We start from the raw sequence: 144,179 nt of genomic DNA, 5'->3' as shown, positions 1-144,179 counted from the left end.
CAGTGTTTCTCACAGCCAGACGTTGTGGGGGCTCCTCTTCCTCACACCAGTACTCTGGGCTGGGGAGCCTGGTGTGGGGGGCTGTGGTCCTTCCCTCCCAGGGGGGAAACTCTGCATCTGAGACATCCTTCCTGATTCTCAACTACCACATGGAGGTTTGGGGCCTGTTCTGTATCTCTACCCCTCCTACCAGTCTTGACATGGCTTCTTCTTTATATTTTCAGTTATAGGACTTCTGTGTGGCTAGAATTCAGATGGTTCTCCAGGTTGATTGTCCTATAATTTAGTTGTAATTTTAATGTGTTCACAGAAGAACGCAGGCACAGTGATTATCTACTCTGCCATCTCTGATCTCCCAAAAGTCCTGGTTTTAAGTTCTGATTCCACAAGAACGTGTGTGGGACCTTGGGCAAGTCACTGTACTTCTCAGTTTAACTAAAAAATATTGCATCCTGGTGGACACTGTTATCTGTCCAGTAATTATTTTCCCTTTCCTCCTTTCTAAAAGAATCCTGTATTTTTCAGGTAGCACCCTCCTCTATATAGCCTTAGGGCTTCCAGGGATGCTCACCCCATCTCAGCCTCAGTAGGTGGATGTTGATTTATCTAAGCAGTGGTTCTCAAACTTTTTGGTCTCAGGACTCCTTTAGACCTTTAAAAATTATTGAGATACACAAAGAGCTTTTATTGTGTGGGTTATATATATTTATATTTACTGTATTTGACACTAAAACAGAGGAATTGTAAAACTATTTTGAATTCATTTAAAGATAACAGCAATAAGCCCATTATATGTTAACCTAATTTGCATATTTTTATGAAAATAACTATATTTTCCAAAACTAAAAAAATTAGTAGGTAGAGTGGCATTGTTTAACATTTTTGAAAATCTCTTTTTAACATCTGGTTTAATAGAAGATAGCTGGATTCTCATAAGTGCCTCTGCATTCAGTCTGTTGTGATATCACATGGCATGTAGTCTCTGTAGAAGTCTACCATGAGAGAATATGAGAGAAAAAGGCGATGCTGCTATGAGATGTTTTGGCCTCATGGACCTCCTGAAAGGATCTCAGGGACTCCAGGGGCCCAAATCACACTTTGAAAACTGCCATGGTGATGCCGTTGCCCTTACCAGTGATAGTGACTGGTCCAGGAGTGGGCATATAGCCCAGTCTGACCAATGAGGCATTAAGGGAGGCTGCCGGTGGACTCTGGGAAAATTCTTCTGCCCAAGGAAAAACACAGGAAAGATGTGTTCATGTCTGCATATGCCAGTAGGAAATGCCACAGCTATTTTCCTACCAGCCTGAGGATGAAGCCAGCACATGTAGGAAGGCTGAGCCAAGGATGGCAGGCTGGCAAAGCTAGTGTCTCATGAGGTAAAGCTTGTGTCTTAGAGTCTGTGCTCACTGTGGGAGAGAAACATGGAGCTGGAGGAGACATACTAACCATAGAATTTGGCGTGAGGAAGTAGAGGTGCCCTCAAGTAAGGAATGGGTCAGTTGAGGAAGTGTGGGAGCAGGCAGTAAGAATCAAAATTCCTGCTGTTCTAGGCTGGGTAATGGGAGACACTGCTATGTGGCTGTGAATTAACTGATCCAACTATTTTCAGTGGGACCTTGGGAAAAGTACTGTGTGTGCCCATTGAGGGTTTAGTATCAGGGGAAATGATGGAAAATTCTAGAGACTGGTGTATTGGTATGTTTTGGCTATTTTTATGGCCTTTAATAAAGTCCTCTAAGAAAGAGATAAGCTTATGTCCATATGAAGGCAGAGAAGTAGGTAGGAATCTAATATCCAGGAGGTACTAAGGCTCAGAAAAGCCTTACTGGCCAGTACTTTCCCAAACCCCTTCCTTTAAGCTTCTCCACCTGACACTCTGGACAGCACGTGGACAAGATCAACTTTGTGGTGAGGATCCCCTGCCTGAGAATGTTATTTGGATTGCCTCTGGGCAGAGGTGTGTAAACTGAGTCCAGGGAGATGGGCAGAGCACAAAGGCCATTGATCAGGGGATTCAAATAATATATCCAGATAAAGTCTTTGACCCGTGGTTAATGCACCATCGAACTGACCAGAAGTAAATTGATGGAAGGCTACTAAGTGTTAAGGGAATTGTATTGCCAGAAAAACCCTAGTTTTGGCCAAGTAGAGCCTGGTAGAGCCATGACATTTTTGATCCGTAAGGCAGTTCCCACATCTCTGAACCTGCAGTTGCTGAAGCTGTGCACCTTCCCAATGGTATTAAAGAGTCTTTCATGCCAAGGATCTATCCACAGCAGACTTCTATGAAAATGCAAATACCTCCCCACATAGCAATAATACTAGTTAATGTCTATGTATCAGATATTTCACATACATTATCATGTTTAATCCTCACAGTAACCCTGCAAGATTGATGTCATGATTCCTGCTTTGCAGCTGAGGAAACTGAAGCTTAGTTTAAGAAACTTACTGAGTTATTCCTGACTTCAGAACCTGGTTGATTTACCCCACCAAGCGGCCAGCTGCTAGCACCGTTGTTTGTCTTTGCTCATCTGAGTTCCAGGGGTACAGAGAATAGGACAATGGGGGGCAGAAATGAAGTCCCCCGGTTCCACAGTCTGGAAATGAGCTTGCCCTCGCTGGGGTAAATGAAATTGAACACACAGTGATATAAAACATTGATCCAGATTTTCTTAAAAATGAAATTTATTATCTCACAACAGGAAGCCCACAGGTAGGGCAAGTAGGCAGGAGGGATGTTTTCAGTTGGAGGAAGGGCATCCGGAGTAATTTCTGACTCACCTTGAATCACATCAGATAAGTTGTTGTGTATGCTGGCTAGTCCTGGGAGATGCAGGTACTCACTGACTCCAGCCAGTGTTCTTAATGACTGCTGAACACATATTGCTGGTCCCTAGTTCCAACACCTGGCTCACTCTCCAAAATCCAGGGAAGATTCATCTCCAAGAAGCCCCCGTGATTAACCTGGGCCCCTCTAACCTCTCCATAACCACTCATAACCATAACTCTGTAACCCTCAGTGCTTATACATTAGTGCCCCCCTACCCGCAGTTTCACTTTCCACAATTTCAGGTACCTGTGGTCTGAACATATCAAATGGAAAATTCCAGAAATAATGAATTCACCAATTTTTAAATGGTGTGCCATTCTGAGTAGCATGGTGAAATCTCACACCGTCCCACTCTGTCCCACCTGGGACGTGAATCATCCCTTTGTCCAGTGTCTCCACACTGTGCCCTCCCCGCCTGCTAGTGACTTAGTAGCCGTCGCAGTGTTCAGATTGCCTGTGTGGTATTGCAGGGCTTGTGTTCCAGCCACCCTTACAGTAGCCTAATGCTCCGTCACAAGGCCTGCATCACTCACCTCACTTCATCTCATCATGTAGGCGTTTAATCAGCTCACATCATCATAAGAAGGGTGAGTACAGTAGAATAAGATATTCTGAGAGAGAGAGACCACATTCACATCATTTTTATTACAGTATATTATTATTGTTAATCTCTTACTGTGACCAATTTATAAAGTAAACTTTATCATAGCTATGTATGTGTAAGAAAAAACATGGCATATGTAAGTTTCAGTGCTATCTGTAGTTTCAGGCATTCACTGGGGTCTTGGAGCATATCCCTCATGGATAAGGGGGAAATACTCTATGTGTAAAAGTAATTATGAGCAAACTTAAGAAATCCAGGTACAGAAAACAAATTCGTTACAATTCACCATAGGTTTCTTTTCAGAACACTAGAATTACGCTGTTGCATCTGACCCATGGGCATTTAGCCCTGTATCCTGTTTCCTCCAGCAGCTCCAAAGAATGGCTTCTCAGAATGGTGGAGAAGGAAGGGACTTGGAGACCATCCAGTCCAAACCCTAATTTTCAGGTGAGGCCCAGAGAGGGGAAATGACTTGTCTGAGTTTTCACAGCGGATTACTGTCACAGCAAAGAGTAGAACCCAGGTCAGGACACGTTATCCTGTTGGCTTTTAGCCTCAAGGGAACCCCAAACATGTCCGTCATCGTGCTTCATCCATTAACTTATCTAAATTTCTTTCCCAGCCCTAACCATTTTATCAGGCTATATTCACACTTGGCAATAATGAGTTCTATAACTTTATCACCTGCATAAAAATTGATAGCACTTATTTATTGAAAAGTTTTCCAGAACTTATATAAGTTTTGAGAAGGGAGCTTACTTTTTAATATTTTGAGATTTATATTAAATGAAGTCCATATTTACCCTAATTACATTTAACTACTTTGCAGACTTTGATCGTTTCTCATCCCTGCCTTTTTCTCAGTATGCATTTTTTTTTTAAGTCTTTTTAAACCTAAGGCAAGATCTGAGCTGATCTCAAAGAATCATTCATATTAAAGCCAGAAAGGACCTTCCGGACTAGATACAACTGTTTTCTAGTATTGGGTAAGTGTCCTTTCTCATAAGTTTTACAAGAGAAAGTTTACTTAGTGTACTTATAATACAACTTTTTGTACAAAATTTATTTGGATGCAGTTTTTAGGAAGAAAATTACTATATAAGGTTGACATTAATCTGCACTAAAGTTGTCTTCTGGAAATAGTCCTCTGCTATCTCCCCATTTGTGTTATCTTCCTGGTGAGACTGATTGCTGTTGGAGGATGGGACATATTTCTAATCATTCTAATTCTGTAGTAACTGTATCCCCTCCATAGTGCTAACACTGGTCTGAGCACACAGGGGCATTTGATGAGTGCTTACTGAATGAATGGACTAAACAAATGGATGCAACCCAACGAGTGAGACTCGTCTTTCTTTATGGTAAGGAGGGGACAAGGCATAAAAAACATACCAATTCCAGAAACAGCAACAAAGATACCATTCCAGTAAAGAGAAGAAAAGACTTGTTTCCGGCTAGCATCTGCCAAAGTTGGTCCAGGAAGGAGGACAGCAGTGACGATCATTTCTCAGAAAATGCTTTTGTCCAGGCAAGGATGCAATTGCTCTGGGAAACAAAGCCATGCAAAGATGCAGAGTCCAGGGGTCCTGCTGGCCACCCTCCCATGCCCTCACCCCAATGTTCCCCCCTCTTCCCACCTCCACTGGTGAGCAATGTACCCCAGAATGTAGTTCCAATTCCAAGAATCTTTGGAACTCAGGAAGGGCCTGAATCATTAGGACAGAAGGAAAGAGAGGCAATATCCAGAGGCCTTGAATGTCTCCGTGTAGAGCTCCCTGTCGTTATGAATTCTCATTTCCTTGCTAAGAGAGAGGCGTCTGTGGATCACCTGGCAAAGTGGAAACTTCAGAAATCACGTGTACGACACTTCGGGAGCACGTGAAGAAAGTCTTAGCAGATACTCTGCAGCACGCATCTGCTGATGTGAGGAAGTTTTCCACAGAAATAAATGTGATGGAGGTTGTATACAAGAGTCCAACAAAGACAACCCATTTATTCAGTTTATTGAGGTCTGAGTGAAAGTAATTTTGTTAGTGTTTGGCTAACATGGGCTGTTAGATTTAGTTCTGATTGTTCAATAAGTTGTCTTCTCTGCATAAGCCATCAGTTTGACCATTTTCTGAGAGATTCAGTCATCCTGCTCATCTTAAGGAAGACAATCAAGCATAAAAATCAGAGAACAATCTGGATGAGTTCCTAAGAAAGCCTCAAATGTTGAACTAATCTAGTTAGACTACACTTAGCTGCAACCTATGGCACTTAGGGTGGAATTTGATGTATCAATTAAGATGGGAAACATGGGCCTCTTCCAATTTATTTGCATTTATCAAATTACACCTGGTGCTAATTCTTTCCTCCCCTGCACTTGCAGAGGGTTTGAGGAAAGTAAGGGAAACATTTAGCTTGAGGCTGCAGGAGGGGAAAGTAGTGAAGGGAAGGCCAGAGTCAGCACTCCCTTGAGTTCAAAGGGGAAGTTTAGGCTCATTATGATGTAATTATAGGGAATATTGGGGCAGCACCAACCACTGCCTCAGAGGCTCACATATGGGTACCAGATGTAGTTCTTACGAGGTTTCAAAAGCAGTATTGTTCCCACAAAGTTCATTAGATGTGACCTCAAATTATTTATCCCCTCTGGGCCTCAGTTTTGTTGTCTGCAAAATGAAGGAATTAGCTGGAGTTATTCATCCTCTGCCTATGCTGTGTGTACATTATATCACACAGGAGTTGTCAAATGGCTGCACCTCAGGTGAATGATTCAGTAATGATTCTGGATTCAGAATCCAGAAATGATTCAGGTGGAACCCAGGCATCAGCATTCGTTAAAAAGCCCCACAGGTGATTCTCATGTGCCCCTAGGGTGGACAACCACAGACCTAGACGGAGGATCTCTTCTTTCAAATTTTAGTGCTTTGACCAATGGATAGCTGATTAATAGTCCATGCATTCTTTCTTATTCGTAACAGACCTCTGAAGGGACATTGTAGAAATGTGCTTGTTTTATAACTGAGGATGGGCAAGGGTGGTATTTTTTAAAAAATTGGAGAGCCTCAATTGAAATGTGGGCCACCTAGGTATGTAAGTTTTTTTTTTCCACATGGGATGTAACATGAATCCGTTTCTTGTGACTCTGGAAAGCAGCGTGGGCAGAAAAACATAGTTGGTTTAAGTAGCATTCTGTAATTCACTGGCTAATCAGCAAACAAGGAACCCCCTCCAGGAGTAACTCTGTAGTCCATTCAATCATCTATCCACTCAACATTAGTTACTGAATGCCTGCTTTTCGCAGAGGTGCTCTGCCAGGTCAACTTGTCGAAATTGCTCAGAAAGTGAGCTCTCTCTTGGGCTCTGTGAGAGAGACTTTACTGAACAGAATAAGCTGTGCTTCAGTGCCAGGGGTAGCTTTTCTCCTGCTCTGATCTTGTCAATATTGTGTCAGTGAAGGTAGCACGGGTTCACCTTCTGTATCCACCTGGGCATCCCTGCCTCTATAGTGTCAAACGAATGCCTAGAACGCAAAGTTTACGAAACGCTTACTGTGTACCAGGCATTGTGCTTTACATATATTATCTCATTTAGTCCTCCCATCAACTCTAGGAAACAGGCTGCATTATTCGTTTTATAGGTAAAAAACCAAGGCTTACAGAGGTTCATTAAGTTGTCCAAGGCCACATAGCTAAGAAATGAGAGTTGGAACGCCAACCAGGACTCTCTGACTCCCGTGCTCTCGTTGTATTATTGCCCACATTCCAGAATCACTTCTCAGATCCTCTGTTCTGCCTTGCATCTCAGCCCTGCTTCTCTTTCAGGATGCAGTTCAAGACTCATGTGTACCATGAACTCTCCTCTGAGTACTCAGCCCCACCCCAATATTTTCCTTCCTCTCTGTTCACTCACACTTGATCCTACACTGCACTGGGTCCTGTCCTCCAGTGTTACACAGTGTCCAGAGAGAGGTTCAGCTTTTCATGACACAGACTTGTTTCCCTGAGACTTTAGACTCAGCTTTATTCTTTCTTCCACTATGCCCAGCTCAAACCTAGACCTAGACCTGTGTGAAGACCTAGCACCTGCTTTATGATTGATGAACAAGTGAATAGACTGATAAACATTCTAAGTTCTTGATTCCAGAGAAAGAATCAACCAAAACACGAAATGTGCCCTCACTGTTGACTTATTCAATATGTTGGTTGAATACTTATGCCCAGATGAGAGCTCTCCAAGCATTCTCTGCAAGCATTTCATCTTCACCATTTTTATAGAGAATTAATTTGAGCAAAACTCAATTTGAATAGGGCAGTGCTCAAACTGGAAGTGGTTACTGTATTTCCCCGAAAATAAGACTGGGTCTTTCATTAACTTATGCTCCAGAAGATGCATTAGGGCTTATTTTCAGGGGATATCTTATTTTTTCATGTACAACAATCTGTGTTTATTCATTTATTCATGTACAAAAATCTATATTTATTCAAATACAATCATGTCATCTTCTTCTGGAACATTGTCCTAACTCTCCAAACCTCAAATTCTGGCTTGAATTTATTGTGATTCCATTTCCTGTAGCACCATTGGCCCCAATCTCATGTCCAGCAATAGAGCTCTCCTTAAATGAGCACTTCTTGTCCATGTAGCCTGTTCGTAGTGCATTGGCAACACAGCTGCCAGTGATTTTATCCCAGGAATTCTTCACCCAAGTCATTACCTCTTGCAGGTTAGGCTTCACAAAGTTTTCACGCTGATTTCTCTCCATTCTATTTTCAATGTAGTCATTGATTTCCATGCGCAAATGGTCCTTGACTGGCTTGTTTATTTCAATATCAAGCAACAGTCTGGAGATAGGCAGTCATTCCTGCGGGAATTATTATTTGACCTATTCTTCTCTGCAAGGAAATTCTTCATGTCTTTAGCGCGGTGAGTGCTGGCTGAATCCTAGACTAGCAGACCTCTTTGGCCACCTCGCAAAACAAGTGGTAGCATTAAATTGACCCACTTCCTTATAACTGCTTGTGTGCACCAGGCTTTATCGGTTTCAAGAACATAAATGCCTGAAGCACATTCAACCTTATCTTTCTTGCCCTTAGTGATGATTAGAGGTGGGGCTTTCTTTCCATCCAGATGAATTGCCAAAATACAGGTAACGTGCACTTTCGTAACCAGTGGAGGAAATGTAGATTGATGAGGCACCCCTCTGATCAATTGTCGTTTGAGATCCTTGGCCCATAAAAACTGCAGTTTCATCCACAGCAATCACGTTGGAGAGTTGGTATTTAGAAAAGTCGATGCCATCAACAAAGGACTTGAATGCAAGTGCATGTTTAATAACTTCAGTATCTTCCAGCTTGAACAGGGTTGTCGATCTTAGAGACAGTTCATATCGCTGAAGGAAGCCATCCAGCCAGTGTTGTGATGCTTTGAATTCTTCTGGGGATATTTCTAACTGTGGTGCCATTGCAAGGGCAAATGCTTGAATATCAGCCCTGCGCACAACCAAAGCCTTTGCTCTCCTGTCAGCAATCCATTCACAGGTGATGTCTTCCAGCTCAGGAAACAATAGTTGCTGACCTGATCCACACTTGCACTTCTTAGCATTTCCCTCGTCCACCTGTTGACTGAGGTTATCCTACTCTGCTCGCCATTTTCAGACCATTAGGAGATCCAACTTCTTTTTGCAGGAAGCCATAAGATTCTTGCCCCGGGAGTCCTCCACGATTGCTTTCTTGTACTCGACAGAGTAGCTCTTTCTTTTTGCACTCATCTGGGGTCAAAATATCATTCCCTTTAAATCTACTATCAAATCAAGTGTTAACTGAAGACTTATGAGACAGGAGTGGCAACAAAAATGATGAGAGTTAAGAATGATGGTCCATACATAAGCCACGAAAAATCACAGGCACCAAAATTCAGAAAACGTTTCTTTATTTCACAAGAGTGCATTAATCATGTCCGTTACAACATATGACATATTGAATTATGAGGATTCATATTAGACACAACCATGTCCATTTGTTATCAAGTGCGCACGTTATTCTTGTGTTGTGTCTGTGCTCCGATTGGTCATTTGGCAATAAGTCTCGAGTTCATCTGTTTACATAGGAGTTTACCTCTCGTCCAAAGGTACCAGCTTGGGTATTTACAAATACTTCATTATAATTTATATTATCATTTATTTTAAGTCTGAATGTCAATAATATTATTTATTTATATTTAATTATATATTAATATTATTATTTTATAGTTCAATATGTCTGTCATGTGTTGCACTAGACATACTAAATGCATCCGTCTAGCTGACGATCTTAACTGGGGCTTATTTTTGGGGTAGGGTTTATATTACAAAATCCTGAAAAATCATGCTAGGGCTTATTTTCCAGTTAGGTCTTATTTTCTGGGAAATACGGTAGGGGTGCTCCTCACCAATTGTTCTTAAGGGGCCCCAAAATGTACTTTCCCACCCTATAAAATCAAAGAAGCAGTTAAATGCAGTCCTTGTATTCTGAAAGCTGTGGTTTCTTTCACAAATGAAATCTCAGCCAAATAGACAAACGTAGAAACTGAGGCCCAGAGAAGTGAAACAAACTGCCAGTCACATGGCCAGTAAGTGGCAAAGCCAGGGCTGGAATTTGGGCCCCCTAACAGAATGCAAGTTGTTTTGCTCTGTACAATGAAGGTTGGCAGAAAAAATGTCTCCACTCTGAGTGAGTGGTCATTAGTAGCACAAGGCTTTTGACTTGGGGACTTTCCTGGGTTCCCTGCTTGACTTGTCTTGTCTCCTCTGGTCCTGGACCACAGAAAGCACCTTATCCTTTCTGCCAGGAAAGACTAAGCAGACAGATTCCCCCCGATGGGATTTCTCCATCTTGCTGACTCTGCCATGGTTGTTTGTCTGAGAATAGTGTAGGGCACGTTATGTGGGGGATCTAATCCCAACTTTTGCTGTTAGTGAGATGGGTGGTGTGGGAAAATCACTCAAATCTCATTTTTCTTCTCTGCAAAATAATGGATCTATATTAGATTGATGCTAAGTTTACTCTCAGCTCCATACATTTCATTCTTGTAGCAAATAACTTGTCTTTGTCACCTCTCATTCACTTATTTTATCAAAAAATAAACTGTAATAGCATGTTAAAATGTAGAACATATAGGAAAAGATCTCAGTAGGTTGCTTGTATTAGCAATGGCTTGTATGCACATGTGTAAATTCCCCAAAGGGCTGTAAGAATAGCTGACATGCCTTGACTCTACTCTGTGCCCGGCACTGTGGTAAGCACTTTGGGTGTATTTGCATGTTTCATTCATGGAATAACCGTCTGAGGAAGGTACTCATGGTCACATTCATTGTACAGATGTGAAAACTGAGTCTGAGAGAGGTTAAGTGAGTTGCCCAAGATCACGTAGTAGGAAACGGTGAAGCCAGAACTTGGCCCGGGTGGTCTGTGTCAACGCTGAGCCAGAAAATGACTGGTGGTGATTGAGCTGAATGGAAAAGATGTCACTTGTGGGTAAACTCCCGCATTGAGAAACTTCCAGTTCCGGCTCCACAAAGCAGCGATGGGTAATGTCCTGAAGATATCCAAGAATTGAGCCAATGCTTTGGGTGTGCTCAGTCTCAAGGGGAGATATAGGCTTGTTGGTTCCTTTCAGCCCAACCATTCACTGTTCCTTCTGATTCCTAGAACTGTTGGCTGAAAGAGAAATGCTTACGATAATCCACAGCATGGGACCAAAGGTGACAGGAATCGTGCATTTGGCCTAATGTTTATCTTGTGGGCCAGCCAGCCACAGGCGACCATTTACTAGCATTTCATCAGCTGTTATAGGGCTTTCCCCATCAGCTTCCTTTCTAATTACTCATAAGCACTGTAAGAGAAGGGGAGGAAATGAGAACACGTGGGGGAAGGGATCTCCCCACTAAATGCTATCATGGCAGGAGGTTGAAGGGAACGTGAAGTATGGGTCTGTCTGCTGTCTGGACTAGAAACCCCAGTGGTCCACGTTCCCATGGGCCAGGACCCAGAGCAAGTTAGTAATACACGCCATTCGTTCCCCTCATTCACTGATGCCTTCACTCTCTCAACAAATAAAACAGGCTGACTCTATGCGCTCATCAATGCCACTTACTTTCTAACTACTGTTCTAGCCCATCCCATATACTCCCAAGTATATCCATATACTCATTTATTATTCTTTCAATGGAAATATTTTCATGAGCGCCTATGCTGTGCCAGCAGGGGGATTGGGCTTGGGATACAAAGATGACTAGCATCACTCTCTGCCCTCAAGGGACAACCAGCAAGTGGGGGAAGCCGGCACGGACTTAGGTGAGAGGACTTAGGTCCTTGTGTGGTGTGAGAAATGTTTGCAGAAGGTGAAGGGGGCTGGACTAGAGGCTCCCACTGGGGTGACGTAGGAGCTGGGTCATGAAGAGTGCATTGGGTGGGAAAGGGCGTTCCAGGAGGAGCAGCTCATGCAAAAGGTAGAGACTCAGAAGGAGCAGGATGTTTCAGTTAAACTTGAATTTCGGATAAAGAGTGAATATTTTTTTAGTATAAGTATGACCCAAATATTAGATGGGGGCATACTTATACTATAACATTACTTATTGTTTATCTGAAATTCAATTTTAATTGGACATCTTGGATTACTAGGGGCTAAATCTGGCAACCCTACATTAGGAATATAAAAAGATTCTCAGTAAAGGAGACCAGGGATCTGAAAATAAACTATATGCAATTTGAGGTGCAATGTTAAACATCCCTTCCTCCACTGTATGTGTGTAAAAGGATGCTATACAGTAAGCCCTCTATATCTGCAGGTTCTGCAGTCACAGATTCAACCAACTGCAGATTGAAAATATTCAGAAAAAAAGTTACATTTTCCCCTATTCTGTATATTACATCCCCATGTTATTTGTTTTATAGTTGGATATTTGAACTTCTTATTCCCCTTCACATTTTTTCCCTCTTTTTTAATTTTTCAATTCCAGTTGACACTCAATATTATTTTATATTAATTTCAGGTGTATAGTGTAGGGGATAGAACCAAAAATATTGTGATGGCAGGTGCGGTGTCAGATGGTTGCTGGGTTTATCCACTTCTTTAGGAATATAAATGTTGAATAACTATGGTGTACACCTGAAGCTAATCTAACATTTTATGTTACCTGCATTTTAATAAAAATCTTAAAAAATTTTTTTTAAATGTTGCATTGTGCCTGACATGTGCTATGTAGTTAGGCCTATGATGGTTGTGTCTCTGCTGAACATGGGCAGACTTTTTTTCTTGCCATATTCCCTAAACAATACAGTGTAACAACTATTTACATAAAATTTACATTGTATTAGTTATTATAAGTAGTCTTTAAATCTAAAGTAAAAGGGAAGATTTGTGTAGGTTATGTGCAAATACTGTGCCTTTTTATGTAAGAGAGTTGAGCATCCAAAGATTTTAGTGTCTGTGGGGGGGTCCTGGAACCAATCACCTATGGATACCCAGCTGTATGTCCTGGATGGAAAGGGTAAGCTGAGGGGAAGAGGAAGCTTATAAGGAGGAGAGAGAGGCTTAAGAATTCAGTGTGGAGGTGGCCAGTTAGTTCAGTTGGTTTGAGCATGGTGCTGGTAGCACCAAGGTTGCTGGTTCGATCCCCACATGAGCCTCTGTGAACTGCACTCTCCTAAAAAACAACACAAAACAAAAACACACAACGTAAAGAATTCAGTCTGATGCTACCACATGGGAGAAACTTGACAATATTACACTCGGTGAAATAGACCAGATACAAAGGAAAAATATTGTGTGATTCTACTGTATGAGGTACCTCGAGTAGTCATATCCACAGACACAAAAAGTGGAATGAATGGTGGTTACCAGGGGCTGGGGGTGCGGATGGGGAGTTGATGTTTGATGGGTAACACAGCGTGACCAGTTAACATGAGTTTCAGTTTGGGATGATGAAAAAGTTCTGGAGATGGATGATGGTGATGGTGACACAATAATGTGAATGTATTAAATACCACTTGATTGTATACACTTAAAAGTGGTTAACTTGGTAAAAGTTGTTCATGTACATTTTACCACAATTTAAAAAAAAAGAAGAATTCAGTCCGAGATCCTGCTGTGTCCTTAAAAGAGCTCCAGGCTTGCATCTGGGTTGCTCCAGACATGGAAAACATGGATGACATTCAGGTTGCTCGGCTCCCAGGCTGCAGAGACCAGGAGTTCAGCGCCAGCTGGCAGGGGGAGGTTTACGTGACTCAAGATCAGGGACTGGGCAGGGGCTCAGAGCACCTAAGTCTCCCAGTCTCCAACATGGGGGCCATTCCTCTGCCTTAGAGGGATATCCAAAAAGAGCCTGGAGCTCTTCTCAGAAGGATGCTCTATAAATACAGCATCTTCTAGCTAATCAGGACTCCAGGGGTCATGGAAAGATCACCAGAGGGATGCAGATGGGGGACAGTCCCTGGGGGACTTAAATTTAGATCCACCAACCAGGCTCAGGTCACTGGTTTCGAAAGCCCTGTGCAGTGTCCCCAGAAGGAAACATTAGGAGAATACTGTTCATGCTTTGTAATTTGGGGGCTTTCCCTGCCCAAGTCGCAGCCCAGAACAATACTGGATTGGCATGGGGTTTTGGATGCAGATGAGTTTTGATGAGCAACCATTAGGACACCCTCCCTGGCCCTTGCTGTAAGGTGCCCGGGCCCTGCTAAATCCAGACCAGACAGAGTTGTTCCGACGCACCGTACAAGGAAGGGTCAAGGCCCAGGAGGCATGGCTAAACAGCGACAGCGCCCATCTGCCACAGCCACGGCCACCAGGGGCTCTGGCAGCCTCACCTTCTCTAGCTGGATGAGCTCACAGAGTGGCTCTCTGCCCTGTCACACAAAACAGCGCATTTCGCAACAAATATTTTATAGCACCATCTTTACTGTTAAAATGAAATCCATAGTTAATATAACTTACACATAGTGTTAAAAACATAATCTCTTAACTGTAGGAGAAATGAAAAGACAATAACTTAAAATACTCTGTATTTCAATATTTAAATGCTTAGGCGCAGCTACATTAACAGACTTATGAAGTATTCAGATGCTTCTACCTAGTTACAATGGATAAATTTGGCTTTAAGAGCAGCAAGGAAATGTTCAACTAAAAATGATGTGCCTAAGAATAAAAAAAAAGTAAGAATTATATGCCTTTTTGGAATCTGAAATAAGAGTTAAATAAGTATACCTGAGTAAAAAAAAAAAAATATATATATATATGTAAATATATATATATATATATATATATATATATATATATATATATATAGAGAGAGAGAGAGAGAGAGAGAGAGAGAGAGAGAGAGAGAGACAGAGACAGAGAGACAGACAGACAGAGACAGAGACAGAGAGACAGAGAAAACCATTGTGATGTGGGAGCTGCAAACGCATAGTACAGATGACTCAGTACCACTGGCAGCGTGCTCATGAGACGATTTCCAAAACGATGAACTGCTGTTGAAAAATTGCCCCCAAAAACCAGTATAGTCTTCCTTGGACTTACACCCTAGTTGGAAAATTCAGTGTGTATTAAACTCACAGGTAAAACATTTTTGCATAAGCAAAGTAGAGTTTGATTCTAGGCTCAGCTATAAACAGGTGTTTCACTTACATGACACTTTAAAGTTGAATAAAGTGCAGGACAATTCCTCATGATGGGAACTGTACCCCATGTTACAGATGTCTCTAATCTGTGGCCTCTGCCCACTAATGCCAGCAGCGTACCCAATCACTGTGACAAGCAAACACCCTGCCGAATTGCCCCAAAGCTCCTGTTGGTAACCACGGTTGTACCAGTTCTGAAGGCGTTTGGCACTTACAGAAACATTTCCTCCTTCCCTTCCTTCAGTTCCTTTCCTTTTCCTCCTTTTGTCTTTCCACATGATTGTAAGCAGTGGGAGCAGGGACCGGGGAAAGAACTGTGTCTGTGCTGCTGTGTGGAATGGTGAAGGAAGGCCCAGACGAGTCAGCTGCCAGGTGCCCTGAAGGCAAAGGCCTCCAGGATCTCCCCAAGAACCTATCATGAGCAAGGAAAGAAGTCGCCCACCGTCCTTACTTCTCTAGAGCCTACACTTCACACAACTCTTTCCAGTGTGTCATCTCATTTGAATCTACGCACTGATTCTGTGTGGTAGGCAGGGCAAGGTCACAAGCAGCATTTAAGAGACGAGCAAACTGAGGTACAGAGCGCTTACGTGACTCCCTGACCCAACGTTGTTCTCCATTTTAGCCCCACGTCTGTTTCCTTGCCAGCCATCCTCAGGTTGTGTAATAATGTTAGGTTGCTGTGTGGTGACGTAATGGACAGTCTAGTCTCCACTGGAACGAAAGCTCCCAGCAGGCAGGAGTCTGCTATCTCTACAGCTCACTGATCTTCAGAAGCACTAACATAGTTACGTAAAGTGAGTAGGTAGTCAGTAAATATAGTATTTGTTTAATAAATGAATCAGTAACTTCCTTGCTTCCAATCTTTTATCCTCTTCACAGAATTATCTTAAAATAAGATCTCATCACAGCACTTCCTTTGCAAAAACCGAGTGGTTCACCACCATCTATAAGATAATTTTGAGCTCCTTAGCTTGGCATTCAAGATCAGGCTCTAACTTACATTCCCCTTCACAGCCACCCATGCCAGCCACACTCTAAAACACCCAGAACTACTGCTTTTAGCAACTAACATTTTTTGAACACTTCCGTGGGCCAAGTACTGTGCAAAGCACTTTGTGTATATTATTCCATTTAATCTTCACAAGGACTCTGAGATAGGCACTATTAGTGTCCTCATTTTTATGGAAGAGAAAACTGAGGCTTTAATAACTCACTGAAGACCGTGCTGCTCTTGAACGGCACATCCAAGAATTGACCTCCCACCTGCCTGCCACTCACGTCTATACTCTTAACCCCCACACTAAGCTGAACTTAACTTGTGCTTTTGCAGCTTGACGGGGCATGTCCCTAGAATATCCCTCCTCTTCCGCATGTGCCTTCCATCCTTGCAGTCCAGATCTAATGGACGCTCCACGAGTCTTCCGGTCCCATCCACTCGGGTGAGTTACTCTTTCCTCTGCAACTTCACATACATTCTGATTTAAAGCAGCATTAGCTGGGCAGGAGACGGTCCTCCACTCAAGACGTTAGCTCTTTCTAGACAAGGACTGTGGCCTATTCATTTGTAGAATCAGCATCCAAGTCCCAACTCACAATTGGCATTAAGTGGATCTTTCTTGAACATCTAAGGATGAGATCCAGTGATGCAATCATCATTATTAAGGAAGCAACCACAAGGGGGCAGTAGCAAAAGGTCTGATAATGATTTGCCTTGACTTCCCTCTGGGAGTCAGGAGTTTTGTGTCTGAAAGAGGCCCTGAGGGACAAAGGAACCAAGGTATAAAATAATTGAAAATGTGCTTAGCCAAAAAACTAAACAACAATGTGAAGTGGGGGAGGAAAATTGGAAGAAAATTACCAAAAGAACACTTTTTCAGAAGTTTTAACTTTTGGAGTTTTTTAAAAATCTGGAAAGCATGGAGAAACAGCTTTTTCTACTGAATATTTTTTTTTTTTAAATAAAGTACTTCTATCTTTAGTTTCCGAAACATAAATTTATTAACAAATCTAAATGTAACACATACATTTAGATGTGTAAAGAGGGCTAAAAATATAATTAATGTGATTTTCTATTATACTCCTCCAAATTTTGCTATCTTTCTCCCTTCACCCTCCTAATTATTGTCTATGGATTGAAAATGTTTTTAATCAAGAATTATGGTTATTTGTTTTTCGTTTATAGGTTATTGTGGTTGTGTTGGGGTTTCCCGATTTAAAATGAATAAAAGACCATACCAGTTTTGAGATATGTTCTTTTCCTAGCACTGTTGGAGATCAAAGGACACCTATAGCTCACCTTGCAGAAGGATGGGGCAGGGCTGGATGGAGAAGAATGGAGAAGGACCAGAGAACATTGGTGGGCCATAAATTCCAGAATTCATGGGAGGCACCCGTATTCACGAAAATTACAAGGGTTTTGAGAATTGCGTCCTTAAAGGGAGATTTTTTTAGGAGCACCTAGAGTGCCTTAACAGGTCAAGAGAGACATTATGGTGAAATGCCCCTGAAGACTGGATATGTGTCCCCAAAGGTAAGGGATGCAATGGACAGCTGTGTAACCCCTACCTGAAAAATCTCCAAAGCAAGAGAGAGCAGGGTTCAGGGCTGCCTCCGTGCTATGGTAAGAGTGAAGGACCAGTTGCTGCTGTTCTGGAAAGAGTTTTCACTCCTACAGTTTGTAGGGGCCAGGATAGTCTACATGTTTCCCAGGGACTAGATGTGGGCCACCTATGAGAGAGGGGGTGACGTAGACCCTGTCCAATAGAGAAGTAACGGGATGTGGCAGGAAGAAGCTGCTGGTGGACTGACAGCTGTTTTGCAACTTTAAATGACCCTGTGGCTTTGTATTAGCTAAGAGTGACCAGAAAAGTCTTGGGAGTGACTGAGTTTTCCTCAGGGATGCTAGCTCCATGGGGCCAGTTTAAAGGGGTGGAGAGAGGCAAAAATAAAATTGCTTTTCAGTAGTGTCCCATCAGCTGTGTTTGTTCCACATACTTAGTTTGCTTTATATGTGAAAGGCTGAAGGGAGATACGATCAAATCTTAACAGCCATGGTCTTTGGGTGGTGAGATTATGAGTGATGAGATAACTTTTTAATTTCATGGGTTTTCTAAATTTTCTACCATGAACATGTTTTAATTTTATAATCTTTCAAAAATGCAACTAAACAGTATCCCTTGGAAAAAGAATGAAGAAATTAAGATTATATAGATAAAAATAGTTTATGGCTAAAATTCTGAAGTAAAGTCGTGCTTTGCTGTAATGAGGGTGGGATCTGGGGGTAGAGCCCTGATCTGGGTATGAGAAGCTGAAAGATGATGGTGAGAAAGAAGAGTGACTGCTGAGTTTCTTCATGTCATTTCCCTTGGATCCTAGTCACCGGCCTCTATGCTACTCTGTTGACTCAGAAACTCTTACCTGACACCCAGGTCTAAGGTTCCTCGGCGCCTGTCTGATCACTATCCACTCCGGACAATTCTTGACAACTCACTGTCCTGATCGTGTTCCCACAGTGACTTCCTGGGGGTCAGGATCTAGGTGTAAGGGTTGATGACGGCATGTGGAGCTTCTCTTCCAGCTCGTTTTTTGGTTTTGTTTTGTTTTGTTTTTTTGAAGCATCTCTTTCAGCCTTTATTTCCTAACCTGGGTCTTCAATAAGGGCTAATTTAAGAATTTCAGGACAAATAAGAGGAGTGCCTTACATTGGAGCAGGGTTTCTCAACTTTGGCACCATTGATGTTTGGGACTGGGTCATTCTTTGTGGTAGGAGGCTGTCCTGTGCATTTTAGGATGTTTAGCAGCCTCACAGTAGATCCCAGTAGTATATACTCCCCAACCCCAGTTGTGACAACCAAAAATGTCTTCAGATAGTGCCAAGTGTCCTCTATATGTCAAAATCATCCCTAGTTGAGAACCATTACTTTAGAGGTAACTACCTATTTCACCCACTCAAAAGAATAAGGCCCCCAAATTAGAACTACCCATAATTATAGCAGACCCCTTAGAAGTCCGGTAAATGGTGACTGATCATTTCCCTCCTGGAATGCTGTTAGCATGACATGAAGTCTGAGGTCAGGCTTTGCCAGGCGGCGGGGCCCTCCTAGGACTGAATGTGTCCTCCCAATATTTATATATAGGAGCCCTAACCCCCATTGTAACTGTATTTGGAGATAGATCCTTTAGGGAATTATGTTTAAATGAGGTTATAAAGGGCAAAACTTAATCCTATAGGACTGATGTCCTTATAACAAGTGGGAGAGACACCAGAATGCTCTATCTCTCCATGTTCGCACACAGAGGAAAGGCCATGTGAGGACACAGGGAGAAGGTGGCTGTCTACCAGCCAGAGAGGCCTCACCAGAAACTGACGCTGCTGGGCCTTGATCTTAGACTTCCAGCTTCCAGAACTGTGAGCAAGTAAATGCAGTTTAAGCGCTCCAGTCTGTGGTATCTTGCGAAGGCAGCCTGAGTCAATTGAGACAAGCACTGTGCATTTCTCCAAGAGGGAGGGAGGGAGACACAGTCCCCTGTGGTCCTCTGGCACTGTCAGTAGCCTTGTCTCATGGAGCATATTATGACCTGTTGGGTGGAGAGTGTCCCACTAAACGAGATGGGAGGCTTCTGTGTTCCTAATAACAACGAGTAATGATTAATCATTTATATTTATAATAAACACTGTACCTGGCCAGCTGATTGACTCTTCAGCCTCCCAAATGAACACAGCCAACAGGCTCTCTTCTCTCTTTCAAGGCAACTCTGGGATGAATGCTCAGGTATGGAATATTTTGATTGGCAGATTTTTTTTTAACTGAGCATTAAGCTCTTTTTTGAGGAGTAGCTAAAGTTTGTGTTGAAAATCTTTTTTCAAAATATGTATTTATTCATTGATAAACACCGTTGTCAAGTGAGGTTTTCATAGGTTTTGGAGTTTTCACTCTGAGCATCATTTCCTGTTGCATGAGGAACAGGAGAATGTGGTATGGAAGTTCTGACAGAGTGTGGACAGATTCTAGAATATCCCTGGGATATTGTTTTCGCAGCAAAAGAAATTCAGCACCTGTTATTAGCTTGTTTTCTTGGCATTTTGGCTCTTTCTCTTAAAACCAGAGGAAAGGAGGGTGAGTAGTTATCCTGGTCAAGCCTGTGTTTATAAAATGAGGTTGTAGTGTCCCTTTGCCCATGTCATTGTGTAGACTCAGGGGCCTGATGACACACAGATGCCAGCACAGGAGCTTCGTGGTTGGTCCATCTAAGGATGAGTGTGGTCGGACGGAGAACATGAAATCTCTAGAGAGTCACCTCAGAAAACGGTTCCTATATTTTAGAAGAATCAGGTTCAGCCTACAAAGAGCTCCCTGGGGCTAGGACTGTTGTGTGAAATGACATGCCTTCTTTCCATCCTCCTGCCATTGCTGTATCTAGCTGCCATCTCCTCTCGCCTGGAACTCCAGTGCCTCCAAACTGTTCTCCCTGCACAGGGCTTGCCTCCTCCCACTCAATTCCAGGGAGCTCTCTAAAACTCCTGTCTGCTCCTGCTACTTCTTAAACTCAGCAAGGCCCTCTCATTGTTTTAAGATTAAAATTCAAGCTCCTTCAGTGAAAGAAGCCAAACACAAGAAGCCACATACTGTGTGATTCTTTACATGAAATACCCAGAAGAGGCAACACTACAGAGACAGATCTTAGAAATATTAATTGGGTGAGTAAGTACAGGAATGAGGTGCAGAGGCCACAGGAGCAGCCAGCTCTTCCACGAGCACACAGATTTATTCGGAACCCACATTGCTCAACAGAAGGCACATTTAACGTCCCCGAGACTGCATGAGGGAGAACAGGGATGTGGTGAGGATGCAGGAGCATGGTGGGAAGACTACAGGTCCCATGCGAGGGAGGTGTGTGTGACATGAGAGAGTAAGCCCAGCAGAACGTGGCTTCTGGTCCTGGCTGCATGGTCCTGGGTAGGAAACTAAAACCCTCTCGTCCTCTCCTTTTAATCAGTAAAGAGTTTTTATAGTCTCTCTTAGCTCAAATGTTCTACGATTCCAGTCATCCTGCTAGACCAGGGCTTTTCAGGGTCGGCATGGCCCGGGGTGCATGTTACAAAGCTAGATTCCTGAGCCCCACCAGGTCTCTGCATCAGAAGCTCTGTGAGGGAGGCTGGGGAATCTGGTTTCACATACTCCTGGGTGACTTTTTTGTAATGCACGCTTGTGAGAGGACAGGGACAGTCTCCACCTTATTAACTCATGCATCCCCAGAACCTAGGCCGATGTAGCACAGAGACAGGTTGATGGGAGAATAAGTGAGTGAGCAAATGTTTTGGCCACAGAAACGTGGACCAAGGCAGAAGAGGACAAGAGTGGCTGCCTCACTGTAGCCTATGGTCTACAGTAGTTTTCTTTCCCATTCTGGGCCAAATTCCCAATTTATAAAACGCAGTAGTTGGACCAAGTGACCTCCTGGCTTCTTCCTGCCTTCATTATCCTCAGTGCCGTGAATCCCTCATCGCGAGAACACCAGGAATCTATGCTGTTCCCCTTCGCTGCCTCTTTGTGAGATGGAAAACAATCAAGATGAAAACCAACCACAGCCCAGAGATTCGTTGTCAGTTTTAATAGTGGGGCGGAGTCAAACAGTTTAGAGGAACGTATAAAAAGACCTTTTACTTTTTGCTGGAACATGATATGGTTTGTGCATAGCACATACATATTTTTTTAAAAAATAGAAGCATCACGTTTTACAAGCACATGACTGAACAAATTCTGAGTCTTCCTACTCGCTAGAGCCACGTTTAAGGACAGCTGTGCCCTGGGACCCAGCCTGAGTCTAGAAAGGGAAAAACAACGTGGGGACACAGCTATCTGAATGCTGGAATTTCACTAGTTCATGAGGTATATAAACATGGTTCTATGTTGGCTATCTGCATGATGGACTAGATTTGGGGTCTGTTATGGGTGTAATCACTCCCTCCTGTTCTGGGAGGGGGAACACAACTCAGGTGAAAGTGTAGGGTGGAGTATTTCTGTCTATTCTCTGGTCTTGTTCCAGACGTTCCTACCTTTGGAGTTTTCCTGGGAGGCAGTAGAATGAGTGGCTGGTTCCTTGGTGGGAGGAAGGGGGACAAATATTAGAGACCTACGAGGTCTGACAAGTAAGTTCGCGAACTCATCCTAGAAAATGTGCTACACACCTCATTGCTGAATATCACTACAGTCACCTTCCAAGTACTCCCCTTGGGAAGCTATGCACTAATGCCAGTGCCTAGTCCACCCTTCAAAGCAAGTTTGGAACTCTTTTTCTGGAATGGCCATCAGAGCTGTAATTGTATTACCCTTGAGGTCCTGAATGTCATCAAAATGTCTGCCTTTCAATATTTCCTTTATCTTCGGTTAAAGAAAGAAGCCATTGGGGCCCAGATCAGGTAAGTAGGGAGGGTGTTCCAATACAGTTATTTGTTTACTGGCTAAAAACCCCCTCACAGACAGTGCCATGTGAGCTGGTGTGTTGTCGTGATGCAAGAGCCAGGAAATGTTGGCAAAAGTTCAGGTTGTTTTGTCTGACTTTTTCACGTAGTCTTTTCAGCACTTCCAAATAATAAACTCAGTTAACTGTTTGTCCAGTTGGTACAAATTCATAATAAATAACCCCTGATATCAAAAAAGGTTAGTGACATCGTTGCAACAAGTGCGCGAACTTCATTGTCAGGCCTTCGTTCTTTGCAGGCATAGGAAAGGCAAGTGGCAGGGACTACCTCTTCAGTGACAACGGACCCAGAGCCTTTGGGGAAAAGCATTGGGATAAAAAGATGCAGGAATTTTCTAGTGTGTGTCTACATGAAAGGGGGCAGAAGGGGAGAGAGGACAGAGAGAATATCGCAGTGTCTTAGAGGTCAGTGGCTGCATGTGGTAGGTATGTCTGCACCCGTGGCTGTGGCATTGGCAATGGATGTTCAGCATGGGGAGGCAGGAAAACTCTACCTCGTGGACTTTTGAACTTCCTTTTTCCTCGGGACTTGCTTACATGAGAATGTGAAGGACCTGAAGTCTAGGAAGGCGCAGGCCCAGAGCCGGGATGGGCAGGAGAATTCCAAACTGCCCAGGACAAGATTGGAGTTGGGAGAGGATTTCAGGCCTGAGTTATTGACCTGGGGAGAAAGCTAGGTGTCTGAAAAGGAGGGAGGTTTGTAACCTGGATCAGATGACAGAGAAAATATTCTTCTTTCTTAAGCCATTGAATTGCCCTGACCAGTGCCTTGGAGTGTGTGTGTGTGTGTGTGTGTGTGTGTGTGTGTGTGTGTGTGTGTGTGTGTGTTGGAGGTGTTGTGGGATGTGATGGCAGAGAGGGAAGGCTGTGAAGGATAATGTTAGGGTATTAATTGCAAAATTATATGCTGCTTTCCGAAGGAGGTTCCAAAATGTGTGGGAAGTGGGAAGGGAAGTGGTATTAGAAGGCAGCGAATGAGGAAACAATCAACAGCTCGAACAAGGCAGTTGGAGTTTTCTGGTTTCCTCGGAAGACCATCCATCACCCTGAGGAGGGTGCAGATTTTACATGGGCTCTCCCATGATTTCTGAGCTAACCTCTTCCCAGGTGAGAAGTCTGTCTTCAAAGGGGTGCAGTATGTTGCTCTCTTTATCATTTGCTCTTGAAGAGGGAGGAGGACAGCGTCAGGGCTCCTGGAACCCCAAGTTTGCATGGAGCTGCCAGAGAAGGTGCAGGATAGGAGAGAGACCAATTAGCTACAAAACTCTCTAAACCAGGATTATAGCTAAGGATTTGGGGGAGGGAGGACCCAAATTATTCTCAGTACAGCCTCAGCAAGAAGGCGGGGATCACTCTGTTCCCTGCCTATGCAACACCTTCTGCCATCTTTTGGATCCCATGGGGCTGACAGCTAATTTCAGGACTCAGTAGACATGACGATCAGCTAGGTGATGACTCTGCACGCCTGTGCCTACACACAGCAGCGTGAGAGAAGGGACTCAGAAGCCCCTTGTTGATCTCACTGTGTCCTGCCTCTCAACCCACTTCGGGGCATGGAGATTGATTTTTCTTAAGCCTAAGCCACTTGGGAGCAAGCCCTTGGGAAAATTCCTTTGGATGGGAAGGATTTCAAAGAGTCAAGGATGCATCCATACACCCAGAGGTTATATTCAGAATACTTAACAACTAGTACAGCACAGTCCGGCTAGCAGTTCGAGCAGACGCACGGCTGCTTGTAACTGATTCTAGCCATAGACAATTCATGCGCTGGTGCCACGATGTAGTGACTGAATATCAAGCTTGCTTGATCCTCTGCATTTCATAGCTTCTCTTTCTCACTCCCAGCATGAAAAATGGGAGCAGACATTTGGGGAACTCCTTGTCAGGATTTGAGCACTTTTATGAACCACTAGAGCGCTGCAGGAAATATCTAGCAGCCTGAGACCCCTCTTAGCTCAAAGATCTAGACAGAAAGGAACTAATGCTTTGGGACCTAAAACTTTTTTCTCCTGTCCAGATCACAGTCCATCCATCCACCCAGCCTTCCTACACTCCCAGCACATTCCATCAGGAGCTGATACACACCTCAGGTTCTGAGAGTATGTTTCTGATGAACCCTGTCATAGAGACAGATTACTCTGGACAAGACCTCCTGAGAAACAATCAGCTTTGTCCCCTGCCTCCAAATAGCCAAAATGGACCAATTTCCTCTCCTTTCTCCTTGATCTGGGACCATAGCTCCTTCCAGTTTCCAACCAAGGCTTGGCCATGTCCACTCTTGCTCCTGAGCTCTACTGTCTGTTGAATCTTCACTCACCTCGGTGTGGACTTTTCCTCCTCACCCAGCACCTGTCTTCCCTGATGTTTGCCTCTCCCTGGGATTGTCAACCTCCATCACAGCTCACACTCGTTCAGATCAGAGCTATCTATAGATGGGCACATCTGCATACAGAGAGGTATGCCAAAGATGAAGGCATTTGTAGCAGATGAAGGGTTGTCTTGCAGGCAGGGGCCCCTGAAAGCAGCCGAGGGCGTCAGGTCATATTGTAACTCGATGGTTCACGTATGCTGAAAATATTTGCACTCCGATCTGGCTCGCTCTGGTTTCCGATTTAGGAACGTTCCAATGGTTCAGGAATCTGAAGGCTTCAGGCAGATAACATTTATAGTCGTTTGGGGAACCTCTGAATATTCTCAAAGGACAGGAGGCAAAAGGACATTGTACAGCAAGGAGCTGCTTCAGCTTGGCTACTTGATGTCACAGGATTATCCCTCTTCTCCTACTGTAGGGGGTCCGAGGGGGCGGACTCCGGACATCACGGTGTCCATTCTACTGCACCCAGGCACCAGTGTATATGTGAGATGAGGACGACCAAGAAGGAAGTGCAAGTATCAGATGAGAACTTGGGTGAGTTTCCTGGATGTAGCTGGAAAGGAATTATCATCTGGCATCCAAAGCCTCTCTACTTCCTTCATGCCCTATTTTACATCCCTTCACCCCTTGCCAAACAGGTTGCCATTATTAGGATCCTTGTCATCTGAGGTTAAAATAAACCCCGGTTCACAGTGAGGAAAAGTTATGGGCAGGCAGCCTGGCTTTGCTTGTTCTTGGAGCCACACATAGCACTGACTCCTTCAAGCAGCATGGCTCTCCATAGAGCATCCCGTCCCTCCCACTGCTTCCTGCAGGCCTTCTACTGCCCGAGACACTGCTCTGCCCCTTTCCTCCAAGAGGGGGATGCCTTCTTCCCCCGCTGCGCTGACAATGCATCCCAGTGTCCCAGAGCACTCACAGGCAAGGAGTTGGAGTACCTGCTCACTTTCTTTCTGGTTTACAGTTAAATCTTACTCCCGCTCACCATGCCCTCTCTGTACCTAGAGGACAGCTGTTTCCTGCCACCCATGTAACCCGTGCAACCAGTGGCCTCTGAATGGAAAGATGATTGGAAAGAGGCAGAATGGGAGTACACGTCAATCCTGCTCGTTTGACACGTGACATTCTGGCAGGCACATGCCTGCAGCGATGATTCCGGCAGAAAGAAACCTGATGCTCTGAAATGTCTTTGCTCTGACAATACACACGAAGATGTATGGCTATATATCAACGCACACATACTTCCACCCTGGCCTTTTCCTGTGCACAAAGTCACATTCTACAAGTGTCATCTGTACCTTCTTTCCTCAGGTGAGGTCATAGCATGGGCTCCATTGCCTTTCTAGAATGCTGGCTGCAACCCCTCACTTAGATGGGTTACATGTCATGGGGTCTGGTGGCCAAGAGAACCAACTCAGGTCTCCCCGAGCACAAGACAAACCTGACTCAGGAGTCACGGGGGAGAGGGGAATTGTTCACTTGTGCAAAATTCCAATAGAAAAGATGTCGCTTTCAACCTGTGAACCGTGTTTCAGGGTCCTCATATTCTGGGAAGGAAGTGAGTGACAGTCATGATTGGGGACACCTTGCTGCCCCGCTTTACCCGTCCGTATTTGCTCAGTGCAATGTAGGTCCCTCGGTGCAGGTCTGACTCATAGGCGTTGTAATTGTTGGGCAGGAGGGTTTCTCTGAACTTGCATTCCTCTTGGAAGCTGGGCTGTGAAAGAATAGACAAACAGCCACGGCTCAATGATAAATGAGGTACAGCAGGCCTCTTTGCGGGGTGCCCTCCCCTGTCCTTTGTAAGACAACTACTGTGATGTAAGCCACACTAGGTTAACAGAATCATGAAAGGTGCAAACAGGAAGAGACTTCAGGACGCTCATGGCCCCTTCTCACCTTCCCTCCTTTACGATGAGGAAACCAAGGCCCAGGGACATATATGGATGGTCTGTGTCACACGGATAAGTACCTTCAGTTCAAGGTACTTTCTACTAAGCACCTAAGTGAACATTTATTCCATTCAGGAAAAGGGCCAGAAAAGGACACAATAAGCTGTCTTCTCAAGTCCACTGTGAGAGGTAGACTAGTGCAGCAGGATTGAGAGTGGGGATCTAGTTAGTGGCATTTTCACTTCCTGGTTGTGTGACCCTGAGCAGGCTCCTCCTCTCGCAGCCTCAGTTCCCTTCTCTGCAAACTGTGTTGTGGGGAGTGGATAATGGAGGGGTGAAGACTGGACTTCCTAAGTCCTTCCCAGTCTGTCTGTTGAATATGGTAACTCTTTCCACTTGTGCTGCTATGGTAACTCTTTCCACTTGTGCTGCTATGGTAACTCTTTCCACTTAGGTTGCTATGGTAACTCTTTCCACTTGTGTTGCTATGGTAACTCTTTCCACTTGTATTGCCTCACTCTATCTTTCCCAGTTTAAGTTCCAAATTTGTTATTCCTTAAAAAGAGATTTTGACTTTGACTCAGAACATGCGTGGTGCCTCCTAGACCGTCATTGTTCTCCAGGGAAGTGCAGGAGCAGAGACGGTGAGGAGAAGCAATTTCTACGGGGAAAAGAACCTTGTTCCCTGTGTGACAGGTGGTGCCGTGGAGTCGGAGGCCAGTTATAAATCGCTAACTTGGCGATTTATCAGGACTGTGTGTGGACCACCTGTTCAGAAAGTGAGTGCTGGACTTCCTGTCCCACATCAACAAACTCATTCCCAATACATCACCCAAGTCCTCCTTGATTCCTAGAAAAAGGGCCCTTTCCTCCTCAGCCTGCCTGGGTCCCTGCCCTGGGGGAGGCTGGGGGCATCTGTGCTGTTGGGGAGGAGCTCCGTGGGGATTAGAGGAAGAGAGAAGATGGGAGCCAGGAGACCTGGGGTCTAGGCTTGCAAAAAGACCCCAAAAAGCCTTCATTCTTTAATGAAACAGAGAAAGTGGAGTATAATTTCTGACTCCTTCTTGCTGACGGAGGCCATTGGATATAAAAAACAAAAACCCACTCCATGGCTGACGGGCAGTGCCAGAGATGCTCTCCGACCTCCTCTAGAGGAATTGTACTGTGAGCTCCCTGACCTGGCCGGCTCTGGGCATGGATGAGAGCCTCTTCCTGTTATGAATGGAAGGTGATGAGCTGGCTCACCAGCGCTCTCAGACACCCCAGCCTTTTGAGTTCCCCTCTCAGGCAGCATTTAAAACCCTGTATGACAGGTTCTTCTTTCCGAATAGACTCCAAGTTCCTTGAGACAAGGACGGTGCCTGTTGAGTGCATGATGCTGAATAAATGATGATGTAGCAGGGACAATACTGAAATATACAGATAACCCCGTGTGGATGGCTCTTTTGATGCAGGATGGGAGTGCAAGGGGGTGGCCACATCTCACCTACCACTGAATGCATTTACCCATCCACCCTCATGCCCCTACTTGGTTGTTTACAAAGCACTTTCACATAAGGTTAGTTATAAATGTGGACACTTTCACCAGCCACCTCGACACCATCTAGGGAATTTTCACAAGTGTTCCTTTCCCTGGTTATAGGTACTCAATCAGTATTTGTGGAATGAATGAAGGAAGGAATGTTGCAAAGGTAGGGAAAATAAACGAATCAAAGTAGGTAAAGAGCAAATTTGAGCAATAGCTTTGAGGTTAGGCTGATGATTCACCTCTTGCTTAGCTATGTAAACTTTGGCAAATTATTTAACCTACTAAGCCTCAGTTCCCTCATCTGTAAAGTGGGAGCAGTAAGAATAATTAAGCCATTGAATTGGAGTGCACATTAACTGAACTAATGCATGGAAAATCCTTGATCTATGCCTAGCACATAGTAAGATAAAAAAGTAATTGTTATTACTATAATTATTCTTTTCCAACTGAATCATGAACTACTGTCCATCAGTAGTCCTAAAAGCCTGTGTCTTACCCTGGATCACCGTTTCAGCGAAACTTGCTGTGAATTATTGAACAACTTAACAATTAAGCTCTCCAATTACTGCCTGAATGCCTGGGATGCAGTGAGCTTGCATGAGAGAGCACAGAGCTAGGGTAAGCAGAGGCAGAGGCTGGCTCCGCAACTGCAGCCTTCAGGGCTTCTGTGGACCACAGTTCTTCACCTGTGCATGGGCTGCAGAGTCAGCCACAGGATCTAAGATCTTTGAGGGGCAAAGCTGTGGAGCAACCACACTAAGAGAAAATAAACTCAGGATTGATTTTACAAGTTAAATAGAGATAAAGCTACACTGATTAAAAGTCTGGTGCAGATCAATGAACAAAATAGAAAGTCAGGAAGTAAACCCAAACATGCATGAAATAAAAATGGATCTGAAATAAATATAAAATAAAAGTGGCATTTCAAATCACTGGAGAAAACATGGTGTTACTAGTAACAAGAATAATAACAGTGGCAATAATAGTTTGATGTACGACTTCATTCCTTACATTAAAACAAATTCCAAAAGGAGCAAAGATTTACGCGTAAAAAAGAGAACCTTAAAAATCCAGAAATTTTTTTTTTTAGTCAGGAAGTTCTTTCTAAACAGGGCACACAAAAAACTAGAAGCCATAAAAAAATCCAAAACAAATAAATTTGACTTTGTCTGGAAAACATTTTAAAAACCTTAATAAAAATGAAAATACAAATAGCAGACTGGATAAAAAATAATTTCCAATGCATGGTATCTTGTAATATATTTTGCATCAAAGAGCATATTTTGTTACTATATTCAGAACCCTTAACTCACTGAAAAAAATGGAACAGACAATTTATGGAAAAATAAATAAAAATAGCATTTAAACATAAGACACTATGGCTAATAAGAGAAATGTAAACCATAACTGTGAGATCACATTTTTAATTGTTGGATTACAAAGAGAAAAATGTTCGATAACATACTTTCATTGGTGAGGGCATGGAGACTAGGGATTCTCCTTTAATGTCCGTGAGTGTGGAAATTGCTATAAACTCTATAAAGAGCAATTTGACAATATCTTTTAGAATAAAACCACTTGCCTTCCCCAGCATTCTGTACAAATCTAAAATGAAACAAGAGAAACAGATGAAGTTTACTGTAGAAGCCCTCTCTGCCTTTCCCTTGCCCATGATTATAGGTTTGATCAGTAATTCTGCTTCTAGGAATTTATCTTACGGGACACTCCTACATCTGTTACTCACTGCAGCGTTATTTACAACAGTAAAACACTGAAACAGCCCCATTTCGGAAGAGAGTGGTTATCTCAATTAGGGTACATCCACAAAGTGGAATACTATTAAGAAACCTCTTTGAGAACTGACTTGGAATGGTCTCAAAGATATATTGTTAAGTGAAGAAACAAGGTTCCGAACATCATGTATAGTATGCTCCTGTGTGTGTGATTTAAAAACAAAACAAAACGATACCAGCACGTGCACACAAACAGGAACACGTTCCTCCTGGAATGGTATGCAAGAAACTGGTAACAGTGGCTATCTCTGGAGAGGAACCAGGAGGCTTCAAGGCCACAGTGAGAATGAGACTTAATTTCCATGCGTATTGTTTTGTATTGGTTTCCCCCTTAAACCATGTTCATGTATTACCTAGTCATATAAGTAGATTTTTTTTTTTTTAAATAGAAAAGGAATTCAGGATAGAAGATGGGCCAGGATGTGAAGTAAGAAAACATTTGTATCAGAAACTGGTGGTCTCCTCCTCTTCCGTCCTTCACCTACCGCTTTCCCCTCTGTTCTAACTTTGTATGTCCCTGGAGAGTAACTGCCCTGTTAATTTCCAGGAGAATTCATTTCTGATCTGGATGGTGGTTAGGGGAGAGGTTTCGTGTGTGGTTTGCAAACTCTAGAAAGGAAATCAAATCTTGGGGCAGAGAGTGGGGGAAGAGGAGGGGAAGGAGGAGGAACTGAGCGATTCTGGCAAGAAACTGACGGCATTCACTCATATCCTCTGTTCTAGAATGTTTCCAATTTCAGAATCCAGCCTTTCCTAGTGTCTGGGTCTCCTAAGACATATTTGTTTAAAAGTGCATGATGGTGGTTTATACATTTTGTGTTTTGTTCTCTGCTCATCAGATTTTGATTACTCAAATCCTCATCACCCCCTTTTTTCAAGTTTCTGAAATTGTGTTTTTTTTCCCTATTCTGTTCTTTTCATCTAGCTTATCTCATATTCCTAGCCTTCCCCAGCATTCCGTACAAATCTAAAATGAAACAAGAGAAACAGATGAAGTTTACTGTAGAAGCCCTCTCTGCCTTTCCCTTGCCCGTTCCTTTCAGCACCACGCCCCACCCTTGGCGTTCAGGGGGCTATCAGGCGAGACCTGTGATAAGAGGCCAAGATGATTTCCCTGAACTCTTTGATGCATCCGATGCTTCAGGCTGGTGGGATTTTCCTGCTGCCCAGATTGCTGCTCAAGCTGGTATCATGACCCAGCCCCTTAATTCATGTCCAATGTTTCCCCAGCTCTGAGCTCTCATGGCTTAGGAATGTTGGCTCCTCAGCTCTAGTGAGAAAAACACTCACGCCAAATGAACGCTGTGATAATAAAAGTAGCTACCGTATATTATTACTTGAACAAATGAAAATAATTCCACTGGATCACATTTCCTGGGCCTGCCAGGACTCAAGCCCCAGCGTGAAAACGTCTTACATTCCATATAGGTCTAATCAGATTTATGTGGAACCAGACTCTAAAGCATTTAGCTCTCACTATGGAGAAGGATATTTGCAGAGGGTTAGATATGTGGGTGTTTCGGCATGAGTTACCTCTGGCAGAAATGCCCCTTAAAGTCTGGGGTGGACCAGGCATCCATCACTTGTTTGTAGGCAGAGCTGAGTCACCCAGACTGGTGGAGGTGTACTCTTACGTTTAAAGTTCTTTCTCTAGGGCTGCCCTGGGCCACTTGCCCCTATTACTCCTGGCTGTGTGTGAGCGTGGGGTAGGGGTGGTTTAAGGAGCTGGGCAGTGACGGAAAAAACAAAAACAAAAACAAAAACCAAACCCTTGTCCTGAGACCTTTCCTCTTGCAGCCTCTGACGGTTTCTTTTCCTGTTCTTAGCTGAAATGGAGAAATAACATCTCCCACCTCAGAAGAGGTCTGTATTCTCCTCCCCTTGTCCCTAACACTCAATTGCATTGACAATTTAGAAGTGTTTGAAAATGTTTTCACCAAGTCACTCATTCTTCTCATTCCTGCATAGCTTGTTGTAGCTGACAGGCCACAGACAAGGCCATTTGTGAGACTTGTCTGCAGGACCCCTCATGAGCAAGGTTTTCTCTGAACCCCAGTCCCACTTCCCAGCACTTCCACAAGGGCTAAGCTCAGGGACGCTTGCACCCATCCCTCAGGAGGCCTGTTCCCTGCCATGTGAGAGACGCCCCTAACTGAGCACTGAGTGAGTGAGAGAAAGGCTTAGTCCTCCCCTCCCCAGGTAATTCTCAAAGACCTTTCTGGATGAAGAAAATCACGTGTTTTGCACATTGTCATACTGCTATTGATTAAAATGATGCAGACACAATTACAATTAGTAAAACTAAAATCACTTAAAAGCACAACTGAATTTCTAGTACCTTTTTGTCCCCATGTATTATTCTCAGCCAAAGGATTCTAACAGAACCACTGTCGGATAGAGATCTTTGATTTTATTTTTTCAATTTTAAAAAGGAGATTAGAACTCACTGATTTCTGCCTCAGCCTAACCTGAGAGAGCAGAGGTCCAGGCCCAGAGAAGATCAGTGACATTGCAGTGACTGGAGGGTAGGCGGGGCAGGAGCTGGACCGCGGGTCCCAGTCTGCACACCAAATGCCCTTCTGCTGCAGGTCTTACACGCGTTCCCTGCAGAGAGAGCCCTCACAGGGCCACACACAGCCATGACTGACAGGAGACCTGGGAGACCCGTGTCTCAGTTGTAAAGTGAGGATGAAGGTCCAGTGCGCCTCCCAGGAGGGGTGCGGGGGGCGGGGGGGGGGGGTAACGCTGGGAAAGCACTCCGCAGGGCACCGAACAGTAGGTGCTCAGTGTGGGGGAGCTGTGCACGGGGTCCAAGGAGGACGAGGCACCCTGCCGCGAGGCTCTGCAGCCCTCTTTCCTAGGGCGGAGACCTGTGGGGAGGACACTTTCCCTCAGGTGGGCTTTCTTGGCACCAATTCTGGGACCACAACCACGGGTTGTCCCCTATCCTCCGCCCCAGAAGGGTTCCCCTCCTCCCAGGAGGAATCCCATTTAGCGGCAGTAGCAGCTGAGCTGCAGGGAGATGAGGCAGCTCAGGGGGCTTAAAGGGAAATAGTGTGAATGAAATCATCACCCAGCAGGAGTCTTCCTGGCTCTGCGGATCAGTTGGCAATTGTTTTTTTAGACCGTGATAACAGGGCCAGAGGGTTGGCGGGGGAGGGGTGGAGGTGGTTCCGGAGCTTCTGGCGCTCAGCGGCACAAAGCCTCAGGTGCCCAGGCTTGGGGCACAGCTCAGCCCCCTCTGTACACAGGCTGTCTGGCCCTGGGCTCCAAGGAGGAGACATCCCACCTCGGAGAAGGTGCTCCTGGGCCAAATGCTTCGGGGAGGGTATGTGGCGTCTGGGAGAATGAAGAGAGGACAGTCTTCTCTCCCCACAGTCCCCCTTCTTCCTGGACTGCTCAGTAGTGAGCCCTGCTTGTCCCCTTTGCAGGGTGAGGGCCAGGGGTGTCTCTGACCGTAGGAGTCAGCCCACATTTCAGAGATGTGTCCCTTCCCTTGGTTTCTCTGAATGCTTACCCCTTTGCGGCCCGTTCTCTGATTATTAAATCTCCTGTTCCCAGCCTCCCCCAGCTTCTCCTACCAGTAGCATGACTTGAAGTGGAAAGTGGATAAGTTTACCCTGCATTTGTGGTCTTTCCCTGCCTCACAGGTGAATCCTTTCTGGGTAAGGAGAAATACTAAACAGCTTGTTTATAAAGGTGGCCAGGAGAAGGGTTTCTGTAAGGAGTGCTTCCTTCCAGGAGATTTACCTGCCAAAGAGGCTCTTGCATAGAGTCCCATAGCTAACATCCCCATTACCTGCTCTCCAACCAGTGGGACCCCAGGCGTTATGCAGGCTGGTGAGGAGGGGCTCTTGGGGTTGGCTCACTGCACAGAGGGGTGCTCACTCCACAAAACCTAGGCTGTTCCTAGCTGCCTCCTGTTCTCTCCACCACCTTTGCAGAGAATGATAAAATCTCCCAAGCCAGAGAGGCTTTCATCTCCCCAGCCCTCCAGCTTTCAGGGCTGGTGTCATTCTAGGGCAGAGCAGAGGCCATGTAGCCTGGCGTCTCCAAGCCTGCTTGTGCCCCAGAAACACCAGAGAAACTTAAAACACAAAAACAAACAAACTGATTTCCAGGTTCCCAGCCCAGTCCTACTGGATAAGCATCTCTGAGGAAGGTCCCTGGAAAGCTGTACTTTTTCACAAGTTACCAAGGTGATGTGAACAACGGTCTTCCCACAGGTCTCCACCCGAGGAAAGATCCTCACGGCAGGGTGCCTCGCCCTCCTTGAACCCCATGCACAGCTCCCCCACACTGAGCACCTACTGTTTGGTGCCCTGCGGAGTGCTTTCCCAGCATTATCCCCCAGCACCCTGGGAGGTGCACTGGGTCTTTATCCTCACTTTACAATTGAGATGGTCTCCCAGGTCTCCTGTCAGTCATGGCTGTGTGTGGCCCTGTGAGGGCTCTCTCTGCAGGGAACGCGTGTAAGACCTGCAGCAGAAGTGCATATGGTGTGCAGACTGGGACCCGTGGTCCAGCTCCTGCCCCGCCTACCCTCCAGCTACTTGTCTTACTTCAGAGACCCACGGAATTTAATGCATGACCCATCTCCACATAAACCCTCCTGGCTGAGAGATGTTAGTGCTAAAGATGAAGGGCACAGACTACCTGAGCACCACATTCAGGTATGTAACAGAGCTCCTGTGTTGGGGTCCTCTCCCCAGAAGCTGGCACCAGTCCCAGACCTCTCTGTTCACTTGTTGATCCTCAGTCTGTCTCCAAGGAGAGGTAGAACAACCCTCCACACCCTCCCCATAAATAACTCTGGTATTCCTTGATGATTGCTCAGAGGTCTTCCTTTTTAGCCTTCTTATTTCTGTCACAAGAACTCTCAGTTTCTTCAACATCATAGGGAAAGCTTTCCTAGTCCATATTTTGGAATAAGCCAAATCATGGGCTGAGAGACCCAGGATGGAGGGGCTCAGAGATTTTGGTAAGTGTGCTCAGGAGTAGGCAAGGTGAACCTCGCAGGGGTGATCTGTGATGGAGAGGAGGAGGGGTGGCCTGGCCCACCAGGGGGACATGATGGGGAGGATGCTTCTCCAGTGCATGGGATCAGGGATCAGAGGACTTAAAACCTTGCACTAAAATTTTCATGCACCAATGACGGTGAGGGAAAGAACCTCCATTTCTCCTTCCTATGGTGCTCAGGCTCCAGACACCTCTCGGAGCGCGGGTTGTGGAGAACAGCACACTCAGGCTGAGAGATAGACTTGCTTCTGTGGGCCTCTCCAGATCAGGGAATCAAAGCTGACCCATAGCCTGCATGACAGCTGTATGCTAAAATGCAGGTTTCCCTCAGACCCAGTAGCCCTCTGAGCTATGGTTTCTGTGTAATTGCAAAGGCTCTGGCAGGTAGGATCAGAAAATCATGGCCTGATGCAGGGGCAAATACACTGTGAAGCTTACAAAGCCTGAGCTCTGAGGCCCCTCACCTGCACAGGCTCCTTCCACAGCCCCCTTCTTTTCTCATTCTAGATGAATATTCACTTCTCTCCTCAAGAGTTTGCATTATTTTCCTCATTGCGTAAGCTTCAAGCCTTGTACAGCCTGGGGCTTGCTTCCCCTGGCCTGATGAACTCACCGTGGCATATAGTCTTCCTTTACTGTTCATGGCAATGAAGAGGGCACTTTTCACTCCAAAGAGACTCACCACACCTCTCTCCACTGTGGAAATCTCCAGGAGGCCTGACAAGGAAATGGAGGCAGTGATACCTAAGGCTTGTGCAAACCAGGTGGGACATCAATCTAAAGATGACCCTGCAAGGACATCTAAGCCCATCCCCCTGCTCCTAGAAAGGCAAACCCTCCATCATCTTCATCCCCAATCTCTCTAATTTTAGGAGCTCCAGCAGCTAGATTTGGCAAGTCTTGCCACTATACTGTCAAAAATCCAGTTCCGCAGGGGACTGTTGTGACATCAGAGTTAGAGATCACAGTGGCCACTTAGGTATCTAAAGATTAGCTTTGAATCTGGGCTTTCACTGACTTAATCACATGAGGTCCTTGACTTGTGCAGCAAAAATGAATTCTGTTTAGTTTTGTTCAAAATATATACTCTACATGTTTCAACAAATCTCAGCCCATTTAATCTTCCAAACGCTGCAGCCACATAGAGGATGATGGCTTGCCTGGATCCTGTAGACCCCCAGCCCCTCTTGGATGGGATGAGCCTATCCATCCAGCAACCCATCAACTTGTAGAACACAGATCTGGGGATGAGGGGGCAGGTTGAAATACAAAGAAGGATGTGCTTCAGCTAGAAATTTTGCAAACCACTTGCTTTTCCTTCTCAAAGGGAGAAGCTAAATAAAAATAAGCTGTGTCTCATTTGGTCCTCACTTTTCTCCCCTTCCTGGCCTCACAGCTTCCTAGGCTGAGGTTCCCTGTGGTCTTTTATGGCCATGGATGGGCCCATAATGATGAAGTAATTAGGGCTCCGTGGGATGATGGCCAAGCCCACTGGGATGCTTGGGCCTCCGCATATTGAGCCTGCCCCCTGACAGGGTCACGGCGAGTCTGTTATGGGCATCCAAGTGGAGAACACCATTTCTCCCCCCTTTATCACAGGACCCCATGCATCAGAGCAAGGCCCCTTCATTTTCTCGCCCTGCCTGAGCCCAAGCCCTCAGCTTCCCAACTGGCTGCAACGGGCACTCACTGTAGGGGTTCTCCTCGTGGCTCCCGCTGATCCGGCCGTCGGGGAGCACCTGGAGGTGAAAGCCGATGCCCACGTTGCAGTAGAGCCTCCGCTGCCGCTTGATCCCCACCAAATAGCCACTTTCCCAATTGACCCCAGCGATCTCTCCAGCTAGCCCAGCTCGGGACCTGGACAGCAGGGTGCCCCAGCCCCTCGAGTCCAGCAGTGTGCTGTTGGCACGGGTGCCCGCAGGAGAGGGCACCACCATGCCCACTAGGCTGCCCAGGAAGACCAGAGCCTGCAGCGTGCCCTGAAGACGTCCTGCTCCCCAGGACATAGTGATGAGCAGCCTCTGTCCCAGGGCCATCCACCTTGCCTCTCAGGCACGTGGTCAGAATTAATGGCCCTAAAAATACCGCCCTTCTTGTTTTTCTCCCCTCGGCATGGCGGCAGGGGCTTATTTTTGGAAGGCAGATGAAGCCTGCTGACATGAAACCAAAGCCTGCTTCGGGCACTTGGGTCGGGAGCAGAGGGACCCAGGCTGAGCCGCGGCTGGTAGGGACCATGGCTTGGGGACGCTGTCCAGTTCTCCGGCTGGCTCTGTCCTGAGTTGATTATATTTGATTTGACCTATCTTTATAGTTCAGCAACCCGGCCCTCCCCTCCACCGATCATCACCCTGACGTTAACTGCCCAGCTCACTTATCCAGGCTGTAACATTAACCTGCTCCTGGGCTGGCTGCCTCCCCAGACCCCCATCACCCTCCCCAGGCCCCAGGGATTCTGGGAGCCACTGTCATTCCAACTATGAGGCAGGAATGAAGTGAGCATCTCTGAGGGAGGGAGGGGTTGGCCAGGGGCCCAGGGGAAGCGGGAGGCGAGAAGCTACCCAGGACCCAAATTGGGCAAAAGTTCTTGGCCTGAGAGCATGGCTTCCTTATTTAGAGGGCAAAGGGTAGAGACAGGGATAGGGGAAGGCTTGGTGGCAGGTGACGACTGGGCCTAGGAGTTACCCTAGAGATCATTTCATGGAAAGAGTTCACAGTTGAGAGCAAGAGAGGCTCTGTATACACTGAAAGTCTGGACCCTTTTAGCAGGAGAGGACAGAGATTGGGTGGGTGGAGGGGTTGTTCAAGCAGCTTTAGGGTCTTAGAGGGGGAGAGGGCCGGGTCTGGCTTCTGCTCACTGTGCCGGCCGTGGCTTTCCCACACACCAGCCCCCCACCAGAGGGATGGGAGTCGTCTCTGGCCCATGACATCGCCCACTGGCCATTTTCCCACGCGGGCTCATGCTTGGCCTCTCACCTATATTATTCCTATTTTTACAGACAAGAAAGCTGAGGCATAGAGAGCTTAAGCGACTTGCCTGAGTTACCAGAGCTAATTAGTGGCAAAGCCAGAACTTATAAAGTCAGCTTGAGTCCAGCCTTTTAACCTCTGTATGATTGCCTACAGTAGAAGTTAGATTTCCAGTCTGGCCCAGAGTCTACTGAGCTAATTACAGGCCAAGAGTCCATCATAGAACTATTTCAATAGCGCAAAATGATGAACCCATACACATAGGCTGGAGGCTGCAGGCAGCTTGGGGACAGCTCCTAGGATGAGTCCCACTGCTCAGGGAGTCTTCCAAGCACCACACTTTTCTCTCAGATTGCAAGTCTCCTGCTCTGGCCTGGGTCTCAACCTCCAGTCTGTGACTTCTGCCTTCTGCCTCTTTGCCTAGTTCACTTACAGTGGTGCTTTGGTTAGAATTTCTGCCAAGCCAAACATTCCAGTTTCGCCCGCTCAGATCTCTTGGAGCCCAGACATCTTCTGTCATTACTCTCAGCTGGTAAACTGAGTGGGGAGCAGGGTGTGTACCCCTGAGTGTGTACCCCTGCTTAGTATCATTCTCACCAGTGAACCCACAGCTTCCGACCGCCTTTCCCTTCCCTGTTACCTCCATTGCCTTATGCCCAGCCTTACCATCGCCAGCACCACCATTTCCCACAAGGAAAGACTGGCACCTTGTGGGCACAGATTGAGTCTACTATGTAGAACCTGTTGGAAAATTGATAAATGGAAGGAGAGAGAGAGAGAGAGAGAGAGAGAGAGAGAGAGAGAGAGAGAGAGAGAGAGAGAAAGAATCTCTATGTAGAGTAGGAGAGTGGTGAATAATCCAAAGACAAAATTGTCAAAAAAAAACCAAAAAAAAAACCACAGCCCTTCACTTTGGATTTCTAGCTTGATTGCACATATTTAAGCTTTCGTGTATACAAGAGCAGTAGAGACACTCTATCTATGACATTCACTTGGGACCCTTGTGTTAATTATGCTTGCTGGACTGACTTAGGGAAAACGCATCCCAGAAGCATGTTGGATGGTCAGAAGAAGTTAGTCTGAAATGAACACTTGTCTTGGATAATTGGAGAGGCACTCATCAGCAGACGTCAGAATCTCTGTGGAATTCTTCTTGGAATCCATTCACTTTGGGACCTCCTTAGTGGAGAAATTAAACTATAACAAGGTCCATGCTACATATCAATAAAAATGGTAAATCTCTAGATTCACCCCATCCCGGATTCCTTTTTGTGCAGAGGTTGTGGTTGATGTCTTAAAAGCAATGGGCTTTGGGATGGGGGACACCTGGATTTGAATCCCAACCCTACTACTTATTAGCTGTGTGGCCTTGGGGAAATGTTAACCTCTCCAAGCCTCAGTTTTCGCTTCTGCAAAATGAGATCATTACTTCATAGGGTTCTTATAGGGATTAGCAATAATATATGCAAAGGGCCTGGCACATAGCGCAATAGAACTCTTCGCCAGTCTTTCCCCCAAGTCTCTTCTCTGAAACATGTTGCAAGTCTCTTACCCAATTAAAGGAGGAGAAACCCAAAGTGAGAAGGACCCTCTCTCGTCTGAAGGGGTGGGAGAGACACATGGGCTTCCAGTTCTTAACTGCCCGTCACCAGAGCATATGTTGTGATGGCTGTTAACATATGCAGAAACAGGCAGCTCAGATTCCTAAAATATTCTGAAAACCAGCAACAGCCTTGGGATCGTCCCCTGTTAAATATAAAACTTAAGTAATTCATTCTATTAAAAAACCTGGGTCTTATTTTTATCAGGTGATGTGATGAGGCCCTGTTCTAAATGCGCCTCCTGGGCCTGTCTCTATAGCAACTCCACCGTGCTCATATAGCCATATATTTTTCCTGAAGGCTAATTAAGTTGACAACTGCTAGGGCTTCTTGGTTTACCAGATTTGCACTTGACCCTTCTCTTGGGGCTTAGGGACCCCTATGGATGTGAAGTGATAAAGAAAAGAGTAACAGGTGGAGGCCTCTCTGTGGACCCCTCTTTCAAATAGTTGCCCAGCAGCCTTTGGGGTTGTCAATCACTTTCTCTGGATGAGCCAAGAGTTAGTGGAGGTGAGTGGGAAAAATGCTAATGTTTGTTTCCTTCCATGACAGGGTCCTTGTCCCCGAGTGGGGTGCCATGCAATCTAGATTGTCAACTTGTTCTGCATGTGGAACGCCCTCTGTTGCAGCCAGGCAGGTTGCCTTCTGTGACCCATGTTTATTACATAATAAAGGTCATGCACCTCAGGAGTGACCATAAAAGAGAGCACAGGAAGCTCGCGTGGATTGTGAAAAGCTGTGTTTACTTGTACTTTTTGCATTTAATTTTGCAAAAGCAAGATTTGCCTTTTTCTATAGATAATTTGGAAAATATAAGGTAGGAAATAAAATAGCTGTTGTGTTTAATGTCTATCTTTTGTCTTGGTCTTTTTTGAGCTACCTTGGCCCAGGGGCCTGACTGCTTCCCTTAGTTTCTCCCTCCCTCTTGCTCAGACAGGCACGTGTGCACCTACAGGTATTTAGTGGTAGAGTTTGTTCAGGGGACTCGACCAGTAGGAGACAGGCGTGCACAGAAGAGGGGGACTAGGAAGAACCTCTGCGCTAGAGCTGAGCAAAGTGGGGCTTTTAGCTCGCCTAAAACTTGCTATAAGTGGGAAGATGCAAGACAAAAATTTCTATTAGAATAGAGGGTCTCCAGGTTGGACTTCTGTAGCGAGGAGTCAGGTACCATTTTGCTAGCTCGTCCTTGGCCGAATCCATACTTTGCACTTTCTTAGCGGAGCTCAACTTTCCACATGTCTCACCTGTGTTTTAATAAGTGGGACCCCATTAGCAGTAATAATCCAAATTTCCTTAGTTCTTGCCTCTACCAGCTCATGTGGAACTTCACGCCACGACAAATTGCCCCACGTTATTTCTGAAGTTCCAGAACACGTCTTACTTGTGTTGGTGAACGTGTGACTGCTCCTGCCTGGGACTATTGCAGTGAATCTGTGTGGACCACGCTGCCCACCAGTCTTCCACCTCCTGATGGGTACCCAATGGGTGTAGTCCCCCCTCATTTGCACTTTCACTTTCTGTGATTTCAATTACCCGTGTCAATTTTGGTCCAAAAATATTAACTGGAAAATTCCAGAAATAAACAATTCATAAGTATTAAATCACACACTTGCGTGCCATTCTGAGTAGTGTGATGAAATCTGATGCCATCCACACCATTCCTGTCTCCAGATGCTCCCGCACCTTACTCACTTAGCAGCCATCTCAGTGATCAGATCAATTGTCATGGTATCACAGGGCTTGTGTTCAAGTCACCCTTATTTTACTTAATAATGGCCCCAAAGTGCAAGAGTAGTGATGCTGGCAATTCAGATATGCCAAGGAGAAGCCATAAAGGGCTTCCTTTATGTGAAAAGGTAAAAGTTCTCAATTTAATAAGGAAAGAAAAAAAAATGGTAAGCTAAGGTTGTGAAGATCTATGGTAAAAACAAATCTTCTATCCCTGAAATTGTGAAGAAGGAAAAAGAAACTCATGCTAGTTTTGCTGTAACACCTCAAATTGCAAAAGTTACGGCCACATTGTGTAATAAATGCTTAATTAGGGTGGAAAAGGAGAAAATTTGTGGGTGAAAGACATGAACAGGAAATGTGTTTGATTGACAGCAGTGTGTTTTGAGCCTATAGGAAGACTTCAGCAAGGGAGCCCCTGAAACCAGTGACGCCAGCCATTTACTGCAAGTAAGGGATGGTTACAGATTCAGGGATAGGTTTGGACTGAAAAATATCAAAATTACTGGAGAGGCTGCCCTGCTGCTGAAGAAGCTGCTGCCACATTTCCGGCAGAGTTGAAGATGTGAATTAGGGTACGGTACCATCTGTGGTTTTAGGTATCCACTGGGGCCTTAGAATGTAGCCCCCACGGATAAGGGGAGACTACTCTATTACATTTTTCATGATAGCTGAGGACGTCAAGACCTTGAGGAACCAAAGCTGCTTTATGTTGTTTCAAAGCAAAGACGAATATCTTAGTCCCCTTCCTCGTAGTGATGCTTGTCAAAGGAACGTCTGATTGGTATTCCTTGTGCCCTCGTGATTTACTCATTTGGATTTTATTTTCAGACTCTTTGCCTGCAGAGGACTAAATCTTTGTTATGGGTCAAGGTCATCAGATTGGATCCCCCTTTCTTTCAGAATGGATTATTTCTCAGGAGCTCCTCTACTTTCAGGCAAATAGACTTTGCTGGGGCCAGCCCGTCAGTTGTCTAGCTATGTCTGAATCCTGGCATAAGTGCAGGCCCTGCTCCACTCCCAGCAGTCCTTCCACTGGGGAGAACGGAGGCCCTGGACGATCGGTGCTGTGGCCTGTTTATCCAGGGATTTGCAGTATCTGCTGGGAGGAGGCCATATTCTCCTCTCCACCCCAGAAATCATCTTCTTGGGTTAAAGTTCTTCATGATCTATTTCTTCAATCTGAGCCCCCACCTTTCAGTCTCAGTGTGACTTCCTGTCTCCCAGCTATGTCTTTCTTCTCTCTCTGTCTCTCTCACTCTCTCTTCTCCCCACTCTCTCTCTCTACTATTCTCTAGCCATCTAGAAAAGCCTAGAGTAACCCTGCCAACAAGGCAGCACCTCAGGATTGGCTGACCACCATGGCCGCACATCTTAGCTGAATTTGCAAAGGGGCAGAGGAGTCAGATAACTTTCTGGAGCCTCAGAACATAAGGGGTTTTGGCTCAGCTCAGAGTTTTGCGGTTTCTCAGATTTGCCTTTCATGATCATCATCTAATAATACCTACTGCGTGCTGAGGCAGTCATGCCCCTGCCAGCCACCATGCAGAGTTATGTAAAAGACTCAGCCCTAATGGCAAGCTCCCCAGTGTGGCATGACAGGCCCTCCGCGTCCTGACCTCTGCTGGCCTCTCCAGCTCCATCCTCTGCCTCTCCCTCTCTGGGAATTTTTGCTTTAGCAACCTCACATGGCCTGTTGTTCTCAGGCATACTTTGTGCTGCTTCTGCCTTTATGTCTTTGCTTTAACAGCCTTCTCTTTGCCTGGTGAATTGTGTCCCATCTTTAAAGACTCAGCTTAAATGTCACCTCCGGAAGCAATCCCTGACAACGTTCCACCTGTCTCTAAGCTTATCTGGTGTCCCTGTCTCCTCTCCCTGCCTCATTAATGTTTTGCAAGTCTCTCTATCACTGTCCTTACCAGGTTATAAGAATCTGATAAGGAAATCCTTGAGGCAGCAATGGTGTCTTATTCATTTCTGCATGTTCAGAACCTAGCACAGTGCCTGCCACAATATAAGGTCTATGAAATGTTTGAATAAAGGTTGTTGAATTAAAGGCTTTGAATCTATGAATTTCACTAAACAAGTAATTCTCAAAGAAAGGCCAAGCGCTCTGTTAAGGGGTGATCAGAATTTTGGTGGGGCCCAGAGGTCACAGTGAGTTGAGGTCACAGAGTTTAGGGAGACTGAGGCAGCCAGATTTTGTAAGGTAGAGTACCAAAGAAGAGGGTGTATGTAGACAAAGAGCTCCAAAAATCTGTATACCTTTACCCATAAATCAATTGTTGAATACTAAGCCACACCAGTATAAGGTAAAATGCTATGAGACCAAGGAAAGCACTAGCAGGGAACTGTAAGTTCATTTCCAGAACTCGCACAGGGCTTTTGCGTTCAGACTGGTCAGAGTGGAGAGAACTAGATTTTCTCAGTAGAGAACAATCAGTAGAGATGCCAGAAGAGTTACACCTTAGTAATAGCAATATAGAAGCCCCAAAGTGAAGCTCTGGACCCTCTCCTCCCAAATTTTAAGATTTCCACTTCTGTCCAAGATGTAATAACAGGAACTAGATTTATCCTCCTGCTCGAAACAACTACACAACTGGAAAAGATATACCAAACAAATTTTCAAGACATTAGATGTCAGGTAACAAAAGACAGTGATCCCTGAGAAATGAGAAATAAACAAGGTGAATCCTATGACTGCCCCTAGCTTGCTGTCTTAAGAGAGTTTTCAGGCATGACACAGGAAAGAGAAACCTAAGTGGAGCCTGGTAAACAGCTTGAATTGAGGATAAAGCTGACTGAGGGAGACTAAGGCAAACAGAGATTTCAGGGCAAAGTACCAGAGAAGAGAGAGCTGTACAGAGAAAGAACTCAGAGATATGCAGAGGAACAGCCCCTAGTAACTGCCCCTAGAGACAGTCTAGTGACCTGAGTGGTCACTAGAGTACTGATTAGCACGTGTGCAAGTTACCTGAGCCTAGGGAAGGAGCTAACCAAAATGGTTGACAGAACGCTACTCACAAAGGACTAGAAACAGTGCCCGTTCCCACCAGACATCCTGAAAAATATAATAATTCATAAGACATTGGTTTGAGTACTTAGAAGGATCTTGCCTTAAAAGTGGGGAATAATTATTCTCAGGACAAATGCTAATTTGGTCCCTCCCAACAAATATTAAAATGAAAACCCAAAAGGATCAAATTGTTTTCAAGCAAGTCAAAGTCATTGCAGGTAAAAGCCAAGAATATTTATAAAAATACAAAAACATCCAGATCACAACAGGGCAAAATTCAAATGTCTATAAAAAATTACCAGTCATATGAAGAAAAAGTAAAATGTGAGTCATAATAAGGAGAAAAAATTTAAAAAGTGGAAACCAACCCAGAACTGACACAGATATTAGAATCATCAGACAAAGACATTAAAACAGTTACTATAATTGTATTTTATATCTTCAAAAAACAAGAGGGAATATCAATTATGTTAAGTAGAGACACAGATGATATTTAAAAGACCCAAATTAAACTTCCAGAGATGAAAACCAGAATGCCTGAGATAAACAAAACAAACAAACCAAACAAACAAACAAACAACAACAACAACAAAAAACACAACCCACTGGATAGGATTAATGACAGATTAGACACTGCAGAAGAAAAGATTAGTAAAATTGAAGACATAACAATGGAAGCTATCCAAGACAAATCACAGAGAAAGAAAAATGTTTAAAAAGTATCATTCAAGCAACTTAATATATGTGTAATTGCAATCACTGATGGAGGGGAAGGGAAAGAAAAAATGTTTGAGAAATTGATCACTGAAATTTTTCCTAATTTGAGGAAAGCTATAAAGTCAAACTCAAGAAGCTCAATAAACCCCAATATGAAGAAAACTACAAGGCAATCATAATCAAATTACGGAAAAACAGTGGCAAACAGAAAGTCTTTAAGGCAACTAAAAGAATAAAAACATTATGTACGGAGAAACAAAGGTAAGGATAAAGCAGATTTCTTTGTAGAACATATTGCAAATGAGAAGACAGTGAACCAACATCTTTAAAATACTGAAGGAGAACACTGAATCTTGAGTTCTATAGTCAGCAAAGTATCTTTTTCTTAAGGCAAAATAACATCAACTTCAGCCCAGAAAAGCTGAAAGAATTTATCACTAGCAGATCCATACTACAATAAATATTAAAGGAAGTCCTTTTGGGAAGAAAAAAAATGGTATCCTATGGAAGTATGGCTCTACATAAAGGAATGAAGAGCACCAGGAATGGTAAATATATAAGATTTTAAAAATCTATTACATAAATCTCTTTAAAAGGTAATTGACTGATAAAGCATAAGTAAAAACAATGTAGTATATACTTTATAATATATGTAGAAATAAAATGGATGACAACAATAGCAGAAAGGCCCTAGAGAAATGTTGTGAGGTTCTTATGCTGTAAATGAAGTAGTATAATATCACTTGAAAGTAGTAGACTATGTTAAGTTAAAAATGTACCCTATAGGGTGGCCAGTTGGCTCAGTGGTTGGAGCACAGTGCTCACAACACTAAGGTTGCCGGTTTGATTCCCACATGGACCAGTGAGAAGCAACAGCTTGAGCTTGGAACTGAGCCACTGGTGGGTGGGCTCAGTGGTTAGAGCACCAAGTGCTCATAACACCAAGGTAACTGGTTCGAGTCCCACATGGGCCAGTGAGCTGTGCCCTCCACAAATAGGTTGAAAACAATGACTTGACTTGGAGCTGAGCTGTGCCCTCCACCCCCCACAACTAGATTGAAAAACAACGACTTGACATCCTGGAAAAAACATAGTGTTCCCCAATTGAAAAAAAAAAAAAGTTAAAAAAAATGTATTGTATAAACCCTAGAGCAACCACTAAAAAATAATAAAAATAAATAAATAAATAAATCAAAGTTATAGCTAATAAGTTAACAAATGAGTTAAATGGAATCCTGAAAAACATTCAGTTAACCCAAAGGAAGGCAGAAAAAGGAAAAAGAGAGCAAAGAAAACAAATAGCAAGATACTAGGTTTAACTCTGTGTCAATAATCACACTAAACGCAAATAGTCTAAATATGTCAATTAGCAGGTAGAAATTGTATTGGATTAAAAAAAAAAAGCATGACTCACTGTATACTGCCTGGAAGAAAACTACTGTAAATATAAAGATACAAATACATTAAAAATAAATCAAAATAAAGCTAGAATGTCTATATTGATACTAGAAAAAGTAAATTTCAGATCAAAGAATAGTATAAACAATAAAGAAGTTCATTTCATAATGGAAAAGGGGCAACTAATTAAGAGACATAACAATCATAAATTATTATGTACCTGAAATTAGAATTTCAGAAAACATGAAGCAAAAACTGATATAACTACAAAGAAAAACAGACCAATCTATAGTTACAGTCAGAAATTTCAATACTCAACAATTCATAGAACGAGTAGACTTAAAATTAGTAAGCCTAGAGAAGACCGGAACCAACATGATGTAGTTGACATTTATAAACCTATCCATCCCAAAAGAGCAGAGTTCCCATAATTTTCAATGGTACATAGTACATCTACCAAGACAGATTATATTATGGGCCAGAAAGCAAATCATGATGGGATTCAAGTCATAGAAAGTATACTCTCTTTCCCTGCAGTGGGATCTGGTAGAGCATCTTCAAGTCCTTCCCATTCGGTGACTTTATAACTTGACTACGGTATCCTCTTTAGTCTCAGGCCTGCTTTTCTACATAAATGTGCTCAGCACAGCTTTCCTCCTGAGGGCTACTGCCTTTCCTACAGAGCCCCCCAAGTGGAATCTAAGCTTTAGTTACTGGATGCTTGGCAAACAAGACAGAAATCCTGGGGGGTACTAGCATTAGTTCTATTCTAAGCAGGAAGTGTAAGTATGCATTAGAGCAGACTACTGTCAGCTTCCATTCTCTTAACCTCCCTAATGTTAGGGAATTAAGAAACTACTGCAGGAGAATCACATTTGTAAGGGTCCAGTTTTGAGGACTCCTTTATAGCATACTTATCTGAAATGGCCTGTATTCTTCTCTTGAATGTCATTTCTGTAGCTTGTACACAGTGACTAAGCTAGTGCAACATGCTATTCTTACTGCCAGGTGGTTTGGACTACAGGGGACATGTGTTTTCTTCCGCCTTTGGTCAAAGGTAGGTCCGACCTTTTGCCTTAAGGCCACTCTTAATCTTTACACTCTGTATTTTGCCACTTCGATGGAAAGCAAAAAAAAAAAAAAAATGGTTATCTGACAACAATATAATTAGTAGTCAATAACAGAAAATATGTAGAAAACCCCCAAGTATTTGAAAACTAAATAACTCATTTCTAAATAATCCATGGGTAAAAGAGTAAATCCCAAGGGAAATTAAAAAGTGCTTTGAACTGAATGAATATGCAAAGGACCCAAATAACCAAATTTTGTTTTGAGGAAGAACAAAATTGGAGGAATTCTTGATTTTAAAACTTACCATCTTGATTACAAGATTAGCTTCTGAGTAAGTTTTTTTTCCCAAGGATATAAATATGTCAATAGAATAAAATTGAGAGTCTGGAAATAAATTAGTACATTTATGGCCTGTTGATTTTAGAGTAAGGTGCCAAAGAAATTCAATGAGGGGAAAGGACTGTCTTCAACAAACGGGTCTGAGACAATTTGATGTCCACATATGGGAAAATGGATTTAGACTTTTACCTCATGTCATACACAAAAATTAACTTAAAAAATTAATTACTTGAACTTCACCAAAATTAAAAGTGTTTGTGCTTCAAAAACACCATTAAGAAAGTAAAAGGAGCCACAGACTAGAAGAAAATATTTGCAAATCATATACCTGATAAAGGACTTATGCCCAGAATATATAAAGAACTCTTACAAAAGTCAAAGACAAATAACCCAATTTAAAAAACAGTGAAAAAAAAAGGTGAAAGATTTTTGTAGGTATGTTACCAATGTAGATATAAGAATAGCCAATAAGCAAATGAAAAGATGCTCAAGATTATTGGTCATCAGGAAAATACAAATTAAAACTACAATGAGATACCCATCCACACACACCAGGATGACACTATAATAAAAAGGACAAACAACAAGGATTTGTGAGATTATGGAAAAACTGGAACCCTCATATTGTGATTTATAATAAGAAATATATATAATATATATTTATATATACTATACATTATATATAATATATAATATATAATATATAATATATAATATATAATATATAATATATAATATATAATATATAATATATAATATATAATATATAATATATAATATATAATATATAATATATAATATATTATATATATTATATATGTATTATATATATTTCTTATTATCACTATATATATATATATATATATATATATATATATATAGAGAGAGAGAGAGAGAGAGAGAGAGAGAGAGAGAGAGAGAGAGAGAGTCTTCTTCCTGTCTCTGGCACAGAAGCCTTTGAATTTCCTAAGTGAGGAGAACAGCAATGGTGTCTTTTGTTATGTGAATAAGGTGAGTTTGGACCCCACGTATAGATGGAGGCTGGTTGCCAGTAGAGCCAACCATGTGATACCCATGTGATAATCATATGACCTCTGAGGAGTGAAGAGAGGCTGGTGATTGAGTTCAATCACCAATGGCCAATAATTTAATCAATCATGCTTGTGTGATAAAGCCTCCATAGAAACCAATAGGACAGGGTTCAGAGAGCTTCCAGGTTGGTGAACTCTTGGAGATTCCATGAGAATGGCTCACACAGAGAAGCCATGGAAGCTCTACTCCCTTTCTCCAAACTTGCCCAGGCATCTCTTCCATCTGACCATTCCCGAGTTACATCCTTTTGTAATGAACCAGTAATCTACTTAGTAAAATATTCCTCAGAGTTCTGTGAGCCACTCAAGCAAATCAATTGAACATGGGGGTGGGGATTGTTGGGACCTCTGATTTATAGTCATTCAGTCAGAAGCCCAGGTGACAACCTGGACTTGCGATTGGCATCTGAAGTATGTGTTTGGGGGAAGGGGTGGAGGGGTGAGGGCAGTTTTTCTTGCAGGACTTAACCTGTGGTATCTGATACTAGGTAGATAGTGTCAAAATTGAATTGAACTGCAGGACAGCAAGGTGGTGTCTGAGAACTGCTTGGTGGGATGGGGAGACCACCCCACTCCACACATTGGAATTGGGAGACCAGAATTTAGACTCATACACTGCTGGTGGAAACGTAAAATGATACAGCCTTAAAAAATAGTTTGGCAGATCCTCAAATAGTTTAACATAAAGAGAAATGAAAGCATATCCATGCAAACACTTGTAAATGAATGTTCACAGCAGTATCATTCATAGTAACCCCTAAGTGGAAACAATCAAAGGCCCACCAATTAGTGAATGCATGAACAAAATGTGGTCTCTTCTTACAATGGAATACTATTTGGCACTAGTATTACAAAGAGTTACACGGTTGAAGAGCCTCAAAAACATGCTACATGAAAGAGGCCAGACAAAAGAGACCACAGATTGTACAATTCTATGTAGCAGAAATGTCTCTGAAAGGCAAATCTATAGAGACAGAAAGTAGATGAGTTGTTGCCTAGGGTGGGAGGGTGGGAAAGGGGAGTTACTGCAACTTACATTAGGGGTCTTTTTGGGATGGTGGAAATGTTCTGCAGTTGAATTGTGATTGTGGTGATGGTTGCACAATTCTGTAAGTTACCGAAATTCTTTGAATTTTATACTTATGAGTAAATGTTGTGATATGCAAATTATATTCAGTAATGCTGTCAAAAAACGGGAGGGCTTTTCATAGAAACTGATGGTTTGCCTCTAAAATTTGTAGGCAATGTAAAGGTCCTAGAATAGCCAAAATGTTTTTGAAAGAAAAGAACAAAGTTGGAAACTTCCATTATCTGACTTCAAGATTTGTGTAAAGCTGCAGAAATCAAGGGGATGTGGTCTTGATGTAAGACAGATATATAGGTTAATGGGGCTGAAGAGAGACCAGAAATAGGTTCACACATATATAAACAACTGACTTCAGCAAAGATGCCAAGGCAATTCAATAAATTGTGCTGGAACAATCCATGGGTATGGTAGGCAGACAATTTACACATACCTTGCGATCCCATATTTTAAAGGAAATGTTAGAATAGACAAAAAATAATAATCTATAATGATGGAAGGCAGATTAGTGGTGCCCTGAGCCAGAGTGATGGGGGAGTGACTATAAAGAGTGAGAGGGAACATTCTGAGGTGAGGGAAGTGCTCCCTGTCTTGACTCTGGTGATGGAGGTTGCACCTTTTTCAAAACTCATGGAACGGTGTACTTAAAATGACTACATTTTATTCTGTGTGAATTATATCTTAAGAAAGTTGATTAAAATATGACTGAAATTCTACATAAGAAAAGAATGGTCATAAAATGTTAATTCTAATTGAATAGAAGCCCTGACTCAAGATATTTGGGAAATACAGGGAAGACACATTCTGTGTCACTTCAACTCCCATATTCTCTGATTTCATGAAATAGGTTGAAAACTCAACAAAAATAGTTGTTTTAGAACAGGGACAACTTGGAGTATCTGGACTTATGGGCTGGGTACAAAGGGAAGAAAAACCTCAGTTTGAATCCTTTGTGGGAAAAATTTAATAAATCATCAAGTGGGGCTCTAAGTACTTGTAAGGAAAGCAGTTGTGACCAAGTACTGAGGAGTAGATTTCGGTCCTAACATAAAAGGACTGTCTCCCTGTGTTAGTCGTTATCTATTTCTGTGTAACAAATCAACCCAAAACTTAGTGACTGAAAAAATAAATATTTATTATCTCTCATAGTTTTTGTGAGTCAAGAAGTCAAGAATGGCTTGGTCAGGTGTTCTGGCATAAGGTGAATCAGAGGGCTGTCGGAGCTACAGTCTCTGAAGACTTGGCTGGGACTGGAGGACCCACTTTCCACACATGAATGACAAGTGGGTGCCAGCTCTTGGTGAGAAGCCTGCTACCAGGCACAGGGATTGTCCCCCAAACAGCATGATCTCAACTTTTATGTTTCTTACAGTTCTGCACTCTGACCAAAAGGCTGCATCATACATTTACAGTGCCCAAGCTGAGTTACTACAGTGAGCAGAAACCTTGGTATACGGCTAAGTTCCCTGGAGGACAGTTACGAGTACACCATTCATCGTACTCAATTTAGAGTGTCACATGTACACATATGTGATGTTTCTAAGGCAAGCACTGTTAGCTGGCTTCCTGACAGACATTCCTTTCTTTCTGCTTTGACATGCAACTGTGTAAGCATGTAATGTGGGCTGTGCCAACCATAAAAGAAGAGCCAAGAAAATTTCAGAAAGGTTGAATAAGAGCCTGATATCACTGAGCTGCTGAGTTAACCAACCCTGACACCTCCCACCTCTTGACCCTTTCGTAAGTGAAATAAATCCTATTTCACAAAAGCAGCTTTAAATTGGGCGTTGTGTTTTGTTCTCTTTCTCTAGACAGATGCATTCTAACTGATCCAAATTCCCAGGCCACCGTCATATGCAGATAGCAGACTGAACCAGACACACGTCACCTCTTCCTTTTCTTCCCTTTCTTCTCTATTCTTTCTAAGTCGGTCGTTTAGTCTTTACTCTAAAATCATCCAGATTTTTCAAAGTTAGTTCTTCGTAGTATTAAACCACTTGGTGCAGGAGTCAGCTAACTACATGCCACTGACCAAATCCAACATTCTGCTTGTCTCTGTAAATAAAGTTTTATTGGAACACAGCCATGCCCATTTGTTTACATGTAGTCTCTGATTTTGCACTGCAGAGTTCAGTAGTTGGAACAGAAACCACACGGCTCATAAAACCTAAAATATTTATTATTTGGCACATCAGAGAGAAAGTTTGCAACCTCAGACTTAGGGTTTCTAATATTTTGCATTGTGTGCTACTCTTTCCAGGGCTTCTGTGTTGCAAAACTCGAGGGGAGGGCCAGTCACATGTCTTCAGGAGGCAGCATTCATTCACCTTCACAATCTAGGGAGTCTGTTACTCTCAGGCTCTCATCTCCTGTACTGTGAACATCAGCACATCTCAGCCCACCCTATTTCAGTTTTTCTGCTCTCTTGATACTGCAGTTCTCAATCCATGTGTGCAGTTGTGGGGTGGGGGAATGGTTCTTTCTATTTCCCCCCTCCTTCCCTTTTTTCCTTCCTTCCTTCCTTCCTTCCTTCCTTCCTTCCTTCCTTCCTTCCTTCCTTCCTTCCTTCCTTCCTTCTTTCCTTCCCTCCCTCCCTCCCTCCCTCCCTCCCTCCTTCCCTCCCACCCTTCCTTCGGTAAAGATGTGTGAAATGGCAAAAACATTTTAATTTATTATATATGGATTGAAAAACCATGTACAGAGATGGGAAACTTTTGTTCTGGAAGCAGATACACACACACACACACACACACACACACACACGCACACACCAAACCAGGCCAAGCAAGTTTGGCATGGAGATGTCGTACTCTGAGCCATAATCACAGAGCACTTCTCAGCTCTGGGCCCTTCACAGAGGAAGAGGAACAAGGGTAATTCCAGCTATTACAGGCTCCTGGGCACCAAATGAAACATTGCTGTAAATTGTATATAATCAGTGAGGAAGACTTTTATTTCTCCGTGGTTATGAATGGGACTTTTCCTTCCTCTTGTCTAAGACGAAAGAAACAGGTTTAGGTCAGTCTGGGGGAGTTTCATTTGGCTGAGATGACCAGAACTTTCTCTGAATCCTAAGAGAGCCCTGGTCCTATATTCAGGAACTGTGTAAACAGACATTTTTTTTCTTTTTCTTATACCAAAATGTCCCTTCTTCTTACCATACACTTTCTGTCCTTAGAACCAAGCACATCAACCGTAAGGTGGTGGAAATTTTCAGATGCTTAGAAATGATAGATACAGAGTATCAATTACTGGTCATCCTTTAACATTTTTGCAACTTTATCCACATAGTCTCTGCCCTCTGGAAACTCACAGTTTTGTTGGTGAGGCCGATTACTTTAGGCAAATGCTGAGTTCCAGAGGTCTGGGTCCTTGAGAAGCACGTGGGGAAGGGATCACCAGATACCATATACATTTTTGTCCGTTGCCAAGGCAGGTGAGACCAGTTCCTTCTACATTAAGCTTTTAGACAAGAACCTTGCAGGGGTGATTGGTGACGTCCTACAGGGTGGTCGTTGGAGTTTGGAGTGGCCCTACGATTCCCACTTCTATGCCAGGACTGTCCTTCAACAGTTTCTCTCAGCCCCACACTGCGTGGGGTAGGAAGACAGTGGAGAGCACGGGGGACCCTGTCTCCTGGGATGGAGACCAGAACGACATACACAAAGCAATGAGAAAACAAGACAGAAGAAAATACATTTCTGAATTGTAGAGAACAAAGAACAGGGAGGTCCCAAGGGGAGGAACGCGGCCTGGAAGTCCGAGAAGATGGAGCGGAGCTGCGTGCGAGTGGGGCGGGCAGAGAGGACCGGGCAGGGCGGCAGGCGGGCGGCAGGCGGACGGCAGAACCCTCCACCCCGCAGACTAGAAGTCACTGTCCGTCCTGACGCGGTCCTCACCTCCAGCCTGTCTTTCGTCTGCCCCTTGTGCTTTTCTTTTTCCTTTCGCACGTGACACTGTTTTCTATATTTCATTCTGAGTTTGTCATCTGTCTGTATCAGTTCATCTTTCTCACTTGTATCGTTTTATGTTACTTTTTGCCACCATTTTTCTACCTCTGTTGTTCTCATTATGTCATCTATTTCTCAATCTCTTTCTATTTTCTATTATCTATCTATCTATCTATCTATCTATCTATCTATCTATCTATCTATCTATCTATCTATCTTCTATTGTCTGTCAAATGATCTATTCTCTATCCCTATATATGTCTTCATCTTTTTATTTTACTGTCCTTTCTCCTTCATGTCTAGATGCTTACTTACCTGAAGTCTTTCATTCTTAGTATTGCCACTCTTCTTCATTCCCGCTACTCTTTTCCCCACACTAATTTCCACTTAGTTCCTTTCCTTTATAGGTCAACACACCTCCCTCCTCCCAACTATTTGTTTTCCTCTCTTTAATTAATAATAACGTGTACATAAGCATGTCTTACGTGCCACACAGTGTTAGAACTGTTTTATACACGTTCGTCCACTTAATCCTAACAACTCTATGAGATAGTTGAATCTCATTATCCACATTTTGAGGAAACCTAGGTACAGAGAGCGGAAGTAACACGCCCAAGCTCCTACGGCTAATAAACAGCAGAGCAAGGCTCAATCCAAGACAGTCTCTAGAATGTGTGCGACTAAGCATGATGTTACACCAGCTCACCAGAAAGCCCACAGTACTTCAACTTCTTTAAGTGTGACTCTGAGGCTGCCTAGCCGGTGGTGAAGGCAGCCTCATCATTACTGGGGCCCCCCATCCCCCAAGACAGGGCAAACTCCCAGGACTTTTATGCAGAATACAATGCTTAGGGGAGAGGCTTCAGCGCACTTAGAGCGGACATGTTTGCTGTGCCACACGTGGGTGTAGGAGTCATTCTGGGGCGTGGAGCCCTGGAGCCCTGCGGCCTGGGGTCAAACCTTCAAGAGATAGCAAGCTGCACCCATCTGAGATCCATACTACCCTCAGGACCAGAAATCACTGGTTCTTCAAAGTTTTGGAGATCCTCCCTCCCTGCTCTGTTCTCTCCGCTCTCTCAGCTTCAGCTCCCATTGCCCCCAAAGGATCTCTTTTCTCTCTCTCTTCCCCCAACATAACCCCAACATTGAGTTCAGACCTCTTAAAGCAGAAGGGTGGTTGTCCACAGGCAACTCGCTTTTAGCCTTGCTCCCCAAATGGCTTAGGCTGGGGAACCAAACGTCTATGACCTTCTTGGGACGAAGGAGGCCAATGACAAGGAGAAACAGACATAGATGATCATCAGCAAATCATCCTGCCATGAATCCCCTATCACGGATGAAGTGGGAACGTTGTTGACAAGAGGTGCAGCGACGCCCGTCCTGGCCCAGCTCTCCAAGCCTGTGAGCCTTTCAGCTGGCCTCCGTGTCCAGTTTCTTTCCACGTAGTCCTTCCTTCTTTGGAGGCTGGGGTCATTTGCTTAAAATACAATTTTTATCCCATGAAATACCGCTCAGAAATATTAAAAAAGGATATTGTGTGTTCTGGAATTGGGTCATGGTGATGGTTGCATAACTTTGTGAATATACTAAAAACCATTGATTTTTGTACATCAAAAGTGTGAATTTTATGGTATGTGAATAAGAGCTCAATTAAAAAAGAGAGAAGGGTATTATCAGCTCCCAGCTTAGAGTTAAATGCTCCACGGTGTTCCACAATACGATCCTTCATTGTCTCTCTAGACTTATTTCCCACTGTGCACTTCTCTGCTCCACTCTCCCTGCTCAGTTCTCCTCCCACCTCTGGTCACATTACGTCCTCTAACTGAAATCCTTTTCTCTTTCCGTTCGTTAATCTCTATCCCATACCATCCTCAAGAAAAGCTCAACTTTCACCTTCTTGGTGGAACTTTCTCTGACAACGTTGCTTTTATTGATATCTTCAACTCTAAGCCCCCTTTGTGTTTATATATTCCCACTCTGGCATAAATGTTAGTAGACTGACAGTTCCCTGACTGAACTTTCCATCTTTGTGACTCAGCATCCCACACAGCGCCTGCCATTGAGTAGGCACTTTAATAAGTGAATGAGTGAATGAATCAATGCATTTTGCTAATCTCTAAATGGTTCATATGTACTGGTTTTATTAACTAGATTGTAAGGTCTTGCAGGAAGGGCTGAGGTGTTTACCTGAAATTTAGCACAAGTTCAGAACAGGATGCACGGTTGACCCTTCAGCTACTTAATGGCCTGATGGCTTGGCAGAGGAAGTGGCCCTTTCCCCATTTTATTGGTGATGGGCTGGAAAGGCAGCACACTGAATAGGCGGGGAGAATCCCAAGGATGCCTGGCTGAATGGTGGTTGCTCCACCCTTAACCACAAATGGTTTATTGTCCACCGCCTTTGGCATCTACAACAGCCTTTGGAAAGAGATGTAGCAATTTCCCCCTCGGGGCTTATTTTTAAAATCAGTGGCTCAGAATGCTTGCCGGAAGTGGGGATCAGACAGCTCTGAGCTGCCTGGTGGATGGGATGGGTGCTGCCTCAGAGGAGATACAGTGGTTGGTCCTTAATTTCGGACCTCTACTGCCCTGGAAGAAGAAGCCAGGCCAAAGGAAAGGGATGGCTTGCCCAAAACAGATCACAGCTTCCGTAGAGATACAACCACCTAGTCAGGCAGTGTTTTCCCAGTCCTAAAGTTTTAAGACTAGGGCTGGGTCAGCCAGAGAGCCTTCCATTTACTCAGTGGAAAAAATAGAAGTTTTATTGAGTGCTTATACATGCCAAGTGCTCTGCTAGGCACTAGGGATTAAAGTGTGGACATGACATAGCTTCTCTTCTCCAGAGGCTTATAGAAAAGTGGGAGGAAACAGATAAGTAAACAGGTAAATACATTAGTGTGGTAAGTGCAACAATGGAGATAGAGGAATAGAGAGTCCAAGGAAAGAGTCTTCAAAGTAGCTACACTCAGGTTGAGATCTGGTGATGAATTGAAGGTAGCCAGGCAAAGGAGAGAGGCATCCCAAACAGACAGTAGATTGTGCAATACTCAAGAGATGTAAGAAAATGCCGGGTCCACAGAATTGTAGAAAATACACTTGTGTACCCACATAATGGCCCATGGGCCATATCCAGCCAGCCACTTGTTTTTATTATCAAAGTTTTATTTGCACATAGTCCCAATATTTATTTACCTGTTGTCCGTGGTTGCTTTGTGCTACAGCTACAGAGCTGAGTAGTTGCAAGAGAGGACATACAGCCCTCAAAGACTGAAATATTTACAAGGCAGGTATAAAGAGCATACGAAGTTCAGGGGCCGGGACTGGAGATAGGCAAGAAATGAGGCTCGAGAGGTGATCAGGAGGCAGACAATGAAAGGTCTTCTAACCAGGCTACAGAGTTCACTCTATTTTAAAAGCAGTAAGGGAGTGACTGATGTGTTTTAAGCAGCAAAACAACAAGATGCTATTTGAATTTTAAATAATTGGAGTAGAATGAAGAAAGTAGAGGAGGCAGAACCAGCGCCAGGGAGACCAGTTGGGAGGATTGTATGTAGATAAGAAATGATGCCTGGACTATGAAGGCACCAATGGGATGGAGAGAAATGGACAGATTTGGAATAAATTAAGAGGATTCAACAATTGTTTAGATGTAGGAGTGTGTGGGAGGGATGGGCCATTAGGCAAAGTTTCCATTTGGAGTTTTTCTAAGGTGAGGGAGAAGCAGTCACGACCCAATGTCCTATGGTACAATTTGACTTCCTATTTACTTGAATGCATCAGACACATTTCTTGTCTCAGGAGTTTTGCTTCTTTGCTTGTTTTCACAGTGCACTTAGATTCAATATTACCACTTCAGTGGAATGCAGAAACCTATCATCATATAGGCCCCTTTATACTCCTCCCTTTGTATTGTAGCTGTTTTGTGGGCTCCATCTGCATACACTGAAAACCTCATTAGACTATGTTATAATTTTTGCTTTCAATTGTCAAATATACTTTAAAGAACTCAAAAGGAGAATAACCTATTGTATTTATTTAGACATTTACCATTTCTGCTGCTTTTCCTTCATTCTTGATATTCCAAGTTTCCTTCAAAAAGTCATTTTCCTAATGTCTAAAGAACTTCCCTTTTAAAGCATGTCTGCTGGTAACAAATTCTCTTAGTCTTTATTTCGCCTTCATTCCTGAATATATTTTCATTACATTTGATATAGAATTCTGGGTTGACAGACTTCTTTTAGCATTTTGAACAAGTTGTTCTACTTCCTTTTGCCCTCCATTTTCTGATAAGAAATCTCTGTCACTCAACGTGGTGTTCCCCTATAGGTAATGCATTGGTTTTCTCTGGCTGCTTTCAAAATTTTCTTTGTCTTTAGTTTTTAGCAGTTTGGTTATAATGTGTCTGGGTGTAGATTTTATTGAGTTTTCCTCTTTGGGATTTGCTGAACTTGACTCTATTAATTTATTATATCCCTCACTAAATTTAGGATGTTTTTAGCTCATATTTCTTCAAATATTATTTCAGTACCACATTCTTTCTTCTCTTGGGACTCCAATAACATGAATGTCAGACCTTTTGGTACTTTCCCACAGGTCCCTGAGGCTCAGCTCAATTTTTTCCCAATCTTTTTCCTCTCTGTTGTTTAGCATGAAGAATTTCTATTGATCTATCTTTAAGTTCACTGACTCTTCTTTTTGTCACCTCCATTCTGCTTCTGATCCTATCCAGTAACTTTTTCTTTTTAATTTTGGTGATTGTGTTTTTTATCTCTAAAATTTCCACGTGGTTCTTTATATCTAGTTCTTTGCTATCTAGTTCATTTCAAGAGAGTTTGTACTTATTTCATGAAGTATTTTTATAATAACTATTTTAAAGTTGTTAAATAATCCCAACATTGTGCAATCTCAAAATTGGCTTCTGTTGATTGTCATTTGGCAGTTGAGATTTTTCTTGTTCTGTGTGTAATGAATATTTTTAGATTGTATCCAGGACTTAACAATCTTACATTATGATAGTCTGGGTTTTGTTTAAATCCTATGGAGAATGCTGATAATTTTCTCATAGCTGGCAATCAACCCAGTTATTTTTCAGACCATTAAGTTCAGACCAACCTTTTGTGGGTTATGATATCAATGTCAATTCCATTTTCAAAGTCTTTGCAGTGCTATTTGAATTTTTCTCACATGTGTGCTGTTCAGTGGACATCTAGAATCTGAGGGTGGTGGGGCAGTGGCGGGGGGAGGGGAGTCTATCTTGTAGTTCAATTCTCAAAGATTAATATGACATACCAACACATCTCTGGAGTAAGCTGAGGAGTTTGTAAACAACTTAATGGGGTAGTTTTCAAGCTCTCCTTTCCTATGATTTCCTTAATACTTCCCCTGTGTCTCACATATTGGTCTTCTAGCCAGAAATCTGGGGCTTTCGTTTCTCCAATGGGTTGTGTACTTTTTAAACTACTGTTTTTAAAATTTTGTTTATTTGCTTTTTGTTTTGTTTTATTTCCTCAGCCTTGGAAAACACCTTCCTCAAGCCTTTGTCTAACTAATTACAATTAATTTTTCAGGTCTTAGCGTAAATGTCATTTCCTCTTTAAAAGCCTCCATTATTTTCATATCAATTATATTCCTTTTGTTATTTCCCCATAGGAACCATCACAGTTTATAATTATATATGTATTTGTTTATTGATTTAATATATCTCCTCTACTAGGCAGGAGATGGGATCATATCTGTTTTGTTCACCATTATGTCCATTTCTAGTATCTAGTATCTATGACATAAAACAGATACTCAATAATATTTATTTAATGGATAATTCTACCTTCTATCTACCCACTCACCCATCCATGTCCTGTGTCATCCCCTCCCAACAAAAAATGAAGAACCTCATAGCCAAATATGACCCTGACTCTTAAGAATCAAATTAAATCTTATTTTTTTTACAACTTTATCATTTGTAAAGCATTCTCACAGCTAACTTTTTCTTACCTGATTCTGTGAAGTTGAGAGGAAAACTGTATTAATCATACTGTATAGACAACTAAACTGAGAGTCAAAGAAATAAAATAATTTGTCCAAGGTCACAGCTAGTTAGTAATGGAGGTGATGGGTAGGGCTGGTAATAGGATGAGGCAAATGAGTTGCCTAGGGAGCAAAATTTCAGGAGGTATTTACTGTCAGGGTTGTAAATGTTTGCACAACCCTGAGCGTAAGTATCTCCTTGAATGTCACATTCTTGGCATCTCATTTGCCTCATCTTAGGCTTGGCCCTGCTGGTGGGTCAGTTAAGATCTGTCTGACTCCACAGTCTCCTTCATTATTTTGACCGAGAGCTCTGAACAACTGTAACCACTGTGTATTAAAATCTCCCCTTCAACAGTGTTCTGATACATTTTGGAGTCACAGAGTCCTAACTCCTCTCTACTAACAATATTACCTTGGGCAAATTACTTTTCCTTAGACACAAAATGGATACAGTATCTATTTCATAGCTTTGCTGCAAAGATTAAAATGATATAGTATAGGCATGGCAATCTGCTGGTTGCCTTTAATATTTGTTCTCCTCTTTTTCTACAGACATAGGAACACCAGTTTTTAGCTGGGACATGGCACCCAAAAAAAGGGACTCCATTTCTCAGCATGTTTTGCAGCTAGGTGTGAACACATACCTATGTTCTGGTCAGTGGGGTGTGAGTGATGCTAGCGTGCACAAACTTTGGTTTGTGTCCCATTCTCACTTCCCCCTTATTGACTGGAATGCAGACATAGTGACGGGACGTCTTGGACCATGAAACGTTAGCAACACCCTAGTGACGGTCGGACAAGATAGGATCTTGGAACCCTAATACCTTTCTAGGGCAGAGCTGGCATTGTAGCTTGGACTTGAATTTTAAAATGTTATCTTGCCTTCACAAATTTAATTTTGAGACTTGGTCACAGAAACTGAACTTACATCCTAAATGTATACAGTAGGTAAAGCAGTATAGGACTTAGAAGACACTATTTAATAATTGGTAACATGTTGATAAATATTTATCTGCATGTATCTGTTAAAACCTCATTTATTAACATAAACATAGTTTGAGCTCCGTGGGTGTGTGGTAGGAAGTCCATGCCATGAGTAAGTTTAGAGTTCAAATTTACACTATCCATGTGTTTTGGGGATGACCAATTTCAATAAATTAACATAAAATTTGTTACTAAACCAAGAATACTCTTGGACAGCCAAAAAGAAACATATGTTATATCTTTCTGGAGGGACATACCTTTAACTCAGGTTATATAGATTTATTATAAAGATTAATGAAGTTAGCCTCACAATAAAAAAATTACAAAACAAACAAGAACGCAATCCATTGTGTATGAGAATGTGCAGACTCCAGAAATAGAAGAGAACTTAAATTGAATGGTTTTAAAGAACTTAATTGAATGGTTTTAAATGGCTACACTAAGAAAAAAGAAAGCGCAAACAAGCAACTGAACTTTACTCCCCAAGAAACTAGAAAAAGAAGCACAAACTAAGCCCAGAGTTAGTAGAAGGCAGGAAAAAAAGATTAGAGTGAATATAGATGAAATAGAGACTAAAAATACAATAGAAAAGATCAATGAAATAGAGCTGGTTTTTAAAAGAGATAAACATAATAGAGAAACCTTGAGCTAAACCTACCAAGAATTCCAATAAAATTAGAAATTAAGAGGAGACATTACAACTGATACCACACAAAGACAAAGGATTGTAAAAGACTACTATGAACAATTACATGTTAAAAAAATGGACAACTGAAATAAATGGTAAATTCCTAGAAACATACACACTACCAAGACTAAGTCATGAAGAAATAAAAAACCTGAACAAATTACTAGTAAGGACATTGAATCAGTAATAAAAAATCTCCCAACAAAGAAAAGTCCAGGAGCAGATGGTTTTACTAGTGAATTCTACCAAACCTTTAAAGAAGAATGAATACCAATTATTCTCAAACTCTCCCCCCCAACCCCCCCCCCAAAAAAAAAAAAGAGAAGGGAACACTTTGAAACCCATGAGGCCAGAATTACCCTAATGCCAAGCCAGAAAAGGAAACTACAAAAAAAGAAAATTATAGGCCAATATCCTTGATGAACATAGATGCAAAATCCTCAACAAATTATTAGCAAACCAAATTCACAATACATTAAAAAAGTCATACACCACGATTAAGTGAGATTTATTGCAGGGATGAAAAGATGATTCAACATCCACAAATCAATTATGTGATATATGACAATAACAAAATGAAGGATAAAAATTATATGATCATCTCAATAGATACAAAGAAGGCATTTGACAAAACAAAACATTCATTCATATAAAAACTCTCAGCAAAATGGGTAGAGACAACATCCCTCAACATAATAAAGGCCATACATGACAAGTGCGTAGTAACATCATCCTCAATGGTGAAAAGCTGGAAGTTTTCCTCTAAGATCAGGAGCAAGATAAGGATGCCCAGTCATGCCGTTTTTATTCAAAATAGTACTGGAAGTCATAGTTAGAGCAATTATGCAAGAAAAAGAAATAAAAGCCATCTAAATCAGAAAAGAAGAAATAAAATTGTCTTTATTTCCAGATGACTTGGTATTATACATAGAAAACCATAAAGACTTCATAAAAAAATTGTTAGAACTAATAGATGAATTCAGTAAAGTTACAGGATACAAAATCAACATACAAAAATCAGTTGCTTCTCTATAGATTTACATCCCTATACAATAAACTGTCAGAAAGAGAAATTAAGAAAACAATCCCATTTACAATTTCATCAAAAAGAATAAAATACCTGAGAATAAATTTGACCAAGGAAATGAAAGTTCTCTACACTGAAAATGATAAGACACTGATGAGAGAAATGAAAGAAGACACAAATAAATGAAAAGCTATCCCATGCTCATGGATTGGAAGAATTAATATTGTTAAAATACCCTTACATCTGAAAGCAAATACAGATTCAGTGCAGTCCCTGTCAAATAGTACTTTTCACAGAAATATAAAAAATAATCCTAAAATTTGTGTGAAACCACAAAAGTCTCCAAATAGCAAAAGCAATCTTGAGAAAGAAGAACAAAGCTGGAGGCATCATACGTCCTAATTTCAAACTATGTTATAGAGCTACAGTAATCAAAATACTATGGCATTGCCATAAAAACAGACACATAGATCAATGGAACAAAATACAGTCCAGAAGTAGACCCATGTATAAATGATCAATTAATTTATGACCAAAGTGCCAAGAGTATACAATGGAGAAAGGATAGTCTCCTCAATAAACAGTGTTGGGAAATCTGGACAGCCACATGCAAAAGAATGAAACTGGACACCTCTTTTACACCAATCACAGAAACAACTCAAAATGGATTAAAAACTTGAATGTAAGACCTGAAACGATAACAGTCCTAGAATAAAACATAGGATGAAAGTTCCCTGAATCATGGCAAGGATTTTTTTGGATTTGACACCAGAAGCAAAGTCAACAAAAGTAAAAATCAGCAAGTAAGATTAAATCAAACCTTCTGCAGAGCAAAGGAAACCATCAACAAAATGAAAAATTTACCTACCAAATGGGAGAAAATATTTGCAAATCATATATCTAATAAGGGGATAATATCCAAAATACATAAAGAACTCATACAACTCAATGACAACAAAACAGTTTGATTAAAAAATGAGTAGAGGAAATGAACAGACATTTTCCAAAGAAGACATACAAATGGCCAACAGGTACATGAAAAGGTGCTTGACATAATTAGTCATCAGGAAAATGTGAATCAAAACCACAATGAGATATCACCTTATAGGTCTTAGAATGGCTGTCATCAAAATGGCAAGAGATAAGTGTTGGTGAAGATGTGGAAAAAGGAAACCTTGTGCACTATTAGTGAGAATGTAAATTATTGCAGCCACTATAGAAAACAACATGAAGATTCCTCAAAACATTAAAAATAGAACTATCATATGATCCAGGAATCCCACTTCTGGGTATATATACAAAGGAAATTAAAACAAAATATTGAAGAGATTTATGCACTCCCATGTTCATTGCAGCACTATTCACATTTCCAAGGTTATGGAAACCTATATATATGTTTCATTGTGTGTGTATGTATATGTAATATGTATGTATATATAATACACATACACACAATGAAATATTATTCAGTCATGAGAAATAAGGTAATCCTGCTATTTGTGACAACATGAATGGAACTTGAAGGCATTATGCTTACTGAAATAAGCGAGACTGAGAAAGACAAATACTGCATCGTATCACTTATATGTGCAATCTTAAAAAAAAGTAAGACTCATAGAAACAGAGAGTATAAAAGTGGTTGCCAGGAGCTGGGGGTTGGGGAAATAGGAAATGTTGGTAAAAGGGTACAAACTTTCAGCTATAAAATGAATAAGGTCTGAGGATGCAATGTAAAACATGGTGACTATAGTTGATAATACTGTATTATATAATTGAAATTTGCTATGACAGGAGAACTTCAATGCTATCACCAAAAACTTAAAAAGATAATTTAATGCTCTAATAGAAATATATAATAAATGATTAAAGTCAAAGGAATATAAAACAGAAGAAAAGAATAAGACACTATGGAAAAAGACCAGGAAGATTTAAAAAGAATTTCTAGAGTGAAAATAATATAGCATTTCTATAATAGAATTTCTAGATGAAAAATTTTATGATACTTGACATTGAGATAAATGGAATTGGAACAATTAAATAGCAAATTAGACACAAGTTAAGAGGAACAGTGAACTGAAGATAGATAAAGGACATTGACTTAGAATGTAGCATAGGTGGAAAATATGAAATAAATATTTAGAGACTGAGAAATTCTGATGAAGGAAATGATATCATTTTGATTTAACTAACAATGGATGTGCCAACAGAAAGATACTAGCAGACATTACATAGAGACAGGCTGCCATGTGTGCTCCATGGCTAAACACTTCAGGTATTTCAGAAAATCTATAAATAACTAAATATTTTTGTTGATGACCTGGTTAACTTTCTCTTGGTCTTTTGTTTTTTACATGAATAAAGCACATGTTCTCTCACATCTGATACATTCTCTCTTCCTTTGAGGTTAAATTTCCTTCTTCCTGAAGTACAGTAAATCTTTGGGAAGATTTTTAGTGAGCTCTGTTAGTTGAAAACTCATCCTTTAAGTTGTGTGTGTGTGTGTGTGTGTGTGTGTGTGTGTGTGTGTATAAACACAGTGTGTTTATAGCTTGAGTGATGCTTTAGTTGGGTATAAAATTTAAGTTGGCAGTTATTTTCTTTGAGCACTTTGATCGTTTTTTGGCATATGTTGTTGATGCTAAGAATTCTGCTATTTTTGAAGTTGTCATTCAAATCTCTTTTTGCTTGATTAAAAACCATTTTAAAGATTTTTAAGATTTTTATCTTTGTTTTGGGTGTTCTTCAGTTTTACCATGAAGGGTCTCAATGTTGATTTATTTTTGCTTTCCTGCTCAGATCTCAGTGATAAATTGTACTGCATGAAAATTTAATACCTCTGTGAAAAATAAAACGTAATAAAAAGTGAAAGGAAAACTATAAAGTGGGAAAAGAGACGTGCAAGAATAACTTATAAAGGTTTAATGTTCAGAATATAGAAAGAATGTCTAAAAAAATCAATATAAAAAAGACAACCCAACAGAAAAAATGGAGTAAGCCTTCAAATAGAAAATTCACGAAAAGGGAAATCAAAGCAGCCAACAAACATATTCTGTGCTTCTCAACATCACCAGTAACAACAGAAATGTGAAACAAAACAGCACTAAAATACTATTTCATATTTATCAGAATGACAAAAATTAAAATTCCTGAAAGTTCTTGCCTAATTTATATGAAAATATGGAGAAAAAGGAGTGTTCATACAGTGCCATTAGAAGGGGAAGTTGGTACAACCACTTTGCAGTTAAATTTGGAACTATCACATTCCACTTATACTCTAGAGAAACTCTAACTCATATGCACAATGATACATATATAAGAATGTGGTTGTTGTAGCACAGTATAAAATGGCACAAAAGTGAAAGTAACCTCATTGTCCACCAATAGAATAAATAAATAAAATGGACTATAAGTATATAATTCCGAGTTTCAGAGTATTCAAAATAATATTTTTAATACTTTGAATACAGCAGTTAAAGTTAATGAACTAGCTCTATCTATATCAACACAGTTAAATCTTAAAAGCATGACATTGAATTTTCAAAAAGCAAGTTGTTGAATGATATGTAGAAAATACTTTCAATATGACCCTTTGGGCACATTTCAGTATGACACTTTTTATGGCTATACTATATCGATGTGGATATACATTATATAGATATACACTGAAACTATAAATAAACCTATAAGAATGAAAAACAACAAAATTAAGATAGTGGTTACTGCTGAGAGAGACAGCATTATACATTGATTGCAAAAAATCCTCAATTTTCCCCCCCATACCATGTCCATACTTTTTTCAATGTGACTTTTGTAGCATTTCTCATTAAAATGTGGAGTCTATTACCACACTTCTTGACTATGAGGTGGCTTTGTAACTTGCTTTAACTGGGAACCGATAGTATGTCAACTCTGAGTCTAGGCCTCAAGAGGCATTGCATGATTCCACTCTCTTTTCCAATCCTGCTACATGTGAACATGCCTAGGCTAGCCTTCTGTAGCCTTCTGGAGGATGGGACCAGTGAAGGAAAGACCAGGTGTCCCAGCTGAGGTCATCTTATTCCAGGCAACCTCCAAACATATAAGAGACTAGCCAAGGTTATCAGAGCCGCCACCTTGAAGTAGGTCTTTAGAGTGGTTTGTTACTCAGAAACAGCTGATCTAAGGAGGGAGAATAGAACTGGGAAGGGGAAAAAGAGAGAAGGGTTCAAGTGCACCTTTGATGTTTTATGTCTTATAAAGAGAGACCTGAAGCAAATTAAAACTTAACAAATATAGGTAGTAGATTCATGAGCATTTGATATGTAATCCTTCTAACTTTTCTGTACATTTGAAGAATTGCACAATAAAAGAACATTTAGGTAGAAGAATAAATGCATCAATGTGCTACACTAGACAAGATAGCCAAGGTGATTTTTAAAACAGAACAAAAAGATGTACTTTTCCTATTTCCCCCTCCCCCTCACCACCACCGCCACACACAAAGTAGACTAAGTAAACAAACTAGTGATTTCTGAGTTCTAATCCTCTTCTCTTACCCCTAGGACATCTTCCCTGTACCTTCCTATTGCTAGCATTTAATCCTCTGGCCTCAGTCATTTGTAAAACATCTGACCAGCTCAGTGACAAGAGATGAACTAGGGAAGCATTATAGGGGTAAATTCTATACAGCTGCTACATGGGGTAGACGACTTTCAATTTCATAACTACTTCATGCTATTGTTATGTCTAAAATCTAAGATTCACCTGATCAAAATGTGATAGTCCTTCCCGTTCCACTCAAATCCAGGGTTAGTCGCCTACCTTGTGACTTCCTCTGACATTCTAACCTGCCCTGTCCTTTGTATCTGTAGTTGCTGCTACTGGCACAGGTGACATTCTGTCTGCCAGGAGGATTTGTGCTTGACCTACTGAGAGTGGCAAGGGCTCCCAGAGGATACCCACTCGGTGCCAGAGAAAGGCAGGGCTGAGCAGCCTGCTCTCGGGGGTTCACATCCCTCTTGGCCCAAAGCATGGCTCGTGTTTCTAGTCTGACTTCCACAGCACTCCACGCACAGCTTGTTCTGCCCTTGACTCTACGCCCTTACTGGCTGGTACTGTGAGTTGCCATGTGTTGTTTTCCCAACTCGATTAGGCTGCAAACTCCTTGAGGACACGGTGTTTCAGGCAACTTAGTATCTTTACCATCTAGTGAAAGGAAGGAAGGAAAGAAGGAGAAGGATCAGACAGGAAGGAAGAAAGGAAGAAAGGGGAGACAGGAAGGAAAGAGGGAAGGAAAGAAAATAGAGGCAAGTATTTATAGAATGAATATATGCCAGGTAGTGTGCACTTTCTTATTTAATCCTTCCAACTACTCAGTGAGCTAGATACTATTATTAATTTTTCCTAGCTTACAGATGAGGAGACATACTTAGGAGGATTAGGTAATATGCTCAAGTAACCAGCCACAAGGAGTAAATCAGGAAGGCCACACTTAACCAGGCTTGTCTAACTCTAGGGACTGTGCTCCCCATCTCTGAGACTGTACGGATTTGCTGAGAACAAACCAGGAATTCATTATAACGAAAGAAAAAGGAGAGAAGGATAGAAAGCAGGAGAACGAAAGAGGGAGAAACGCACGAATACATTCTCTTCTTGTAGATGTCATACCTAACCTGTGACAGCTTGGTTTCTGCTTACTTCCTAAACATCTCCAGGAAGGATCTGTTTGCTTCTCTGGTAACGTGTTCCAGGTTTCATTCTCCATGTGCCAAAGATATCCTCTCTATCCAGATACCTCTCTATGCTCACTTGCCTGGGAGAGAAGTGACTCATACAGTTGGTTCTCATGCTGTGAACACTGAATTAGCAAATGCTGAACGATTACTTCCAGGAGAAATACAAGGCTGGGTTCCTGCAAGCCTCTCATCACATTTCACCAGCCAAGCAACCTATAATTTTTTTTTATGGGTTTCTGTTTAAAGCACCTTATATAATAGATTGTTGATTCATTAACATTGAACTCACGACGAGCAGGACTACAACTCATGCCTGGACCAAGCTTATCTAACACATATTTTCTCCATAAGGCACATCAGTCTTCCTACATGCAGAACACTAGACAGCACTTCAGCATTGCTTGGGGGCTTGGGGACTAAAAAGCAAAATCACTAACAAAAAGTACAAAAATGCAAAAAACATGGCAGGAAATAAACTGTGAAAAGGACACTTGTTTATGTTATTAGCTGAAAGCAAAAGGCAGAGGGTCACCTGGCTTCTCTCAGCTGGGAATGTGTGTTGGGCGACTCAGTTTTCACTGCTCTGTGCATGCCCACAAATGATGCCAGAAGTGCTGCCAAAGGTCCTCCGATTCATTCTGTGGGCCAGTGACAGTATCCGCACAACTTGGATTTGATAAAACGATTGCTTTTGTAGATGACTTTATTGATTCATTTTACAGTTACAAATACATGTTAGCAAGTAGGGAATTTGCAAATATAGAGTCCACGATTGATGAGGGCTGACTCTCTAGAGCATGAAGCTCAGCCAAGACTGAGTTGGATTTGTCAGAAAGCCCGACAGAGCTTAGATTTGGGTATATCAGAAACCCAGTTTTCCTCTGTGGAAACAGGAAAAGAACAGCAGGAGAGAGGTGGAGTGTGTCACAATTTTAGCTTTGGGTATTAAATAAGGACGTCGCAAGCGCATTTGTCCTGCAGGAAACCTCAGGAGGCTCCCCAGCCACTCTCCTGCTTGTTAGGATTTTGTACTGGTCATTGGAGATTGTCAGCATCACAGATCACAGAGAAGCTTGCCGAGTCTTAATCGAATAGCTTCTCAATCCCATTGCCTTTGTATAGCCCTCTAGAGGCTGCATCTCGCTTAGCACTGTGTTGCTGTGTATGGAAGAAACTCGGCAAACACTGGTTTATTGAACAGAGTTCTCAGGGTCAATGTGCTACTTAGTTGTCCTTATCGATGCCTTTCCTTTGTGATGTACTCTCATACAAATAGTTCTGTCTTAAGCTGTGGTCCCCAGCGTGGGCTTCCTGGAATTAGTGGTCCTTAAAGTTGTCTTAACTATGTCATTGAGATATTTTAAAAATCTTTCCGGAAATACATTTCACTAGGGTGAGACCTCACAGGTTACATAAAATAGCAAGGTTTTGTTTTTGTAAATTTGCCTGGAATCATCCGAGGATAATTCTATGTGATACGATGTATCACTTGCTAATACTGTCTATCACTCAGCTCCACAGACATGTGTGTGATGAACAAAAACAGATTACTGCTCAAATGATTTCAATTGTTTACTAAGTAAAAGTTTTCAGGGAAACATGGGGAAGATAATGGAAATGGTTCTTTGGTGGTTACAGGATAGAAAATCTTTGATCTAAATGGTTCTGAATATGTGGTATTTTGTGTAAATAGGTGTTGTAAAATATTTTTAATTATTTCAAAATTATGATAATGATTTTTACACTGCTGTAACTTCTTTTGAGCAAAGCAGTCCACTTTCATCTAATTGGGAAAACTAAATAAGAGAAAAGCAATCATTTTCACCTATACACTGAAAAATAGCCCTGAAGATCCCATTTAATCTTTGTCCGTCCTTTCAACACAGCTCTGCTCCTTCTCCTTAGGGCCTCCAGAACACGAATGTTTCCGTGAATTCCTCTTTCCTTTATGGAACATTTTTTTCTTGTTGAGAATTAGCCAGGATCCAGCTGAAGTGACACAAATGACAGTGTGCCCCATGCCAGCAAAAGATCTGCCAACTCCCAGGCAAGCTGTTTCTGTTGGAATTCTTTTTCATGCATTTCTTCCATTCCAGTCACATTGTCATGCTGAGAACAGCTGGTCCCACACCTCCTGATCAATGGCAAGGATACAGACTTGTTTGGTTTTGTGCTTTGAGAAATGGGAGGAGGGGAGGAAAGGTGGAATGGAGACCTCAGGCTTAGTGCCCCTGCCTGATTTCCAATGCATATTTTTAAGGCCTTGAGGATGAGACCGTCGTGTATTAGGAGTACTGGTTTATACAAATAGAAAACTTGCTGCTCACGGAGACCTCTTCACCAGCGCCCTCCATTCCCACCCCAAAAGGCTCCTGTGGTCAGCTTCTCTCTACTTCAGACCATTCGTCACTGCCTCTCTTCATTCTATTCCTGCTCCCATCAGCACCTTATACCTAGAACGTCCCTTCTAGTCTCAGGCGACTAAGGTACCTCCTCCACGTCAGTCGCGAAGGGCCTGAAACCACACCCCTCCAAGAAACCCCCTAGAACACAATACAGAATAAGGTCGTAATCTCATCCTTCCTGGTCCAATCACAGAACTATAGACTGCCTCATCTACTGCTTCACTAAAATCCCCATTATTTAAATGCATATAATTAGTTCCTTAAATTATATATTTGTTATTAGCTTAGTTTTTGGTGTGTTTTCATATCAGTGATAGGTAACATCATAAGCACTTTTCTAATCTTCTCTGTATATCTCATAATATAGTACCATGTGAAAAATGAATATTTAATAAATTCATCTTGATTTTATAAACAGGGACTTTAAATTGCCCTGGAGGGAAAGCCTTGAGGTGACAAAGGAAGAGATTGGGCAGCCGCATTCACCAACTTTCTGTGAATGAACTTTCCTCCTATTCCCTGCCCCTGGATACAACCTCCACGCTGTTGGCTGTACACTTAGTTACAGGGATTCTGTGGAAAGATTCTTAGTACCTCTCTTTCTGAATGCCTTTCATTGATTGATCCCACTACACTCTCCTCCAACCTGACCTGTCATGTTATAAACTAAAACAGCCTCTGACAGGGCTTTAGCACACCCTGATTTTCTACTTCTGTCAACCCTGCTTTGCGTTAGAATCAGTCTTCATTATTAGCAATGATGCCTGGAAGACAGCATCTCACTCCCAGGGCAGAATACCTACCTTCTTCTTGGTGGGATTACAGGTTCCCTGAAAAAGGATTGGGAAAGTGTTAGTGTGCTATGGACTCAATCTTGAAGGGGTATTCTCCTTAATGTTGTTACTTAGACAGGCATTTCCTTGAGTAGAAAATCAGGACATTTCCTATGTTATGGGAAAGCAGTTGGCATGCCACAAGAGTTTCTATTATATAAGGTACTACATGTAGGCATATCAGCAGAGTGCTTTTTGTTTCTTTCACGATGTCAGAAGTCATCCATTTCACTCTATTAGCCAGTTACAACATCCATACGATCTGAATTTAACGAAACTATTGCTTTGTAAATGCCTTTGGGCAATGTAGTCACTGCTCATTGCAAATGTTATACATGGGACACGTCGGTGATCCACAGCATCTGAGGACAGAGTTCTACAAGGACAGACGATGGAAAAGATGAGGAAAAAGAAGAGCAGAGACAGAAATGGGACAGTTACCAGCAAAGAAATGCAGTAGGAGAATGGGTAAGGAAACTGAGAATGCAGGAAGCGGGGTGGAGCGAGAAGGATTCTCACTGTTTGACTGTCACGAAGTTGACGAGCAAGGTGCTGGTTTAAACTAACTTCCATCGGGCTTGCAAATCAGCACACTATCCTCCCAGCCCATGAAATGCTATTACCAGACAAGGGTGAGGTGACCTAGGGAAGATGGGACAGAGGTAAAGGATCCAGCCTTTTTCTGACTTTCAACTTATAAAACCTTAGAAAGAATACATTAAAAGCAAGTTTTTGAAATAGAATTTAAAACAATAAGTACATCTGTTTCATGTATTTGTGTTTTTACAAAGATTTTCACAAGACAGCCATACTTGCAATACTTTTATACTTCAGTGCTTTTTATTTTTCAAGGCAAAGAAGATAGAGGGAAGGTTTTACTTGTTTGCTTCATTAAGCCTTGCACCTGATAGGATTCAACTCTTTGGGAAAAGACAAATGTCTCCATGAAAATGTAGTGAACAATTCCCTACATCAAGTGTCCATGTGTGGTATATAGAAAGTTTTAACTTACTAATATTCAGATAGGACATTACAATAAAAAAAAAAAGTCATTTTTTTTTTTTTTCCAGGAAGAGACTTTAAGAATAACTGTATAAGGAAGGGGCTAATCACTGGCCTGTACACTAGATGAACTTTTAGAATGTTTAACAGACATCTATCATGATTTGATGTGTGGCTTGGGTCGCAAGTTCTCTTTTTGGGCATCTTCTGCTTGACCTTATCCCAGCAGAGCTTGAGTTCCTGGAGAGTTTAACAATCCTCTTCCTCCAGCATGTTGATCTATGAGGGTTTAGTGCTTGGATGTCAGAGTAAGTGTTGATGATACTCGGAAGATCTGGGGAAGCATGTTACTAAGTTGATAAAACATTTCTTCAGAAATACTCTGTAAGAGGTTAAAAAGAAGTTTGTATTTGTTACATCGTCATTGATTTTTAAACAATTTTTAAATATTTTAAATTATGGAACTAGTTCTAGATACGTCGTGCAATACGTAAAAATTATCATTCATGGCTGATTTAACTGCCCGGCTTTGGGCGGGGTGTTTTCCTGCTCTGTCCGTCCTCTGAGAACCTATGTTGTTTCTGTCAAATAAGAGGTGTGATTACCAGAAAAAACCCTAGATAACACCAGGGTAATGAATAATAAAAGTTCCACTAACTTTGCTAAGGTCTATACAGAAGACGGAATCATTCTCTGCTAATCAATGCCTTTATTTATGAACTCTTCAAGATCTATGTAACATAAATGTGGGAAGAACAGAACAAAGCAAAGATGAGTCAAGTTTGGTTTTGGAGTGAAATAAAAGATCCTGAGTGGAGAGTCTGAGATCTTGACAATAAACTAAGTGCTTTATGGCATCCAAACACTTCTCCCCTTAAAAAACAGGAAGCTGATAGCATTTTTTAAATATTAGGGGCAGTGTGCTCACTCTATCAGTGAGGAATATAATAACAGAGATTAAGTTGGGGTGAGCCCTACTCAGATAACACACCTGTGGTACCAGAAACTGCACTGTCCTAGAAATCCCTCCATCCCACGAAGCCATTTCCATCATGAAACCTAAAACAGAACAATAGACTTTGCTTAATTATGAGTGCTGGTCTTCAAACCTACAAATCCTTTACTGAAATAAACTGAATTTTCGTTGTGCATCTTCATATCTTGACTTTTGAGGTAGCCGCCTGCCTGTAGGAGAGGCTTCTGCAATCCTTGGTTCTCCATACCAAAGAGGTTTAACATGGTTTAGTCAACACACGCTTCCTTATGATTTCTCAAGTCCTGTTTAGTCTCCACACGATGAAGCCAAAACAGATTATTAAAGTCTAATTAAACACGTGGCTCATGTTTTGTTTCTTTTTAAGAAAGTAAAAGGCAATAGAGAACAAGCTATAATCAGAGCCAAATATAAATAATGTCCAAATATCCTGTATGTCAAAAGGGCAGGACACTTATTTTGCGACGAGAAAAAGGTAAGTAAAAAAGCCCGTTATGAATTATTTCCTTATTAAACCCATTTAATTGAGGCACCAGCTAGCAGGGGTAACTTTCACATTCTTTCTCCTGGGTTGCTCTGCTTTCAATATTTGGAAGAAAGACAAATAGGCCGTTGTTAAATACAACGTTATGCTCACCTTTAACACACTTAAACACAAGCTCTGCTCTCCTTAAGCACCACGGGATAGTCATTTCCTAAAAGCAGAAACAAAACAAATCTTGTTTTCAATAAATTAAAAACAATACATATAGTCAGATCTTTATTTATCTATAATGTGGGTCATCCAGTTTGTGAATAGATTTGGGCAACTATTTGCTCATTTCAGCTGGATTTCCTTGGATTTTCAGGCATATGACTTCTTCCAGCTGTTATACTATACTTGTGAAATGTTAATTTAATTAGCCTAGTAAATATAATTTTAAAAATGAACATATCTAGTATAATTCTAAACAAAAACATAAATGATGTAGATACTCCAACTACTATTATCAATATGTTAACTTGAATAATTCTATTAAATTGTACAATATTTGAATAAGCAACACATTAAAATGTTTTTATTATCTTATTACAAAAGTAATAGAAATAAACAACCACCCCACCCCAACCACCTCACAAACCAAATGCACTTATTTTTCTATATTCCTGTCTAATCTTGACTGAGTGCCCGTGTCAGACTCTAGCCAATACATTTTATAATTTTTCCTAATTATGATCAGCAATTATGCCATTTTAAATTCTATTTCTTTTCACTATATCAGAATTATTTTCCCATGTTGCAAGTCCTCATAGTTATAACGATAAAATATGTTTACTATTTTATTACAGTGATTCTCGATCTTTTTGGGTCTTAGGATCTTTTTACACTTCTAAAAATCACTGAACACTCCGATGAGTTTATATCTCTAGATATTTATTGCATTAGAAATGAAAACTACTAAAATACTAATTTTATTTAAAGACGATAAACATGTTAACATACTTTTTTTAAATGGAAAGTAACTATATTTTCTAAAACAAAAAATTTTACCAAATGATGTCATAAAAATGGCGCCGTGAGGTGAGCCTCTGTAAATCTCCCGTGGAATTTACAACTAATCAAACAACAAAAACTCCACAAAGGATTCCCTGCACAGCAGACAGGCAAGACGAAGAGGCCCACTACCGACTGAAATCACCTACAGGTGGGAGATTCGCGCGAGCGGGGGGAGGAGGGAAGGGAGAAGCGCAGAGAAGGGAGAAGCGCAGAGATGGAGCCACACTGACGCAGGACGCAGACCCAGCTCAGTGCTCCGAGCTCGCTGCTTCCCGGAACCACCGCAGCTGTGGGAGAGGGAAGGACTCGGACTGCTAGGGCTCCACTTATGGCCCACAGGGCTGAGGGGACAGCATATAACACGGCTGAACCCAACGCTCACGGCAGAGACCTCGGAGAAAAGACTGAGGGAAGAAGGCTGAAAACGGGGGTTTAAGCCCGCACTGCCGTGCAGAGAACGGAGCCTTAGGCACTGAGACTAGCCACCCCCTCCTACCCTCCCAGAGCTCGCCCCGCCCCCACCTGCCCGGTGCTAGAAGCAGAACAGTAACAGTGTCAGAGCAAAATAACAGAATATTTGCTGTTCTGAAAACTGGACTGCAGACACAGATTTGCAGCCCAACTAGTTCCGGCAAAGGGGAGGGAGCTGTGGAAGCAGGACCGGCTGTGGTGGTGGTCGCCGCCATTGCTCTGGGCCACCTCTCACAACGCACCACACTCCTGTCCTCACTTATCTGGGCGGATCCCTGCAGGAGTAAACAGAGCTGCTGAAAAACACGGGCTCTGAATCTGGTGCAGGAAGAGCTTTGGAACTTCAGAAGCTCTCCACATCCCCCCATGGAGGTGGTGCCCTATGACCCAGGCGAATTGTTGACAGAGGAGAAGCCCGCCTTCCATGGAATCCCCCCATTATGTGAGAAGCCAGAATAGTGCAGAGAAAATATAACACTACAGTGTGAGAGAGAATAAAAGGCTGCAGTCGGAGAGAAAATAAAACATTCTACCAACCCTACTGGAAAACAAAAGAAAGACCTCTTTCTATCAATCTTTTGGAGAACCCACTCCTGTAGATGTCTAGGAAGAGAAATAATAAATCATTAATAGCCATGAATAACCAAGGTAATAAGACAGCTCAGAAAGAAAATGAAAAGTCTCCAGAAAATGAACTTAAAGACATGGAAATATGTGACTTAAATGACAGAGAATTCAAGATTGCAGTTCTGAAAAAACTCAAGATGCAAGGAAACACAGAAAGGAAGTTTAATGAACTCAGAAACACAATCAAAGAACAAGATGAACATTTTACAAAAGAGACTGAAAATTTTAAAAAGAACCAAATAGAATTTCTGGAGATTAAGAACTCAATAAAAGAAATGAAGAATGAAATAGCCAGCTTAGATAGTAGAGTTGACCAGATGTTGGAAAGAATCAGTGACATCTAAGATAGAAATCGGGAAATGACACGGATGGAAAAAGAAAGAGACTTGAGACTTAAAAGAAATGAAAGAACTCTACAAGAACTTTCTGATTCCATCAGAAAGAGCAATATAAGAATAATGGGCATACCAGAAGGAGAAGAAAGGGAGAAGGGAACATAGAGTATATTCAAACAAATAGTCAAAGAGAACTTCCCAAACTTGTGGAAAGAACTGGATCCTTAAACCCAACAAGTAAATAGAACACCTAATTACCTCAACCCCAACAGGCCTTCTCCAAGGCACATTGTATTGAAGCTGTCAAAAATCAACGACAAAGAAAAAATCCTCAAGGCAGCCAGGGAAAAGAAGACAGTAGCCTACAAAGGAAAGCCATTAGATTATCTCAGATCTCTCAGCAGAAACTCTACAAGCCAGGAGGGAGTGGCATCAAATGTTCAAATTATTGAAAGAGAGAAATTATGAGCCAAGAATAATATATCCAGCAAAGATACCCTTTAGGTATGGAGGAGGAATAAAGACCTTTCCAGACATACAGAAGCTGAAGGAATTTTCTAACACATGACCTGCACTACAAGAAATGCTGAAGGAGGCTATTTGGCCAGCACAAATAGGGATAATTTATGACAACCAAAACATAAAAGGGGGAAGAGTAAAGGTCTGAACCGGAAAATGGGAATGGAGAAAGTAAGCGTGGTGAAGAAAATGGAATACTCTAAATACGAAATTTTCTTTTACATAAACGTAATGGTAACCACTCAAAAAAATTCAGAACTGAAATATATACTGTAATAAAAGAAGAAACAGGGAAAAATCCTAGAATACCACCACACAGAAATAATAGACAACAACAAAAAGGCAAAGAAACAATGGAGACACAGTCTTACCAGAAAACTAAAGACAAATGAGATAGAAAATCCTCACATATCAATAATCACCCTAAATGTAAATGGACTGAACTCAGCAACGAAAAGGCGCAGAGTAGCAGATTAGGTAAAAACTCTAAACCCAATCATATGCTGCCTCTGAGAGACACATCTTAGCTACCAGGACAAACATAGACTCAAAGTGAAAGGGTGGAAATTGACACTCCGAGCAAATGGTATCCAGAGAAAATCAGGTGTAGCCATACTGATATCAGATGAAACAGAATTCAGGATAAAAAAGGTAACAAGAGACAAAGATGGAGATTTCATAATGATAAAGGGGACTATACAACAAGAAGACATAACAGTCATCAATATGTATGCCCCCAATCAGGGAGCACCAAAATATACCAAGCAACTACTAACAGAACTAAAGGGAGAAATTGACCAAAATACAATTATAGTAGGGGACCTAAATATATCATTGACAGCTATGGATAGATCATCCAAACATAAAATAAATAAAGAAATAGCAGCCCTAAATGATACATTAGATAAAATGGACATAATTGACATTTATAGAGCACTTCATCCTAGAACATCAGACTATATATTTTTTTCTAGTATACATGGAACATTCTCAAGGATAGACCATATATTGGGACATAAAACTAGCCTCAGTATATTTAAGAAGACTGAAATCATACCAAGCATATTCTCTGATGACAAGGCTTTGAAATTGGATTATCAACTGCAAAGAGAAAGCAAGGAAAACCACAAATATGTGGAGATTAAACAACATACTTTTAAGGAATGAATGGGTCAAAGAAGAAACAAGAGATCAAAAAGATACATAGAAACAAATGACAATGATAATACACCCTACCAAAATTTTTAGGATGCAGCAAAAGCTGTTTTAAAAGGGAAATTTATATCATTACAGGCTTATCTCAAGAAACAAGAAAAATCCCAGACACATAACCTCACATTACACCTTAAAGAACTAGAAAAAGAAGAACAAATGAAACCCAAGGTCAGCAGAAGAAAGGAAATAATAAAAATCAGAGCAGAACTAAATGAAATAGAGAACAAAAAGACAATAGAAAAAATTAATGTGACAAAGAGCTGGTTCTTTGAAAAGATTAATAAAATTGACAAACCTTTGGCTAGACTCACTAAGATAAAAAGAGAGAAGACACTAATTAACAAAATCAGAAATGAAAAAGGGGAAGTTATCATGGACACCACAGAACTATAAAGGATCATCCAAGAATACTATGAAGGACTTTATGCCACCAAATTCAATAACCTAGAAGAAATGGACAAGTTCTTAGAAACATATAGCCTTCCTAGGCTGAATCACGAAGAATTGGAAAATCTAAACAGACTGATCACCAGTAACGAAATTGAATTAGTCCTTCAAAACCTTCCCAAAAGCAAAAGTCCGGGACCAGATGGCTTCACTAGTGAATTCTACCAAACCTTCAAAGAGGATCTAATACCAATCCTGCTCAAACTCTTCCAAAAAATTGAAGAAGAGACTATACTCCCTAGCTCATTTTATGAGGCCAACATTACCCTGATACCAAAACCTGGTAAGGATAACACAATAAAATAAAACTACAACCAATATCTCTGATGAATACAGATGCAAAAATCCTAAACAAAATTCTAGCAAATCAAATGCAACAATGCATTAAAAAGATTATTCATCACGACCAAGTGGGGTTCATCCCAGGGGCACAGGGATGGTTCATCATACGCAAATCCATCAATGTGATACATCACATAAACAAAATAAAGGACAAAAATCATATGATTATTTCAATTGATGCAGAAAAAGCATTTGACAAGATACAACATCCATTTATGATTAAAACACTTAATAAAATGGGTATAGAAGGAAAATACCTTAACATAATAAAGGCCATATATGACAAGCCCTCTGCTAATCTCATAATTAATGGAGAAAAACTGAAGCCCTTTGCTCTACGTTCAGGAACACGACAGGGATGTCCCCTATCACCTCTGCTTTTCAACATAGTGTTGGAAGTCCTTGCCAGAGCAATCAGGCAAGAGAAAGAAATAAAAGGCATCCAAATTGGGAATGAAGAAGTTAAATTATCACTCTTTGCAGATGACATGATGCTATATATAGAAAACCCTAAAGACTCCACCAAAAAGCTATTAGAAACAATCAACGAATACAGTAAAGTTGCCGGCTACAAAATCAACGCACAAAAGTCCATTGCCTTCCTGTATACTAACAATGAAATCTCAGAAAAAGAAATACAAAAAACAATTCCTTTTGCAATTGCAGCAAAAAGAATAAAATACCTAGGAATAAACTTAACCAAGGATGTGAAAGACCTATATGCTGAAAACTATAAGACATTTTTGAAAGAAATTAAAGAAGACACAAAGAAATGGAAAGCCATTCCGTGCTCATGGATTGGAAGAATCAACATAGCTAAAATGGCCATATTACCCAAAGCAATATACAGATTCAATGCAATCCCCATCAAAATCCCAATGGCATATTTTAAAGAAATAGAACAAAAAATCATCAGATTTGTTTGGAACCACAAAAGACCCTGAATAGCCAAAGCAATCTTAAGAAAAAAGAACTATAATGGAGGTATCACACTTCCTGACTTTGGCTTGTACTACAGGGCTACAATAATCAAAACAGCATGGTATTGGCAGAAAAACAGAAACATAGACCAATGGAATAGAATTGAGAACCCAGAAATAAAACCACATAAATATGGACAGATAATTTTTGACAAAGAAGCTAAAAACATACAATGGCAGAGGACTTGAAGAGACATTTCTCCAAAGAGGACATACAAATGGCAAATAGACATATGAAAAAATGCTCAACATCACTAATCATCAGAGAAATGCAAATCAAAACCACAATGAGATATCACCTCACCCCAGTCAGAATGGCTATCATCAACAAGACAAATAGTAACAAGTGTTGGAGAGGCTGTGGAGAAAAAGGAACCCTCATACACTGTTGGTGGGAATGCAGACTGGTGCAGCCATTATGGAAGGCAGTATGGAGGTTCCTCAAAAAATTACGAATAGAATTGCCATATGACCCAGCAATCCCTCTCCTGGGTATCTACCCAAAAAATCTGAAAACATTTATCCATAAAGACACGTGTGCTACAATGTTCACTGCAGCTTTATTCACAGTGGCCAAGACATGGAAACAACCAAAGTGTCCTTCGATAGATGAATGGATAAAGAAGTTGTGATATCTATCTATCTATCTATCTATCTATCTATCTATCTATCTATCTATCTATCTATCTATCTAATCTATCTATCTAATCTATCTATCTAATCTACCTATCTATCTATATATCTATCTATATCTATATCTATATCTATATATCTATATACAATGGAATACTATTCGGTGGTAAGAAAAGATGAAATAGTACCATTTGTGACAACATGGATGGATCTTGAGATTATAATGCTAACTAAATAAATCAGACAGATAAAGTAGAAAACCATATAATTTCACTGATATGTGGTATATAAAACTGAAAACAATAAAAGAACAAGACAAACAAATGAAAGAACAAAACTCATAGACATAGACAATAGTTTAGGGGCTACCAGAGGGTAAGGGAGGAGGGGGCTCTAGAAGAGGGTAAACGTGGTCTAAAAAGAGGTGATGGAAAGAGAACTGACTCTGGGTGGTGAACACACAATGTGAGATATAGATGATGTATTAGAGAATTGTACACCTGAAATATATGTAACTTTACTAACAATTTTCACCCCAATAAACTTTAATTAAAAAAAAATTTAGTGAGAAGAGTGGCAATGTTTTACATATATGAAAATCTCATTAATGCCTTTCTTAATAGAAGACATTTGGATTCTCACATCTGCCTCTGCATTGAATCTGTTGTGTTATCATATAGCATGTAGCCTCTGGAAAAACTCACTGATGCTCATGTAAGAATGAGAGTGGAAAAGGCAAATCATGTCTTACTATTGTGAAAATATTTTTAAACTTGCTGAGCCCCAGAAGGGGCTAGGATCCTGGGGAGATCATCAGAACACAATTTAAAAACTACTGTTTTGTTGAATTAATGTATCATAATTTATTTAACAGCCCCTTATAGTTAGATTTCCACTTTTTTTGTTAATAATATTGCAGTGAACATATTTATGTATATGTATGTGTATGGTGTATGTGTATGAGTCTGTCTCTTTTTTTTTAACAATTTCTTGTGATACTTATTTCTTTTGATTAGTGAAATAAAATTTAGGTTCTTCCCCAAAAGGTTAGATCACTTTACATTCGCCGTTAGCAATGTATGCACCATCCAATTTTACCATATGTTCACCAACACTTGGACATTTAAATACTACTTAAAATATTATTTAACAGTATTACAAACTTAAAAGATCCAAAATGGTACTACCCTGATTGCTTTTAAAAAAGAGACTTTACTTTTTGAAATAGTTTGATGTTGACAGAAAAGTTATGAAAACGGTACAGAGAATTTCCATATATTTCCACGCTCACTTTCCTCTATTATTAACATCTTACATTAGGATATTACTAAAATGGAGGCTGTCTATGTACCTACCAAGAAGAAAGAGAACAGACTGTATGAAACAACTGCAGGGAAAATGCTTCAGAAATTCTAATTCATGCTGGGTTTTCAATGATTTACACGTATTCATTTAAAGCAACAGCAGACTACAACTGAAGTCTTTTCTATACTGTAAAATAATAGTTGTGGAGTAACAGGAACAGTGGTCATGATATTACGGTGAAATAACCAACACACACACAGGTCATTTTAACAACTGACATGAAAAAAAATTTAACAAGAGAACCTAGAACTTCATTTTGGAAATGTTTCCCAACAAACAAGGGCTTTCACCCTATCATTTAAGGAGGCAGATGAATTAGAAGCCATAGAAAGAGGCAAATGTAGAATGTGATCTTCCAAGTACTTTTACTGCATTTAATCATAATATTGTCAAATTGCTATGATCTCACTAAAGGATTTCTTTTTGCTGTCAATGAAAAATAAAACCCCAAATATATTTTTATTCTTTGTATTATTTTTATCCTTTGTATTCTTTTATTCTATTGTCTGTTTTCTGTAAATGCTGTAAAATAAACAAATCATTTAATAACCAATGATTTAAAAAAAGCACTACCGATACATTATTAACTAAAATCCATTAATGCAGGTTTCCTTAGTTTTTACCTGATGACTTTTTCTGTTCCAGGATCACATCCAATATACTACTCCTATATTGAGTCACTGTGTCATCTTAGGTTTCTCTTGCCTGTGAGTTTCTCATAGACTTCCCTTGTTTTTGATGACCTTGACAGTTTTGAGGAACACTACTTAGGTATTTTGAGGATGCCTTCTATTGGGATTTATCTGATTTTTTTTTCATTAGACTTGAGCTATGGGTTTTGGTAGGAGGACTACAGGGGTAAAGTGTCATTTTCATAACATCATATCAAGGGTGTACACTGTCAACATGATTTATGACTGTTGATATTGAGCTGGATCACCTGGTTGAGGGTAGTGTTTTTCAGGTTTCTCCACTGTACATTTATTTCCCTCACGTCTAGATCTTCCCACATTGTAATCTTTGGAAAGAAGTCACTCACTATGAACAGCACACACTTAAAAGGTGGAGATGTTTTGCTCCTTGAAAATGGAGTATCTACATGAATTATTTGGAATTCTTCTTCATGGGAGATTTGTTTCTTCTCATTCATTCATTCATTCATTCATTCATTCATTCGTTTATATCAGTATGGACTCATGGATCTTTACTTTAGATGTTGGGTTATAATTCAATGATTATTATTTACCAAACCGTTTCTCAGTGTTACTCTAATTGACCTTACTGGCATAATTCACATTAGTGACCACTCCTTTTTCATTAAACTTGCCAACCCCTCCAAGAGGCTGATCTGTTATTGAATATCCTAGTTCTTCACCAAACTCTGATGGTCTTTGTACCTCATGCCTAGTTATTGCTATGGCTTCCTACGTAGTTTCGTGGACTCCAATATTTCCCCTCCAAAGCACTGATTTGGCTAATTTATCTTAAGTACATTTCTGATCATATTACTATTGCTGTTTAATAACTTACAATTGTCTCCTACTGTCTCATGAATAATATCTAAGACTTTCTTTTAGTATTCAAGGCTATTTACATTAAGGCCGAAACTACTTCAGCTTCTATGATGTTTAAATAAAAAAATGAAGGTTTCACTCAAGCACATCTGTCCACCTTTGCCTAAATGTGACCTGCAATGCCTGTCATCCACTTCCTCCCACTTCTCCGTAAGCCATTTCTTCTGCCTAGAATGCCCGCCTCTTAGTTCCATCTATTGAAACCTGATCTTCATTCTTCAGTGTCCAGCTTAACTGCCATCTCCTTCATAAAGTATTTCCTATTTTCCTAGCTACGAATGGTATTGCTATCCTCTGAACTCCCAAGTATTAGTTTTTCTTTTGTCTCAATGATCACATTTTACCCTGTCTTTCTTTGGGAGGGGGTGTGGGAGAGCAATCGGTAGGGAGATGTGATTTATGTTTTCTATTCTTAAGTTGTGTGCTCTCTAAGGGCAGAAACCACTTTTTATTCACCTTTACTACCTTTTTGATGCCTTCTACAACACTGAGTGAGCACAGCGATGCTCAAAAAGACAGGCTGAGTGAATCATGGTTTTATCCATGGGAATTTAAAAAGAAAGTGCTTTTCTCTGTAGCAGAAATAGACTTTGATAGGAAACTACTTGTTATGTCCAAGATACTTTAAGACCGGTAAATAAAAGGGGTCTAGTTGCTGAGAGGGCTAAAAATAAAGAATCCTCTTTTCCAAAGTTCTGGAAGTTTATAAAGATGACTAGTAGAATTTTATGATGTTTAAATTTTGTTTCCAATACTTCTCAGCTTCAAAGTCCCCAAAGAGGAAGCGTATTCCGTGTAAGTGCAAAGCCTGTTGCAAGTGAGCCGCAGTACCTTACGGGGATGCGCACACGCGCAGCAGGACAAGGTTTTGTCTTTTGACTCATTCTCCTGAGTTAAAAAAAAACAAAAACATTTCTTAAGGTGAGTAAGAAATATCTACCTACAGGTGAGAGAGATGCTGATAGCTCTTAAAATTACAATAATAATGTCTTATGTTTACATGGAACTTTACAATGTACATAAGTAACTTGTATCTCACAAGAAAAAAACCTTTATAAATAAATTTAAAAAAAGGACAACCAGAAAGGTACAGTGAATCACCCAAGGTCATGCGGCAGTCTGCGACTTGCATTTTCTGTCTTAAAAGCATCTTATGCTGAACAAAGGTTTTCAGTTTTAATGAAGTACAATTTATTAAGTTTTTCTTTTATAGCTTTATGTTTTTTGTATCCTAACAAATCCTTCCTTAACCTGATGTCATCAAGGTTTTCTTTTACGTTTTCTTCTAGAAGTTTTACAGTATTACCTTTTTCGTTTAAGGCTATGATCCTTTTTAAGTTAATTTTTATGCATGATGTTGGGGGAAAGTCAAGGTTGTTTTCTTCTATACCAATATCCCATTCTTCCCATACCAGCGGCTGAAACCACTACCCTTTCTCCCATTGAACTGCCTTGGCATCTTTGCTGGAAATCAAAGGGTCAGACATGCATGGATTTATTTCTGGATTCTGTACTTTGTTCCTTTGACCCATAGTCTATTCCCCTGCCAAGGTCACACTGTATTTGGTTACTGTAGCTTTACCATCAGTTTTGAAATCAATTGGTGTAACTTTGTTCTTTTTCAAAATTGTTTTGGCTGTTTTAGGTCATGTGGCTTTCACATAAATTTTAGAATTAGCTTGTCAGTAGCTTCCAAATTGCCTTATAAAGATTTTGATTAAGATTTAAATCTATATAGATCAACTTGAGGAGAACTGATATCTTAATAGTATTGAGCCTTCCAAACCATGAACACTGTATCTCTCCACTTATTCAGGTCTTAAAATTTCTTTCAGCAACTAAGCTTAGTTCTGTAGTTGCTAGGTCATTTTTCACAGCATTTTTTTACTTGAAGATATTTTAAGCTTGTCTTCAAGTTCTTTAAAGACAGTAATCAAATATTTCATGGTCTGTGTCTCAAATCTTTGTGTATCTGTTTTTATGTGTGGTTGTTTCTGCTGGTTTTGAATCATGGCATTTTATTTAGGACATACTTATCTTTCACTTATGTTAAATTTTTTATTAAAGGATCATATGTAGGAACAAATACTAACGTATAACCGAGTATCTGTATCACCTTAAAATGCTACTCTAAAACATACCACTTTCCAAAATACCATGAAAATAATCAAAATCAAGGAATTATAACTATTTATATTATTATAAATAAGGCACTCATTTTTATATATAGCAAAGCATTATCTGACAGTGTCTTATAATTATTTGAGTTATTTCAGGCTGAGGTCAAGCCTAAGCATCACTACTCACATGAATACAACTAATGTGAGCTGTAAGCGCAGAGCTTCAGCAGGGCTAGCCTTGAACTCCAACATATGGAATATATATTATCCCAATGTGTTAAAATAAGGATAATAATGGTAATGGTGAAAGACTGAAGCACAAGTTAGAGTAGGGGATAGATTTAACGGCTGACTAAAAGTAGATGGGAAAAAAAAGGATCATCACCTTTTACCCATTAATACCATGCTTTCTTGCTTTTTGTAAATGTGTGGTTAATGGTCTAGAGAAAATATCTAGTACAGAAATTGAAAACTTCGCACTCTTCAGAATGAGGTCAATGAATGCAGTTTCATCAGTGCTGTAGAGAACACACCAAGATACCAACTCATGGCAGGATCCCACGCTATCTTTGAAGTCAAAGACAATTTAATTTTCATATGATATAAACCCTCATATTCCATTTACTTTAACTTAATGCTGCTTAGCAGCACTTGAACCTGAAAGAAAACGCAGACCGTTGCAAGCACGTGCATCTGTGTGTACACGCATCCTCGTTGTTTATAAAGCCCTCATTTGCCTACACAGAGACCCCATCCCAAGCATTCTTATCATTTTTTCTCTGCTTAAAACCAGCACCTAGAAAGAATGGCTTTGTGTACTTGGAAAAGGTAAACCGTGAGCTTCAGAAGTCAATACGGTCACGAGAAGACATGACTTCATGAATGTCATCATGGGACATGGCCTGCTGTCTGGAAGCTCTCCCTGGAAACAAATCCCAGGCTACACGATACAGCAGGAGTACACGGCATAGTGGGTCAGATGTTTTTGATCATGAGTTCTAAGTAATGGCCAAGTGACGAAACCTTACTGTCACACCTGTGAGAACACACTGCCAAAGAAATCCATTGAAAAAGTGGAACGGATCACGTGGAACACTTCAGACCTTGGAGCTCAGGCAGAAAAGCGGGCCCTATGTCTGGCTATACTTTAGATGATAAGTGAGCACTGAACACACAGAATAAATTCTACACTTGTGAAATTGAAATTAAAATGTCAGTTCTGATTGTAATTGCAGATAGCACCGTCTATCGGAAGTTCATGGCCATACTTTGACTACTCAACTTGAATCTTCTGATTAGGGTAACGCTGAACTGCTGCGGTGATTAGGATTTAGTTGGTATATACTTTAGGTCTTCACTGATTGTCTTGGAAGTTAGATAGAATTATTTTCTGAGTTTATGTGCCCATGAGGGAAATTGCAAGACTAGTCTTTACTCTCAAGTATGTGCCTCTGAGCACCTACAATACTTGTACTAATACTTGAAATACTTGTATTGATCAGTTTCATAGCCATTATCAGAAGGGGAGAACTAGTATGGCTTTCTCATTTTTCATTCAAAGACAATGGGGTAAGGACAACCACTGTGGGAAACTATTTGGCTGTATCTACCAAAGCGAAACATACGCACACCCCGACACGTAACAGGTCCATCCCTAAGTACACACCCGATAGAAATGCCAACACATATGTAGTAGAATGTTCACAGCAACATTTATGATAATAGTCAAAACCTGGAAATATAATCCATAATAATCAAAGCTTAGGCAAATGTCCATAAATAGTAAAATGGTAAATAATTGTGGTCTAGTCACACAATGGAATGATATATAGCAATGAGAATGAACAATTTACAACCACAAACAATAATATAAATGAATTTCACAAACATAGTATTGACTGAAAGAAGCCAGATACAGGAGTATGTACTATATGACTCATTCCACTTATATACACTACAAAAACACATCTAACTAATCTGTGCTTTTCAAAGTGAAAATCCTGGTTACCCTTTTGGAGGGACTGCAGCTTACGTGACTGGAAGGGAGTATAAGGGTGGCTTCTGGGTAAGGTTCAGTTTCATAATCTGGGTACTGGTTACATTGGTGCTCAGTTTGTGAAAATTTGGGCTATATATTTATGATATATGTATTTTTCTATATGGGTATTATACTCTAATAAAAAGTTAAAAACAAACATCTTCACCAACCACGACAATTACAACTAAAACCAGTAAATCACAAATTATTCAACAAGTTAATAGTAAAAATAAAAGTCAGGAACTCAGGATTCTTGACTTGCAGGTTCATTCCGTATCTATCAGGTTAGACTGACTCCAGTAAGACAGTATCTTAAGATCACAAAGATCTATAAAGATAAAACTGGTGATATTAGTTATCTTTCTTCTTGATTATTGTTTCCTTTCCTTTCTATTTTTTTTAAACTGCCGTTAATTTTTACAGTCCTTTTTCTTTACTACAGGACATAGACTGTTTCAGACATTTTTATCATTTTGCCCACACTAAGATGTGGTAAATGAGTGTCTAGCAATTGTCTATTAGAGAAAGAAAGCAACATCTGAAAATGCTTTGGGATCCTTGCAGGAAGCCTGAGACAAATATTACCGCTATATCCTGTAGAGTGTTGTCTGAGTTTGTAGAGTAAACTTCTTGACCTGAATGGATGTTTAAATACAACAAACTGTAAGATCGTGGCTCAATATACTTTTGTGAATTAAAATGGACACTTGGGAAACAACTTAATGTTCTGCAGCTGGCTGTCCCAATTTAAAACATGTAACTTTTGTAACCTTGTGGGAGAGGGAATGCTGGTCATATCAGATGTCTGGAAGTAAATCCGAACTTAGCGACTTTTGGAAACACTGTTTTTTGAGGTTGTTTCCCACCTACATATGACCATTTTTATAAACTGGTTAACCAGGAGTCCAGCTGCAGGAATGTTTGGATGTTTCCTTGTGGCTGGAATTCATCACAAACTTTCTTTGTTACTCCCCAAAGACTCTCTTATAGATGGCCTAGGATGATAACTTAACAATGGCTATAAATTCCAGATGGAACTAAGACATTATAAAGCTACAGTGGAGAAAAATAAAGCATGTTTATGTCAATCTCTCCTGATACCATATTAGGTAGGACTGAGGCTACAGAAGCCAATGGAATGAGAGACTAACAAGTCTGATGCTGCTTTCATAGGATGGAGCCAGAACGCTCTGAAAACGATAATGTGTCTGGTGAAAACACAAATGGATTACAAGTGGGAAACCATTTAAAATCTTCTTGTCTTACATGGCATTTTTTATGTGTGTGTTTATATAGGAGATTGCATTTAAAAATGAGGCCCTTTATAATCAGTCTAAGTAAACACTTAGTCACTCTAAAAAGTAAAACATAAAATCTTTTACACTGTACTTTGTAATATAGCATTAACACACACCTTTTATTGTGCAAAACAACTTTTAAGGATCAAACGTCCCTCCTGCCAGTCACAACCTGCACTTACTAGTTAGCATTTTGCTTTTTAAAACAACACCAGCAGGTACCAAGCTGCTGACATGGGCCCTGCACCACCAGGCTGACCCTGGCTGTCCCAGGACCTGTGTGCCCCATTGGCTGTGAGACTGCTCTGTTCCTCCAGACTATTGGAAGCTCAATTTTTAGTCTTTGTGTTATTTCCACAACTATTATTTCCCCTAACCAGTTTTTATGTGGGTGAGGGAAGAAAGCAGGAGAGAAAGCAGTCATAAAAAGAGATTAAAAAAAAAGTAAAATAAAAATAGTACTTAATAAAATGAATGCATGATTATGTCAAATTTTAATTGTAGAAGCCAATACTTGTATTGTCCAAAGAGCATCCTTGAGAAAATGTTAAAATGAGGCTGGCTTTTTCCTGTCATCTAGCATCTCTTTCCGTTGCCTATCAAAGCACACACAGCAAATGCAAACTAATTTTAATGTTAGCCTAAGCCAAATATAAACGTGGAGGCAGATCTAATGCTACTTAAGACAAAAATGAAGGCGAAAAGGAGGAGAGAGAGAGGGGGAGGAGTAGGAGCATATACCTTATCCAAAGCTATAGATAACTTTGATTTTCTAGTTTACCTACCACAGAATAATGTTACAATTCTCTGAACATAACGATTAAGGATTATTCACTGTTTTGTATTATATGCCACTCAATTCTACTAACCAGATAAGAGATACGAAGGTCCATTAGTAAAAAAAAAAAAAAGTGCTTTTAAAATGTAGAGTAGATTATTATTAGTGTACAACAGAGGATTAACATATTCATAAAATTATGCTATTTTTCGATGTACTCACCTCTGACATATCATGCACCAGCAAGAGTGGAATGCTTATGGTTGTGACGTCATGGGTACAGCAGACCTTGAGGATGTTTCGCAATCCCATAATGGCAGGGTCGCGAGCAGTGATGTTCCCGGATTTCACATTGTCATCCACACAGAGATGGAAAGCAACATGGATTTCTGAGAGATTAGAATGCCGTGTAATATAAAATTCTCCTGTGAACAACAAATACAATTGTGATTTTCAAATGCATAAATCACAGTCATCAGTGGACTTTATAAATAACGGAAGGGACAGTCAAGGTGTTGAAATAGTAGAGGTGTATCAGGAACCTATGTTGGCCGGGAAGAATATGATTACTGCTTCTTACTTCTTGGAAAGAAGGCGATGAAAAAGAGGTGATAGCCAATTTTGCATTAGGTTCACAAACTAATCATCGAGCAGTAAGTAAATCCAATGAGTACTCATCATCTGTATTTTGATGTAGATGCTTAACTCAAATTTAACATGTAAAAACGGGTTACTTGATTATTTGTCACCCCCACACCCTAAATCTGCTCTTCTTCTCCATCTCAATTTATGGGTCCAATCTCTGTCCAGTTAGTTCCTTAGGACAGAAACATAGACGTTTGCTCTTCATTACTGTTTTTCTGTCAATGCTCCCTTCCCCAATCCCCAATCCAATTCTCCACCAACTATTTTCAGTAACATCTCCAACAAACATCTCAAATCTGAGCACTCCATTTTTATTGCTATTATCCTAGTTCATGCCACCATCATCCGTCACCTAGGTTTTTGTGACAGGTTTTCTTAATTAACCTCTCTGCTCCCATTCTTGCCCACCTACAAACCATTTCCACATTGTAAACCAAATGATTTATATGCATATATAAATCAGATTACATCAGTCCCCTACTTAAAATCGTCTAACAGGCTCGCACTATATTCAGGAAAAGGCCAAACTTTTGACTGTGGTGTACAAGGCCTGTAAGATCCAGACACTGACTATCGATCTGTTCCAGCCTCTCCTCCCGCCCAGACACACAGGCGTTTGCTCAGTTCTTCAAACACGCAGAGCTCGTTCCCAAGTCAGGGCTGCATCCTGAAAGGCTTCCCCAAGATTCCTGTATGGCTGACTTCTTTTCATCAGTCATGCCTCTTATCAAAGGTCTTCCTTGACTGTCCCATTTGAGAGAGGACTCCCTCACCCCTCTTATTCTCTTTTACATTGTTCTGTTTTATTTTATTCTCAGCATTACAATTATTTTATTTCATTATGAGATTAGTTTAAAGAGACCATTGTTTACATTCCACACCTGTAGGAATTTTGTCTACCTTGATGAATGTTCTATCTCTAACACATAGAACAGTACCTGGTACACAGAAGGTAGTCAATAAACATTTGTTAAATGAATGAATGAACAGATGTTTTAGACTGAATGTTAGAACAGTGTTTGTCAAACCTTAAAATCCATGCTTGCTACAACCATTCCATTTTCTATGTAGCCAATTAGGCAAAAAAACTCCAACAGAACCAAAAAAACTCATCCGCTTCTATATCCTGCAGTTTCTCTCAGTATAGATAAGTAAAATACAAAACATATAAAGAATATGTTTTTACAAATACACATTGCTCCCTGGAAATTCTGATAAGTCCTTCTAGGAAAGCTTTGTTCTTCTTAGAAATACTTTTATCACTAACCCCTGCCCTTACAAATTCTTTTCACCTTTTCTTCAAAGTCATTACCTTAGGATTTTACTCATATTTACTGATAAACATATAGTATAGTTAAAAGTACTTAGTATACCTTAGCACAATGTTTAACTCTTTCTAGTTACCAGTGTGCATAAGCCGTACTCATGGATGCCACTGACAGGCCCCAGGCAAAGGTCTTTTGTTTCTAACTTAAGATAAAAGAAGTACACAAGCAGAAAAAGAAATTAAAAAAAGGATAGTGCCTGAAATATCAACGTAAGCTAGACAAAGAAAATTGTCTGATGAGAAATAGTACAGTTACAATTTCCCTGGAAGGCAATAAAAGACACAGACAGCTTGTCAGAAACCTAGTACACTCTATGAGATAATGTCCTTTTGGGCCCAGTGAAGTGTATTAGCTCCTAAAATCCTACTGATAATTTAGGTGATGGAAGTTGTAGCATTAAACCCAGGCTATGGTCCAGTGGGGAGGCAGATGACTTAGTGAACGGTTCAGGTGTTCCTAATCCCCAAACTGGCACTGCTTGGTTTGACCTTAGATGACTTCTCTCTTGGCCTCATTTTACCCATTAATAAAATGGGCGTCCTGGTTGGCAGTAGTAATCAAAATACTATAGTAGAAACAGAATTAGATTGGGATAGGATAGCTGGTCTCTAGCATTTACTGGCTGAGTGACCTTGGGAAAATCAATCCAACTTATAGATCCTGTGTACTTTGTGTATGAAATGGGAAAATAATGCCTGACTGCTTTCCTTACAAAGGTGTTGTGAGAATTAGCTGATATAAACTGTAACTATTTAGATGATAACAAAGCAAAACTATCGGTTAATAATTATATATTGGGTTTTTCTGCAACTTAAAAATTTGTGATTTGAATCTTTTCTCCTGTCCTGTTTACTTCCTAGCTGTGCAGGCATCCTTTAATGAAATGGAAATTCAGCTGCTACCAGCATATCCAACTGAATAGTTTAACATCCCTTTTTAAATGCAGACTTATGATATATCTTCCTGACTTGGTGGTGATAACAAGATACTAACCCTACAGGCTTTTCCCAAAATGGAACAAGGAAGGTAATAAATATAGCAATAAAGAGTTAAGTTTAAAAAGAAAAATCAGACATCTGTACTTCCGGAATAGATAATAAGATTGACACATTTTAAGAAAGCCACAAAATATAGATGATTTAAATTATGGATCTATGAAGAGAAATACAATAAATCCTGTCTCAATGAAGGTATTTTTAGATGGAGAGGAGGACAGTTTCCTGTTCCACAAAGTGAAGGAAACAGCCTGTGGTGACACAATCCTGCCTCTAACATTATCCACGAAGGTAGGAGATCTGAAGGTGGAAGATAATTTGGAAGCTGATGACCACAAGCTAACTGACTGGGCCTGACAAGATGAACACCAGAAATGGGTATGCCATTTGCTAGATTAAATGGAATGTGATCTATGTGTAGAAAATCTGGGGAAGGAAATGTGAGGAAACAACCATGGTTATTTAGGAACGGGCAAAATTTACCATTTAGTTGAAAAGATGTTACACTTAAAAAGTAAATAAATAGCCCTTCCTTGTATACCCTGTCATACAAACGCTACTAATGAATTCAATATAGAAGAGGATGAAGAGACTGAATTTCTGATTTCTAAACAATGTATCCAAAAATAAAGGAAATTAAAGAAATGGAAAACAGGAAAATTCATGGGGGAATGAAAGTAAGAAAGGTTCTAAATCAAGTGACCTATGTTCTTTCTACACGTTCAACTGTTTACATCTGTATGTACCATTGCTTATATTTTAGAGTAAAAACTATTTCTTGGTTAATTTAAGAAACTAAGAACAATGTATAAAAAAGGAAATCTGAAATAGCAAATAACAAAACATATGCAACAGCTTGAGCCATTTTTCTTCTACGGATTTAGAAAAAAGTCAGTATTCGTACAAGATTTAACTTGCAGAACATCTGTGAAAGTGTATTATATAGATACAATATTGTTTCAAAGTGATACACTGAAAAACTTTTTATAAAGTACACCATAAGAACTTAGATTTAAAATCTATGATTTCAATGTGCATAAGAAAATTGCAATTTAAAATAATACTTACCAGGTAAAATATTTAAATAGTTTCTATCAGCATTTTTAGTCTTATCGTCACTTTCTCCACTTGGGTTTCCAGAATCTATTAATAAGATAATGCAACATGAAAGAACATAACAACATATGAAAACACTCCTCAAGCAACCACAACAGTAAAAATTTACTAAGGGTCTCTAGGTGCCAGGCATTCTGATGCATGACACATGCTTTTACATGGATGATCTCATTTAATACTTACAAAACACCTATAACCACAATCTTATGAGGCAAGTACTATTACTACTTCTTCATTTATATATGAGGAAACTGAGGCTTAGGTAGGTTAATTAACTTTACCAATGGTGCACAGGTAAGTGGTAGAACCAGGTCTTGAACCCAAATACTCAGATTTCAAATCCTATGATCCTAACCACATTAGACTTGCCAATACCCTATTTTTCACCTGGGAGGTTCAAGGCACTAAGTTAACGACACATAACTTCATTAGATAGTTGTCGTGTGGCCATATTTATATTTAGAATGGAGTCACTGTTGTTGATATAACTGTTCAGGACTACAAATGGTTAGTAGCACCAGGAATCACTTGATATTCAACCCATCCCTAAAATGTGTTATTTATCTGACATTATACTCAATTTCAAACAGATAATGTGAGATTGTTCTAAATGCAGTATTTTAAAATTCAGAGTCACTAGTTGTTGTTTTTTTTCTTTTTAGAAGACATGATATTACTTAAAAGGATAAATGTTGGTAAAATAAGATACGTCACAATTGACCACATATTACTATGTTTGCACACTAATTATTCTACATGCATACAAATATTTTTAATAAAAGACACATCTGAATTTTATAAGAATCCTATCAGAACTCAAAAACGCAGAATGAATATTAGCATTCAACGTAGCTCTCTTTAAGAGGCTGAATATTTATTTCAGTTAAATACAAAACTATTTGGAATGGCCTCCAGCATTAGAAAAGCACTTGAAAAGAGTCAGAACTTCAAATGAGTAAACTGCAAATACCAAGGGAATATTGTGGTTTCAAGAATGTTCTAAATAAAAGTAATTTAATATTTTCACCTATTGACTACTTTGATGAATTGATTTATAACACTATCCCTTGTAAATGCATACATTTTATAAGTGAAGAGAAAGAGGGAGAGAGGGGCACAAAGAGGAGCTCTGTGTTGCCAGAACCCACATTTGATGTAATAGTTCCTCATACAGAGCCATTGATTGATAAGCTTTAAATGTTTGATCATAGTACAGAAAACAAAAGACAATAAGGACTCTAATTTTTTTCACAGGGGTTTTAACCAACAGAATCCCTATTAAGTAAACAAAAGAGAACAGTTCATAGTCCATTTCCCTTTCCATGTTTTAATGGTAATACTTTGTAATAAGAAAATGGCTATTTTTCATTTTTAAAAAGTGTATATATATATATATATATATATATATATATATATATATATATATGGATGGATGGACCTAGAAAACATCATGCTAAGTGAAATAAGTCAGACGGAGAAAGACAAATATCATATGATCTCACTTATACGCGGAATCTAAAGAATAATGAACAAACTAATCAGAAACAGTCTCAGAGATATAAAGGAAAAACTAAAGTTGCTAGGTGGAAAGGGGGTGGGGATGAGGGAGAAGGTGAGGGGATTAGAAAGCACAACCGGTAACTACAATATTGCCATGGGGATATGAAAGTCAGTTTGGGGAATACAATCAATAATGTTGTAAAGATTTTGTAGGGTATTTGATGGACACTTGTCTTATTAGGGAGACCACTTCATGGACGGTATGGGTACCTGATTGCTGTGGGTACCTGAAGCTGAAGCTGAATAATAATGAATGTCAACTACAATTTTATATATATATATATATATATATATATATATATATATATATATATATAGTCACAGGGTGTGGAGCACAGCATAGGGAATAGAGTCAGTGGAATTGTAACAGCTACATACGATGTCAGAGGGGTAGTGGATTATCACTTTGTGAGGGGTGTAAATGTCTTAACTATTACATTTTGTACACATGAAACTAATGAAAAAATGTATACAAAATGTGCACAAAACCAAACTGTTTTTGTAGGACTATAAAGATGCTTATATAATAAACACAGTAAGGAAAACAATGGAATGCCTTAGAACAAACAGGCACTTGTGCATCAGGATATAAACATGTAGAACAAACACGTGGGAACGCACAGAAAAGGAAAAGACGGAGAAAGTATTTTCACAAAACTCTCTGTAACAACATGCTGGTTCCTTTAAGAAAGTTGTCTTTTATAAACCTACTTGTTTCACTGACTCATTTAACCACAAAATAGTTGCTTGAACAAGAACAAAATAATACCATGATGTACACACATTGCCTTAACCGTATGTGGTTTAAAAACTTCCTGTCATTTACTGCAGACTTTCTATCGCTCGTAAATATACTTAGAATCCTCCTCCCACACCTGTCATGATCTCAGTCTTCACGCTTTAGTCACTACTAAGAATAATAGTAAAATGTTACTGATCACATCATTGCTAGTTTGAATGAGATGGAGGAAGACGATGGTAGGCAAATAAGAGGACACAGTGGAATTTTCAAATGGCCGTTTGTTGGGCTATACTTTCCTGATTTCCTAGAACTCAGCCTGGTTCTGTCAAGTATAACACATCCAGCCACAGCAAAGCCACCGTCACCTTTAGTGAGACTATAAACTGGTGGAACTGCTACAGACAGCAATTGCTGCACTATTAAATTATAAATGTATGTGTCCTTTAGCCCAGAAATTTCTCTTTAGGAATCTATTCTACAGATGTGGTCATGCACACAATGATATATGTGCAAGGTTATTCATGCATTATAATTTATAATAGGAAAAACTTTGGGAACAGATTAAATATCTATCAATAAGGAACTGACCAATAATAGCTTATCCTGCAATGGACTACTATGCAGCAGTAAGAAGTATGAGGATGCTCTTTATGTACTGACATGAAATGATGTCCAAGAGAAATTATTCAGAGCAAAAAGCAGAGCACATAAACATGTGCAGAGAAAGCTGCCATTTGTGTAAAAGGGATAATAAATACACAGATACACGTGCTCGTATATACCTAAACACATGTCTGGGAAGTACATGTGAGGTAGCACTGGCTGCCTCTGGAGTAGGAAACTGGGTGGCTGGTGGGCAGGTTTACAAAGACCTTCACTGTATGTTCTTTTGTACAGTCTGAATTGTGAATCTTGAGATTCTTTTACCTATTTAAGAAATGATTAAAAATAAGTATCATTTAAAATCTGTTGAAGAAGGAAACTATAGTCAATGCTAATCAAGCTGTCTAGATAGCTACAGTCTAGCATCAGAAGGAGGAGTTATACAATTTATATGGGAGAGAGGAACCAAGACACCAAGCAAAGATATAACAATACGAACCAAAAGTACTATAATGCTTTCTTTTAAACATTGCAGTTGCAAAACAAACGAACAAAAAAGATATCTGAACTACCAGAAGCAAATTTAAAGGTCTGATCAGCCACAACTTAAAGACCTGTCATATTTTATTTCCTGGGCAAGACATCAAGTTTTTATATGAAATAATTAAATACTAAGTATGCATTCAAGCCAGAGAGGAACATGCATTATGATTTTATGCCTGTGACATAACATAAAATGTCAGAAAACGAAGAAAATCACATGTTACATATATTTTTGAATAAATATTACCCTATATTTTGATCCAACTAAACAAATTTATGGTACCAATTTAATTTTTAAAAAAACTTAAAAATTTTCATTTTTCCAAATATATGGTGATGCAAGAACTGACTCTAGGTGGTAAAAACACAATGGGATTTATAGATGATGTAATATGGAATTGTACACCTGAAATCTATGTAAATTTACTAATAATTGTCATCCCAATAAACTTCAATTAAAACAAAATTTTCATTTTTCAATTAAAAAAATAGCAGAATTAATCTGTAATTTAAGACAGTTTTTTCTTTTATCTATGTCTTCCCTTAAGTTTCTCTATGAATAGATAGAAATCTTCTGAAGAAAGAAGCCATGAACTTTTTCTGTAGCTTTAAAATCGTTTTCTGGCAAATCTCCTAAATAGTTAGAAAGGATGTCCGTGTCATGGATAGATATAGAAAAAGCAGGACATAGTTCTGGACATAGCAATTTTTTAAAAGAACACCTGAAAACAATTCTGGTAATTGACTTCATGTTACCTAATGAGTCAAAGATATAAAAAGTATATATTTGTGTGACTGTTTACTCTGTGATTTCAATGCCTCCTATAGTAATAATTATGTCCATTTTAGAGGTACAGAACTTGGGTCAAAAGATCACCTACTTTCCACTGAATGCCTATGTCAAATATAACTATAAAATCGACATTTAAAAACAGTTTTTGCTAAGGATCTTAAATAAGATCATGCATAAAAGGGAAACTGAGAACAGAGTCCAAGCTTCTAAAGATCTTGAATTTTGTTCATTTCTTCCTTCCACCCTTCCACCAACCCAACTTAATATATTTCAATGATGGCCCATATGCTATTAGAATGCTTAGGGACAGAACATACTGAAAGCGAAATTTTAAGAAATTTGAGTTTTACTGACCATGTGATTCTTTCAATTTACTCCTGCGCTGCGTTCTGGCATAAAGTACCACCTGCTGGACAATTTCCAGTTGCTCTTCAATTCGGGGAAAATGGAAGTCAGTGCATTCTTGGCAAACTGTGGCAAAATCTAAGGAATCCAAAACATTGACAATCTTCTAAAGGTGAACTATCAAATGTTTAGTATTTACTTATAAATAAGGAGATCTGGTGAGATAGAATAGAAAATTCAGAAGTATGACTGCTTATACTTGTCCTTTCAATAATTGTCTTATTGTTAGGGTACAACAATTTTGTTTTGATCAGAAATAATCTCTCAAGCACGCAAAAGAGTAAACAACAAAGAAAATGTAATATAATTCCAAGGCTTCTTTAAATAAGGTACTTTAATCATAATACAGTCCCAAAAAGTGCTAAAAAATACAAGAAGTGTCTTATATTTATGATAGGAAACAGACTCTATTCATGCTTCTTTTAAAAAAGTTATACACTTTAAATATTTAAAAAGTTTTAAATAATCATAAATGTGATTTGTACTATGAGGGAAGGTAGAATTTTACCTAGTATATTTAAGAAATAGGATGTTTAAAAAAACATAAAAGGATAAATGGATGAATTAAAATTCACCGAGCCAGGATCTGTTTCTAAATTGAAAACTACATTTATATCTTGATTATTCTTTTTGTTATACCTTGAAACAAGAATGCTGTAAGAGTATTACTTATAATATAATAGAATTTTAAGAAAAAATTAAATATCCTGAAGCATTCTACCCATGCCAAAGTAAGAAACACAAATCTAAAATGGCCATGGCTGGGCATGTGTATTTTTTCATTTACTTGAATATTGGGGTAACTAAATTTTTTTTCAAGTTTTCCATAATTTAATTCCTTTCTTTGTAAGAATGGTAATAAAGGAGAAATTTAATAAAATAAATATGCATAATGTTAACCTACCTCTTTTAATACCACTGTATGAATTGATTCGATTATCTACTAGTAAAACCAGGCCACAGAGAGATGTGGAGTAAAGTGACAGAGCTGTCTGGAGCCGATGGAGTTTCACACCACTTCTATGATTTCTTTTGTGCTTACAGAAATCCAGCATGTCTGCTCTCAGCAATCTCAAATTATGCATGGTCTTCAACTGGGCTCCTGGGGGCAGGCAACAATCCCAGAAAGATACTTAGCTGCAAAATCCAGTATAACAGGATGAAATCTCTATGACAAGAATCCAGATCAATCTGTACTATAAATAATTAAAAACGGCCTTGCCATTTCCCATTTTCATAACTGTTAATACTTCATCTTTCTGTTTGCAAAAGTAATATTTAAACTAGAACAGAAGGAGCAGGATATACTTTGTAATTAAAAATAATTGGTATATTCTACTCATGCTAGTAATTTTTCTCTTATAGCATAAAAAATGTTTCACAATTTACAATAAATTACGACTGCAAAAAATTAATACACTTACCTAAGTGAATGGTAAAACTTTCTTCTAACTTTCTCTGTTCCTCGTAAATCCTTCCATTTGCTTCTACAGATTCTCTGAACTGACTTGGTTGAACTTTAATTTCTTCACTGAAATTAATAAAAGTACTGATTTTTTTTGAAATGACTGTCAAGAACTTTTTTTTAAAGGAAAGAAAGCTTTATAATGAAATGACACAAAAGTAACAGCTGAAAGTAGAACTTAATTTATTCCTAAACTTCTCTTAAATCCATGGTGACAAGTAAGATCTAAGTACCAAGAGGTTCGAAAATCCTACTTGTTCTTTCATTTCCTCACAGTAAGTAATACATGTTTTTCATCTTCAATCTCTACAATATCAATTCATATATTATCATTTAATATTTCCCAGTGGCCTAAGAGAATGATTAAATGAAGTTACTAACTTACTACTTTAAAATGACATTTTAAAAAATACCTCCTTTATCAGGGCTGGCTGCAGGCAAAACTAGAAAATAGGTAAAATGACTGAAACAAAAATTAAAAAGTAAAATGTCAAACAAGGAACAATAAAAAAAGATGAAGTTCATTTTGATGTGTTCACATCCTCTTTTCTTTTTCTTACCATTTCCTGCCCCCGTCCCCCACAACATTCTCCTCCCATTAAAAAAAACACAAAAAAATACTTCTCTCTGCTCTACTCTGTTCTTGTATTTGCTGAAAAGGTTTCCATGGAGGCACTATAATTATACAGCTGTTCAATTCAAATTTCATGGTTTGCTGAAGATGATAAAAGCTGTAATAGTCATCCATTCCCCTGACTACATTTTGGGGGTTAATCCAAGCAATCTCATTAATCTCACTGACTTTGTTAGTAAATATGGCAAATTTAAACCTAAAAATAAATTTGTATTAGTAAAACATCCTCATCTTAGGTTGTAGAAAGACACAAAAGAATGTTGTTCCCACTCTAACAAGAAAAAGCCAGATCATCTATAAAATCATAATTTTTCTGGAGCCCATCAGAGATTTGAGGTAACAAGGCAACCATGTAAACTAAATTCTAAAGTGTGACACACCTCTCCCAGGAGAGGAAGGACACAGTTTTCACTTTTGGCAGAGCATGGCAGAAATGCATTGGTGTAACATAAGGGGATAACAGGAAATCAGCCAAATTTTCAACCAATTCTTAATGGTCAAGTATGGGCTAGTGTGGAAACTTAGAAGAGCTGCGAGTGCCAAGCACGAGGGCAGTTTGCATACATTTGCAAACTCTTCTCGACTGGTGTCCACCAGGTGCTTCCAAGAACACAGTGAGGGCAGGGCAGGAGGCATGGCTAGAAATGCTGTAAATGCCCCAAGCCCAAGACCCACATATACAGCGTTTGCCCCAGACTGAAGCTGGACAAACACAACGGACAGCTGTCTCCCACCCTCAATGATAAGCCTAGCACCCAGTGACAAATGACAGTCTACTGTTGGGGGTGAGCAACAGCAGAGGCAGCGACTTCGTGTTGTGGCCAGGCCTGCAAAGACTTCCAAAGGCGGAGGATGGAGCAGAATGACTGAGAAACCCCTCTAGAACCCAAAGCCCCACTCTAAACATGAAGTGTTAGCAGCTTACTACTGCAGAAAATGAAGCTTGTGCTGTACTGAAGGAATAAAACCAAACTCAGCTCAACTGCCACTGGATTTGCATGACCTTCCCATGAATGGCCTGTTCATTTCTGCACATAAATATCAATCACCTCAGTGTCTACTTTTCTAATATATGCAATATCCAGCATTCAGTTAGAAAAAAAGAGAGACACCAAAAAAAGGCAGGCAAACAAACAACCCCATTGTAAAGAGACAGATAAAGCAATCAACAGAAACAGACTTAGACAGAAACAGATTATCGGGACTATAAGAAAGGGACTTTCAAATAACTGATTAATATGCGAAAAGATCTAGTGTAAAACACAAGGACAGATAAGAATTTCAGCAAAGAGACAAAACAAATGGAAGCACTAGAAATAAAACATGATATCAAATCAATGGCAACAGTTATCAATCCCTTTGACAGAATCATAGGTAGACCAACCACTCACATTATGATGCCACCATTACCCTGATAGCAAAACCAAATGAAGATATTATAAGAAAAATAAACTGTAGACCAACACACACACACACACACACACACACACACACACACACGGCATATTTATTTATTTATTATTTTATAGTCAATAATTTATTTGTATTTATATTTTATACATGTGACATAATACATTACTACTTATATATGTAAGTTTTAACTATAAAACTTCTAGAAGGAAACAGGAGAAAAATCTTTGTAATCTTGGATTAGGCAAAGGTATCTTAGATAAGACACAAACAATTTAATAATTGATAAATTGCACTTAATTAAAACTTTGCTCCTCAAAAGACACTATTAAGAAAATAAAAAGACAAGCTAGAGGGTGAGAGACAATATTTGCAAAACACTTATCTGATGATGGACTTGTATCTAGAATATACAAAGAACTCTCACACCTCAATTAAAACAAACAAAAAACAAAGGAGACATATGGATGGAAGATCAGCATATGAAAAAACTGTTTGACGTGACTAGCCATTTAGGAAATGCAAAGTAAAACCATGATGAGACATCACTACAAAACCTACCAGAACGACCAAATATCAAGACCAAGTGTTGACAAGGAGGTGGAGCATCTAAAATCCTCACACATTGGTGGTCAGAACGGAAACATGGACAGGCACTTAGGCAAACAGTCTGGCAGTTTCTCATAAGGTTAAGACATTTACAATGTGATTCAGCAATTCCATTTCTAGGTATTCATATATGAGAAACAAAAACATATCTATATACAAAGACCTGTTTATAGCGGCTTTATTTATAGTTGCCAAAATCTGGAAATACCTCAAATGTCTATCATCAAGTGAATGGATCAACAATAACAGAATATTAATGATCAATAAAAAGGAAAGAACCACTCATAAATGGAACAACATGAATGAGTCTCAAAAGCATTACTCTAAGAGAAAGATGCAAGACACAAACTGCTACATACAGTTTGATTCCATGTATATGACATTCTGGAAAAATCAAAACTATAGGGACAGAAATCAGACCAGATTGCCAAGAGCTGGGCAACAGGAAAGGAGATTAACTGTAAAGGTAGAAAAGGAAAAAAAAGGTGTAAAGGAGAAATCCTGTATCTTGATTGCTGTAATGGTTTCATTACTAATTAACTTTGTCAAACTCATCAAAATGTAAATCTAAAACAGATGATTTTTACTTTATGTAATTTATCCTCCAATAGATCTGACTTTAAAAAAGGCAAAATTAAATGAATAAAAATAAAATACAATTTTTATCTATCTCATATAGGAGTTCTATATGTCTTTGTCTTGAAAACAGATTTCTGTTGCCCAAGGAAACCCCTACCAAAAAAAGGAAAGCAAACCAAACAAAGTCATAGTAAAAACATTCCTTCCAGTGAACATTTGGTTTTCAAAAGCAGCAGCAGCTAGAGGCCAATATTTACACAGTAGAACTGATACTATACATTGAATTTCTGAAACTGTAGCAGCACGGTGAGAGAGAATTTTTACAGCAAGGGGTTTTCTCAGCTTCCCTAAATTAGTTACTTTCCACATTTTTGACCACGAAATACAGCATATATTTTACATTTTGGCTCAATACACACATTCACTTATAGAAAGCTTCAGGCATGATATGCTCTGATATTTATTTTTCCCTATTCTACTCTACTCTGTTCCATTCATTCCATTCCATTTTTTCGTTATTTTACAAGTCTGACTGGAAAGTAAAAGATCTAGAATGATCCCTAGCTGATGGCAACCAGCAGTTTGAGAAACACCACTGTACATTATAGCATATGGATGTTCCCAACACATCTTTCCCTACAGCTCTCCCTCATCACTATTTTCATTTGAAATAAGGAGTATAGTCAGCAATTTAAAAAACACCATTGTGTAGTATAGCATACAGACATTGGCAGTCCATCTTTCCCCTTTTCATCACTACTTTCATTTGAAATGAGGAGTAGTCAAACATGTTATCATCAAGAATGTTACCCATCTCAATATAAAAGAACATTGTTTAAATATTTCTAAGGTGTTGACTTGGGGAAAAAATAAGGCAAATGGGAGATTATAATACTTAGATAAGAGGTGACAAATATCAGGTAAACAGTTAAATGATCATCCACTTGCCCGTTTGTCCACCCAGCCCATATTTACTGAGTATGTCTTATGTGCCAGTGTCAAGAGCCGGACACTTGGCAAGGGTCAGGGTATACAACAGCAGAAAAAACAAATATGGTTTTTGTTTTCAAGGCAAGACTAGTGGGGGAGACTGACATGATATAAATAAGACGCTATTTCTAAATGTTATAGCACATATCTGAAAATGCTGGAAGTAGGATTATTATACTGTATTAAATATATTTCCAATTGAATATACTTTAGGATTTGAAAGAAGAAAAAAATTCTCCAACGTGTGAATATACAGCCAGGAAATAACACAGGCACTGTCAAGCTCTAGGGCAATATATGAAACATAATGTATTTAGGCCCTAAGGCATCATACAAGTTATGGGTGATGGAAAGTCCTCTGTATTATTTTTGTACCTTGTACATGCTTCTATTACTGCACATATAACTCTATACAGTATTGTTTTACTTACAGGTCAGTCTCTAGAATATAATCTCCATGTGGGCAGATGTCATTTTTATTTTTTTGCTTAGAGAGTGCTTAGCATTTAAGATGCAGTCAACCAATGCTTATTGCACTGACGGAAACTAATTCAAAGAAACAAGAGATAGTACATGGGGTATTTAGGTATAAGAGATTTATAAAACTACGTTCTAGAGGAGAAATCACTATTTAAAACCAACCAATTAACCCCCCTCTCAAGTAATCCACATAAAATCCATAAAACAAAAGATTTTAAAAGAAGTATAAAACTATCTTGAATTTTCATCGGTAACTTAAAAATATCTACAAAAAGGTTCAATTTTACAATAAGCACAAATTATTAATAACACTGAATTTTCATCAAATAAGAATACATATGATTAATACCTGAGGGAGCTGTTGTTGGGGTTTTTCAGGTCTTGATGAAGTTTTATCACCCATTCTTGATACTCTTGCTTTTGGATGGCAGTTGATTGTTTTAATTCATTTGACCATTTATTTTCTAAGACCTAAGAAGAGACAATATACCAACTGGTTATTTTTTTTTACAAAAATAAATAAGTGAAAAAAAATGTAACTACATTTCTAAACATCGTTGTACTTCACTTACCTGCTGGGATTCAAAATGCTGAGCAGCCAGTGAATTTACATCTTGATCTGTCCGTGACTTTCCCAATTCCTGCATCACTTTTTCCATTTCAATGCCTTGTCTGAAACATAAATCAGCAGATCAGATATAGTCATCAAAATTTTAAGATATACGACCATTCCAGATTCATTAAACAATCTCTGAAAAGTGGACGTAAAATTTTTTTTATATTATTGGAACATGTCTAACAATGGCAATTATAATACCCGGAAAGCACTTTGAAGCCTTGGAAATGGAGATGTGGAAAAAACACTGATAATTTCATTTAGCATCAACAACATCATTTATACAGCTAAATTTTAATCTAAGTTTAATATGTGAGTGAAAGCAGTCAAAATCTGGGTGATCTTTCAATTTCCATGGCAGATGTTTACAAGTGCAGACCCCTTTTCATCTGCAGATTTCCCTAAAGAAGATACTCTGCAATTCCAGCTTAAATATATTTTCCATTTACTTGTACATGAATTAAAGTGACTTCAACTTTTGAAAGTTAGTTTATATTATAACCAGAAGCTGCCAGTTAGGTTCTAAGAATCAAAGTGACAAAAGTCACAAAGTTCCCTTTACAGAGGAACATACTATTAGGTTGGTGCAAAAGTAATTGCGGGGTTTGCAATTTTTAACCTTTTAAACCGCAATTACTTTTGCACCAACGCAATACTTCTGAAGATAAGCTTTCGTCTTACCTTCTTCATTTATTCAAATAAATAACGTGCATGAAATAAAAAATGGTTTTCCTTCCAGGAAAAACTCATCGTATTAGAAGTTTCTATTTTAGTTATTTATGAGAGAAATGGGTAGTGATAGATGGGCCTGGGGGAGCCTTCATCAGTGCTGGAAATATCCTATTTCTTGCTCCGGGTGGTAATTACATGGGTGTGCTTACTTTGTGAAAATTTATTGATGTGTACATCTACAGTTTGTTGCCTATTTTGTATGTATGTTATATTTTAATAAATTAAGTTCATTAAAAATTTTCAAATTGAAAATTATCTTCTAAAACAAATGTGTTAAAGATGTTTGTTCTAAAACATATTTTTAACACACTTAGAATGAAACAGACATCTACTTAAAAAATTTCACTATCATTTTGGTTAAGTAAACTGCTCTTAGAAGCAAATTTACACTTCTTTATAACAACTGATTAAGATATGTATATGAGTAATGAAACTCATTCACATGTTATACATTTACACATTTCTATACACACCTTCTAGGATTAAATATTCAATACCATTTAGTCCCCACTTAATTCTAATGTAGGTGACTCACATTAACTTTTTAATAACTATTAGAGGTCAGGTGAAGATTATGCTTGCAAGTAAGATTTTTATTTAAAACAGGATAACTGCTAAATATTTATACATACAAACTTTGATATGAATATATTCATATTTTACATTACACATGTTCCCTCTAGTGGATAAAAGGTATCATTGCCATTTTTAAGTTTAAAAAAAAAAATAACTTCAATCTGGTTTGCTAAAAGGAGCAAATTTCCAGTGAGACAAAGAAAGGCTAATAAATAAGAAATCTACAAATAAAATTTCATGAACATGTATTTTACCCTAAATGTGTAAGAAGTGAAAGTAGCTAATGATATAGTGAATAATACAGTATATATTTTTGATGATTAAGATAAAAGGAAATTGTGTTATATTTCAGATGAACTACTAACTATGCATTGACTTAGTGTGTCAGGCATGACAATTCTGACAACCTGTACATTGTTTTGAAGACACTTTGGGAAAAAGATCATTATAACTTTATTGATGCTGTGCTGAGAAACTGCCTTTAAAGATGTAAAATGAAATTTAAAGGAAAGGAGAAATAAGGAATTGTGTCACTTCTGCTCATGAACTGGATAAATGAATTAAGCACCAAAATTTTGGGTGGAATTCCTCAGATACCAGTGAATTCCAACTTACTTTAAGTTACACTGTTCAACTTTACAATACTGGTAAATGTTATCTACCTTAAGACAAACAGCTATTTTTCCTTTTCAAGCTAACAGTTTGGATATGTGAAAGATAAACTAAAACACTGGTTTTTAAATAAATGTTTTCAAATATTGTTTATATGTTTAGAAAGAAAAAAAAAAGCAAAGCCCCTTCAAGAAGTCTGGCCAAAGGACATTTCAAAAAATACCATAAACCAAAAAAAACCTCTACTAAAAAATATTCTACGAAAGAAAAAAAAAGCATAAATTAGCAGTAAATGCAAAAATTAGTGAATTCAGCTTCCCAAAAGGTCCAAAGAGTCATGTGGATAGGAATCTGTTTCAATCAGAGAAAATAGAACCATTACAGAATATTGATATGAAATTTTCTGGGCGGTGTAGTGAGTAGGCAGTAAAGTAGACCACAATTTAGAGCAGCTCAGCAGCTGAAAGAAAGGACTAGTAACAGTATTAATATGAACTAGATGGCCAAGCTAGGAAGTTTTTCATATCCCTAACTATAGGCAGAATGAGTGCAGTCCCAGAAAACGTGAGCTCCAAGAACAGATTCAGAATGAGTTTAAGGTTATATAGTTAAAGCCCTACTGGGAAAATGAAGTTCAACAGAAGGTAATTAATTTGTATTAGGTAATTATATTTTTATGTATTTTTTAAAAATAAAATCTTTATTTTGTTCTTATTTTTAAAATATATTCATAATTTTATTGGCTACATAATAAAGAACTAGAAAAAAATGGAGTTTTTGTCTCCCCCAGGGACACAACTTCGACTATTTACCCGGTGGCACCTATCCATACTGCGTGTATCCCACCCTAGAAAGGAATAAACTGCCTCAATACAGGTAATGAGCAAACCCAAGCCCATGAAGAATGACAAATATCTCAAAACATCATGTTCTTTTTGACACAGAGACAGCTCTAATATCTTGTTAAATATGAGAATAAAAGGTCCAGAGGAATAGCATTATTATGAAAATTTACGAATCTATGCAATATAATAAAAATGCTCATCTGGTACACAAGAAAGTAGCCCTCAGGAAAAATGATTAAATCTATTTACTTACGATTTTTGTGTTTTAAGTGTTCTTAACTATGACAACCCTCAAAACAACACGCTATTCTCATCTTGCTAGTGCAATGTTTTCTAATGCAAAGCTAACGAGGGCCAGGAGCAAACCAGTACCTCATTTTAAATTTACTTCTTTGGGACTGATTTAATAATCAGTCCCAAAGAATAAGTGTGATTTGCTGCTAATGCATTTTCACAATCAACGAAATTTTACATCAGCAACACCAAAAAAATTATCTTAATGCTATGTAGACCTAAGTCTTAAGTAACTGTTTTTAAGGTAATAAATGTTATTAGATTCAGCTAGATTAAAATGGATTATCTGGAAAGAGGAGAGTGTCCTGAATTATTACTATAATTATGAAATTATTAGGAAGCTTTCTGGAAAGTCATGCTTTAAGATAAAAAATGCTAGCATTTTTTTACTTACTCTGAAGGAAAAAAACAGGTCATAAGAGCATCGTTTGCATACTATTTTAAGTAATTCATACAAAATGAATTCAAATCAATTAATATTTCTTGGAATAATGCCAGTGTTTTTTGTCTTAATGCAAATAAGCTTATAATATGCACTGAAAGAGACCATGGACTGAGCCTCAGCAGAGTTTTAAACAGGTTCTGAACAGGGAGGCAGTGTGGTATAGCGGTAAGAACTTTGGAGTCCCCTTCTGGTTTCAAATTCAGCTTGTCCTTAGACAAGTTACTTAAGCCTCAGCTTTCTCATCTGTACAATGGGGATAATGAAATGACAGTAGGGTTGTGGTAAGGATCAAATAAGGAAAGGCATCTGGTATGAATTGCATGTTTGTATCCCTTCCAAATTCATATGTTGAAAGCTAACCCTCAGTGTGATGGTATTTGGAGGTAAAGCCTTTGGGAGGTAATTATGTTTAGAAGAGGCCATGAGGTTGGTGCCCTCATGATGGAATTAGTGCTTAGAGGAAGAAATGTTAGCGCTCTCTCCCTAGAAGAGATGCACTGGAAGTGCGCACTGAGGAAAGGCCACACGAACGCACTGCAAGAAGGCACTGTCTATAAGCCAGGAAACGGGTCCTCCCCGACACTAAATCTGTTGGCACCTTCATCTGGGACGACCCAGGCTCCAGGACTGTGAGAAGTCAACTTCTGTGGTTTTACCTATCCGGTCTATGGTTTTGTCATCGCAGCCCGAGCTGACTAAGACAGCATCCAAAGCACTTTGCACAGTGCTTGGAACAATGTAAACCTTCAGCAGAGGTAAGCTATTCCTTTTTTAGAAATAAGAGTAGATAAGGCCACTGGAATTTACTTAGGTAATTTTTGAGAAGTTTTCTAAATCTACAAGGACTTACTTCCCAGTTGAAATTACAGATTTAAACACACAAGAAAATTAATTTCTAATATCAAAGAATTTTTTCTATTTTATTCAATTTTACAACAATAAGAACAAGTTATTCTGCAGGCCGTCATATCTGACAATATAACATTTAATTATGATAATGCGAGAAATTTGAAATACCTCTCTTGTAATTTTTTCAGCTCCACATCTCTTTCACCAATCAGTTCTGAGATACTAACAAAGTAATTATGTTCCAGATTTAGGAGCGTTTCAGAGGCAGGAGAATGGATTAGGTCATGGTACACATCTGCAAAATCTTCATCCCAGCTGGGCTCTTCAGGCCTTGCATGCTCTAATGTGGTCTACAAGATAATACACAGACATTCTTAAATCATGACACAGAATTTTTATTTAACACACTACTAGAAATGTACGTATACAGTGATTATATTTCTGTACATCAGACAAGGACAGAAAACCCCTCTATTTATATGTGTGTATATATTGGTTATATAGGATTATCTGAGTACCTCCCAAAATAGAAAGATACAAACGGTGTTATTTATATGGTTTACCTGGTGGCAGGGATGGGGAAGGGGCAATGTGGAGGCAGGCACAGAAGTGTCCACAATAGAAAAAAACAAAACAAGTATGCTATGATCCAATTTCTGTAAAACAATATATACATACATGAAGGGATGTTCAATAAAATGCTAATGGTGGCTATTTCATGACAGTGAGGTTTCTGATGACCTTTACTTTCTTTATAATATACTGTATAATACAATAGTCTGGATGTATTAATTATGTAATCAGAAAAACTTTTCATTATTAAAAAATATATTGCTAAAAAATGTTTTGTAGGCTATATATTTAGCAAATGAGGTTACCTAAGTGGTCACCTGTGTGGTGATGAAATGACCTTGAAAACCCAATTCATGCATAGGATTTTATATCATGATAAACATACGCAATTTTCATATTTTGATCTTTTCTAGTATTCTGCTTTCTTCTTAAAAATGCAAGTATGCTTTTAGGTATATGAGAAGAGTAGCTATCCAAATAATAAAGGGACTGAGTAAACACTGATTAAGAAAAACAGCAACACTGAGAGATGCGAAACAAGGACACCCGCAGCACACAAATCCACTCAGGGCTGCCTGTCCCATGGACGTGTGAGGGGGCGACTCAGACCGACACCGTGCTTTACAAGTGAGGACACCGATACGCTAAGTCCCTTGTCAAGGATCATACAATTTGATGGCAAAAGTGGAAATAACACAAAGATTGGTATGTTTTTTCCATTACTGTTCTTTGTTGACAGATCACCTATAAAAAAAAGGACAATCTGAATTTTCTCCTTTTCTTACCAATGAAAATATTAAAAGCTGCAATCTATAACATAACTGAGTAATAATTTACCTTAAAAATAAAACGAATGGATAAATCACAGAAACAGCTATCTTGAACTTGGTCAATCAATAGGTGAACTTTCCCCCTTGTTTCCTTCCTTTCACTTCAGTCACTTGCCAGATCAGGAGGGAAGAGTTTAAAATGACTAGCTGACCCTAGAACACGGACTTCATCTACTCTGTGCCTCTGAAAACCTGAAACCACATGCTGATACCTGCTCCCTATCATAAGACCTGGCACTGCTCTAGGAATTAAAACCAGCCCATGTAACTTAACCTTGGTTCAAAATTCACTTCAGGCTCAGGCTAAAATTTTGTAGGAAAGAGCCAGTGCCAGGTAATAGGGATATGCCCGGCCACACACACATATGCTTGGCCAGACGTTCAGTAACCCCACGAGCCGTATCAGCTGTCTATAATAATTTGCAGCGTCAATTGAAAACTCAGCCTAGCTTTGTGAATGGGCAGAGGCTACCTACGTGAGAAGCACGAAACAGTTTCTCCTTGACCTAACTGCCCCGTGGCCTCAGGAAAGATGAAACTAGAACGGGCGTTGTGAGCGCTGAGAGCAATGGGGCGAAGGGAAGGCCTGCTGAGAGAATAGTACTCAGTGCCCAGGCCATTCTTTCTCCACTGCCACATCCAGGCATAAAACTCTGTTTGGGGCTCAAACCATTTGGCACCCCCGATTTTTCTTGGCCATCATTATCTAACAGCCTACCCATCACTCACCCTCATTCATTTAAAGCTTTGGCACTGAGTTCACACCCTTCCTCAGATGTGTGATGACACACATCCTTCATCAAGCCCGGTCACTTTGATGTCCATGTGGATAACCCACAATGCCTTGCCTTCTTACTTCCCTGAACTCCATATCTTTAATAAGTCCTCCACTCCACCTCAGTTACCCATTCTGTATCATCACCAGCAACAGCTCAACTTGGAAAATTCAAACATTCGGTCTCTGACTATAACCTTCAACCAAGATTTCTCATTCAATGACTCCCAGGTAATTGTTTCTTCCACCTCGGCAGGACCTCCGCTCCACAGATCCTCTACTTTTTCATTTTTTCTCAGCCATGGGCTCCCACCTAGCTTCACCTCCTTTCCTATGCAGCTTCCATTCCACAGACCAGCTTTCAACCACTATCTTGCCAAAAGCCTCCACTCTCCTTACTGATGTTCTTTCTCTTGCCCACCTATAAGAACTCTAATCTTACAGTCAGGTTGTAGAGGGCTACAGCAGAGTAACTGCAAACCTCGGAAGTTTATGGCGGCAGATTGGTGTGACTAAACTTTCCCTTCAGTGATGCCTGGCAAGCCTATCTTTCTCTGGTCAGTTCTCTCCTCAAACATCCAACTATCTCATTAGCCCCCCACTTCATCCAAACAAATGACCTGTCTTTATTACTTCTCAGATAAAGTAGAAGCAGTTCTTTTACCATAACGTCTGCTACTCAAGTAGTAAAATTGTCTTAATTTATGTCCATCCTTTTCTTTTTCCTTTATGCTAAAATGGAAGAAGTGTCCCTCTGCCCAGTTAAGGTTAATTTCCTACTTGAGCTCTGGATTCCATCCCTTCTGGTCTTCATCTCTACCATCTGAAAAGAACAAACCTCTGACCCTGTGTTCCCAATCTGAAAGTGCCTCATCCTTCTCCTCTGTAGAGCCAAACTTCTTGAGTTATCTATTCTCATTCTCTCTACTTCCACATTCCCACACATTCTTAAAGTCACAGAAATCTAATTTCTGCCCCTAATCATTTAAAGTGATCTTGCCATACGAAGATTACTTGATAAACCCAATGGATATTTTCTGAGTCTTTCCTCGCTTGACCTTCTTTGCAGCATTTGACACTGTTGACCATTCCCTCCTTCCTGGTGACTCTTGTTTTCTTAATTTTCATGAAACCATAACCATTTGCCTTCTTTCTACGTCTTTAGCAAGTTCCTCTCTTTCCTTTGCAGGTTCTTTTTCCTCTGTTAATACCTTATGCACTAGTATTTGTTCATTCATTTGTGTATTCTCTCATCCGTTTATTTGCCACCCATCTCCCCAACACATACCAAAGCCCTATTATTTGCAGGCACTGTACTAGATACCAGAGCTGTAATAAAGTAGACATTTCCAGGTGGATATCCACAAGTAGGAGATACAGGTAAGCCAATACACAATTATAATACAGAGTTTTGTCAGGATTCTGTCTAGGCATCTACTCTTCTCATTCTACATAGTCACCATGTACAATTTCATTCATTCCATGACTTTGAAATTTATCGATTGCAGTGTTATAACAGTCTGTGTCTTCCTACTAGATTGTAAGCTTCCTGAAGGCAAAGACTCATCCTCAACTGCATACCCAATCCATTTTAGAGGTACAAAGAATACTGGTTAAATAAATTAGTGGAATTATTATTTTAATGAATCTTACAGCTTTATTCTTTTTTATCAGCAGAAAGATCAGGTTTCTTTAATTGTAATTATCACAGATATATCTTTTTTATGCAAATATTTAAAATAATATCTGTAAATACTGTCATCTTTTAAATAAACTAGGAAACCTTTCTTGGCACAGTGCAAACTACTTTGATTAACAAATATGACCCCATAAAATGGATTTCTTTCAAATTCCCATAGACTGAACTGCTTAAAATAGGATGTAATTCACTCATTAAAGCTTGCAATTATTGAATTTATTTGTCTGTTTACATAGTTCTGTATCTGGCTCTCTAACTAAAATGTAAATTTCATTTTTTTGTCTGTCTTACTTCTATTTTACACCCAACACCTAGTACAGTACATGGCATATAACAGATTCTCAACATACTGTATCCATCATAGTTTAATTGGTGGGGGTATTTATGATCAAGGGCATCTTAGACTTTATGAAATAAGGTATAGTATTTAAATGGAAAAATGATGATGTTATATAACTATGTAACAGCAGTGAAGATAAGTGATAGGACAAAAGTAAACCAGACTAAAATGAACTACTACTGCTAGTTAAGGTTGCCAGATAAAATACAGTAAGTATACAATAAGTATACTTCTTATGCTAAAAAATTATTCATTGTTTACCTGAAATTTGAATTTAACTGGTGTCCTTTATTATTAATTACTAAATCTGGCAACCCAAGGCTGGTTAGAAACACAAAAGTAACCTCTCGTTTTATAAAGGCATTACACAAAATATTGTCTTATATGCTAACCCTCATACAGGAAGGAAGCACTCAAGCATCGATATAGAGTGTATATTATGGAATACATTTTTGTATGTAAAGAAAAAAGGATTCTACAATTGTTCAAGTGTTATCTTATAAATTTAAAAATCCTCATCAACTATATGGTGATGGAAGGAGAACTGACTCTGGGTGGTGAACACATAATGGGATTTATAGATGATGTAATACAGAATTGTACACCTGAAATCTATGTAATTTTACTAACAATTGTCACCCCAATAAACTTAAAAAATAAATTAAAAAAAAAGAAAAAGAAAAAAGAAGAAAAAAAAAATCCTCATCAAAGTCCAGAATATCCTTGAAATTTACAATCTGATCTGTTTTCTTACCTCAGCATAAGCTTTGGCCCATGTACTTGCCAGCTGATGTAAATCTACTTCACCTGATTTCACAGATTCCAGCGAGGCTTCAGCATCTCTATCATAATCTCTGAGAGATTCTCCTTCTATAAACTGGCTCAGAGCCTCTTTTAAGTCTGTAACAGGGACAAGAAACGCCATCATCAGCGAAATCCAGACATAAATAGGGAACATCTTACCTGACCAAGCATTCCAATGTGAAATTTTATTTCATCAAGCTTATACTCTTCATACAATGTCTAAATAAATAAAACAAATGTAGGGGATCATTTAACTAATTTCACAACTATTTTCCTTTACTATTACAGGTTATTGCATGGACAATGGTCAAAATTCTTAACTCTTATGTACAACCTTGATACTAATTTGAAAGGTTAATTTCTTAAGCCTGATGCTTCAGTTTGAAACTGAGTAGGTAAAAAAACGTAAAGAAAAATCATCTACAGATTTCAAGGGTTAAAAGGTTACTATATTTAAGTGAAAGTTTCCTATATACGTATTGTTATCTTTTGAATTTGAAAGAGAAATTGAATAATTAATATATTAAAACTGATTTAATTCAGATAATCAATAATTCAATTTTAGAGACACAACTTAGAGGCTGATATAATGGAAAGAACAGAGACAGAAGTCAGGATACATGTTCTGATCTTGGGAGGTTCATAACGTTTGTCACATTAGACCAGAGGTTCTCAGTCTTTAGCATGCATCAGAATTTAGCATGCCTAGAGGGCTTACAGAAATAGATTGCTGCATGCTACCCTCAGTTTCTGATTCAGCTGAAATGGGGTGGGGCCCAAGAATTTGCATTTCTAATAAGTTTCTAGATGATGAGATTGCTTCTGATCAGGGAACAACTTCTGAGAACCACTGCCTCAGGCAAATAATTTAACCCTTTATTTACAGGTTTCCTTATTTGTACAATGAGGTTGTGCTAGAAAGATTCTAGGTTCTCTTGCAACTTTATCTTTCTATGATCCAACAGTCTCAACTGAAAATATTTCCCTTATCTGTGAGATAGAACATAGACTTTTAAAAATGGTTTAATACACATCACATCATGGAATTAATTTAGGTAAGCAAAAATTCTGCAAAAATTAGTATTCCTTCTCCTCCAGACATCTTAGGAATTGAGAATCAGATTATTAAAGGGGCAATACATTTAGCAACATAATTCAATAATATAGAAAGTGATAGCTGAAATGCCTTATGAATGCACCAACTGAATTAAGAGGTTAAAAGTTCTAATCCAGATTTTGTAACTAATTTATCATTATATAATTTACTTTTTATACTAAACTGCCTTATAAACAATACAAGGGTTATAAGAAAAAGCACTAAATAAAACAAAGGTCTGGGGAACCTTTTCATTCTTAAAAGCAGTTAAACACTTCACATTTTATGGCTGTTTCTAATGCTTGCTGGGTTTATGCTTTCTAATGTGAAACTTCTAATCACAGAGACTATAGGAAAATAATAAAGTGGTATTAAAAAAATCAGTCCTCACCTTTTTCTATAAAGCATGGTAAACTGTGCAGCAGCATCAGACGTCCATGTAAATAAGTGGCATCCTCTTGAACAGGAAATTTGAGGGGTACCCTCAGTTCAAAGCACTGACTTCCTACTTTGAATTTATACACAAATTCCCTCTCTCTGTTGCAGAATCTTTCTCTGTTTTTCTTCATCTTTTTTGGCAGGATATCTATAGAACTAGAAAATAAAAGCAGCAGGTTACAAGTCCATAAAAACATGATGTTTTCATTGTTCCTGTTACCACTTCTAAGAAAATGGCCCATCACTCAGAGATTTTATTTGTGTGACTCTGAGCATGTTTTCCTACATTTATCCCTGCATTTTCATTTTCATAGTGAAAATGAAGGGCTTCTTTTGAAAATGAAAAGTTTCTTTTAAGCCTTATTGAAGAAAATAATTATGCCCATGGAGTTTGCATTCCTAGGCAGGGTTCTCAAAAACAGGGAAAGATTACATGGCGAAAAGAGCAGAGAGAATTTCGGAAGAGCTACATAGGTGGACAGATACAGAGCTTATGAAACAGCTGACGAATACAAAGTCAAAGAAATAGATCAGGGACCAAGAAGTGATCTTGGAGATCTTAGATGTGCTAGATGGGATTGGGGGTAGATGAAAGGGAGATGGCGCTGGAAAGGTTTCCATGTGGGGAGAAGATATACAGAAAACAAAGTACGAGATACTCCACAAGGCAAACTGGGTGATATTCAGAAAGAAGAAAATCTGGTCAACAATAGAGAGAAATAACATCATATAAAGATTTATTTATCAGCCTCCTTACTAGACTTCCTGTCAATAGGCGCCCCCCGCCCCCGCATTAAACCCCGTCTTATGGGACCTGAGACAGAATAGACTCCAACACTGAAGTCACAGTAATCTTTCCAAAGTTCATACCTGATGGTGCTCATCTGCTTAAAACCTTTCTATCACATTCTATTGGTCTCCGGGTAACAGTCAAACTCCTTAACCCAGCTTACAATGCCGCTGCTTACATCTTCAGACTTTTTTTTCCAGCACCTGCACCCCTCTTCCCCAAGACACAAATTCGCAAACTTTTATCTTCCAGCCATACTGAACTCGTTTCTAAACCAAACCTCTTTTTCCACTCCCAACCTTTCCGAATGCTTTTCCTTTGCTTAAAACACTCTTACTGTTCTTCTTGGCGAAATATTTTACCTTTGGTTTCAATCGGTTCAACATTTAGACTTATTATGTTTCAACAAATTGATTCTTTAGTTCCCTCCCCCCCCCCTTTTTTTTAAGCAGGGGTGAAATCAAGGAAGGATCTCATGCAAAAACGGGATAGGAGGAGGAGCGCTGGGCAGAACTCATACCGCCAACACAGTGAGGATCCTGAGGCTCAAATTAGTCACGCAAAGGAAGGGCAGAAGCTCCAGCTGAGAGAGGGGACAGTCCCTCCTTCAGGGGTTTCATTCTAAAGGGGTGTCCTCACTCTTGGTTCTGGGCTCACCTCCTCGAGTTCCGCACCCTCAGAGCTGTCAACGAGCCGCGGCTTAGGGACCATCAGCTGACTTACCGACTTGTTTTCACAGCCAGCAGATCCGCTTCAGCAGATTCGCGCACCCCTTTTCCTCTTTCCTGCCACCCCGGAGAAAATTCCTCGGTCTAAGTGCCCTCTTGTTCTACCCTGCCTCAATTTAATCATTCAAAAGTGTAAGAAGGTATATTTCTACTGTTACTGTATTTCAGACACGGCACAAAAACCATTGTCGTGACGAACATGCAGCGGCAAAATACAAACTCGGCTCCGGTGGACCGGAAGCGGAAGGGCAATGTCTTGGGGGAAGGGAGTGAACAAATTAGCTCTTCTCAGAACGCATGCGCGCCGGTAAGGATGGCTGGTAATCATTGGAGGACTGATGGCAGGGGGCGGAGAGCTCCGGTGTCTGTTTTTGGGCGGGAATTGAAACCGCCACTGCTGCCAACTAGAACATCAGAGCTGCAAGTATCCAGGCTTGAAGGGAGCCATGGTGCGGCCTGTGAGGTGAGTAATTCAAGACATCAGGCGGGGATGTGGAGGAAAGAGGAGGAAGACGCTGTAGTCAGCCTCACCTACACACGATTGAGGGGAAAGGGACGAGTAGGACGGAGGGTAGCGATGGTGCGGTGGGATGGACGGTAACTGGGAAACTGTCCAGTTTCCACTGAGGGCCATCCATTCTCCAGAAGTATCCTAGCATTCTAGCCTTTCCCTTCTCTTTTCCTCCCTCCGCAGCGATTGCCGTTTCTTTACCCACCCCATTCAGATAAGACCTTGTATAGTAGCGTACGAACAGCACTTTACGTTGCACCAAGCTCCTACTTATGTAGTTATTTGATAACAGCAGTGTAGGTATCCCTATCTTATCTATTTAAACTTCTAGGCCTAAAGTCCAATTTACCTGAGTCACAAAGCTGGTGAGTGGCAGGATAATACTCAAACCTCAGCCACCTGGCTCCAAATCCTCTGTGCTTCCATTATACTATTTGAAGCTATTCCTCTACTTAACCACAGTTGAGTGCTATGGAGGTGTAGGGTCAGCCATTCATTTAGTAAAGTGATGGAATATAATATAGGTTACATTCTAGTCACGGGGGGAGGTTAGGGGACCAAAAATAAACATCGGAATGTGAGAGAGAGTAAGAAGGAAGAAAACCTTAGTTTAAATAGGTGTTGCCTCTCTGAGGAGATAACACATGAGCTGAAGCATGAATGACAAGAAGGAACTAGCCAATGAAAATCTGGGGGAATCCTGGTAAAGTAAAGGGAACAAGAGCCACGGCCTTGAGCTTGACCATGTTCGAGGGACAGAAAGAAAACCACGAAAGCTGTAGCATTTCCAAGCAGTGGGGAGAATTGTGGGGGATTGGGTTACAGAAATAGGCAAAAACCAGAGCAGAGAGGGCTTGTAGGCTTTAGATAGAAAGGAGTTTGGATTTTATTCTATGTTCAGTGGGAAGTCAGGGGAGAGTTTTTAATAGAGGAGAGAAATCTAATTTTGGTTTTATAAAGTTTGCTTGCAGCTATTGGTGGAGAATGAATGGCAGACGGGATAACCAGAAGGGGAGCAGGAAAACCAATTAGACTATTGTATCATTGGGTAATGTTTGGAGTGGACATGGAATGGGACACATGAATTTGGGATATATTTTGGAGGAACTGCTTACAAAACTTGCTGATGCAGTAGATGTGGAAGCAAGGGAAAAAAAGAATCAAGAATGACTTCACAGTACTTTAGCCTCAGCTACTGAATGGATGATCTTTCTACTAACTGAAGTGTGGCAGACTAGTTAAAGGAACAAGTCCAGAGGGGGATCAAGAGTTCCGTTTTGAGCATGTTAATTTTGAAATGGGTATTGAACATCCAAGCAGCGAATACATAATACCTTTGTCTGGAATAGCTTGTCAAAGTATGGTTTGCAGACCCCTACAGGTCACTGAGACCCTCTTGGGAGGTTCATGTGGTCAAAACTATTTTCATTATAATACTAAGGCATTACTTGCTTTTTTTATTGTTCTGTTATTGGCACAGCAGTGATGGTCAAATGACTGGCACCTTAGCACGAACAAGGCAGGTGGCACCGAACTGTACAAGTAGTCGTATTCTTTATTGCTACAATTCAGAGTGAAAAAGAGAGAATGTGCTTGATAAACAGTAAGAATTATATCATTATAGCTTAATCGTTGAGCATATTTTTTTTAAAGAGTTTTGATTTTATTTTACTATTATTCAATCTCAGAATTTCTTCTAGTGTCCTCTAAAGTAGTATAAAGATTCGTTTCAGGTGGCAAATACAAAGTCACTCGCCATTTTTTAAATGCCCATTGCATACAGAACATTATTTAGTATTGTGGTGAGATTTAAAAAAAGAAAAGAAAATGGCTTTTAGTGTCAAGTTTATAATAAGGAAGACAGAATGCGCATATAAAACAAAAGAATACGTACAATAGAAACTTTTAAATGCCCAACAGCAATTAAACAGTATATAAATTGTAAGTGTTTAACTATATTGATTATTTTAACTTTGTGGGTTATCTGAATTAATTTTTTTCTTATCAGGCATATCAAATAACTATTTCAGCTAATGTTAAATCCCTGTAAAATCCAATTCGTGTTTTAAGTTTAAGTATTCTCAAGAGAATACAAACACATTTTTCTTTACTCAAGACAATGGTTTTAAGGATTGGGGTGAGAAAATTGATGTTTGTATAAATGAAAAATTTCTGTTTTGATCATAGGCATAGAAAACCGGTCAATTACTCACAGTTTGAGGACTCCGACAGTGATGGTAAATAGAGATTCTTATTTTTACTTTAAAGATTTGCAAATTTGTTTCCTCAGAAATGTATATGAGACATATATATATTTATATTTTATATTTATTTATTACATATTTACATATTATATATATGTGTGTGTGTATATATATATATTTGAACATATTACCCAATTGCATAAGAGGTAGGTCTGCAAAAATAATTTTTAAGCATTTGGGATAATTACGCTGATAATTATACTGACAAGAAGTATGTAGGTAAGTAATAAATGAATAGATCCAGGTGAAATGTTTCCTTAGGTCAAAATTACTCTAGGACCATGTTTCTCAAGGTGAGGTTTGTCTCCTCTCCCTTCCCCTAGGAAGGGACACACTTTTTTGAGGCACAAATGTGTTACAGAATATAATGTGAAATCCCCATTAATTATACACTAAGACCTTGAAGAAAGGTTAGGCTTAAACTGTGTATACCCTATTGGGTTATATATTTATATATATATATATATAGGTTATTAAGACAACTTTGGTCAAAAAGCTTAAGAAACATTGGGCTAGATTACATTCACTTTGAAGTAGGTTTTGTATTTCTCAGACCACCAGAGCTTTCTGTGAGTCAAATGCTTAGGAACTCTGAGGTTTGAAGGAATCTGTTTTCTGCCTTGGGCACAGCCTTAATGTGTGTAAGACTTAGGAGAAAATACTATAAAATATAATTTGCAGCTTTTTATCACTGTCATCCGTCTGTCACCGAATATTTATAAATTGCCAGTTGTGTTATAGACACTGGGGTAGAGACTGAGGCAATCACAAGTTATATTTCTCCATGAGGAAGCATAAAAGAGACAACATGTACTAATAAATGCTAAAGTATGTGATTAGTACTACATGTATCCTGAAAGTATGCATACCTGTGTCATGCATACATGATACATGCTGCTTTTAGCTTTAAAAGCTAAAGCAGTAGTTTTATGTTGAGTATGAACAGAACTATATCAGTGACTTCGTTTTTGATATGTTGATATTTTAATAAATAAGGCCACTAAAACAAAGTTGAAAAACATGAGTGAGAATAAAGACAGTATACCAACATTTTTTAAATTATGGAAATTAAACAATTTGCTTAATCTTTAAAACTTGAACACCCACTGTAATGAATTTCAACTGCTAAAAAAAATTGTATTTATTTATTACTTAGAAGAAGGAATTTCATATATTCTTTTATTTTTAATTCACACATAAATAGATGATTTTGTTTCTGCAACTGGACATTTAACTAAGAAATCTAGAACAGCACCAAAGGAGTTAAAACTAGAAGAACCAACACCTAAACTGAAGAATCTCCAGAAAGAAGATATCCCATTGCAAGAGAAAACCCCTAAAAAAAGGTGAGAGGTAAGACATACAGTGAATACCTGACATTAGATGTGTTAAAAGAGAGACAGATGCGGCTTCTGGTTTAAATTAGAGCTCGAGCAGAGCCATAGGTGTTATTTTATTTAGTGCCTGTAGGAGACTGAGGATGTACCATTAATCCTCTTCTGACTTTCTGACTTAAAGAAATTCATAAACATGTAAGGAAATACCCATTTAAATATTAAGACAATCATACTTGTAAAGTTCTGAAGTTATAACTTACTTTTACACGACCCCATACCTGTTTCTGAAGTCAAGTCTCACAAAACTACTTTGTTAAAAATTACATTTGTAAGGACAGTTTTATAAAATTTAAAACCATGTGTTTTTCTGCAGAACAAAAATATTTTCTCTTTATATTGTTGAGACTTGTCCAGCAATGAGAAGATCTTGTAATATTTAGACTAACTTTGGGATTCCATTAGTTAACACCAACAGAGAAGAGAGTGAGGGAAGGAAGCCCTGAGAGGCCCAAAACTTGTCGTGTGGAGAGGAGATGGGCAGAAGAGGGATATTAACAAATGGATCATGGGTCATGTGATGGTTTACTGCTACAAGTATGAGAAAAGTTAATTAACATAGAGAAACTTAGTCCATGTCATTCTCTTTACTTTTCTCTCTCTATTTTGTTTTTAATTTCTGTTTTTGATCATTTCACTATATTTCAAATATAGTGAAAATACCCACATATGGGATAAAATATTTGCAAATCATATAATTGAGGGACTTGTATCCAGAATATTTAAAGAACTCTTACAACTCAACAATAAAGACTAATAATGCAATTTTTAAAATGGGCAAAAGATTTGAGTAGACATTTCTCCAAAAAAGATATACAAATGGCCAATAAGCACATGAAAAGATGCTCAACATCCATAGCCATCGAGGAAATGCAAATCAAAACCACAGTGAGGTAATACTTCATACTCACTAGGATGGCCATAATAAAAAAGACAGACAATAACAAGTGCTGTGGAGGGTGTGGAGAAATTGGAGATTCTTCATGCATTCCTTCTGCAAATGTAAAATGGAACAGCTACACTGGAAGACAGAGTAGCAGTTTCTCAAAATGTTAAACACAGAGTTATTGTATGACCCAGCCTAGGCATATAGCCAAGAGAAATGAAAACATATGCCCACACAAATATCTGTACATGAATGTAGCAGCATTACTCATAATAGTCAAAAGGTGGAAGCAATCCAAATGTCTGTCAGCTGATGAAAGGATAATGTGGTCTATCCATACAATGGAGTATTATTCAGCAATAAAGAGACATGAAGTACTGATAGAACTGTAACATGGATGAACCTTGAGGGCATTATGCCAATGGAAAGAAGCCAGGTACAGAAGACCACATACTGGACGATTCCATTACTGTGAAGTGTCCAGAGTAGACAAGTCCATAGAAACAGGAAGTAGTTTAGTGGTTGCCAGATGCTGGGGAGTGAGTGCTAATGGATACAGGATTTCTTTTTTGGGGTGTTGAAAGTGTTCTGAAATTATGTAATGGTGATGGTTTCATAACTCTGTGAATATACTAAAAACTGCTGAATTGTATGCTTTAAAAGGATGAATTTAATGCTATATGAATTATATCTCAGTAAAATTGCTGTTTTAGAAAAATAAGAAATCCTTCAAGGTACATCTCAGTATTTCCTCCTTCATGCAACCTTCTCTATTTTTGATTTCTCTTCCTCTTACACACCATAGCACTTTTGACCACCTTGAACAGGAGACATAATCTGCTTATATGGGATAATTATTAGTCTGTCTTATTTCTCTACCCGCCTCATTAATGGCAGACTCCTTGATGGACCTTCGTGTCCTATGTAGTGCAGTGCCTCATACACAGTAAGTACCTGGTGAACTATTTGCTGAAGTCTAGATTGGAAGAAACAGATGTAAAAACATTTTTTTAAATTAAATATAAGACCTATAATAGCTGTCTGAGGAGGTGTGAGAGGTCATTTCTAAGTGAAAAAAAAAAAAGTGACCTGTGAGCCAAGTCTTATTCCAGGTTGAGCAGGTAGGTGCTTCCCACATGGGTGAGCTGGTGGTAAGGACAGACATTACAATGAAAGGAAACAGTAAGTGCAACAGCACGTATGTCAAATCTCTTATGCTAGATACAACATGACATTGCTACCTTTTAGAAGTCTCATCCTTAAAAGTCAATGAGGATCATGATTATCATTTAAAAACATTTTTGTGAGGTTAGCAACTCTTAAATGGTAATGCAGGAAAATCTCAAATTTTTCTGTTTAGTTGAGATTGATCATTTAAAAAAACTCACTATTATTTGTGTATCTACTCCAGGATGGCTTTAGATGACAAGCTCTACCAGAGAGACTTGGAAGTCGCACTGGCATTATCAGTGAAGGAACTTCCGACAGTCATCATTGATGTGGAGGAGTCTCAAGATAAAAGTAACTTTATTTTCTATATATTTATCTTTCTAACTTTCTTATTGCTTTTATAATTTCTTTGGATGAGACTTCCCAGAGGAAAGAGTACAATTTTAATACTTTGGACCATAAATGGCACAATTTGCAGAGGGTATGATTGGATTCAGTTTATTCTGCTGCATAAATCACGTACATACATACATACATACATACATCTCTGCTTAACACCCAAAGTGAGCTTGAGGATGGACCTGGCCTGTGAGCTTGGGGATATTCAGATTACATTTTTGTATACAGTGAAAATTTAATTTCTTGATCAAATGCATTAATCTGTACAATCGTAACAATCCACCTCCGTTCTCTCAAAATTCAAGTTAAACATGACCTAATGATGGTAATTTTTATTATTTACAAAGGTTAAAGGTAGTAATTTGGTTGGCAAGCTCAGTAGACTTAAGGGATATATGATTTTTGGATTTCTCTATGGGTTTTTCTCCTTTGATTTTTCTGGTGACTGCGGCAGATGTCAATACTTATTTATATTCTGGATATGCAGAAGTTATTCCTGGAAAAGACATCCAAACTGCTAAAATGCTTTCTGAATTAAATTGTTTTGGTTTAACTTCCTTTATGTTGGAGATATTTTTAGCCCATTAGTTTATTTAGGTGTATAGATATTTAAATCAGTATTGCCTCCTATTTGAAAATAAATGAGACAGTGTTGATTAGGGGACCTTTTGGTAATGAGGAATCAAAGAAACTTAAAAAAGTGAATTGTCATAAATTATATCTAAAATTGAGAAAATGAAATCCATCTCTTGCCCGTAAGAGGCTGTGGAATGTATAGCAGGATTTCCTTGGAAGTAACACTTCTCACAGAATAAAGCACTTTGTAACACTGGGACTTAACAGTACCAATTATCATGACTTAAAGCCTTCTTAAAACACTTTAGATCATTTTAAGATTATTATACTGATTGAAGAGCCTTTATGTTAGTAAAAGCATGGTCCTGCCTACACAGAAATAATAGTCAATACTTATTGACTTCCTATGTGCTGGGTACTACAATAAGCAATTTCCATATCCCACAATAACCCCACTTAATCCCCACACTATTTTTATTTCCGTATTATAGACAAGGAAATTAAGTCTTAGAGAGGATAAGCAACTTTCCCATAGTCATATAAGCCAGTTTAAGCAGTAGAGCCTGAATTTGAACTTAAGTCTGATTAACTGTTTCATTTCAGAGCCCAAACTCCTAAAAATATGCTAGCCTCTCCAAGTAAAGTCACTGTCCTAGTTTGAGTTTAAATCATTTATCTGTATCTGGATGCTATTACATTTTAGCACTAATCTTCCTACTTCTAGACATTGGTTGATTAATGAACACCTGTTCCTTCTTACCTCTTCCTTATATTTAGGCACTGAAAAATGCAGCAATAGTAAAATAGAAACAATGGATAAGTCTCCCCATATCTCCAATTGCAGTGTAGCCAGTGATTATTTAGGTAAGTTTTTTATAGTAATAATAATATTTATTTATTACAACAATGCTGTTTTTCAAATTTGTATTTAAATTTCTAAAACTGTGGCTAGAACCAAGATCTTTACATTTGTCAAGGTGCCCTTCATCTCTCGCCTTTGTTTCTTTCTGTTTTAGTTTTCTTTTACTGTAGACCCAGTTTCTTCCCTGGTGAAGGGTCGTGACTACCCATGGCTTATAATCGACAGCAGTTGACCACTGAAGAAAGGGGCTGTGTCTTCCCAGCTCCAGTTTGAAAATTCTTGGGGAGAGACTCTCATTTTGGGTCTTGGACTTATCCTTCAACTAGACTGTGTTGCCAGGAGACTGATGTATTATAGTTGGCCCAGGTTGGGCTATGTGGTCTATTACTAGAAGCCGGGGAGGGATGAAGCTGGGCCAATAAAAACAGCAGACTGAATAGGAGTCTACTCTCAGCTCTTTAAATATTGCCTGTCACAAAAAGTTTTCCATTGATTTTTATACCTCCCCTGAAGATTTGGATAAGATTACTGAGGAAGATGATTTGCATGGTGCTCGAGGGAAAAGAAAAAGAAAAGCAGCATCTAAAGCTGGGGTACAACAAAGGAAGATTCTTCTGGAAGGCAGTGATGGCGATAGTGCTGATGACTCCAAACCAGACTTTGGAACTAGTAAGTGATATCCTACCTCAAAATTAATCCTATGGAAATTCAGTGAAATGTTCTAAGAGACATTAATGTATTCAGAGCACTCTGCTAAATATGTGGTGTGTGCAAGTTGGAGGAACACACAGGATGGTTAAATTGCATTTGGGGAAAAGCTTTATCTGGAGGTGACCTTTAAGTCATGCCTTGGAAAATGAGTAGCATTTAGGCAAACTACAGGGAAAAGCAGCATTTCTGACTGATAGGCATGAACAGTGGAACAGGCAAGTACCCGGGTGAGAGTTCAGTGAGCCCCGCAGGGAAGAATGTTGTAGGAGCCGCTCACGAGGCAGGCTGGCACTGAACCATGGGGGTCTCCGGCCCATTCTAAGAAGTGTACACTTTTTCTGTAAGTAGTAGAAAACCACGAAAATATTTTGGATAGAAGTGATAGGAAACCTTTATTGTGACAGTTGTTTTCAGACTCAGAACTTAGGACAAATAGGAAGCATAGTGACCTTGACAGTACATCATGACATATTAATTAAAAATTAAAATGAATAAATGCAAAAATTTATGCCAAATCAGATGCTATATTTTGATAGATTATAACATGCTGTCAACAAACAATAACAGATTTCTTCATCAGCATTTGTTCCACAAGTATTTGAGTACCTGTTATGTGCACTGTATTCTGGACACTAGGAATACAGCAGTGAGCAAATCAGCTCCCTCCAGGAGCTTAAATTTGAGTGAGAGGACATGGACAATAATCAAATTGGTAAGTTCTCACGTAGCGTCGTTGACAGGTTCTGTGACTTTAAGTGAAACGCTATATAACAAAACCAATTTTACCATAGGCTAATTGTTGATATAAACAAGAATTAAGTTCCTATGGCATCTAATCAACCTTATAACGAAATAACGTTGAACAGACTGACATTATTCGAGGACCTGTTGTACATAATTTGTCAAGTGTCATAGAAGAGCTACGAAGACGGGGAAAGCAGGATAGAGCCTAAAAGTCTGCTTTTTAACCCAGACCTGCCCCTCTACGTGATGCAGGTGATCCCAAGGCAGTTGGTCAATGGATCTTACTTTGAAAAACACTAATGTAAGTGGAGCACAAAAAGCAGGAGCCAGTGAAAGAGAATACCCTCAAGAAGCATAGCAAAGCATGGACTAAATGCTTCCCAACTTACGGTTACTTAATATAATACCAAAAACAACACAAAAGAAACAGTGTAGTCAAAATAACTCCTTGGCAGTTTCAGTGTCTTTTCTAGGCATAATTGTAGCACCCCCAGCATGGTAGTATCATTATTTTTGATGCATGCCTGTCAGAGAAATCAGTAAGCAATTCTAAAGTTATTGACAGACTACTTAGCACACTAATGAAATTAATTTATCTTTAATAAAGGATCAGAATGTTTGCTATCTAAGTGGAAGTGAAATCACGTGTTTATTTGCTGGGTTTATGGAATTCATGGGTTATGTTTAGAGGTATAGATATTTAAAAAGAATAGCATTGTGTTATTTGCATTCCCATGTCCGGTAATGTCTCCTGAACCATTTTATAATAGGAAGTTTTATGAAAATCATGATTTGGATACTGACTTTAAAATTGCCCATTTGCTCTTAAAAGTACTTGAATAGACATTTCTCCAAAGATGATACACAAATGGCCAAAAAGCGTGTGAGAAGATGCTCAATATCACTGATCATTAGAGAAAGGTAAATCCAAACCACAATGAAATATCACTTCACACCCATTAGGATGTCAAAAAAACAAAATAATAAGTGTTGGTGAGGATGTAGAGAAATTAGAATCCTTGTGCGCTGTTGGTGGAATTGTAAAATGATGCACCCGCTATTGGAAATCAGTATGGCAGTTACTCAAACAATTAAAAATAGATCTACCATATGATCCAGCATTGAAAGCAGCGTCTCAGATATTTGCACACCCACATTCATAGCAGCATTGTTAACAGTAGCCCAGAGGTGGAAGCAACCCAAATATCCATGGACGGATGAATGGATAAGTAAAACGTGATCTATATATACAGTAGAGTATTAATTCAATGTTAAAAAGGAAGGAAATTCTGTCACATGTTACACCTTGGACGAACCTTGAGGACCTTATGTTAAGTGAAATAAGCCAGCTACAAGAGAAATACTGTGTGATTCCACTTATATGAGGATCTAAAATAGTCAAATTCATAGAAACAGAAAGAAGAATGGTTGTTAGCAAAGACTGGGGGGGGAAAGAATGGTAAAGTAAGTTGTTTAATGGGTGCAGAATCACTGTTTTGCAAGCTGTAAAAATTCTGAAGGTCTATTGCACAGCAATTTAAATATACCGTGTTTCCCCGAAAATAAGACCTAGCCAGACCATCAGCTCTAATGCATCTTTTGGAGCAAAAATTAATATAAGACTCGGTATAATATATAATACCAGATCTTATGTAAGACCGGGTATAATATAATATAATATAATATAATACCAGGTCTTATATTAATTTTTGCTCCAAAAGATGCATTAGAGCTGATGGTTTGGCTAGGTCTTATTTTTGGGGAAACACGGTACGTATTTAACACTACTGATCTGTACACTTAAAAATGGTTAAGATAGGGCCGGCCTGGTGGCTCAGGCGGTTGGAGCTCCATGCTCCTAACGCTGAAGGCTGCCTATTCCCACATGAGCCAGTGGGCTCTCAACCACAAGGTTGCCAGTTCGACTCCTCGACTCCTGCAAGGGATGGTGGGCTGTGCCCCCTGCAACTAAGATTGAAAGGACAACGACTTGACTTGGAAAAAGTCCTGGAAGTACACACTGTTCCCCAATAAACTCCTGTTCCTCTTCCCCAATAAAATCTTTAAAAAAAAAAAAAGGTTAAAATGGTAAATTTTATATTATGTGTTTTACCAAAATTCAAAAGCTTTTTAAAGGAAATCATTTTTCAAAAGTAAATAGCTTGGTTCCAGGTTGTTACTCAATTCTACATAAGGAAATATTTTTGAGATGAAATACGAGCCAGAGGTTTGAGAGAAGTATAGTTTTTTAAGTTTTGTACAGGTGAACAATGATTTATGATATGGAAAACACAAGTAGGAAGGAAAACATTTATTGAAATATGAGTGCTCTGAAGTTATGATGGATATGAGGACTGCAAAAATTATTTCTAACTGGAAATTATTCTTCCTTTAGACAGATTCAGGACCTATAGTTGTTTGGGGGAAATGTGGTTGTCAAATGGTGATTTTATCGTGAATTCTGATAATGAGGGTTGCTATTGTAATTAGGACAGTAATCACAACAGGAAGCCATTGTGGTAAAAATAATTTATCAATAAATGGAATGTCTGAATTCTTGGACGTTAGACCGGATAGGACATTGGGAGAAAGTAATGCTGGTGGTTTATGTTGTAGTAGATACTTAAACATTCTTAGGTTCTGTTGTGCAAGATGCAGTAGTTCTCACCTTCGTGTCACTTGTGGACTAAAATGACTGCTTCTCCTCTAGCTCTTTCACAGCTGATTTGGTTTTCTTCCATAGTACATTATTATGGTTTGCACTAAACTCCAAGTATGGCTATTCTCCCTATAAAATACATATGGTCCAGCCCTGAGAAGCAGTCCTTCAACCCTTACAGGGAGCTAGCTCATTAGCTGAGAGAGTGAGAACTGCCATCTAGCCTCCACTGTGGATATACAAACTAAGCTTTAAGCAAAAACTTTGCCTTGCCTCTCTAACTTTCTGACTCCTTTTCTGTCCCCCACCCCAGAAGTACAAAAGCCTTACACTGTCTTCCGGCCGTGTAAACCTCCTTAATCTACTCCAGCCAATCCTGCTTTACCTTAAATTGAAAGACAGACATATTCCTCCGTGCTTAGTGAACTTTAAGGAGCAACAGTTTATTTTCATTCACCCTAAGCCCAGAATGACTAACAACTCTCCAATCCCCTCAAAGGTGATTGTTTATTATACTTGAATGTGCTACTATCATTTCACACAACCTCAAGTTTGGAGCAGGCTCCTTTTCTTTAGGTAACATGTCAGAGCTTTCCCCCAGCATCAGCTCAACCTAGATAAGAAGAGAAAGGGTCATCTGTGACCTTCATTTGGGAAAAAAAAAGTGAAAATTGCAGAGAACATTAGACTTTTGTTAAGGACATCTAAATATTCCCAGAATCTATAACCTAAGTGTTTGGGCCTTCCAGATTTTCCAATACGGTATGCTGATGACTTGGGATTCTGGGGGGTCCATCTTCCCACCTCCAGATTATTTAGACTGCTTTCTCCATTAACTCATAAAGCTCAGTTGGACCCCATCTTTAGATAAACGTGTTCAGTAGAGTTTTGCCCAGTTCCTACTATTTATCCTCTCAAGCCAAAAACACATGCAATACCAGAACTGTCCTAGATTTTATATTCCGAAATTTTGGAGACACTTCCCTACTACTTGCCGTCCCTGAACCTAGATCCTCTTAGGACTCCAGAAATAATTACTTGATTTTGCAAGGTACCATTTGTAACAGTCTTTGTGTGATCTGCTGGCCTTATTCTATATAACATAGTAATCGTTATGTGAATATGTGGGTTGATTACTCTTTTGTTTTTTAAAAATTTTATTTGTGGAAAAAATGATAGAATAAGGAAATTACAATTTGAAGATCATAATGACCATCGTTAATTTAGGCAAAGATCATCAATGGAAGGCTGATGAGCATCTTTACAATGGAGAATTCAGGCTGGCATCAGCTGAACCAACACAGAGTGGGACAACCGTACATTATGTGCTTTCTGATATGATATAACACGAAGTACAGAGCATCACCAGGAAGTGTATTCTTGTCCCCCCTAAATAATAAGAAGGTGAGCCTGATTCTAATTGAGTCTTCAGAAAATTCCAGCTCACAGAAAATGCAAGAGTAAATTAAATGACACCATGAGGAAGTAAACAGACAAATCCAGAATGTGGGACATTTTATAGAACAACTGACTTGGTTATTTCAACAAGTCAAGGACATGGTTGGGGATATTGCTCTACATTGAAAGTGATTAATATGGACTGGATAGATGACACACCAAAACACTTGTTAACATTGTTAGGTATGATAATGACATTGTTTTCTTTAAAGAAGTCCATGTTTCTTAGAGATGCATTCTGAAGAATCTAGGAGTGTAATGACACGATACCTCAGATGTATTTTAACATACTCCAAGCCAGACAGGGAAGAGAAAAGAAGAAAAGAGAGAGAGATGAAACAAAAGCACCAAAATACTGAGATTGTTGAATAGTTATTATCTACTATTATGTACGTTTAAAATTTTTCATATATGTATTTTTATATAAAATATATTTCATATAGATGAATAGGAAGATATTATATATGGTGGGCATAACAGTGGTTATCTCTGAGTGGTAAAATCAGGGCGCAGGCCTTCTTTTTCCTTAATACTTTTCATTGTGGTCTATATCTTCTGCAATAAGCATGTCCTGCTTATCTATCAGGTATTCTCCATCCTTTTTTCCAGAGCAGGTGTGCCTACTGAACATATTACTTCACTGGCTTACATCACCCCATGGAGGCCAGAAAAGAGTTTGTGGGAAATTAGAGGTGTGTCCCAAATGAAATCATATAGGATTATCATTTTTTTAAAAAATATTTTATGTTGTTTAGTCTGTTAAGGTTGTTGTATGGTTAGTCCCTGCTCCTCAATTCCCAATGTTTTTCTATTCTAGAATGTTGAAGTTTATGTGATTAAGGAAGGTATACCGTTATTATTATCATCAAGGTCATCATTTTGAAAGAGTAGCTAATGTTATACCCTACCATTCGTTTCAAAAGTTACTGAATTAAACTGGTAAAATCGGAAATAAAGATTACTGATAGGAAATTACAATGACGATAGTAATAGCAAACAATTCTACTTTGCTTGCGGTATGCCAGGTGTTATTCTACATGCCTGACCTGTGTTAACTCAGTTAATCCGCACATGTAGGTTTTCTGGTTACCTCCATTTTATACAGAGGAAACTGAGGCACAGTGCCGTGGGTGAGCGACCTGTCGGAGGTCACACAACCTGTAAGTGGACGGGCCAGGATTCACACCCAGGCAGCCTGCTGTCCATCATGGCAGTGTTTTGCCGCTGGCAATGGCTCAGCACAGAGGTGCACAAGAGTGTGCCAAAGCCAGAGAAAAGTCAAGGCCATAGAAGCCTTGCTTCTTAAAACAAAGGTGAAGTGTGTACTCTTCTGTTTTAGGTGAAGATTCTGAGAATGATTCTGATTTTAGTGAGAGCGAAGATGATGATGCAGACGTCACTGTAACAAAAAGTAAAGTTAAAGAAATTAAAAAGAAAGGAGTGAAGATTAAATCCCCAGTTGAAAAGAAAGAGAAGAAACCTAAATCCAGATGTAATACTTTGGGTAAGCTTAGTCCAAACCACTTTATAAAGGAAATGTATTTGGTTTATTTAATAGGTGTTTCTTGTATTTGCCTTTGTTCTCCTTAACAGTTTGTGAGTGTTCCTTTCTAGTTAAGATGTGTAAAGAAAGCAGGGTGGGTGGAGAAAGCAGATGAGGGGAGTGAGCTCCACTACCTGTCTAGCGCTTCCTGTGTATCACCTCCCTTTAGCACTGACAGCCCCCTCTGAGATAGCTGTTGTCACCTGCATTATACTGTGAGGAAACTGAGGCTCAGAGAGCCTAAATAATCTGTTGGAATTCTTACAGCTAGGAGTAAGGGAGGGGCTAGAATTTGCACCCAGGTTTGTCCATCCAGAGCCTACGCCCTATCCACTGGACCACATTTTCTCCAGACCATTAAACAGGGAACTTTGACGATTCTACTTTCTTGATTTCATGCTTGACTTAATCTTCCACTTCAGAACTCTTTTGCCACGTTTCGAGCCTTTTGGTTTTTTTCAAAACAACTTCTGTTAGAAACCATTTTTGCAAACTTTTGGAATTTGTGACGACTTGAGCATGGAATACCTGTTTCCTTTGTAAAAGAAGTTAGGATGCTTTTGAGTTCACAATATATGGTAAATTATTATAACATAACTTTCATTAACGTTATTTGTTTTACTTATTGATATATATCTATATATATATTTATGTCTTAGTTGTTTAATATATATGCTTTTTGAAACTAAAATTTCCATTACTCAGACTCCATTTATGAATAGTAGCAGTTGCCCTCGCCCTGATAGCATGGTCCTGAGTACTTGCTAAGCAGTAAGAAGTAACTGCTGATTCAGTTATATTCCTCTCCACTGTATTCTGAATAAAAGAGGTTTTAGTTAGTGTTTTTTTAATTGACAAATTGATCTCATCTCCAGAAATTACATTTCACATGCAGGGCTTTTTAGAGATAAAGCTGTATATTAGTTTCCAGTTGCTGCTGTAAAAAATTTCCAGGAACTTAGTGGCTTAAAACACTACAGATGTATATTTACAATTCTGCATATCACAAGTTCAAAATGGTTCTCACTGGGCTGAAATCAAGCTATCAGCAGGGCTGTGTTCCTTTGTGAAGGCTCTAGGGGAAAATCCATTTTCCGGCCTCTTCCAGCTGCTCGAGGCCGCCTGTGTTTGACTGCGGCCCACTTCCGTGTTCACAGCCAGGAATGTCAGAGGCTTTCTCACATCACATCATTCTTACCCCCACCCCTGCTTCTCACTGTCACTTGTAAGGACCCTGGTGAGTGAGTACATCGGGCCCATCCAGAGCATTCAGGCTAATCTCCCCACCTCAAGACCCTTAGTGACGTTGGCTATGTCCCGTTGCTACACACGTTTGGGGAATCAGGATGTAGACATTTGTGCAGGGCCTACCACAAACTGTGATATGAAAACAATCATTAACAATATGAATATATTTTATGTTTTCTTTAAATGTTTGTTTATGCTTCCTCCCTAAGACACACTAAAAACTGGAAATAAAATTTCAGTTTCCAAGTTGGAATTTACCATATAAAGTCTTCTGTATACCTTGGAGCAAGTTGCTTCACAAAGAAGTTTAATATATAATATTGGAAGTAAAATTTGTCTCCTAAACAATGGGATTAAGAATTAGGCAAGATGGATTATATTTCTAGTTCCACTAATAATGTAATGTCTTTCATTTGCCCATGTTATAATTTTTCCCTTGACAGAGAAAATTTCAAGGTCTGTGCTGTCCGATGTGGTAGCCACTAACCACATGTAGCTATATTCCATTTAAGTTAATTAAATGTAAATAAAATGTAAGCGTCAGTCCTTTGGTTTTGCCAGCCACACTTCAAGTGCTGGAGAACAACAGGAGGCTAGTGGCTATGGAATTGCAGATTGCGTAGCACAGAATGTAGAGCATTTCCATCAGCGCAGAAAAGCTGCCGGACAGTGCTGATGTAGGGAAGAGGAATGTTAACATTAAAAAGGATATAGTGAAAACGTTCCTGTTCATATGCATTCAGATAACCCTAGGGATCGCAAAGCAAGCATTATCTGAAAGGGAATTTATAGTCCACCTCTCTTCCCATCATTCCCTTCACCCCACCCCCCAAAAAAACCAACACCTACTCCCATTCTTGTGTTTATTCTCTGGGTTAATGTCACCATCCAGCAGGTGTGCACAGCAGGAGCTGGCAAGTCCTGATTGCTTCATCTTCACCACTGCTTTCCCCCATCTGAGTACTAAAAGAGATCCAATCCCTCTATGCTCCCCCGTAGTGCAGGCCCTTACCACCTCTCCCAGATTACCATAGAGCCTGCTAGTGGTCTACTTGCCATTACTTCTGTCAGAAAGATGTTTTCTAAATGCAGGTCCTCCTGAGAAAAATTACGTGGCTCCTTCACTTCCTCAGTGATCTGCACCCTGTCTGTATCTCTTCCCTTTCCTACCCTTGCCATTCCTGCTCCAGCCTTACTGGCCAAGTAGCTCGCCCTGGAACTTGCATCGGCCAGTTTTGCATGCTCTGCTCTGTCTGAGAAACTTCCTCTAACTCATCTTTACCTTCCAGGCTTGACTTGGCTCAAATTATCCTCACCCACCTACCTCCCTATGACTTCTAAATCTATGTAGATAATATACACAGATTATGGGTTCCCTCCTACTGTGATACCTCTAGAGTCTGTCATAGCTCTTTCCATACTGCATGGCGCACATCTTTACTGTGCTGCCCTTTCTACGAGAGTCTAGTGACTGGACCATAGGAATTCCTTGGGAGCAGGATTCATGAATTATATTCTTTGTAACCCTAGAGCCTAATATACGAGGTCTGACAATTAAGTTCACAAAATTGTTACAACAATGTTGCTAACCTTTTTTGATATCAGAGGGATTATTCATTATGAATTTGTACCAACTGGACAAGCAGTTAACCAAGTTTACTATTTGGAAGTGCTGAAAAGGCTGTGTGAAAAAGTTAGACGACCTGAACTTTTTGCCAACAATTCATGGCTCTTGTATCATGACAATGCACCAGCTCACACGGCACTGTCTGTGAGGGAGTTTTTAGCCAGTAAACACATAACTGTATTGGAACACCCTCCCTACTCACCTGATCTGGCTCCCAATGACTTCTTTCTTTACCCGAAGATAAAGGAAATATTGAAAGGAAGACATTTTGATGACATTCAGGACATCAAGGGTAATATAACGACAGCTCTGATGGGTATTCCAGAAAAAGAGTTCCAAAATTGCTTTGAAGGATGTACTAGGTGCTGGTGTTGGTGCATAGCTTCCCAGGGGGAGTACTTTGAAGGTGACCGTAGTGATATTCAACAAGGAGGTATGTAGCACTTTTTCTAGGATGAATTTGCAAACTTAATTGTCAGACCTCGTATTGTCTCACTGACACACTGAGACACTGTTGTGTAATGTTTAGAAAAATGAACTTGGGCTTGGGAGTCAGACCTGGTTCCTAATCCTGGTTCAAACATTTACTAGCAATCAAACTACAGGCAGATTGCTGAACCTCTGTGTTTCCTTGTCTGACAGTGGTGATGGTAGTATCTGTATCAGAGTTGCTCTAAGGGTTAAAGGTAACATATATGATTGCATGTTACACTGCCTAGCACATAAATGCTCTTAAAAGGTGACTGTTTTAGTCTTTCAATAAATGTTGATTAAAAAGTTTTTCAAAATGATACTGCCTTTTTAATTTTTAGAAGATTATGTTACTATAATTTTTACAGATATATACTAGGCTTAATCTTCCTGACAAACTTTTTTATGGATATTTTTCAAATAAGTGACTTCAGTAGACTCTGCTCCAGCTGCTGTCAAATCAGAATCTCAGCCCTCACCGAAAAAAGTTTCTCTTTCTTCAGAGGCCACTAGGAAACCATTACAAATATGCAGTCCTTCAGCTGAAAGCAAGAGACCTAAGTGGGTCCCACCAGGTATGGTATATTTATTGATCAAGGGCTCGGGCTTGGAGAACTACCACTGGTAGATGGTTTTCCTAGTTGTCAATGTTACACATATCATTACATATTCTCCAAAACAAAGGTTTTGCATTCATTCATCATTTATCATTCCCTCATATTGAGCATCCAGGTTGTTTAGTATTTTTTTGAATGTTATAAAGTTGTAATAAGCACAAACATCCTTATTTTAGAAATGTATGGGCACATCCCTGATTATTTTCTTAGGATGAATTCCTAGTAGTAGAATTACAGTGACAAAGGCAAGTAACATTTAAGGTTCCTGATACGTGATTTTGGCAACAAATCTGTTTGCTCGCGACCCGCTGACCTCCACAGCCTGAAGTGTCAGGGCCTGTACATGGGAATCCCGGCAGGTAACAAGTGCCCTAGCAAACGCAACCTCCAGCTCTTACAAACTTGACTTCTTTTTGTTTTCTTTTGCTCCACAACAAGTCTCATTGATGCTTCAAGAATTCTTTGACCTTCACCCTTCTTGACATTACTAAAACCCGAATCCAGGCCCTGTTCATTTCTTGCCCCAACTACTGGTGGCTTCCTAAATAGTCCTGGCTCTGTCTACACTTTCCCTGTCCAACCACATGAATCTTCTCTTCCAGTGAAACTGATACATCTTTGTGTTCCCTAAACAGAGTGTATGTCTTCTTCTGTCAGAGCCTCTCTATCCAGGCTCCTCTTTCTGATTATGTCTTTTTTCATCTGTCCCCTCTCCTTTTCTAAGTCATTCCAAGTCTACTCAGGTTTACTTTACTTCTTCTTTTCAGTGACATTTCTTGATTGGTCCACAGTGGTCATTCTCCTTAGTAATAACTATGTATTAGTAGACAGATTCAGGCCTGAGACTGCATGATTACTTAATTTCGGAGTCTTCATTTCATCATTTGAAACATTAAGCACTACATAATATTTAAAGTCCTTTCTGGTTTAAAAATTCTAGGATTTTAACGAGCACTTAAAAGCTTTTTGGAGAAGGAAAGGAAGAAGATTAGTTACTGATATGATGATGCCATTATCACTTAAAGGATAATCCTTAGTGTATTTCTTCTGAGAATAATTAGTAATTTCCCAACAAAAGAAATCGAAAACAAATGATATAATGACTGTAGAAATTTAAAGGTAGCATTATCAAAAAGACAAAAAAGGAAATAATGGAATGATGGATAAAGAGTTAATATCATAAAGCGCACAGTACTTACAGATTGTGTGAATGGGTAGGGCAAGTGATGTCTCTGAGGGAATGGGGGCGTGTGATAAACTTGAGGGAGCGGGGATTGTCAGACTTGACAGCTCAGGCCTTTTTGGAAGGAAACAGTTGCTGCTCAGCTCTTTCTAATTGTTCACATGCAGGATTATGGGCCTGGTATTTCCAGATCTGAGTTTTTCAAAAGAAGCCAGAAATCCAGATTTTAATATGAAATCTCATATTTTTTTTAAAGTTGACTTTTTCTTTAGTTTTTTAAAACCCAGTATAGATATATCTGCGAGCTAGATTTGACCCTCAGGTAGGCAGTCAGTTACCTGTTTTATACAAATATGAGACCACCAAGCCCCCAATGGGAAAGTTAGCCAAGGACATAAACATACTAATGCCCTCAAGAAATACAACTAGAAGTGAGTATGAAAAGAATTTCAGTCTCACTGATAATTAGAGAAATAATAAAATACTACTTTATACCTCTCAAACTAGAAAATAATAAAACAGTATAACTCAGTACACTCTGGATTGTGGGGTAGCAGGCATAATTATTTTCTATGAATTTATAATCCCTTTATAGGACAGCTTGACAGGAGCTATAAAAATAAACCTGTGCTTTGGCCTACAAACTAGTCTTGGGAATTTATTCTTAAAAAATAATTAAAAAGAAGAAAAAGTAATAAGTGGTGAGCTTCTCATAACTATTTATAGAAAAATTGTGAGAAACTAGAAACAGCCTAAAAGTTTGTTGAAAGAATTTGATATATGGCACATACATTCAATTAAGAATGATAAATCGGATGGTTAGAATCATGGGAATGTTTATAAATCTTTCCTTGAAAAAAGTACACACAGTTGTACTATGACTACAGGCATAATCAACTATGAACACTTATGTGGATAAATTTTGAAATTTCGTACTTGATGGAAATAATTATTACGTTAGAGTGGGAGCATAAATGAAGCCAGTGTAAATAAATAAAAAACAGTATTTGTCCTGTTTAAAGTTATTTAATATTTTAAAAAATAGATCCTTTCAAAGGAGTACGTGTAAAAATTGCAGGAGTTTTAAAAATGTATTAGATTTTTCTACTACTTTAGAAATTACAATTGCATTCATTTCTTTATCCCTTTACAATCAATGTTATTTGTTCCCAACTTAAGCCATTTCAGTTTTCATGCTTAAAGTTTTGGTATCTTTACCTTGCCTTCTGGGGATGTTTGAAGATAGGTGATACTGTATTTTTTCTGTCGTTTACTACTTTCCTTTTTTTTTTTTAATCTTGTTTATAACTCCATAGAGCCTGCATAGCAGAATAAGCCTTAGCTGCTTTTTTTGCTGTATACATTTATGTTTGTTAGGAGGTTTCTAATATTATCAGCATCAGGTGGTATGTTTTCTTTCAGCGGTATCTGGAAGCAGCAGCAGCAGCAGCCCACAGGCAGGGGTGTCTGTTAAGTCTCCGAATCAGAGTCTCCGCCTTGGCTTATCCAGATTAGCACGAGTTAAACCTTTGCATCCAAACGTCGCTAGTAGCTGAGTGTGGTCTCAAAGAAACGTTTAATTAACAGAATCACAATTTTACAAGTGTGTTTATATTTGATTTGTGTTTGTATTTGAAAAGGGTATTGTAATATAAAGGAATTCTTTAATGTCATATAAATTATCTCTGCCCATTTTGTGATTATGTTCTCTGAAGAGCTATTGAAACTTCAATAAGAGGTTGGTTTGTAAGAATTACCTTGTAATGTCATTTCCTTCTGAAGAGCATATTCTATTTTCCTTACGTATAAGAATTTACTGTCATTAGTGGTCGTCAGTTTGACGTGGAGGAAGTGTACATTACATGCTGTTCTTTTCTATTAACAGAAGGTTTCTTTCTAGTTTCGTCTAATTTATGGCACCTTAACTTTGTTCAGAGTTTATCTGGCAAAAGGAAACATTCCCATTTTTCCCAGGAGACATTTCTCAAATCTTGTACTTAAGCTACATTGTCAGTTTTATTGCAAAGATGTTTTGTATTTTAGCCAAATATTTTTATAATGAGAATTCAGAATTATTTTACACATTGAAACAGTTTCTATATGGCATATGTCTCCTACTTAGAAATAACTGGTTATTGTACAGCAAATAGAATTTCTTGACATTTTATGAAGCCCTCATTGTCAAAACCTTTAATAAAAACGAAAGGTTTTGATCTGCTCTTTTCCTTGATACAATTACATCCGTCTCTGTCTACATTTCATGATAAAATGAATGCTTGGCAAAAAAAAAATTAGGCTTCTGATGTAAAAATAAAGGGTTGGCTGTTAAAGTAATCACTTTGTTTATGGTCAGTGCTTTAGAGGGTGTCTGTCCAGTACCTCGTCATCCCTATTATGATATTAGATACTACAGCTTTTCAGGGAACCTAGATCTGAATTTGTTGTGAATCAAAATAGTAATAGACATTTTATATTTATGGTGACAATTTCAACCAGCTCCTAATAACTTTTTAATAAAATTCTTTAAAAAATGTACTATACTTAGCTCAGTTCTTTGTGGTTTATAGAAATATCTGTTAATGTGAAAATAAGTAATTTAGAATTATGATTAAAGTGAGTGTTGGCTTACTGCTATTGTACATTTTTTTCTTATCTAGTGTATATTTATATACTGTCATATACCGACCGCCTCATCTATCCCGCCCCATTCCCTTTTTAAAACATGTTTTCCAGTTACACAATATTGAGATACCATATATGGTGCAGTTCAATAGTAAACATTTATTAAGAGCTTACCCTGTATTAGGTACTGATATCATTGATTAATCATCTAGCACCAGCTTGATGAACCTGTTTTCTCCGTGTTATATAGTTTCTATTGAAAATTACCATAAAGTTTGTTAAAACTGGCCTTGCAGAAAGCACTAGTGACCTTACTGTTTCCAAATCCAGTGTGTATTTTTCTCACCTCATCTTATAGACCCTGTTCTTCATACTCTGCTTAATACATTTAATTTCCTGGGCTCACATAACACTAGTGTTTCATAATTTTCTCCCCATGTCCCTCTCTGCTCTTCACTGTTTTGCAGCTTTCTAATCTTTTGTGTCACCTACATCCACTCCTCCCACCATAGTGTCATATTCTGTCACGTCATTCCCCCCCAACCCCACCCTCCTTTTTTAAAGCTTAGGTGACTTCAAGCCCCAGTGGTCACCTATGTGACAGTTACTGCCATGTTAGAATCTTTAGCCTGCATCTTACTCTGCACAAGACCTGTTGCCTGGTCCATTGATATTTGACGTAGGAACTCATCACTAAATCAGTAACACCACCCCCACCCCCAGTGTTTCCCCCTGCTATGTTTCCTGTTAGTAAATGGCACGACCGCAAACTCAGTACCTGAGGCATTGCCACCCTCACATCCAATCACCAAGCTCTGTTCCATTTCCTCGGTTCAAAACCGTCCTCTCCTTCGACTTGCTGTCCGTTACTCCAAAACATCACACTTACTGCTTCTAACAGGTACTCTTGCCCTGATTCTTAACCCACTCTGGCTTACCCTCTATACTATTGTTGCCAGCGGGAGTTTTCTAAAATAAAATCTGAGCTTGAAGACCCCTCTGCTGAAAATCCACCACGCAAACCTTCATCTATTTTGTTCACAAGGTATCTCAAATCTGGCCGACCCTGTCTGGCACCCATGGTGGAGTGCAGTCCCCGCGCCCTGGGCCTTCAGACTGGCTCTTACCTGCCTTCTTTACGTTGCTAATTCCTACTTGTCCTCGAACACATGGCTCTTTTCAAAAAGCATTATTTCCATGTCTGTTTCCTCCATGGCCAGATGTGTACCTCCAGGCCACGCTACTGTAATTCAACTATAACTTTCCTTGGTTTTCCTGCTTTTAAAACCAAGTGTTCAAAAGGTGTTCATCTGATGAATACATTATATCCAGAACTTTTGCTATGAGCTTCTGCTAACCACGAAGTTTGAAGAGGAGGTGGGTAAGGACAATTTCAGAATCTGGTCTGCTTCGTCATCTCTCTGCCCTCTGGAAGTCCTTCAATTCTTGTTCCAAACTTGAAAGAACTGGAGCAAGAGAATGGGAGTAGGAAGAAAAGAGATGTGTTTTTTAGATTGATGTGAAAGGTGGTTTGGGCCTTAAGTCCTTTCAGCTCCCGAGTCACAAAAAGGGCGGAAATGGTTTCTATAGCGACGGGAGGAGGGTGTGGTCCTCCACCTGAACCTGGCGGATTAGTGGTCCCAGCCCCCGCAGGGGCCGAGCAGACCGCCAGCCTGATGCAGCCCCTCACACCGGAACAAAGTAAGGGCGAGGAGGCCGCTGGGGCTCGCGGTCTCGAGAGGCCGAACCAGCCAGGTGGGGGCGGCCCTCCCAGGGGAAGAAGCTTCTGGGGCAATGGGGGAAGGAGGTGGGGGGAGCGGGGAGAATGAAAGGGGTACAGAATACAAAAAAGAAAGGGGCCTGTGGGTCGGCGGAGAGGAAGGGGCAGGTGTTTAGATCTTGTTCTGAACAGATGCAGAACAACATCGATAAACTTTGTTAATGGAACGTCGCATCGCTGACTTCGGGCTGAGTGGGGGGCGGGGAGAGATGGGTTTTTGCGAACTCACAAGACCTCCCCTGAAACTGCTTTCAGCCTTGACTCCGACAACTTGGGGCACAAGACTTGCTTCCCCCTGTCTTTGTCTTTACTGCATGCCCTGTCCCCTTGATCAGAAAGGAGTCCCCGGCCACTGGCTTCATGTTGAGGAGGATCTGGCTGGTACCAGCCCGTTCCGACCCAGCCCTTAGTCCTGCAAGCTCGGAGCCCACCCGGAGCCCGCTCCGTGACGCGAGTTAAGGCATGCGTGGATCCAAGCAACTTGCCTCTTAGGTAGCACCTGCCGCTCTGGGGTGATTCCCCGTGTTAGCAATTTGTTTTCCTTAAAACGAGTATGAATGACGCAAGATTTGGGATTTTTTAAAAGTCTGTAGTTAATTTGTGGTATTTGCTATGTTTGAAAAGTCCAAAAGCCAGTTCAGGGCTTAAGAAACTTGTGACCCCTCTGACATGTTTTAAATGACTGACGGGCAACAATTTTAATTCAAGCTTCACTGTTCAGGATTCAGTGGATTTGGCAAAAGTATGGGGCCATTTAAATGGCAAATTCAAACTATGAAATGACAAATCATTTTGTGACCAGTCTTGCTGGAGGGATTTAATCCCCTGCATGTGGTAGGTATGTAAAATCTAGGAGTTCTAAGGAATTCTTCAAACATGGACTGTGCCTGACTGTTTCTGTGATTTGAGTCTTACTTGCCTTCCTTATTTTAGTCCTTATCAAGAGGGTAATGAGAAACCTGAAAGGAGTCTAGCAATGTGCCAGCCACTCTTCCCGGATGTTTTTCTCTCCAATTCCATATTGTCAGCAACTTAGCTAGAATGCTGCTTCTCCGATTTGGGAGGACTCAGTGCTGCGAGTAAGGGGTTTAGCTGACCTCAAACTCAACATGAGTGTGTTGTGATAGCTAAAAAGATAGCAAATACTGGTCTAGGCTGCTTTAATAGAAATATAGTGACCAGATGAGAGGTATAAAGGTCTCACTGCCTGACTTAGCATTGATTACAACATAGTCTAGACTAGAAAACTAGTCACTTTAAGAGAGGTCATAAAAAATTAGAAAACAGAGGGATAATCACAATACTCTCTAGTATGTGCTTGGATGCTCCATCATATGAGGAGGGTTTGAAATGAATGCCTGGAGATGAGTAGGTGCTGGGAAGGCAAAAAGCCACTGTTTTCAATATTCAAGAACTCTTGAGTA

The 144,179-nt window shown here is 39.5% G+C and overlaps 3 protein-coding genes across 7 annotated transcripts; 1 reads left to right on the top strand and 2 right to left on the bottom strand.

Annotated features, from left to right (window-relative positions):
- Nucleotides 1-21,533: 21,533 nt before the first annotated feature.
- Nucleotides 21,534-37,459, bottom strand: FGF6 (fibroblast growth factor 6). The gene is made up of 3 exons (XM_019756924.3): nt 36,867-37,459; nt 35,790-35,893; nt 21,534-26,661 (listed from the first exon to the last, which is right to left on the bottom strand). Exons 1-3 carry the CDS (start codon nt 37,210-37,212, stop codon nt 26,485-26,487), a joined length of 627 nt encoding a protein of 208 aa, XP_019612483.1. The 5' UTR covers nt 37,213-37,459; the 3' UTR covers nt 21,534-26,484.
- Nucleotides 37,460-72,634: 35,175 nt separating this feature from the next.
- On the bottom strand, nt 72,635-118,250 carry FERRY3 (FERRY endosomal RAB5 effector complex subunit 3). Of its 4 annotated transcripts, none has more exons than XM_019756940.3 (14): nt 118,026-118,250; nt 116,466-116,668; nt 114,929-115,074; nt 110,126-110,307; nt 105,561-105,660; nt 105,338-105,459; nt 100,246-100,352; nt 99,726-99,923; nt 98,771-98,899; nt 94,128-94,202; nt 90,314-90,516; nt 74,450-74,507; nt 73,810-73,877; nt 72,635-73,200 (listed from the first exon to the last, which is right to left on the bottom strand). In XM_019756940.3, exons 2-14 carry the CDS (start codon nt 116,641-116,643, stop codon nt 73,108-73,110), a joined length of 1,659 nt encoding a protein of 552 aa, XP_019612499.1. In that variant the 5' UTR covers nt 116,644-116,668; nt 118,026-118,250; the 3' UTR covers nt 72,635-73,107. The 4 variants fall into 4 exon arrangements, with proteins under 4 accessions (XP_019612499.1, XP_019612498.1, XP_019612497.1 ...); XM_019756939.3 differs by having other exon boundaries at nt 117,960-118,041; XM_019756938.3 differs by having other exon boundaries at nt 117,823-118,031.
- A 90-nt stretch (nt 118,251-118,340) lies between these two features.
- Nucleotides 118,341-140,982, top strand: RAD51AP1 (RAD51 associated protein 1). 2 transcript variants are annotated; one of them, XM_019756922.3, is made up of 9 exons: nt 118,341-118,493; nt 120,729-120,778; nt 122,010-122,151; nt 124,497-124,606; nt 126,008-126,094; nt 126,606-126,761; nt 133,004-133,168; nt 137,057-137,128; nt 139,776-140,982. In XM_019756922.3, exons 1-9 carry the CDS (start codon nt 118,477-118,479, stop codon nt 139,907-139,909), a joined length of 933 nt encoding a protein of 310 aa, XP_019612481.2. In that variant the 5' UTR covers nt 118,341-118,476; the 3' UTR covers nt 139,910-140,982. The 2 variants fall into 2 exon arrangements, with proteins under 2 accessions (XP_019612481.2, XP_019612480.2); XM_019756921.3 differs by having other exon boundaries at nt 118,342-118,493; nt 136,979-137,128.
- Nucleotides 140,983-144,179: the final 3,197 nt, after the last annotated feature.

The sequence above is a fragment of the Rhinolophus sinicus genome, chromosome 1 (assembly GCF_057876585.1).
Source record: "Rhinolophus sinicus isolate RSI-liver-muscle chromosome 1, RSI-T2T, whole genome shotgun sequence".
NCBI lineage: Eukaryota > Metazoa > Chordata > Mammalia > Chiroptera > Rhinolophidae > Rhinolophus > Rhinolophus sinicus.
The sequence above is the reverse complement of the archived record's forward strand: the minus strand, read 5'-3'. Positions and strand labels throughout refer to the sequence as shown.

Coding starts and splice junctions, on each gene's coding strand:
- FGF6 (XM_019756924.3), bottom strand. CDS start 37,212: ATGGCCCTGGGACAGAGGCTGCTCATCACTATGTCCTGGGGAGCAGGA. Junction 35,894..36,866: donor CCACGAGGAGAACCCCTACA/GTGAGTGCCCGT, acceptor TTTCCTTGTCAG/GCCTCCTGGAGATTTCCACA. Junction 26,662..35,789: donor AAGGAAGACTATATGCCACG/GTGAGTTCATCA, acceptor ATTCTTTCACAG/CCCAGCTTCCAAGAGGAATG.
- FERRY3 (XM_019756940.3), bottom strand. CDS start 116,643: ATGAAGAAAAACAGAGAAAGATTCTGCAACAGAGAGAGGGAATTTGTG. Junction 105,460..105,560: donor AGCATTTTGAATCCCAGCAG/GTAAGTGAAGTA, acceptor GTCTCTTCTTAG/GTCTTAGAAAATAAATGGTC. Junction 90,517..94,127: donor CTATTTAAATATTTTACCTG/GTAAGTATTATT, acceptor TGTTGTTCACAG/GAGAATTTTATATTACACGG.
- RAD51AP1 (XM_019756921.3), top strand. Junction 122,152..124,496: donor GAGAAAACCCCTAAAAAAAG/GTGAGAGGTAAG, acceptor TATCTACTCCAG/GATGGCTTTAGATGACAAGC. Junction 137,129..139,775: donor ACCTAAGTGGGTCCCACCAG/GTATGGTATATT, acceptor GTTTTCTTTCAG/CGGTATCTGGAAGCAGCAGC.